This window comes from Somniosus microcephalus, chromosome 8 (assembly GCF_052327205.1).
Source record: "Somniosus microcephalus isolate GS21.2 chromosome 8, FLI_Smic_1.0, whole genome shotgun sequence".
Taxonomy (NCBI): domain Eukaryota; kingdom Metazoa; phylum Chordata; class Chondrichthyes; order Squaliformes; family Somniosidae; genus Somniosus; species Somniosus microcephalus.
Genome location: NC_140994.1, coordinates 30,765,337 through 30,909,515, shown reverse-complemented (window position 1 = coordinate 30,909,515; position 144,179 = coordinate 30,765,337). Strand labels below are relative to the sequence as shown.

At 44.9% G+C, this 144,179-nt stretch overlaps 1 protein-coding gene and 1 long non-coding RNA gene across 2 annotated transcripts; one reads left to right on the top strand and one right to left on the bottom strand.

Annotated features, from left to right (window-relative positions):
• The first annotated feature begins 25,637 nt into the window (after window positions 1-25,637).
• Window positions 25,638-94,997, top strand: trub1 (TruB pseudouridine (psi) synthase family member 1). The gene is given in 9 exon segments (XM_085994426.1): window positions 25,638-25,846; window positions 31,528-31,623; window positions 33,227-33,282; window positions 78,675-78,756; window positions 84,397-84,469; window positions 85,838-85,977; window positions 93,340-93,396; window positions 93,550-93,731; window positions 93,733-94,997. Coding segments are annotated over 9 exon segments (852 nt in total). The 5' UTR covers window positions 25,638-25,713; the 3' UTR covers window positions 93,766-94,997.
• Window positions 64,149-134,835, bottom strand: LOC147113410 (uncharacterized). The gene is made up of 4 exons (XR_015079206.1): window positions 134,750-134,835; window positions 75,998-76,102; window positions 69,521-69,650; window positions 64,149-64,316 (listed from the first exon to the last, which is right to left on the bottom strand). It is a non-coding gene; the product is annotated as an uncharacterized LOC147113410 (long non-coding RNA).
• Window positions 134,836-144,179: the final 9,344 nt, after the last annotated feature.

Here is a 144,179-nt window from a genome sequence, read left to right as displayed (position 1 = left end):
GTATCTCACTGCTGTTTGTGGGAGCCTGCCGTGCACAGATTGGAATCCCACATTTCTCGACATTACAGCAGTGACTGCACTTCAAAAGTAATTCATTGGCAGTAAAGCACTTTGGGATGTCACGGAAGGTGTTATATATAAAACGCAAGTCCTTTCCTTTTTTTTTCCTTATATATTCTTAGGAAAAGATCAACAAATATCTTGGAGATGAATGTTGCAGTTCCTTATTGGACTTGGATTGAGTTTGTCAGATTCTCAGCCCAATGAATTTGCAGAGCGACCCAAGGGCACTTGACAATTTTAAAAGTTATGAGATAATCATATCTCTCTGAAAGGTGCACAGGCATAGACTGCAGCGGGGTTTAGCAAAGAGCCATTGGGGAGCCTTACACACCACCAATTTTTTCTAAAAAGATATTAGTGTCGGGGCTCGGGCAGCTCAAATAGCCACATTGCTCTTTGAAAGATACATAGAGAGATGCGGATGGGCCAAAGTTCAACTTTGTTTTCGCTAACACTTTTGGAGAAATAGAGTCTGCTCCATAAACAGCAACAATCAGTCATATTGTGCCGTGAAATGCTGTTAGTTTAATTTTAAGCCAGTGACAGCACAGAACAACAGCCTTCACTACGCAGAATACAAACTGATGAAGAACTTATTGAACATGTTGTATCCACTTAGGTTGAGAATTGGGATCCAGCAGGGAGTCAGAAAAATTAATGCACTAATCTGGCAGACACTGAGGCAGCATCCTCCGATGTATATCGCCTTAAATATTTAAAGTAATTGAATCTGCAGTACAGTTTAGACTAAATTAAAGAATGCATTGTATTTAAATAGATCCATGAGCCTGATTTATCAGGACAATGCTCGAAGAGATAGAGGAAATTACTTTTATTTAGAGTGCACTGAAGTGAGCTATTTAAATATATAGAACTTGTTGGCAGCAGATTATGAGATATGGCATTACTTAGAAATAACTGCAGATGAAACGTGTGCATTAATGTCATTTATTGAACTTCTGCCAGTAGCGTTAATCACTGACAGTATAGAGAATGCTACATGTCTATGAGATGCTTCTATAATGTATCATCTCTTGATATGAAACTGTGTCTAAAAATACTGCCACGAATAGAAAAGTATGACGCGCAAACAACTTCTGAATAAAGTGTCAGGCTTCCCGTCAGCCCATTCACATCTTGCTGTCGTTGACGATGATTTTTAATCCCATGCTTGCAATATGTAGATTGAATCCTGGACGAGAATGACTCATTCGTAGCCCCGATTCTAACTTGGGGCAGGAATCGGGCGGGGTGAGCGGCAAGCCTCCATGATGTCGCCAGCCTGAGGCCCGGGCGATTTTTAAACTCCCAGACCTAATTTTAATATGATTGCCGGGCTGCCCACCAATTGCATCGGGAAACTGGCAGCCCGCCCACTTTCACTGCGCAATATCCGGCAGGCCGCCCGAGGCCCATTTAAAGCAGGAGTGCACTTCTTAAAGGGAAGTTGCTTCCTCCAAATGCAGGCCTCCCTGTATGGCAATGTTATACAGGATGCAGCACACCATTGTGACACAGACGATTCTTTGTGGGACATTTTGCAAAGAGGCCCCAGACCTGTTGAGACACCTGAACCTCTGTTTGGACAGCTCTTTGACAGTGGTTCTCAAACTGGGGTCCGTGGACACCTGGGGGTCCGTAGAGACCTTCCAGGGGGTCTGCGAAATAATGTGGAAGTTACTTTTTTTCATTAATAAAATCTTTCAGTGAGCATTTAGTGACAATATCTTCTTCCTTTCTGCTATAAATATACATTTATGTTATCCTTTACTCCGTCTACTTCTTTGCCTTTAGAAGCCTGCAGCTCATCTCCCTAACGACCGTGCGGTTGCTAAGTGATGTCATCCCCAGGCTCTGGCGCGAGATGCCTGGCGGAGGTTGGTTGGTTGGGGCAGTCGGGCAAAGGCGGCCGGTCAGACGGTGGAGTGAGGAATGCGGCAGGTCAGGTCGCAGCTCAGCTTCTTTCGGGACCCGATGGAGCGGCAGAAGGCAGCTCGCGTTTGCTGCGGCCAGGCCCCAGATGCTGCAACGCCGCCAAGCAGAGAGTGAGAGCGTGTTGGCCTCACTGAAGAAACAGAAGGCGAGTTGGATCCTGGTACAGTTGGTATTTTCCCCAGTAGTACAATCGCCTCCCGGGCTGGGCCCTTGCCCCCACAGATACTCTGAAGCGATACAAATGAGTTTCAATATATTTAAATCTTCCTTGTGAAAAACCAATGTACAATTAAAGCCAATGCACAGTGAGAAAATTTCAATTAAATCCAAATTACAAGTGGGAAAGTATCCGTGCTCAATGCATTTCTTACAATGAACCTTTTGTGACTGAAGGCATGACAAGTACCTCCATTATCATAGAATGACATGGCACAGAAGGAGGCCATTCGGCACATAGAACATAGAAAAATAGGAGCAGGAGTAGGCCATTCGGTCCTTCAAGCCTGCTCCGCCATTCAATATGATCATGGCTGATCCTCTATCTCAATACCATATTCCCGCTCTCTCCCCATACCCCTTGATGCCTTTTGTGTCTTTGGCCCATCGTGCCTGTGCCGGCTCTTTGGTAGAGCTATCCAATTAGTCCCGCTCTTTCCCCATAGCCCTGCAAATGTTTTCTCTTCAAGTATTTATGCAATTCCATATTAAAAGTTACTGTTGAATCTGCTTCCACCACTCTATTTAGGCCGTGCATTCCAGATCGCAACAACTCGCTGTGTGTAAAAAAAAAAAAAGTTTCCTCATGTCACCTCTGGTTCTTTTTGTCAATCAGTACCTAGAATTGGTTAAAAAATGCGATGGAAGTGTTGCTACCTTCCCCACCAACATACATTTGTGAAATATCATTTTCTGCAATGGCAGCAATGAAGACAAATTACAGGTCCCACCTGGAAGTGGAGAATGATTTATGCGTGTCATTGTCGAACATCACACCAAGGATAGACAGACTCTGCAGGGAGAAGCAGGCACACCCACCTCACTGATTTCTGTAAGTAAAAACGTTATTAAAACACTCTTTACATGCAGCACTTTCATATTATGAGTATGATATAGTTTTATAATTTAGATGTGGGGGGGTTGGTCAGTGATTACAAATCCATTTGAAAAGGGGTCCTTTCAGCAAAAAAGTTTGAGAACCACTGCACCGTGGTGTGCTCAATAATCATCTGGGTGGTCCCATAGCTTTGATGGTACCTGTTGTTCAGGCACGGTCGGGTTGCAGAGGGGTGTCACGAGCCACGTATGTAGTGTGTCCCTTGTCACGTTTGTGGAAGGGTCAAATATTATGGGGGTAGCTGGTTGCGTGTCGCAGGATAAAAGCGTGACCGCTGCCTTACCCGAGCTTGTGTTATCCTTCTTCAGTGATTGGAGCCGAGCTGGAGTGGTAGCCCTTCCTATTCATGAAGACTGCTGGCTGGTGTTCTGATGCCCCGATGGCAGCATGTGAGCAGTCAATGACACTGTGGATGCGAGGGAAGCCAGCCACTGCGGCAAATTCCTCAGCTCTCTCTTGTTGACTGTTAATGCCAATGGATGGTGTACTGGTTAGGCCTGCCGAACAGAGCATTGGTGACCTGCTTAATGCAGTTGCATAACTGCAGACTGGGATATATGGGAGATGTTCCCTGTTAGCAGACTGGAAGGAACCAATGACAAAGCAGTTAAGGAGCTGTGGTGTCGTTGACAGCACTGGGAAAGTATGACCCCACCCTGCTCTGGTCCAGAAGGCAGCAGGTCCTCTTACAGGAGGGTGCAAAGATGTGCGACAGCCTGCCTGGAAAAGTGCAGCCTCCTGATGCACTGCTCCACAGATAGATCCAAGAAACTGACTCTTGGCTTGTACAACCCTATGCACTGGGTATGGCCTTCCCTGCTGTCATCTCATAGGCCCAGCTGCTGCTCTATTCCCTACAACTGTTCCTCATGCAAATGAAACTGGCAATAATAGCATCCATGATGAGCAGCTAGAGCTTACGGGGGATAAGACAGGCAGAAGAATCTCAGAAAGAAGTCATCTGGAAGCTGGAAATTCTCCTGACAATACCACACAGATCCTGTGATCCAGTTACCTGCAGGTGAGTGTCCCTTTAAATACCGCTTCAGTGGCTCTGAGGGACCAATCCTACAAGGTTTCACTGGCAGGTTGGGTGCTAGATGGGTTTCCACGATTTGGTGTTAAAATGGTGTCAGGGACATATTGCCTCAATTTATAGGACCTCAATTTGCATACATTCAAGAGGCCCTCACCTGTCTCTAGTGGGCACTTCTATTGAGTAAAAAAAACTGTGCAGTTAAAATAGTGGCCGGCGGGAACTGAGCGGTAAGTCCTCCACAGTGATTTTAATCGTCCACCTCGTTCCCATGGGACAGGGTTAAAATCACGCCTTATTTTTCAGTTGAGAGGATTTCAAATTGATTTTATTTTCACATCTTTAATCACATTAATGCTTTAATCCCATTTACCTCTTTTCAGTGAAGCTTGCCTCTACTGCAGTGCCATTGCCCATGTGTGTATGTGTACAAGGTGGATATATCACACCTAGACAGCTGAAACCTGGCACTATTACAGAGACCAGCTCGCAATGAAATTTGAGATCATTTAGAACTTAAAAAATAAACAAGGTATTACTGATGTTCACTAAATCACAGACTGAGGGAAGACCTTAATCGTATACACTGCCATTTATAAGCACGCATTAATGGTCTGGCTGCTTTAATTCTGCTTCCAGCAGTTGAGGTTTTAACTGTATCCCGACACATCTATTATCTTCTGTTGATATCCGGATGCACTGTCTGCACCTAACATTAATCACCTGCCTCATTAAAAACGCAACCTACTGCATTAAATGTTTATTTCATAACCTTAGACAATCTACTATCACAGAACCATCTCCTGAATCTAACAGAATTAGACGGTGGCATAGTGGTTAGCACTGTTGCCTCACAGTGCCAGGGACCCGGGTTCAAATCCGGCCTCGGGTGACTGTCTGTGTGGAGTTTGCACATTCTCCCCGTGTTTGCGTGGGTTTCCTCCGGGTGCTCCGGTTTCCTCCCACAGTCCAAAGATGTGTGGGTTAGGTTGATTGGCCATGATAAAAATTGGCCCTTAGTGTTAGGGGGGATTAAATACGTGGGGTTACGGGGTTACGGCTTGGGTGGGATGGCTGTCAGTATAGGGACCGGGTGCTAGGGTTTGGATGATCAGCCATGATCTCGTTGAATGGCGGAGCAGGCTCAAAGGGCCGAATGGCCTACTCCTGCTCCTATCTTCTATGTTTCTGTTTCTATGTTTCTATGTAGACACACGAAATAGGAGCAGGATCAGGCTACACGGCCCCTGGGCCCGCTCCGCTACCCACAGGGCCATGTCCGATCCGAACCTAGACTCATGTCCAAACTCCTGCCCGCTCCCCGTAACCCTTAATTCCCTTTACTTCGAGGAAACTGTCTATTTCTGTTTTAAATTTATGTAATGATGTAGCTTCTACAGCTTTTTGGGGCAGCATATTCCATGGACCTACCACCCTCTGAGTGAAGTAGTTCCTCCTCATCTCAGTTTTGAAAGAGCAGCCCCTTATTCTAAGACTATGCCCCCTAGTTCCAGTTTCACCCATCATCGGGAACATCCGCCCCGCATCCACTCGATCCAACCCCTTCACAATCTTTTATGTTTCAATAAGATCGCCTCTCATTCTTCTGAACTCCAATGAGTAGAGCCCCAATCTACTCAACCTCTCCTCATATGTCCATCCCCTCATCCCCGGGATTAACCGAGTGAACCTTCTTTGTACTGACTCGAGAGCAAGTATGTCTTTTCTTAAATATATGGACACCAAAACTGTATGCAGTATTATATTTTCATGTTCAGTCATTGAATTTGCCTGCTGGTTTGGTTGAAAAAAAATGTTTAGTCCCTTATAGCTGCAACAAATAGGATATGAGTATCCGATTTCATGTCCGAAGTACTACAGTTTACATTTACGAAGATGAAACCAATCTTAAGCAACACAAGCTGGCGTGCAACCCTTACTACACTGCCAGGACTTAAGTTGTGCACCTATTCTAAACCACTAGGCTGTCCAGAAATATAACTAAGTAGGCCACATCAGAGCCTAGGGTACACTCCTTCCCACTCAATAGCAGAGGGATGCAACCTCCTTCCTCTTACCCTCCCCTTCTACCCACAGATGGCCTACAATGACAGATTTTGCAGATCTCAAACACAACCATCCACCTAACTAGTCTTCATGGAAAGAATCTGTCACTAGACCACCACTGATCAAATATTATTAATATATCACTAGATTTCATAAAAAACTTTTATCCTTTAAGGCCACTGCTCAAGTACATCTTTCAGATTTCTGAGGTGAACTCGAGGTCAAAAAGATTTTCCAAATTTCAGGTTCCAGGCTGCTCGCAGCCCACCTGCCAAATGTTAATGCGGCCTGGCCCTTAAAATGGACCAAGTCTCCCAGCTGGGACTGACGTGGCGCCCAGTGGGCGAGCTCTGCCAGCTAGCGGCCTGATGTCCGCACCGGGGGACTCCATTGTGTCTCCCCCTTCCCCCGCGTATTCACACTAACTTAGGTTTGTGGGCCTGAACAGAAAATCTAACTGAATGTAGGGCAGAGCATGGTATTCATTCTTGCACTGCCGGGATTCCACTCTTCTGCCTGCAACCTCCACCCCCCCGCGCCCCCCACCCCAGCCCCCCACCCCTCATGTCAAGGCAGCATGTCTGAGAGAGTAGCCAGGAAATTCCAGACATATGCCCAAGGTAACCGATGCCTGCTGAGAGCAGGTGTAGGTTCAATACTGGGCCTTTCAACGGCCCCAAAATGCTTCAGGCAAAAGATAATTGTTCCAGGATGGGATTGATTACTTTGCAGACATGCCCCACTCACTCCTTTGGGAACTGAAGAGTTGCGCAGCTCTTTTTCAGTTAGGCCCTCCCCGGGCCTCCTTTTGCTGTGTCAAAGTGATACGACGCTGCTCCAATGTTCTGGACTTCTGTCACAGCTGATGCCTGCTCACAGGCACAATGTAGTTACCCCAAAATGACTAATGACCCTGTCCCCACAATCTGGCTCAGCATCCCTTGAAGTCAGCGAACTTAGGCCCCGATCCAGTACTGCTGATGGGCCATCGGAGTTTCAACCCCTATCTTAGCGGTAGAGTCATTGAATATATTTAAGGTGGAGATCGACAGATTTTTGAATGATAAGAGAGTCAAGGGTTATGGGAAGCGGGCAGGGAAGTGGAGTTGAGGCCAAGATCAGATCAGCCATGATCTTATTGAATGGTGGCGCAGGCTCGAGGGGCCAAATGACCTACTCCTGCTCCTACGTCTTATGTTCTTATGTTCTATGCTAGTCAGCACCAAGTAACTCTCAGTTGAAGAAGAAATCGTCATAGCTGATGCCACCACATTCTTGGATATTTACTACAGAGTCAATCATATTCAATAAGAGATGTTAAAGAATTCATAATGGGTAAGATAAATTGCAGGATATAAACTATAACATAGTACAGCAAGATTATTGGAACAGAGAAGAATTCAGAACAATTTTTTTTTGACAAATCAAAAAAGTGCATTGTATTACACAGCAAGTTTGTAGGGTCAGTGTGGCTGCACCTCATTATCATGGGACAGATGGGTATAATTGGGCACATCTCCAGTGCACATCTGCCAATGGTGGTCTGAAACCCCGGCAAAAATTCACTTGGTAAAAACTGTTGAAATTACTTCTCTTTAGGGGTCCAGGCCCCTTCCCTGCCGGGGCCACATCTACCCTTATAGAGGCCCATACACCTCACCTCCCTGGGAGTACAGATGCATCAGATCCAGATTAAGCCTCAGGAGTCCACACCCTGGCTCTGCCACTTGCCATTATTTGATTTATAGGGGGGGAGTGGGGGAGACGGAGGTTCCACCCCTTAGAAGGCCATTATGAAATTCCCAGAAATGGCAGAAATTACCTGGTGCAACTGGGCTTCTGCCATTTTCTGGGAAGTTACAGCGGGAGACCGACACAACCCCAAAAGAATTGCAGGGCCCTAATATCTCAAACAGAGAGTACAATACGTCGCTGACTTGTTACCTTGTGTCGCATTCAGTTTCAGTGAATAAATGCAAGTTTTTTCTTGCTTTCTTTTTGAAATCTTAAAATGGTTGGAAGTCCTAGCAGGTTGAAAATTCAATCTCAACTGTGCTTTGAGTCTCAGCTCAGCTGACATAGATGCGGTTTCAGCTCCCGGCCTCATTTTCCGAGAACCTGTTGGAATGGTCCCTGGCACAAAGTAAGGCCATCGGAAGACTCCACCAGGGAAGCCTCATGCGGCGGGGCGGAGGGAGAAACCGGGGCAGAGGTGTCCCAGGGTTTACATGTGGGGCCCACAACACCCACTCCGGGCCCCTCCTGGCCCACAAGGAAACTAAAAGAAACTTACTTGCTGAACCTCTTCTGGCCCCCAGCTGATGATGCTGGCAGGTTTGGTCTTGCGAGGATGCCACCACTGCCCCACCGGTTGAAGTGATAGTTCGGGCCTTGGTTCCATCATCGGAGCCCGGCCTGAATATTTAAAGAAGACCCTGCCGACTTGGGGTGGTTGCCCTTGCTGCCCGCAATTTAAAATGGAAGCCAGCTAGAGCAGGGGGTGGAAAAAAAAGTGCTTAAGTCCCTCACTCCATTGTAACTAGCACCGCCACACCGCCCCCCCCCCACTCCCCTCAATACCTGGTATCCACCAGGTGGGGGGAGTAAAAATCGAGGCCAGCCACTCACCTCTTCTTGCTGAGTAAGAAAGACAGAGCATCGCGTCGTAACCGAGCCCTCCTTCAAGGCATGGAAAAATTGGCAGGCAAAGCCATGCCCAAAAGCGAAACATCTTACACTTAGTTTTGGCCGATCAGAAAGTGGCCAAGAAGATAGCAGACCAGATCATCCTAGTGTCCTGATTGGAAGTGGAAATGGTGAGCGACGTGGGCAGTAATGGAAGACCTAAACCAGGAGAAAATATAACGAAATAGGCTCCGGGGTTGGCTTGGTAATTTCATCTCTTTTGATTGACACAATTCTAATACCTCAATTTACTCCGAGTGTTAGGAAGAGTGCCCTCAGTTTTTAAATTATCTGGTTAGATCGAAGAACATGGTTAATAATGAGAATGCAGTGCATTTTACAACTAAAAGATGATGGCATGGTTTTTAAAATTATTTCCTGGAAATTACTTTTTATTAATGTAATGTTCTGAGCACTTTATGAGCCACATTAAAAGGAACTGGTTATTGACTGATCCTGTCCGAGTGCTGCCTCCAGCATCCAAAACAGTTATGGGATCATATTATTAGTAGTTTGTTGCTCATCTGTCATTTGAATCATATAATACAATATAATAGCAGCTAACTGCATACATGTACATGTGCCTTATGTACTAAGTTTTGCTTTTCACAATTCACAATAGAGATTGCCAATACCAAAAATTATATATTTTAGACAAATGGTTATAAGAACATAAGAAATAGGAGCAGGAGTAGGCATTCAGCCCCTTGAGCCTGCTCCACCATTCAATAAAATCATGGCTGAACTTCTGCATCAACTCCAGTTAACCCCCCCGCCCATCCCCATAATTTTGACTATAAAATATTCTAAAATCTTTCCTACCTCACATGTTAAACTAGCTGGCGTATAATTACCCTGATTACCTCTGTCCCCCTTTTTGAAAACGGGTACTACATTGGCCACTCTCCAGTCCTCCGGCTCAGCGGAACCCTGAAATATAATTTATGCTGCCTTTGCTATTTCTCCCCCCGCAATTTCCCTCAGGAATCTTGGACGTATCCAATCAAATCCTGGCACTTTGACCTCCTTTAGTTTAACTAACTTCTAATACTTTCCTTTGAGTTATTACAGGTATATCATTTCAGGCTCATTCATTTCAGGTGCCTGTACAAAAACGAATTGGATAAATTTTGTGTTTGTCCCATCTTTCTTTTTTATTCATTGATGGGATGTGGGCGTCGCTGGCTGGCTAGGCCTGCATTTAGTGCCCATCCCTAATTGCCCTTGAGAAGATGGTGGTGAGCCACCTTCTTGAACCGCTGCAGTCCATATGGTGTAGGTACACCCACAATGCTGTTAGGAAGGGAGTTCCAGGATTTTGGCCCAGCGACAGTGAAGGAACGGCGATACAGGTCCAAGTCAGGATGGTGTGTGGCTTGGAGGGGAACTTGTAGGTGGTGATGTTCCCATGCGTCTGCTGCCCTTGTCCTTCTAAGTGGTAGAGGTCACGGGTTTGGAAGGTGCTGTTGAAGGAGCTTTGGCGAGTTGCTGCAGTGCATCTTGTAGATGGTACACACTGCAGCCACAGTGCGCCGGTGGTGGAGGGAGTGCCAATCAAGCGGGCTGCTTTATCCTGAATGGTGTCGAGCTTCTTGAGTGTTGTTGGAGCTGCACTCATCCAGGCAAGTGGAGAGTATTCCATCACACTCCTGACTTGTGCCTTGTAGATGGTGGAAAGGCTTTGGGGAGTCAGGAGGTGAGACACTCGCCGCAGAATTCCCAGCCTCTGGCCTGCTCTTGTAGCCACAGTATTTATATGGCTGGTCCAGTTCAGTTTCTGATCAATGGTAACCCCCAGGATGTTGATAGTGGGGGATTCAGCGATGGTAATTATTATGTCCGTGTATAATTGAGACACGGACTGCAGGAGTTGATTATAACAAGTCTTTACTGAATGGAGACAACCTGGAAACTGAAACTACAGAAGCCTGCTAGGGCCTTTTATACAGGGGTGGTCACTGCCGGTACTGCAGTCTGAGACCAGTTATTCCCTTAAAGGTACATACACAACAATTCCTCCCCTTTTAGATAAACAGTACATAACATTCATTTAACAACTAAATAATAACTAATTACAATTACGGTTGCTAGATACATTGGTTGAAGTTAAGCAATTATAAGTTCAGTCTTTGAGGAGGCTTCCTGATTCTGTCTGGATAACGCCTCTTTGGGATATCAGGTTCTTCTGGCAAGGTTGCGTCGGGATCAATGTCGTTGTTTGGTTCGTCTGCTTCCAATATCACCGATTCTGCGGTAGATGCAATTGGTACTTCGGTTTCATCGCCAGGTGTATCAGATCGTGGTGTGGAGTTGACGTTTTCCAGTGACTCTAGAATCTGGTCAGCATGGCGTCTTACAATGCTCTCTCCAACATCCACGGTATACATTAGAGGTCCTTGCCGTATGCAGATCGTTCCTGGCTCCCATTTCTCTGTGCGGTAGTCCCGGGCCAAAACTGGTTGACCTATCTTAAAACTCCTGGTCGGCCTTTCATTCATATTCTGAAACTGCCTGTTCTCCACATCTCTTCTGACGTTTGGCTTAACCAAATCCAAGCGGCATCGTAGTCTTCGATTGAAGAACATCATGGCTGGAGTTTGGTTGGTAACCGCATGTGTCGCATTCCGGTAGGCAAACAAGAAGTTATCCACCTTGTGTTGTAGGGGTATATCTTCATTACACATTGCCTTGATAGCCTTCTTGAATGTTGGAACAAACCTCTCGGCCAATCCATTAGTGGCTGGATGATATGGGGCGGATGTGTAATGCTTAACACCATTGTTCTTTAAGAACCTCCGGAACTCTTCAGACACAAACTGTGGTCCATTGTCAGAGCAAATCTGTTCAGGCAGCCCATTTCTGGCGAATATGGTTTGTAAGACTGTGATAGTTTTTTCTGTGGTGGTTGAGGACATTTTTATTACCTCTGGCCACTTTGAATGTGCATCCACTGCAATTAAAAACATCGAGTCCATAAAGGGACCAACAAAGTCGATGTGTACCCTTTGCCATGGAGATGAGGGCCACTCCCATGGATGTAGAGGGGCTTGTGGTGGGGCGTTTTGGACCTTCTGGCATCCTGTACAGCTCTTGGTCATCTCTTCGATTTCTCTATCGATTTCCGGCCACCACACAAACGCTCTGGCTAAGTTTTTCATTTTTACCCCTCCCACATGGCCCTCATGAAGCTCATTGAGCACTCTATCCTTCAATTTGGGTGGAATTACTACTCTGGATCCACACATCAAGGTTCCTCTGCACACTGACAGCTGTTCTCTTCTCGGCAAGAATGCTGGCAGCAGTGGTTCGCCATGTGCTGGCCATCCCTTCACTGTTAAATCATAGACTCAGAAGAGTGTCGGGTCATTTCGTGTTTCCTTTTCTATGTTTGCATTCGTCACAGGGAGACATTTGACTATAGTCGAGTGGAATAACTCCACTGGATCCACTGCCAGTTCTTCTTCCACCGTCTGCAACGGTAGGCGCGACAATCCATCAGCATTCCCATGCTGTTTAGTTCCTTTGTACTCGGTCATATTGGTGTGCCCCTAGGAAAAGGGACCACCTCTGTAGCCGTTGTGCCGTCATTATCGGTACGCCCTTCTGAGGGTTGAAAATGGAGACGAGAGGTTGATGATCAGTTAGTAGAGTAAATTTCTGACCGTGCAGGTAGTGATTGAACTTCTTCACCCCCCACACCAGGCTGAGGGCCTCTCTGTCAATCTGGGCGCAGTTACGCTCGGCTGAAGTTAACGAGCGTGACGCAAAAGCTATCGGCCTCTCTGAACCATCAAGGAATTTATGTGACAGTACTGCCCCAACACCGTAGGGAGACGCATCACACGCCAATCTTATCGGTAGTGATGGGTTGTAGTGAGCCAATACTTCTCTTGAAGTGATTAGGTCCTTACTCTTCTGAAAGGCCCGCTTACATTCATCGCTCCATTTCCATGCTACTCCCGTTCGTAGTAGGGCGTTCAGTGGATGCAGAATTGTGGACAATTTCGGCAAAAGCTTATGGTAGTAATTCACCAATCCGAGGAATGACCTCAGTTGCGACACATTTTCAGGCGCTGGAGCCTTAACTACCGCTTCAATTTTGTCAGGGAACTTATGCAACCCCTCTTCATCAATCACGTGGCCACAATACGATATCTGTTTCTTAAAAAACTCGCACTTAGGGCGATTGGCTCGTAGCCCATGTTCACGTAGTCGAGTGAGCACCTGCTCTAGGTTGGCAAGGTGTTCACTGTCATCTTCACCTGTCACTAGGATGTCGTCCAAGTAACACTGAGTCCCCGGAATCCCTTGCAGGACTTGTTCCATCGCTCTTTGCCATGTCACCGGAGCTGATGCTACTCCGAATACCAGTCGATTATACTGGTAAAGTCCTTTGTGAGTGTTTATCGTGAGAAACTTCCTAGAGGATTCTTCAACCTCCATCTGCAAATATGCTTGTGCTAGGTCAATTTTTGTAAAACGCTTCCCTCCAGATAGTGAGGCGAAGATATCTTCTATCCTTGGAAGAGGATATTGTACTGTGTGAAGGACTGGGTTCACAGTCACCTTGAAGTCCCCACAGATGCGAACCTTCCTTGGCTCCTCAGACTTATTGTTTAACGTTTTCTTCATGACAGGAACGATGGGTGTCGCCCACTCGCTCCAGTCTACCTTAGATAACATGCCTGCATTCTCCAGATTCTCCAGCTCTGCCTCGACGGCTGGGCGAATTGCATATGGTACCGGTCTTGATTTGAAAAACTTGGGAATTGCATTCTCCTCTATTTTTATCGAGGCGGTTACGCCTTTAAGAGTGCCCAGTTCTTGTTGAAATACCTCTTTGGCGTCAGCTAAGATTGTTGACAATCGTCCAGGAGTGACGTCGTCATCCTTTTTACCAGCCACCGTCAGTGCCTGAATGGAGTGCCAGTCTAAACTTATCTTTCTGATCCAGTCACGTCCCAATAACGGTGGTCCACCATCTTGCAGAATGTAGAGATACAATTTCCGTATTTTCTTGCCGTTGTATTCGACAGGCACCCTTATTTTTCCTCTGGGGTATACTTTTTGCCCCGTATACCTCCTCAAGACAATGGATGTCTCGCTCAAGGGTATGTGTGAGAATAGCCGCTCGTAGTCTCGTCGATTCATGATGGTTAGAGCTGATCCTGTATCCAATCCCATTTTGACTTGGGACCCTGCTATCGTGAGGGTGACCCAAATGGTTCGGTGATCCTCTTTTGCGATTACGTTGTGTAGTTTGAGACAGCTTAGTCTCTTGTTCCCGGATTCACTATCGCTCATCTGGTCTTCGGAACTACTGTCCGTCATCTTTTGTACTTTCCTGTACGGTTCCTTAGTAGCCTTTTTGTTGTCGTTGGTCTTCTTCCCAGACCTGCAAACTCGTGCAATGTGTCCCATCTTTCCGCATTGCCTGCATATTTTGTCCCTGGACCAGCAGTCCTTCTGGTCATGGTTTGTTCTGCCGCAGTGATAACATTTTGCAAATCCCCGTGTCATTTCGTGGGTGCCATATTCCTGTGGCTTTTGTTGTATTTCCGCAGCTCCCCTTGCTGCTGCTTCGTACGATACTGCCACGCTGAAAGCCTTATCTAGCGTCAGCTCTTTCTCCGAGAGTAACCTCTTCTGGGTTCCTTCACTCAGGAGTCCACAGACAAATTTGTCCCATAAGGTATCTGCCAGTCCTGCTCCGAACTGGCAGTGCTTTGATAGCTTGCGTAGTTCCGTAAGGTAATCAGCATTGCTCTCATTTTTATGCTGATTTCTCCTGTGGAATTTAAATCTTTCTGCTATCAGCAGCGGTGTAGGATTTAGGTGTTCCTGTAGGATAGCAACAATTTCGTTAAAACTCTTCGCCTTCGGTTTGGCTGGAGTAATCAGGTCCCGCAAAAGGCCGTACGTTCTTGCACCCATTAAATTTAGCAATACCGATGCGTTTTTCTCATCGGCTATTTCGTTTGCCTCGCACTATACCTCGACTCTTTCCACATACGTGGTCCAGTCTTCTATTGCATTATCGAAGGCAGTGATATCGCCAGTCTTTGGCATCTTGAAAATGTAAGATGGCGCCTCCCGCGCTTTGCCTTCGTCCCCGATGGATCAAAATGGCGCCTCCCGCGCTTTTCCTCCTTCCCCGCCGAGTTAAGATGGCGCCTCCCGCGCTTTCCCGCTGTTGCTGGCGATTATATTTATTTTACTATCCTGTAATGGCGACGCCCTATGGTCTTCGCGCCTCCCCGATCGCTGCTGCCAACGCCGCTCTCCACGGTATTTTTATTTTTCTATCGCGCTTCAATATTTGCTCCGTTAATTGAAGAACCGTTCCCGTCGTGGAGCGGAGCCTCTGGGACACTTCCCTCCTTCTTCTTCGGTCCGAACGCTGCCCGGCTGCGAAGCACCGGCCGCGCCCTGTGTGCTCAACCCTCTCTCTCTCTTTGCTTCCCGACTCGCTGCCCGGCCCCGTTGCAGAGCCACCCGATCGAGCTCTAGCCCGCCGCAGCCCAGGAAGGATCAGTGCACTACCTGCCACCAGCCCGATTAGCTGGGAAACCACAGACTGGAGACCAAGCCTGGCTCTCGGCAGTCTCTCCTGCACTTTTCAATTCGATGATTTGGAGGGCGGTTGCCCACAGTCGACGCCCGTTTCTCGAGTTTCTTTGGATTATTTTTTTTTTTCGACCTTCAATAACGTCGTCTGAGGTGCTGCCAAGTTGCAGGTAAGTTTGTTTCTTACTCGTCGCCAGTATTATGTCCGTGTATAATTGAGACACGGACTGCAGGAGTTGATTATAACAAGTCTTTACTGAATGGAGACAACCTGGATACTGAAACTACAGAAGCCTGCTATGGCCTTTTATACAGGGGTGGTCACTGCCGGTACTGCAGTCTGAGACCAGTTATTCCATTAAAGGTACATACACAACAGTAATGCCATTGAATGTCATTGGGAGATGGTTAGAGTCTCGCTTGTTGGAGATGGTCATTGCCTGGCACATGTGTGGTGCGAATGTACTTTTGCTTCCTGGAAGAGACAATTTGTTGATTTTTACGTTAGATTCATCGCTATGGCAACTATTTGTCTCCTAGAAGACCCTTTGGTGACGAGTGCTCCACTGATGGAATGTAACCCACCCTTTAACTGGAAGGCAGTAGCCCTTCATTACACTTTAATATTTAAATTTGATTCGATTCAAGTAAATTAATGGAACAAGAACAACAGCTTCTATTTATATAGCGCCTTTAACATAGTAAAACGTCCCAAGGTGCTTCACAAGAGGGTTATAAAACAAAATCTGACACTGCGCCACATAAGGAGAAATTAGGGCAAATGACCGAAAGCTTGGTCAAAGAGGTAGGTTTTAAGGAGCGTCTTAAAGGAGTAAAGAGAGGTAGCGAGGCGGAGTGGTTTAGGCAGGGAATTCCAGAGCTTAGGGCCTAGGTTGCTGAAGGCACGGCCACCAATGGTTGAGCGATTTATAATCAGGGATGCTCAAGAGGCCAGAATTAGAGGAGCACAGATATCTCCGGGGGGGGTTGTGGGGCTGAAGCAGATTAGAGATAGAGAGGGGCGAGGCCATGGAGGGAATTGAAAACAAGGATGAGAATTTTAAAAACATATTTTAGTAACTGATTAATAATAACATGCATTTCTTAAAACTGTTAACATTACTGATTAGAAATATGCTTAAGGAACACAAATGTCATAATATGCCATGAAAATCTGAAAACAGAAAACTTTACTCGCTTGAGTAAGACCTTGGGCTCGATTTTGCCAGGCCCGAGGAGGCGGGATTGGAGGCATGTGAGGTGCTAAAATCGCAAAAAATGGCAAGCGAGCCCCATCCCGCCTCCGAGCAATTTTCCCAGAATCGGGGTTTCACACCCCGTTTCCATCCCGCCTCCAAGAGGCGGGATAGGCCCTTAACAACCACTTAATTGCCTCTATAATCCAATTTTGAGAGGCTTTTCTGATTTTTAGACATTTCCCTCATCCTACACGCCTCCTCTGGAACACGCCAGGTAATCCTGGCGGCCTCACAAGTGGATTGCTTAGTAACGGCTACAGCTCCACCATTAAAAAGGAGTTTTCAGCAATCATCATTTGCAGGTGGCAGAACTTTGTTGTCTCAGGTCTGGGGGAACTTTTAGCAGGCCTACTCATTGTTGTGGAAGTTTGGTGCCTGACACCCATCTCCAGCGTGACCTCCTGGGAAACCCCCCTCCCCACCTTGACTGAGCACTTCCTCAACTGAGGTATATAACCGAAGCATGGGAACCATTTATTTCCTTTCCTCCTGGACATCAGATTCGAATGAAGACCAGCTGCGGCAGCAGCAGAACCATGAACAACAGCAGCAGCAACAACAGGAGCGCCAAGCTGCTGCTCACCCACCTGAAACTGCTCAGGTCAGAAGGCGCCAGAGCACGACCACATTGCTGCCCGGGATGCAAGGGACGCACTCATGTTGGCCAGATTTGCTTAACCTGCACAATCAAACACCTTTGTCTCGCACCTTCTTACCAGAGCATCGACAATGGACAAGAAGCTATGGATTTCTATCACTCTGACCACCATACTGACAATCGCAAGTCGCCCTAAGCCCTCAATGTGAAAGTCCCATTTGCGAAATGACACAGGCCACAACTTCAACAGTTTGCCATCAAATCTGTTTTTGATACCATGACAAGGATGGTTGGCCCTAATACAATACATCACAGTACCCAAGTGACTAGCCTTGTGACTAGTTGTGCATTATCTTCCTCTTACGCATGCTCCTACGTGGTGCTTCCCCTGTGGCTTCAGCAGATGTGGAGGCTCCTTGCCCACTTTCTTGCTGCTCCTGTCTCGACGCCTTTGGCGAGCATCCTCAGGGGTTGCGAACCTGTGAGGGCTTGGCAACAGTCTGCTGCTCCTGTGGCTGTGCAGGGGCTGAGACGCCCATCTCAGTTGGGTGAGGACTCTGGTGGGGTTTTGACCGAGGGCTTTGCAGTGGCATGGTCGTGTGAGCGCTTGGAGAAGAGCCCCCACTTCCTTGTTGTCTGCCAGCAACATCCATCTCCTGGGTCAGCCCCACTTCAGAGCTAGCAAGTGGCTTGACAGCACCTTGCTGCACTTCAGGGGGGCCATGAGGACCCCTTTCTGCACTGGAAGCCCTACTCCAGAGGACTTCCATGAAGGTCTGGTTTCTATGCTCAATAGCTGACCATTGCTCCTCAACAGATGTCATTCTATTCTGAACAATGACCATATTTTCAAGACCCTGGCGACTAAGCTCCTCCATGGCCATAGCCATCCTCTCCTCTACCATAGCCGTCCTCTCCTCTACGATAGCCAGCCTTACCACGGAGTTAGCCATCATTTCCACGGAGGTTGCCATCCTTTCCACGGTGATGTGTTCATGCGCCAATGCCTCCACAAAGGCTCTGCTCATGTTCGCAATGGACTCCTCTATTCGCTCCACACTCGCAGTGACCCTGGAGACCAAACCTGCCAGAGACTCCTGCACCTGTTCCTGGAGTTCCAGCACCGCTCGCCTTCTGGATGAACCCGGAGGCACAGGGTTGACATGCAGCTAAACCGAGCTGGCAGAGTCCTGCACCCTCCGACGAGGACTCTCCACTGCTGTCCCTGTCTCCACCATCTGCTGATGCTCACTTTTGAGCTGTGATACACCAGGTGCCAACACTCCTCTATCTCGCAAAGGTCTCACCAAGGTGTGAGTGTCTGCACTGGTGCTGTGTGCACTGAATTCTGCTGATGCTGTGCCCTCAGAGGTTGCAGCTTCCTCTGAGGAGTCTGGAAGCTCAGGCTCTTCCTCCTGGACAGTGGGGACAGGGGCTTTCGATGGTCCTGTGGGGGAGTAAAGGAAAGAGTTAGAGATGTGAGATCAAGGTTACATGCACATTGAATAGTGCAGATGATCATAAGTCATTCTGTTAGAGCATCAGATTCATTATCGGTGACTCATGCATTGTCAATGAGAGAGATGCCAAACTATTCTGTCACCAGCTTGCTGTGATGCGCCTGTCTGTCTGTCCCCCACTTGGGAATTCTCCTCGATCCCAGCGATTTCCAGGACTGCCTCCTCCCAGGGCTGGGCTACTGAGGGTGGCCCTCCCCCAGTCATGGCTCTTTCCCTCTTTTCCTGCAATGAGGGACACAAGTGGAGTTTGAGTGAGAATGAAGAATGCATAGCATAGATGCTTAGAAGGAGACAAAGGGCCCTCCCTGTGTGTTGTAAGTTGTTGTTGCATCACAGTGATAGGAAGTGTGAGGGCTATATAGTCGAATAGTTAAGTGAATGTGACCATAGAGAGAGAGGCAATGGGTAAGGGTGCAGGGATGTAAGTGTCAAGTGGGATGTGGAGGAAGAGGTTAGCAAAGCAGAGTGCTGGTGAGGAGAGGTGATGGGTTGAGGGAGATGGGAAAGTCATACTCACTTTTCCTGTGCGGAGAAGGTCATGAAACCTCTTCCTGCATTGCAGCCAGGTTCTGCGGCTCATCGATATGGAGTTGACCTCCTGGGCCACTTGCAGCCACACAGCTTTCGTCTGCTGGGGTGGCTTTTTTCACCCTGAGGAAGGAAAGAGCACCTCCTTATTCGATCTTGCTCCCTCCACCAGAGCTTGGAGGGAGGGCTCATCGAAGCTTGGAGCACACTTTTGCCTGCTGGTGGACATAGTCAATCAATGAATTCCTTACCACAATCACCATAAAGTTTGCAGTCTCCAGAAGAAGCAAGGCTGCTTGCAGACCTTAAATCCAGCAGCATTGATGACATCATCGGAGGCGCCTTTCTGTATGAAAAGACTCATTGGGCCAGGGGTTCCCACACGCTGGAAATCAATTGCCTAATTAGGGGAAAATCGCACTTTTTCCCCACTTCACTTCAGAGTCGGGGTCCTGACACGAATGCCACCTGACATGCCCCAGCCTGCCCACACTGGCAAAATCGAGCCCCTTTTGTAAGTTTCCAGTGAAGAACAGATTACAAGTTATAATCCAAATGATAATTGGACAAAGAATATTGTGAAAATTGATAAGAAAATCACATGGCAAAGCAAACATTTATATTTAAAAACAGAAAATGCTGGAAACACTCAGCAGGTCAGGCAGCATCACTGGAGAGAGAAACAGAGTTAACGTTTCAGGTTGATGACCTTTCATTAGAACTGGGAAGTTGTTAGAGTTTTTAAGCAAGTTCAGAATCAGGTAAGGGGGAGGCGGTGGTGGGGGGAGAATTTTGATTTCCAGCAACCACAGTATTTTGCTTAAGCTTTTATACATATATATATTATAGATAGCTACAACTCCATATCACTTAAAAATATAAAATAAAGAGCAGTAAGCCTAGTTCACTTGAATTATACAAAATCAGTATATATACACTACAGACCCCGAGAACAACCAGATTCCACTTTTCCATTTTAAATACTGACTGAATGATTCTTAAAAAGTAAAGGACATTGACGTGAATCTTGTCATTCATGTGGAAATGACTTATGAAATGATACTGGGCGGCCTGCTGGTGGAACTGTCCAGGGAGGGTATAAATACTCGGGCATGGGCCCAGCTTGCTCAGGACATTCTTTAACAGGAACTAGTGAAGGACACAACTAGATCTCCATGTTGAAAAACAGTTGATTAAAGCCTTGTTTAATACTCAGACCAAGTGTCTAGTAGTTTTCTTACATCAGACATATTCTGCAGTTTAGAATGTTCCAGCTTCTACTTTAGGAGTTTTTGAAGAATGTAATTTTTTAAAATTGTTTTGTTCCAAATGAAGCAATACATACTGTTTTCTGGAGTAGTTTTAAGTTATCTGTAAGTCTGCGTCAACATTAAACTATTTCAGTTGAGCAATTTCTGGAGGTGATAACAATTCTAAACCACGGGTGCCACATAATTTGTTTCGACGTACTGTAACTCTGACTACAATGTACAGCCAATTTTATGCCAGTCCAGAATTGCAAGAAAAGCAGGTTGTTACAAACATCATTACTGTGTGAATTATGTGATAACAGGAATACTAGTCCAACACCTTTTTCTAGCTACAATTTATACACCAGAGATATTTGGGTCAATTCTTTAGAAGGCGATGTCTTACATCACATTACATTTGGAACGTCTTGGCAGCTTTTTCTATAGAATTGTACTTCCAGCAACTCTATGTCTGGTCGCTCAGATGCACGAGTGTGCACTTTATTATGGTCCAAATTCACTTCACTGACCCACAATGACATTTTTTAAAGGCATGTCATAAGCTGTAGCTTATTAAATGTGCATATATTCTTTGTTGTCTGGAACTCATGCAATATATTTGTTAAAAAGGGAAGATGCAAATTAGTTTAAACTTTTCTTCAGCTTTACTTAACTCTTTGGGGGAAAAATTCGGTGGCGCCCCTTCTGGGGCGCTACTTTTAGCACCCCGAAAAACTTAGCACCAGGTGCCATAAATTGAGTAGTAGCGCCCCAAGCAGGAGGCGGGGCGCTACTGGAAGCACTCCCTCCTTCCTGGGGTGCTAATAAATGGCCGCCCGGTAACTGCCCTTTAATTTGCGCCGCCACGTCCGCAAAAACACCACCCTGACCCTGTCGGACATATTGTCTGACAGCAGGTCAGGGGGGCGCAACTGAAGTTTGTGGCTGGGGCGCTGCGCACGGCGATGACATCATCGCCAGAGGTGTTGTGCTGTGGGGCGCTACCGCCACTGCTAACCTCCCGCTGAATTTCGCGTGAGGCGTTAGCGGCGCCGCACCCATGCGCTAGGGGCTTGGCGCTAATGGGAGGCACAAAGCAACCCAATTTTTCACCCTTTGTGTTCGCTGTAAAAGTCAATACATAAGAACAAAAGAAATAAGAGCAGGAGTAGGCCAAACAGCCCTCAAATACATTTAAAATGTTAAAGAACTGTTCCCTCAATATATATGGAGACTTACATAAGTATGTTATAGAAATGTATTTATTTATCTACCTGTATTAGGAAAAGAAAATACCATTTATTTATTTTCCAAAGCCAGTCAAAAATGACTTCTATAGAGAAGGGGGAATGTTAAAGAGATATTAACAAAATTGCTTGATTTTTTTTTAGGGGAGGTAAGGGAAGGAAATTAACGTCCTCTAAGGGAGGGCCTCATCCTCGACTCAGGATGAAGCAGACTCGGTAGGCTGAATGATCTTTTCTTGCTCTGGGCTTTCTTATGTTTTCTTATGTTTACTGTCCATGGGGAGATCTCTTACAAATGTCTTTCCAAATCCTTTCACTGGAGAAGTACGTCTCCATCCCCACCCAACCCACATACTACTCCCCCCCCCCCCCCCCCCCCCCCACAGAAAACTGCATAACCTCTGACTCACTGTGACCAACACAACAGGAGGCCTACTTATATCTTATAAAAAGGACCTGGATACAAAGATCAATTATATATTGGAAAACGATAAAGGACAATACTGAACTTTGATCAAGGTGCCTGCATGTTATATAGTGTCAGCTGTGGCTCAGAAGGTTGTGGGTTCAAGTCCCATTCCAGAGACTTAAGCACAAAAAATCTAAGCTGACGCTTCACTGCACTGTTGGAGGTGCCATCTTTCAGATGAGACGTTAAACCCCGGGGTGTAAAAGATCCCATGGCACTATTTCGAAGAAGAGCAGGGGAGTTATCCCTGGTGTCTTGGCCAATATTTATCCCTCAATCAACATCACTAAACAGATTATCTGGTCATTATCGCATTACTGTTTGAGGGAGCTTGCTGTGCACAAATTGGCTGCTGTGTATCATACATTACAACAGTGACTACACTTCAAAAAGTACTTAATTGGCTGTAAAGCGCTTTGAGATGTCCAGTGGTCGTGAAAGGCGCTATATAAATGCACGTCTTTCTCTTACAGGGAGATAAAGGGATGAAAACGAGGATTGAAATGCAAATTCAACTTCAAGACTCCACTTCAAGACATTCTGAAATGAAGTGCATTTTCAGCAGGACAAACTAATTGGCAATATCAATGTTCCATCCCCTGCGATAGAACAGATTTTGTAATAACAGGCAAAACTTGCTCGCAACAGTATCAGGTGATCTCAAGTGACGGGCAGCTCTGGGACTCAAACCCTCAACCATCTGGATGGCAAGCAGCAGCTTTAATGGCTTTCCTTTTGGGCATTATGTTATTTTCTAGGCTAAGTCCAAATTGATTAAAAGAAAAGAGCAAATGACAGTTGCCAATGGGTGCCTTCGCCTGATGAAAATTGATTAAGGTCTCACAGTTGTTCAGAATCTTTTTCAAGGTATGGAAGATAAGCCCCATTCCATCCTTCTGCAGCTGCACTTGGCCACAGACTTTCTATGGGATTTTGCACTGAAACTTATTGTAAATTAGAGAGCCAAAACAGCACGGGGAACAGTGCAACCAACCTTGTATCTCCTTAACCAACACTTTGAGTATTGTGTGCAGTTTTGGTCGCCTTATCTGAGGAAGGATGTTCTTGCCATGGAGGGAGTGCAGCGAAGATTCACCAGGCTGATACCTGGGATGGCAGGAATGACGTATGAGGAGAGATTGGGTCGATTGGGCTTATATTTGCTGGAGTTTAGAAGAATGAGAGGGGATCTCATTGAAACTTATAAAATTCTAACAGGACTAGATGCAGGAAGGATGTTCCCGATGGCCGGGGAGTCCAAAACCAGGGGTCACAGTCTAAGGATAAGGGGTAAGCCATTTAGGACAGAGATGAGGAGGAATTTCTTCACCCAGAGAGTGGTGAACCTGTGGAATTCTCTACCACAAAAGGCAGTTGAGGCCAGTTCATTAAATATATTCAAGAAGGAGTTAGATATATTTCTTAAGGCTAAAGGGATATGGGGAGAAAGCAGGGACAGGGTATTTGGATGATCAGCCATGATCTCATTGAATGGCGGAGCAGGCCCGAGGGGCCAAATGGCCTACTCCTGCTCCTATCTTCTATGTTTCTATGAAGAATCATTAATGAGCAGCAGAGTCTGAACCAGGAAGTGTCAGTTAGAATATTTAATTCAATGTCAAATTAGGTACAGAAAGCGAAATAGAGGGAAACAAAAATTGGATTAAGAGAAAAAGAGAGATAAAAGAGCCAGAAAGAGAAAGTAAAAAAAAATTAAAAGTTTTAATTTTTAAAAATCTCCAACAATAATTAAAATCTGAAGGAATGAGACTCCACACGTGTAAAAGTTAATTTTCAGTGCCAGGAGGTTGTTTGGCAGTAATTAAGACTTATCACACCGTTAAAATATTACTTACGCTGGAATGGACAAGCCCTAACTTTTTCTGGCAAGTTTAGTGGGTATCACGTAAATACAGCAACTTCACGCCGTTTCATGTATGCCAATGGTGAGTCTCTCAGTGAGATACTGTTATAGCGGAGCTTCTGGAGGAACAGGGCATCTCAGACAGCAACTTCCTGATTTCCGCGTTTAACTACACGTGGGGTCACCGGAAGTTGCTGTCCAATTTACACTTTTTAATAACGGTGAATGCTGTTAAACTCACCATTATTTCTACAGCAAAATCCAGCCCAATACACAGCTAAGATTGCATGAAATAGAATTAAGATTGTGTGGAACAACGTAATACAAATCTTTTCCAATTTATTTATATTATATACTTTGATAATGGATGCCTTATGGGCGTTGACCCCAGTATCCCAAGGGGAAAGCCATTGCAGGGTCAAGCAGGGTCTTATATGACTAGGCTGTCAAGTGCGATATCCTTGGACCTGGGTGAAAAATTTGACGGTCCGAAGCTGAGGAGGTAAGTGCTAACTAAGAAAGGCGTGTCAGTGGGTGTTGAAGAAATAGAGCGATCAGTTGGAACCATCAGGAGAGGTAAGTTGTTACATTTGAGCATTCTGGCGATGCCAGTAAGTGTTGGTATTTGACATTTGGCAATTTGAGGTGCTGAGGGGGAATGTGGATGGTCTTTACCCCAAGGGTCAAATTTTCAGCCTTGTTATAATTGTTAGATTTGCCACAGCACACGTCACAGGGAATACTTGAGCTGTGGCCTTAAAGAGACAGGTCAGATTAATAACCAATCATCACAGAGACCTGTAATCAACCCAGATGAAGTCTGTTAGTCTAAATTAAAAGAGAAAATGCAGAAATATACATCAGTGCTGCGGGCATTTGGAAAAGAAGTAAGATAGGTAAACATTTCAGGTGGGGACTGTTATGTCTTCTAGCGCTCGTAGTGCTTTGTAAAGACGACTCTGGACTCGGTAGTTTGTATTTATAACTACTGTTTTATTTGTGTTCTAATGGCTGCCTGCCGCATGGTGCGGGGTGATATTTCCAAGTCCTGTGCGGTGCCTGCGCACTACTTTCCCAGCATCGTAGTGCTGCTACACTTGATTTGAGTGTTAGTACACTTGTACAATGTAGTTCCAACATAACTATGTAACAGGGACCCTTTCCAACAGAAAAGTTGATCTTTATTTTTCTTATTTTTTCAGACGCTGACAGGTGTGTTTTTAATTGTAAGATGCATGCTTTTCTTATAATTGCCATTGATTTCCAAAGCCACTTCAATCACATCTGGCTGACTTTAGTGTTGTGAATGTTGCTGCGCGCGGTGTGCAGTCTGGGGCCGAACTCCAAATCGCGGTGAGACTACAAGTCCCAGAAGGGGCCGGGCCGCAGATGACGTAGAAAGAGCGCGCCGTATGACTACATGTCCCAGAAGGCGCCGCTCCCCCCCCCGGTGACGCAGAAGGAGCGCGCCGTCAGGGTGGAGGCGGCGTTTTTTTGGGCGCTGAGGCAACATGGCCGGTAGCTCGGGCTCCATTGCAGTGGCTGAAAAACTGCAGGGTCTCAATGGGCTCTTTGCTGTTCACAAAAAGAAAGGCCCCACTTCAGCAGACGTGCTAAATCTCCTGAAAGCTAAGCTTTTGAAAGGTATAAAACGGTTTTTAACCTTTTATTTGCACCGTGAAGTACCACTACGTCACGAATAGGCTTTCACCCTAAAATTAACCAGGTTATTGGAAACGTTTAAGTGTTTTGCATCGTTTTCGTCATCTAGCATGCATTTAATATTAGTATCTTGAAAAATAAACATTTCCCGAAGTCTAGCAAATCCATGTTACGAAGCGGGAGTGGAACAAATCTGCAATCAGTATTATTTAACACATTTTATATTTAGGAGTTGGCATAGCTGTGTACTTCACTGTTTGCCAGCTCCTGATGTATAAACAGTATAATATAAATATTGCCTGCCCACTGACTGGAGGAGCTGCATTTTTTTTTATAAAAGGGTGGTGTTGCGTTTTTCGGGAGTCTTTGAATGGGTTCAGTTCTTATATGATCCTGCTTGGAAAACTGTTGCAGAACTTGTCTAGGGGGTGCTGTAGCTTGCCTACATTGTTGAGTTATTGAAATGTTATCTTTTTATCATAATTATTCAACTTAGTTTGTAAGCTGCTGATGACTGGCAGTAAATTCACTGCATAATGTTGTGACATTGGTCAGCTGATTTCACTCGAGCAGTGGCCGGGGATGAACATTTGGCTTAAATTGGCCAAAGTTGCTGGTTTTGATCACTACAGTGACCCTTGACAGTTAAAACAGTGGTAGATGCAACTCATTTCAGACAAAGTGCAAGGTATTTCACATTGGGAGGAAATAAGTGTTTCACGTGTGCAAAATGGAGGAGGGTTGTAGGGCTGGAGGAGGTTACAGAGCTAGGGAGGGATGAGGCCATGGAGGGATTTGAACGCAAGGATGAGAATTTTAAAATCGGGGCTGTTCGTGCCAGCTTTGGTTCAGAGGTAGCACACTCCTTGAATCCGAAAGGAAAGGACTTGCATTTATTTAGCCCCTTTCATAACCTCGGGACGCCTCAATGTTTTACAGTCAGTGAAGTACTTCGGAAGTGTAGTCATTGTTGTAATGCAGGCAAACACGCCAGCCAGTTTGTGCAGTGCACGGTCCTGCAAACAGCAATGAGCTATCTGTTTTTAATGATGTAGATTGAACACTATTGGAAGAAGAGCAGGGGAGTTATGTTATCGTGGCTAACATTTATCCTTCAACCAGTGTGGCTAAAAAAGAGATTATCTACTCATTTATTTCAGCTATTTATGGGACCTCGCTATGTGCAAATTGACTGTTGCATTTCCCTATGTTACATCAGTTCAAAAGTACTTAATTGGCTGTGAAGTACTTTGGGACATTGTGAAAGGTGCTATATAAGTGTAAGTTTTTTCTTTAATGTATTGCTAAATAACTGAAATATAAGCTGGAAGGTATAAATGCAAAGAGTGTACAGTGCCCTGTTCAAATTGCACCTTGAGAATGGTGTTTTTGTTTTGGCTTTCCAAGACACGGTAAACATTTACGCCATTGGGGGATGGTTTCTGGTGTGAAACGATTTGTTATGGGAGAGAAATTGGGGCTCTTATGTCTTGAAAAGATGTGACTGAGAGGGGACCTTGAGTATAAAATGATATTTGGCATAGGGAAATTAAATCTGTAGTACAAGAAGTAAATCAAAGCATTGGAACAAGGGGAGGTAAACTGGTGAAAGGACAATGTAGGGCAGATGTCGAGAAGAACTTGAGTGATCGACGCATGAAATGTTAGGACAGTGAAGGTGAAACCCTTAGATTCATTCAATTTCCAGTTAGACGACGTGATAAGGGAGCTACTTGTTTCCTTTATTGATTGAACTAAAAAGGGTTGATAGGCCTCCCATATCTGTATTTTGTGAAAGTGCATTATCTGGACATCAGCAGGACAAGATCAAACTTGGCTGTGATGCACTCACAATTGGCGTCTTTATGGTATGCACTGCTGCCATTGTGTCAAAGCAATTGGAAACCATAGTGAATGAGAAGCTATTGCAGTATTATAATTGCAAGAACCTGCTCTCTGGTTGTCAATTGACTTCAGAGCAAAATGGTCACATCGTGAGGGCCTGGAAATGGAATGACTTTTCCCATTAAGCACAGAGTATCCGCAGTAGCCCATAACATTTCAATGTTAAGAGGTGGCGTTCCTCCTTATTGTGAATCTGACCTTTTCTGGCACATCCAGGAAGGTATTGAACTGGGTGGGTGATCAGAGGATACAAATAGTAGGTCATGATAAAAAAAAAACTGTTCATCGGTGTAGTACTTAAACAAAGGTCTCATATTTATGTGTGGTGCCACTGTTTGTTAGATGGTAGATGTCATCAAAGGTGACGCATTTACTAAGGACACCGTAAACTACAGAGCGGTAGCTACATCTGGAGAAACAAATGGTAGCTAAGCACTGAAGATAGACATTAGCAGAATTGATGATCAGACAAATTCTGTGCTATGTTAATGCTGAGTGCACCACATACAAAATAAGAGAGCCGTTAAAAGAAAGACTTGCATTTATATAGCGCCTTTCACGACCACCAGACGTCTCGAAGCGCTTTCCAGCCAATGAAGTACTTTTGAAGTGGAGTCACTGTTGTAACGTAGGAAACGCGGCAGCCAATTTGCGCACAGCAAGCTCCCACAAACAGCAATGTGATAATGACCAGAAAATCTGTTTTTGATATGTTGATTGAGGGATAAATATTGGCCAGGGCACCGGGGATAACTCCCCTGCTCTTATTCGAAATAGTGCCTTGGGATTTTTTATGTCCACCTGAGAGCAGACGGGACCTCGGTTTAACATCTCATCTGAAAGACTGCACTGGAGTGTCAGCCTAGCTTTATGTGCTCAAGTCCCTGGAGTGGGACTTGAACCCACAACCAGAGGTGAGTGTACTACTAACTGAGCCACAGCTGACAATGAATCATTGGCTATAATATTGGTCACGGTTCAGCTACAAATATTCAGTTCCTCGGCTTGGTAATTGCAACTGATTTATCTTGGGGGCAAACAAGTAATGAAGATGACTGGATAGGTTGGTAGCAGAATGAGATTTTTCAAAGCCCAATTTTAATCGTCAGTAATGTCTGTGTTCAATTAAGTTTATACTCATTCAGTAATGGAATGCTATATCCTGATTGGGAACAACGATTTGCATTTATATGGTGACTTTAAAGTAGAAAAACACTCCCAAGACACTTTACAGAGGCGTAATCAGACCAAAATATTTGTTAAAAAACATAAAAGGAGATATTTGGTGACTAAAATCTTGGTTAAAGAGGTGAGTTTTAAGAACAGTGTCGAGAGATCTGGTGCAGAGGGAGAGCTGGGTGTTGTCAGCAATGTTCCCACTAATTTTTTTGGGTGAGCGGCCCATTCACAGTTTAGCATATATGCGAAATTTAACATTAGAAAAGCCGGTCGTGGGTTGCGCGGGACTGGCAGATGCGCAGCTTAGAGGGAACATTGGTTGCCAGCATACATGTGGAACCTAACCCCATGTCTTCAGATGATGTCGCCAAGGGCAGTATGAAGAGGAGGGGCCACCAGATTTCCAGAGATAACGTGCAGGAGTGGAAAGAAGCCATGACTGCAGATGCTCTGGCTGTGATTGGGTAAGAATGGAAACCAAGCGAGGGTGGTTCCACTGAGCTGGACAGCGGAGGAAAGGCGTTGGAGGAAGATAGTGTTGTCGATTGTGTCAAAGGTTGCAGAGAGGAGGAGGCATGCTGTGCCACAGTCGCAATCACAGACTGTCATTTGTAACTTTGGTCAAGGGCACTTCAGTGCTGTGGCTGGGATGGAAACCTGATTGAAGGGATTCAATCATGGAGTTGCGGGAAAGATGGGCACAGATTTGTGAGGCGACAACATGTTCAATGACTTTGGAGAGGAAAGGGAGGTTGGAGATGGGGCGGTAGTTTGCAAGGACAGAGGGAGTTGAGGGTGTTTTTTTTGAAGAGGGATAGTGATGGTGGTTTTGAAAACAAAGGGGATGTTAGCTGAAAAGAGAGATCCATTTGCCAAGTCAGCTCGCATGGGGGCCAGGAAGGGGAGCCGAGTCATCAGCAGTGTAATGCGAATGGGATAAAGGGACAAGATATGTTCAGAGAGGCGATAGAGAAACTGGAGAAAAACACCGAATCAGTGCTAGGTTAGGAGCCTCGGGGGAGGTTTGGCTTGGTGGGGAAACAGCAGAAGCTGCTGAGCAAGTGGTCTCAATGTGAGTGATAAAGAAGTCCATGAGCTCTTTGCACTTAATATAGAGGGTGGATGGGGGCATGGGCGAGGGGTTTAAGGAGATGCTTGGTAGCGGAGAAAATAAGCTGGGTGTTCTCTTTTTCTCTCCCGGATGACCCTGGAGTAGTGTGTAGTTTTGGCAGAGAACGAGGCCCAATAGTGTTTGATGTGGTCCAGCCAGATCTGGTGCTGGATGGCTAAACTAATTGTTTGCCAAATAAGCAGGTTGGAGAGAATCCTTCTGCTTCCAGACCTAATGCAATTTAAAACATGAAGACTGGAAATTGATGAGGATCCCGTTGTTCGCTCCACTGAATCAAACCAATGTGAAACTTCAGTTATAACAGAAAATGCTGGAAAAACTCAGGCCAGGCAACATCCGTGGAGAGAAAATAGTCGACATTTCGGGTCTAACCCTTTTTCAAAACTGGAAAGGAAATGAAATAGATCGAAAGGCAGGGCTGCGATAGAACAAAAGAAGTGAAGAGACATTAAGAGGTATTCAAAACCAGACGAGATGGTGATGGGACTAGTGGAGACAAAAGACGGCTCAGATTAGGTGTGAAATGTTCTGGCAGAATGAGAGACAGCTGCCATGTGGGAGAGAGAAAAAAGGGGGGGGGGAGGGAAAACCCAAAACAAAGGGGTGGATAGAAAATATAAGTAAAAATGTAATAGGGGCCGAGGTTATGATCTGAAATTGTTGAACTCGATATTGAGTCCGGAAGGCTGTAAAGTGCCTAATCGGAAGATGAGGTGCTGTTCCTCGAGTTTACGTTGAGCCTCCGTGGAACAATGCAAGAGGCCAAGGACGGTGAGGTCCGAGTGGGAATGGGGCGGTGAATTAAAATGACAGGCGACCGGAAGCTTGGGGTCACCCTTACGGACTGAACAGAGGTGTTCCGTCTTTTGTCTCCACTAGTCCCATCACCGTCTCGTTTTGAATACCTCTTAATGTCTCTTCACTTTTGTTCTCTCCCAGCCCTGCCTTTCGATCTATTTCATTTCCTTTCCAGTTTTGAGAAAGGGTTAGACCCGAAATGTCGACTCTAATTTCTCTCCACAGATGTTGCCTGGCCTGCTGAGTTTTTCCAGCATTTTCTGTTGTTATTTTGGATTTCCAGCATCTGCAGTATTTTGCTATCGTGAAACTTCAGTTACTTCTTCAACCCTGAACGGAGTTGAAAACCCGTACCCTATATTTCACCAACACCACTTCTTTTAATGTTCATTCTCAGAATGTAGACATTGCTGGCAAGGGCGATGAGAAAATTACGGTGGACTACCTTCAACCACTGCAGTCCATGTGATAGTGGGCATTGGTGGCACCGTGTAAATTCCAACAAATGGACGGAACAAAACACTGGTTAAAACTGTTATACAATTATATTTTAAAGGTGCCATGATATTAAGATTCTAAATGAATTTTAAACGAAACAGTGCTATGTCATGGTGTGTAGTCTGACATTTTAATTGTGTTGTTCAAACAGAAGCTGGCATCCAGCAAAATCAAATGAAAAGAAAGAAACAATTTCTGAAGCTGGGACATGGAGGAACCCTCGACAGTGCAGCATCAGGAGTGCTTGGTAAGGTGGGGGGGAAACATATTTTGTAGGCATGGATAAGCATTAGCTATGTATTGGTTGACTTCTTGGGTGCTGTTGTCACACTCCACTCTTTTTGTTGCCATGTTCGAAAATAACTGTCCGTATCAGTAGACACGCATTACAAATTGGGGATTACAGTAACTTGCAGTCAACACGTGCTTGCTATGTTTATCAGCATTTTAATTCTGGCTCTAATTTTAAACAGTGTTGGTGAGTGCAGCAAAATGCATGCTCATTGTAAGACCAGCTGGTCACTGTACTAGCTGACAACACCCTTCAATATTGGGTGCGAGGAAGTGAAAAGCAGCTGAACTTTAAAACATTCTGCTGATTTAAAATTAAGGTGCAGCTAGGTGGAGAAATGACTGGGGAAGCCTTTAGAAACATTGGCCCGGAATTTGCAGTCTAAGCCGCTCGCAGCTGGCCCCGAAGTACGCTTTATTAAAATTGACAAATTCCACACTGCACAAAATTAAAATTAGTTTTCCAGGCCCTTAACATTTGTTTAGCAGAAATATTGCTGTTAAAACCCCAGTTACACCTAATCCCTTTGGGTCCAACTTTCAGTGGGGAATTTAACAGCATATTTACTGTGGAAGAGGCAATGTTTTTATCAGGTCCCTGATTTGGCTGATTGCCGGCTCTGCGGGGGGGGAGGGGGTGCGCACAGCACAGCCTGTTTCGGAGCGGTCAATAACAGACCGCAATTTCAGGATTTCTGCATGCGTCAATTCCCGAAGTTGTGGTCAGTTTCGGAGGCGGAATGATGACGAACGCTGCCAGGTCACAGTCATCTCGACCGCAAATTCTGGGCCATCAGGTGTAAGTGGGTAGGAGCATTGGGTTTAAGTGGGCAGGCAATCAATCATGTGCCAGTGGCACTACTGATTGAACAGATAATTGACTGGACCACTTCAGTAGGTGGGGTCCTACTGTGATTGAAATAGAATTATCTAGTCTCCACTCTCCAGTCTTGCTTGAGGCTTGTCCTATTTGTACTTCTATTTTCTATATCTTTGAAAAATCTGCTTCCATTTACATAAAGACCTGGGTAATACCCCCTCTTGATTTTATTTTTCTTCAATAAAAACAAGTTTAATTCAATGAGACCCTTTTCAGGACTTGGAACACTAAGTTTTGGAATCATCCTTGTCACACTTCTCCATTCCAACACAGCAATGTTTTCTTGAAGATTAGTGCCCAAGATTTCACACTTAACTTTTCCTCAGAATTTAAATTTCTGATTTCCGAATCATCTATGCTGCTTGTTACGAGCAATAATATTTTTCCTATGATTGTGACCAGACTTGCACACAGTAGTCCAGATGAGGTCTAACCAATGAGTTACACAGCAACAATACAAGTCTCTTTTGATTTGTACTCCAGCTTTCGGTTAACTGCAGCTGAGCCCTGTACTGATGGCTTCATAGATTTATTTATCCATTATAGCCCTGAGACCTGTTTCCTGATCAGCATGCTGCACCACACTTCCAGCCTTTCCTGTTTTCATTTCAGATTTGCTGCATTTCTTTTTATCTCCACATTAAAATAATTACTGCTTTCCTTTATTATTTGACTTCAGTGGTTGGCATTGGAAAAGGGACCAAAATGCTCACTGGAATGTTGTCGGGCTCCAAGGTAAGTGCAGTTGTTTATGAAGGGTATGATTTGTTTCTGATTTCACTGAATCGAGAGCTTCAACATTTAATTCTCTCTCAAATGTTTCTCTGAGCAGCTGGTGTACACTTCAAGTGCATTTGATTGTACTGTTTTAATGAAAGTATAAACTATAAATATGTCAATATAGCTAACATAGTTTTATTTAATAACAACAGAAAATGCTGGAAAAACTCAGCAGGCCAGGCAACATCCGTGGAGAGAAATTAGTCGACGTTTCGGGTGAACCCTTTTTCAAAACTGGAAAGGAAATGAAATAGATCGAAGGCAGGGCTGCGATAGAAAAAGAAGTAGAGACATTAAGAGGTATTCAAAACCAGACGAGATGGTAATAGGACAGTGGAGACAAAAGACTTAAATAATCTTCCTTAAAATAGTCTTGACACTAATATTTATCACTCATTGAAACTTTACTTGATAGTTCACATATTATAGAATTAGTCTTGTAACTTTAATAATAGACAATTGTGTCTACATTTCCTTCCCTGGGCAGCACCTGCTTCTCTTCATAAAATGTACAGGCCTCAATTTAGAAATATTGGAGGAAAGCTGTGCAAGCTCCCAGAGCTCTTATCTGTGTGACAGAGCAAAAGCTGAGAGAAAAGAGTTGCATTCTTAGCTTTGGCAAGGAGTGAACTCATGACAATACTTCAAAAGCTCATTTTGATCTGGATCTAAATTTAGTTCCAAAGGAAGTGATCCATAAGCAAGTGGCTCTTCTCTGCATCAATTCAAGCCCAAGTTTATCTTGGGGCGCAGACAGCAATTGTGGTTTTTCACATTTACTGTACTTTCTGATTACAGTAATGCATATTTGAGCAACCACTTCATCACCATCATTATATTTAATTTCACATTTAGTTTTAAATTCAACTCCAATAAGTCCTACAATAGAATGTTGTCCCAGGTGAATTTGCAGTACTAGATGAAAAATATCTAAAATCAAGAGTACTAGGATGTAGTACTGTGCCATTGTTTCTTCTTAATTTATATACAACACCCTCTGTTTAAAAAAAAACACTAAACTGTATCTAAATACAGGAAATTTTCGATTTACCGGCACCTAAATAACCAGAAATCTCGGTTAACCGGCAAAATTCAGGAGTAGGTTTTACTTCATATTGTATTTGCCCTCCTCCGTCTGTTGCTGTGCAAGGGTGTGGCTGCAGCTGTTGCTAAGCTACAGAGACGCTTGGAACTTGTGGCCATTGTTCTACACTTGTTGCTAAGCAACAGGGTTTGTTGCTTTATACGGAGCTGTCAGCTCTCCCTATCTTTTACTATAGCGTTCGGTTATCCGGAATTTTTGATGAACCGGCACCACGTCGGTCCCGTCGGTGCCAGATAAAAAAAAGTTTCCTGTAAAGCTTTCAGAATGCAACCTAACTTTTATCTTCAAATAATTTTGAAAAACAACCAAGTAGTTGAAAGCTGAATAAAAACATTCCAGTAATGAGATTAAATTGAGGCCTTGTCTTCCCCCTCAGGTGGGTGTAAAAGATTCCATGACACTATCCTATATTTATCCCTCAACTAACACCACTAAAAACAGATTATCTTGTTAATATCTCATTGCTGTTTGTGGGAGCTTGTGCACAAGTTGGCTGCCACATTTCCTACATTTGCAACATTGACTCCACTTCAAATGGTACTTCATTGGCTGCAAAGCGCTTTGGAACGTCCTGAGGTAGTGAAAGGCATCCTAGGGAATTGTGCACGCTGCAAATGCTCAGACTGCAGAATCTGCCTTCAGCTAACACAGCTATATCTCTAGATAAAAGTATCAAGTCCAAGCCCAGGCTATTAAGAGGCTGAGGCCTTAAAATAAAAACTTTAATGAAGGTATTAAAAGGCGCACAGTGGCTATCATGTTATTGTGAAAATTAATTTTTTGATATTTTGAATCAAACGCTACTTTAGACGATGGAAATTTCAGTTACTGAGGGCTGGGGCGGCGGGGGGGGAAGTGACCAGATTTTTTTCCAAAATGTATTTTGTATGATTTAATTGGTGCACTTTTTTTCAATAGCAGATTCCCCTGACTGGTCATTCAGGATTGATTTATTTTCATAAGTCCTTGGTAGATTCTCGGCAGTTTTCCAGCTGCTCTCATCGTTTTTCATTCGCACATTAACTACCTCCTGAGCTCTGATTTGCTGCTGTTCAATCCGCAAAATATGATGGCAAAAATGTAATGAACAGAAAGTGTGTGCTAGATGAAAGATGTTTAATGTATTACTAGTTGATCTTCTGTGGTATTGCTAACTGTCCATCTCTCTCATCCTTACATATTGCCTTCTTTTCTCTTCATTTCTCTTCTGTTGTGCTTTTCTCCTTCTCGGGTGGTATGGCGTTATAGAGGAGGAAGCCATCAGTGATGCAAACCGTATTTTCACAGTGGTGGCTGCGGGATGCTAGTCATGAGAAGGATTTAGTAGGGTGGTGGGTACTGGGTTGGGATGCAACTCTGGGTGTGGGATTGCTTTTGGTGTGGGGGGGGTTGAGCCAAATCATGCATGTGACCAGGGCTGCAGACAGGATTTCAGGTCATGTTTGTGTGGGTGGAGTGCAGGGACATGGAGAGTTGAAGACTGTTTCCTGCCATTGCAACCAATTGCCTCTTCCGAATATCTGCTTGTGCTCTGTATGCTGCCTGCCTGCCCCTTTGTACCTTGTTGATTTCCCGCCCATCATGTCCAGTTTATTGTTATGCCCTGTGGCCCTCAACCCATCCAATAATTCTGTTCCTTGTGCTTATCCATTTCCCCCCCCCCCCAAAGTCCGTTGCCATTGTCTGGCTTACTGTTTGCAATTGATAGCTCCCCCTTGCTCCTATTCTTTTCTCCACTCATTCTTTCCCCTATTCATTTCTCTCTCTTCCTCGTCGACTGTTGCCCTATAACCCAGGCCCCCACAACTCAACTCAAGCTCTATACTCCCCATCTCCCTCAACCCCATCAAGCCATGCCTCAGCCTATCGTGTTTTCACCTTACTCCCCTTTCAGTCTCGCTCCTTTGTCTCAGCCCTTTCCTACACTTTCCCCCCCCCCCAACTTTCTTTCTGACCCTCCCCATTCCCTCACTATACCAAACAGAGAGTAGGCCTGTGGGTGAGACAAAACCCAGTGGCAAAGAAGGTGAGAAGGCTGGGGCTGGCAACTAGGAGTTACATGGTATGTGGGCATGTTAGGGTCAGTAAACAGCAGGCCCTGGTAATGGTATGTCAAATGAACTTGGTGTCACACTAGGTATGTTTGCATTCTGCCCCATTACACTGCCAGAATCTGAGCAATGCTGCAGAGCCACAACATACTGAGCAGCATCGTATTTAAAAAAAAAAAAAAAAAAAAAAAAAAATTCCTAGGGCTGTTGGCCAGTTTTCTGAATGCCTCTTTGATACAATCATCATAACAAGCCAGATCTCTTATGATTATCTTGATGTTGACATGAAAGTAGTGTCTGCTCTTTGAGTTTTGTACAAAGCAGAAAATGGCTTGCCTGCTGGTTAATTGCCAAGGCCATTAGAGTGAATGCACTGTTAGCTCGACATTAATGCCAATACATCATTGGGGTGCTGCCAACAAAATAACTCATTTATGACAGTACCTGGGCCATCAGTGAATTGTCTCAAGCCAGCAAAGTGCTCGACATCTCATTTGGAAAAAAAAATAATTTCAATAACATGAATAAGTCAATCCTTTAATATTGCATGAGGTGTGATGCCTGATCAGGTTTGCAGGCTATTCAGCCAGTTAAGGCGCAGATTTTATTGATGTGGGTCTCTCCACTCTGGAATGAGGACACCTATGGAGGTGCTGGAACGATACGCAAGTTTAATATTTAAGTGAGGTAATGCAAATGTTAAAAATCGAAAAGGAGAGAGGTGAGACAGAGTAAAAAAGTTTTTTAAACTTCTGTTTAAAGTGTTCATTTTAGTACTGGATGTTTTAGTAGCCTTAATGTAAAATAAGGATATTTTTGAGTGTCGCATTGCGAAAGCTAACTTCTCCACAAGCATAGAATTTTGTGGCCCTATCAATAGCCTTGCCTTTCTAGCGTCTTGCAAGAGTAATTTGTAAGAACATAAGAATTAGGAGCAGGAGTAGGTCATACGGCCCCTTGAGCCTGCTCTGCCACTCAATAAGATCATGTTTTTGCAATAGTCGTTCCTGTGGCATCAGAATGAGGCTGCCACTTTCATGCTGAATTGTAAGCGTTTTTCTGCGTCGGCCTTTACTGGCTAGGAACTGGGCTGTGACTCCATTACAGCTATCTGAAAGTGCAGATTTTCATCTCTTCAATTTTGATTTAATTCAAATCCAGGCTCTCGAGGTGAAAATATAATCTAGCCCACTGCACCACCTAGCTATCTGTATTCCATGCTATCTTTTGTAAATCTACAGAATTGCCTTCAGCTTTAGTAATCCTAAAGTTGTCAGTCATAAAGCTCTACTTTGACCCGGAATTTGCATGGAAACTGATTGCAACTTCAAGATGTAGCGCATGCGCATCCTAACGCAGAAATCATGAAGTTGTAGTCAGCTATTGACTGCTCCGACGGCACTAGCAGTGCTGTGGACCCAAACACCACCACCCCCCCCTCCACCCACAGCTGACAATCAGTGTAATCTGTGAAATCAGGAAACTGATGAAAACTTTGGCTCTTCCACAGTAATATCGCTGTTAAATACCCCATTTAAAAATTAGATCCTTTTGGATTACGGGCCTACATTTTTGATGGTGAGGCTTTTCGTCCCAAAGCATCGGGAATAATTCCTTCTGGTGCTGATCTAATCTGGTCAGTATTCATGCAAGTGATACCACCACTCAAAGATCAACTTGCAGTAGTTTTGCTGTATATCAGCTACAGTATAACTACAGCCAGTGAGAATCTCACCATTTATATATATTTTAATTTTAAAAACTCTAGTACAAAAGTATGCTTTTCTCTAAATAGCTTTTGGAACACTTGACTCTTGACCAATACAAAAGTCACTGCCAGTACAAGAGGTTGATAAATTGTGATTGGCATGTGAGCATCGTGGGTGACGCCATGTCACTCATCACCTCATTCTCACCCCCGGGCGCCCACACCCTCCATACTAGCAGTAAAACTACACTTCCTGCATGTTCTCGTGGACATACATTTATTTTAATAATAGAAACATGGAATTATTACAGTATGAGATGAAATTTGTGTCCCTGTTAAAGTAGGGGGTGTTGTCTTCTATATAGTTGCAGGTAATAGGGTGCTTTCTACAGAGAGTATTCCTCTGGTAATCTTTCCTTTTCAGTTATGCTTCCTTTGAAACAGAAGGACCCATGTAAGAAGGAAGGTCAGAAAACGTCTTTTTGGCATTGTGCCAGGTGCTCGTGTTGTGATTGGGACTCGCTGTGTTTGGCTCCTACTCATTGTGCACCGAGCTAGTCGGCAAATGCAGCACTAAAAATATTTTCTAATCTTCCTTCTTGCATGTTTCCTTTTGTTGTAAAGCAAGCATAACTGATAAAGCGAAGGAAAGACTACCCGGGGCAGTCCTCTTACGCAGATTACTCACCCACTGGATTGATAGATCTATATCGTTTCACTGTCTGCAGCACTGACCTCCCATTCCACAACTGTCTCCTGCGCCACTCTCTGCAGCACATTAAATTAATTTCCCCATGCTGGAGGGAGTGTGGTGACTGATCGGGGGGGGCAGGGGGGGAGAGAGAAAAAATTGAATCTCCCGTTTGAAGGTATGGCTTCTTCTATGATTGAAAGCTTTGGGGATGGTGATAAAGAAATTGCCATCAGGGTTGCTAGAAAGTGGAGGGGGGGTGGGGTGTATCTTGTATGTAAATATACGCAGTGCACTGAAATTTTCAGCACTAAGTCATTCAGATTTCAGCACACATCAACATGACACATTGTTGGAAAATTTATACATCTCTAAGGAATTAATCTTGATAGACATGTAGTGTAGCTGCTGGGTTTTTTGATGCATTGCAGTAAATTCTATACTTGAAGGGTTAATGTATTTTGTAATTTTCAGATTAAAAAAAAAGCTGCAAAGGTTTGCAAGGTTAAAGATTGAGCTACAAAGGTGAACATTTATTCAGCTGCCAGCTACTGTATCTTGGTTTTGAGCTGATATAATCAATGTCTTTCCATACTTCATTTCAAATGGAACCCTTGTCTGTAGAGAGGGTTAGAGGACAAATATATCAAAGCATTATTAGTGTTTGCTATTGGCATTGCCTGTTTGTATATCAATCTGATAGTTGTCTCCGCATTAACCACTGAACCATGATAAAGGACTCCAATTGAGGGAGTAGTCTGTACAAGGAAAGTGATGGGGAAAGGACATAAATGGGCTTCTCCGATGCCTCAGTCGGTAAATGCAATTAGTACAAACCGGATTTGATGTCTGTGTGCTGAGCTAGAAGTAGTGAAGCAGTGTTGGATAGCACCACTACACTGGGTCACTGTGACCTCTGACTTGGGAGAGGCAGAAGTAATGAGGAAGGCTGGAATGTGTGCTTTTAGTGGATGTCTTTTTTGAAAGCAGAATCTGGCTCAGATCACATCACCTCTACCACTTTTTTTAACTTTGGGGCTGGATTTTACCAGCCCTGAGGAAGCGGGTTTGGAGGCAGCACTGCTGGGAAATCCCCAAAAATAGGAGCGGGTCCCAAACCCGCTCCCAACCTGCCTCCAACCAGTCTTCCCGGGAGTCGGGTCCCCGATTTGCACAGGGGCCCAACTCCTAGCGGTGGGAAGAGGATAATCGCCACTTAAATGCCTGTTAACAGGCAGTTAAGAGACTTTTCCCAATTTTTCGACTGCTGCTGCGGGCCTTCCGACATCGGGGAACCCCGCCAGGGTAAGTGAGGCGTGCTATGGGTTTCTTGTTACGTTGGTGTTTGGATGACTGCTGCAGAAGTGGTGTGAGAGATGCAATGGGACAGTGGTTAGTATCAGAGGTAAGGACATGTTGGGAAAGTAATTTTTAATGTGGTTAGTTGTCTCTGCAGGTGACAAGATGTGACTTGTTTGTGTTGCCTCATATCGGGAGAAGTGACAGATGGCTTCTGCAATCTCAGCTGCAGCTGCCATCTGTTTCATCCTAAGGAGAGTAATTGGAGAGCCTGGGTGCAAGGGCTCACCTTTGGACAGTGATTGTCAGTGTTTGACAGCACCTCAATGCTGTCAAACACTGTCAAATCGTCTGTCAAACAAGTGTGGTGCATATGCCTTTTTAAGAAAACCGGCAGATGAAGTGTCGTCATCTGACACCGGCTTTCCCTTAATTGGCTGGCAAGCCTGCAGGGCGGGCTTAACGAGGCCAATCAGGGCAAAAAAGCGTCTCTTCGTCAGACATCGCTGGGGGCGGGACTAGAACCCGGAAGGCAGCGGTCCCGCCCCCAACGCATCTCAGTAAGTAAAATCCAGCCCTTGGATTCTGTGGAAGACTTTGTTTTCCAAAATGGTATTCGGTGGTGGCGCAGGGTAGAGGCACTTGAACTTAGCTCTCTATGGTACAATTTGACAAAAAAAATAAAAACATTACCCTCAGGTGAGGAACAAAATTCATTACTGTGACCCATAAAATTTTATTTTCTTGCCACAAATCATGCTTTTTAGTGTTGGAATACGGTGCTGGTTTTGTTTTTCATTTTAGGTCTACATTTTGAATGAGATTTATGCAGCTAGACTTCTGTTTCTTCTGTTTTTTTGCCTTTTTCCTTCCCCCACCCCTCTAACCGATTCAGCTGTAAATTGCAAAGAAATGAAGGAAAAATCTAATGGTTACGTTAGCTTGGAGGCATTAAGCAATCATTTTTTTCTGTTAAAATGGTGTGATTACACTGCAACAAACCTTCAAATTTGTTTGATGCCAGCGTTTTTGTCAGTCCACTGAAAATCAAATAAAGGAGTTTATTTTTTTTTAAAATCCTTGACTGTCTGGAAACAATTCGTTCTTAGTGCCTAATGGCTGGAGTTCCAGATTCTATCAAATACAGTTCAAAATATGAATCACAAGGAGATGAAATGGAAAAAGTACATCAAAGCAGTATCCCTAGGTAGCTCCCATTTGTACTGCAGTTGAATCTGCTTGCGCTCACCACTTGTGTTCAAACGAATATAGTGCTTGATTTAGCCTCGGTTACTGTCTGCAGTAAAACCTATCAGAATTAGGTATTGAATATTATTCAGATCATTGAGCCTTGCACTTAAACCTTATGATGTTGTACCACTATCTTCCTAGTCAGTAAATCTCAATAGTCTTTATTTAGATGTGCCTTGCTTCATATGTGTATTTGGGAATTTTTGTGTCAGCAAGGAGTTGGTTATCAGTGGTCAATCTGGGCACTTGGTGTTTACAACAGGCATTTCCAGGTTTGATGTAGTTAAATGGGGAGTAAAGTTATTTCTCTGTTGGCCCAGCAATTCATCTTAACATCAATCTCAGAAGATCCCATACTTTATACCCACATCATTTTTAGTTATGTGTATCAACTTTTCTTCTTGTGAATTTCTTTTGAAAACGGGATCTCTCTGGAACAGTTGGTAGCAGATTGTTTCATAAGAACATAAGAAACAGGAACAGGAACAGGAGCAGGAGTAGGCCAATCGGCCCCTCGAGCCTGCTCCGCCATTCAATAAGATCATGGCTGATCTGATCCTAACCGCCAATCTACTATCACAGAACCATCTCCTGAATCTAACAGAATTAGACACATGAAATAGGAGCAGGATCAGGCTACACGGCCCCTGGGCCCGCTCCGCTACCCACAGGGCCATGTCCGATCCGAACCTAGACTCATGTCCAAATTCCTGCCCGCTCCCCGTAACCCTTAATTCCCTTTACTTCTAGGAAACTGTCTATTTCTGTTTTAAATTTATGCAATGATGTAGCTTCTACAGCTTTTTGGGGCAGCATATTCCATGGACCTACCACCCTCTGAGTGAAGTAGTTCCTCCGCATCTCAGTTGTCCCTGTTTTGTAGAAATGCAGTAGATTCAACTTGCTGGTTTGTGGTTATGTAAGTCTTAAAAAAATCATACCTGAGGATCTGCAATGGTGTAAAAACACATGTTGAACATAGACATTGTGATGCAGGCAAAGAAATCAAGTGTACGCTGCTTCTGTTATTAAAAGATATATGACTGAACAATGCTATTTTTTAAATCGATGGACACTAAAATAACCATTTTTAAAAATCCTGTCACGTTATTTTAACCCATTGCCTTAGGTCCCTGCATAGCATGTCTCATTGCTTGCACAAGGGTGGGGTTGTTCCTGTGCTCCCTGGTTATGCCATCTTTAAATTGAGCAAAGTATTTAAACAAGACTCATGATTTGCTGTTTCCTGAACCTTGTGCAAATGGACTGCCATGTTTCCTTGCATAATAACAATGCCTACAACTTCAAAAGCAATTCATTGGCTATGATGCATCTTTTGAATGCCCTGAGGACATGAAAGATATATAAATGCAAGTTTTTCTTGTTTACCCATTTTCCCTGCCAGCCTCTGGGGAAACATGTGATTGTGCCTCCAATGAACCAGATGCAGTTAATTCTGAGTAAGGGGCACTGAATAATACAAATTAACTATGTCTGTGGAATCTGATCTGTCCATGGAAACTGATGCTTACATTTCTTTAAAACAACTTTACTCTGGTTGCCCTATGGGTATCTTGGGAGTGCTCAATGCTGACATGGGATGCCTGATATGAAAATTTTCATTGGACAGTGGAATAAAATTTCATATTATTAAAAATTTACACAGGCACTGGAAAAAATGACTATTTGCTACTTATTTAAGGAATTGAAAATTAGCCCCTTTTGCTTCACGATGGCAAACTTTTTCTCTCCAAACATATGCTGTGATGTAATTTTTTTCGGCCTTTTGAATGATTTCTTGAACCTGCTTAAGCTATGCCTTTCAGTCTGGTGACCAATATAGAGTGCCCAAAATGGATATAATGGCATAATGTTGCTCTGGTGCAATATCATAATATATTTCAAACTGGGTTGTGTAGCAGTCTGAAGCAAGCCAATTTAAGCATTGTATATAAACCCTAGACATAGCTCTTCTCTTCTTAGGCAGTCCCTCGGAACCGAGGATGACTTGCTTCCACATTAAAAATGAGTTCGCAGGTGACTGATGAGTCCAGTGCGGGACCTACAGTCTCTGTCACAGGTGGGGCAGACGGTGGTTGAAGGGGCGGGTAGGTGGGGTGCTTGGGTTGACGTGCGCTCCTTGCACTGCCTGCACATGGCTTCCGCTTGCTCCTGGCGAAGAGACTCGAGGTGTTCGGTGCCTTCCCGGATGCTTCTCCTCCACTTTGAGCGGTCTTGGGCCAGGGATTCCCAGGTGTCGGTGGGGATGTTACACTTTTTCAAGGAGGCTTTGAGGGTGTTCTTGAAGCGTTTCCTCTGCCCACCTGGGGCTCTCTTGCTGTGCCGGAGCTCCGAGTAGAGCGCTTGTTTTGGGAGTCTCGTATCGGACATGCGGACAATGTGACCCGTCCATCGGAGCTGATTGAGCATGGTCAGAGCTTCGATGCTGGGGATGTTGGCCTGAGCAAGAACACTGACGTTGGTGCGCCTATCCTGCCAATGGATTTGCAGGATCTTGCGGAGGCAGCATTGGTGGCACCTCTCCAGTGCTTTGAGGTGCCTGCTGTACATGGTCCATGTCTCTGAGGCATACAGCAGGGCAGGTATCACTGCTGCCCTGCAGACCATGAGCTTAGTGCCGGGTTTGAGGTCCTGGTCTTCAAACACTCTCTTCCTCCGGCGACCGAAGGCTGCACTGGCACACTGAAGGCGGTGTTGGACTTCGTCGTCGACGTCTGACCTTGTTGACAGTAGGCTCCCGAGGTATGGAAAGTGGTCCACGTTGTCCAAGGCCTTGTGGATTTTGATAATCGGGGGGCAGCACTGTGTGGCGGGGGCAGGTTGGTAGAGGACCTTTGTCTTACGGATGTTTAGTGTAAGGCCCATGCTCTCGTATGCTTTGGTGAAGGTGTTTACAATGGTTTGGAGTTCGACCTCCGAGTGAGCGCAGACGCAAGCATCGTCTGCATACTGTAATTCGATGACAAGGCTTCATGGCAGCACCCTCGTTCCAAGCACTGGCATCTGCTGGACTACGTCATCGTCCGAGTGAGGGACCGCAAGGACACCCGCGCCATGACAGGAGCTGACGACTGCTGGACAGACCACCGCCTAACCCGCTCTATCATCTCCATCAATGTAGCCCCAAAACAGCAGCGGCAACAGAAACAATGCCGCAGGAAAATTAACGCTGGAGCGCTCAAAGACCCCACCAAGAAAGCCCTATTCAGCCTGCGCCTCACAAACAACCTGACGACTCCCAGTGATGCAGAGACACAGAGTGCCCACAGCGTCTGGTCTGCACTCAAGGCCTCCATAATCAGCACCTGTGAAGAGACGCTCGGTCACTCAACCAGGAAACACCAAGACTGGTTCGACGAGAATGACCAGGAGATCCAGGAGCTAATAAGCTGCAAGCGCAAGGCATTTCTAGACATATAGCAGTAGATCATCATCTAATTCTCAGATGTGGGTATATTGATGGCTATACACAGATTCTTTTCATTAGAATAAGCCCAATGCATTGGGGGGATAGTACAGGATTCAAAGTCTGCTTATACTACTTCCCTTTGATTTTCGGACGTGATACTCCTCTGCTTCTGTTAACGTTGCAGTCTGTTATGGTATGGTGCTTTAAACTTTCCCCCTTCTCTTCCTGCTCCTCTCAACCTTCAAGTATGCCATCCTACATGATCTTCCTCCCTGCATTTTCATTGTTAAAGTCAAGGTTCATCATACTGTAATTCATTCCTTTAAAACTGGAATTCCTTGCTCTTGGCATCACGTAGTCATTACTCGTTGATTTACCTAATTTTCAACTTTTTAACTTTGGTGTTCTGCATTATGGGTCTTGGTTCTTAACAATGATCTTTCCTTATCGAATAAAGAACATAAGAAGTAAGAGCAGGAGTAGGCCGTACAGCCCCTCGAGCCTGCTCCGCCATTCAATAAGATCATGGCTGATCAGCGACCTCAACTCCACTTTCCTGCCCGATCTCCATATCCCTTGATTCCCCTAGAGTCCAAAAATCTATCTATCGCAGCCTTGAATATACTCAAAGACTCAGCATTCATAACCCTCTGGGGCAGAGAATTCCAAAGATTCACAACCCTCCGAGTGAAGAAATTCTTCCTCATCTCAGTCTTAAATGGCCTACCCCTTATCCTGAGACAACGATCCCCAGTTCTAGACACTCTCTAGCCAGGGGAAACAACCTCTTGGCATCTACACTGTCAATCCCCTTCAGAACCTTGTATGTTTCAATGAGATCACCTCTCATTCTTCTAAACTCCAGAGAGTATAGGCCCATTCTACACAATCTCTCATCATAGGACAGCCCTCTCCTCCCAGGAATCAATCTAGTGAACCTCCGCTGCTTAAAAAAAAATCCACAACAATTTTCTGTTGACTTACTTTAGTTTGACATGGTTGGGAAAGCCCACTATCGTATCAGTGGGTTCATTTCGTGCAGAAAGAACATCAGAGATGTGCTTGCATAGTCAGTCTGTTAAGGTAATTGCACTGCACAGTGTATAAATATTTAATTATAAACAGATATACAGAAGAACACTTGCAGCTCCAGAAGTTCCTGAGAGAAAGACCAGTGTACTGGAAAGTCTAATATTGTAGTAGCAGTCTTAAACATTTAATTTCACACAACGTTCTAGTATATTGCTTATGGGAAAGAGATGTCAACAGGGGTTCCACCTTTGGTCATGCTTGAACATCCCTTACAGGCTAACGACAGACCATGCCCACAGCCATTCTCTTCATTGGCGGTCATGGTATACAGCTCAAGTGACTATTAAGGGGGTAACTGAGGATGCATTTGTTTTTAAAAAACAGGAAATAACTCCACACTATCTATTTGTTAGCCTGCAAAGGTTGGAGTTTTAACTGCATTCTGAAATTTGAAAAAGCCAAGGTACTGTACATTTGAGCAAATGTAATGCTCTTGTATAGTTTTGAGACTGGAGTTTGGGGAAACTTTCATTTGCAGTAGAAACATGAAGCACTCAACAAAGGCAGAGAAAGTATTCCCTGAATGGTTTTTATTACTAGAAAGACTGGCAGGTGACATAAAGGGAAATAGTAAAGGATTTTATAAACAATTAAAATAGTTAAACGGCTATGGCCAATTAGAGATGAAAAAGGAAATCCAATGGAGGATGAAGGAATGGCACAGATACTAAATGAGTACTTTGCCTTGAGTGGAAGTGGGACTGAAAGGGTGCAAGAGGAATGGATTTTTCAAAAGGCGTTTGATGATGTGCCACATGGGATGCCTCTAGACACAATCAAGGCACTAGGTATTAAAAGGAATGTGGCATCACGGATAAAAGGCAAGTTGAAGGAAGAAAGATGGAGAATAGTGGTTAATGTATGCTTTTCAACTGGAGTGATGTATGATCAGTGTTGGGATCACCTGGGGTAATGCTAAACCTCTGCAAATCCTTGGTTAGGCTGCAGTTAGAATATTGTGTCCAGTTTGAATGGCTTACTTTAGGAAAGGATGTCAAGGCCATGGAGAGGGTGCAGAAGAGATTCACCAATCTGATGCCAGGCCTTGGGGTGAGACTAGAGAAGCTGGGGCTTTTTTTCACTGGTACAGAGAAAGTCAAGAGAAGATCCAGTAGCAGTGTTCAGATTTGAGGGTTTTGTTGAGATAATGGGGAATAACTATTTTGTGGGGGGGGGAGGGGGGTTATAACTGGCGAGTTGGTAAGTGGGCATAAATTTAAGATTGGCAACAGAGTGGAGAGAGGTTTGAATGATTTTTTAGATGGGGGTGGGGTGGTTGTTGGAACATGGAATGCTCTACCGGAAACAGTAGTAGAAGTAGAATCCAAAATAGGTTTTAAAAGGGAAGTGGATAAATATTTTTTAGAAAACTAACGGGGTATATGGGGGAAAGGGCAGAGGGATGGCGATATGTGAATAACTGAATCGAGACAAGAACGATGAACCAAATGACCGCTTGTGCTGTAACATTCTATGATTCTAGTTAATTTCCTTTAAATGCTCATCTCTCATTTCCAATAGCCGTAGTGTTACTAAGTACCCACCCAGTCAGTCTCCTTGTGTAGTTGAGACTCGTATTTTGGGAAAAATACCACCGTCCGCCACTTACCATTCAGATACATATAATTGGGTATTAAAAGTTTTAAGTTTGAAATGAATATGATTACCGATGGCAATTGCATGTGCTTACCTTTTTGTGGGGGGGGTGGGGGGTTATAATTTTGTCGTACATTTTTGAGGAAATCATAGATTTATCATGTAAAAAATGCCAAAAGTAAGGGAAAAAGAGTAAAACTACAGTTAGAGATGTATTTTGTGGTAACTAAACTATCTTTACTTTGGTTTGTGTGGGTTTTTTTTAATAAAAAAATATAAAGCTATGTATTTGTATGGTGTGGCTCCCAGGATGGCCTGCACTTTGTGGGTAGGTTCTGAGGTTTACCGCTGCAGACATGGGGAGTGCTGGTGCTGTATTGTGCAGTGGTCATTGTGTTTCCGGCTTCATTAAAATGAATGGAGGAGATGCTGCCATTTGCTGAGAAGGTGGGAGAGGGGCGAGAGACTATGGGGGGTGCAGAGTTACTGTATTTGCTATGCCAAAAAGCTGCTGAGGCCGGATTCCTGCAGTGGATCTTGAATTGGAGGGGGAGAGGAGCACGTGTCGGCCATGTGCACGTCGTGCTGAGAAAGTTGGCAGTGCTGTCTCCTCTCTCCAGCAGGTCAGCTGTTTCTGCTGGTGAGTTTGTTAATAGTGCTCACCTTACTTATCCATGGCGTGTTCCGGCAGCATGAAGTAAAGTAGCAGGCCGGCAGATTGACTAAACGATCCCAAGAGTGAAAATCCTGGCATCTGTGGCCCCGTGATGCAGTGGCAAGTATAGCCTTAAAGTGGCCAGTATGCCCGCCCTCAGAACAGGGGTCAGGATTGACACATCCATTTTCTTACTGTGTAGCTAGGAAGTCATCTGACTTTGGTTTTTACTTTTTTTTACTTATAATAAATTCAGTTCTATTATTTTAGATTTCTGATCAGTACTTAGAGAGCGATGTTAGATGGAGAGCTGCTTGGTGGACGGATGAAGTAGTAATGAGAGAATCGGGGGGGCGTAAGAAGGAATTTTCCCCCTCCCCTTCCTTGGTACAATTGTTGAGGGTTATAAATAGTGTGGCTCCATCGATTCTGTTGGTATCAACTTTGAACACTGAGCCTGAATTACAATCACCTAGCTGCGTTTGCCATGCACAAACACGACTGCGGGAGGGTCACCGGGTTTGAAGTCAGAGTAGACGGGGACCTCATGGCCCAGCCTCAGAAGCAGTATAACTTCCCCAGAGAAGCAGAGCCCGACATGGAAGCAGTCATGTCTTCTTTAGTACAGCAGGGAGTGTTGAGGCCCATAGCCACCCATGTTAACTCTCCGCTATGGCCGGTCAGGAAACCGGACAATTCATGGAGAGCCACGGTGGACTATCGGTTGCTCAACAGCAATATCCCCGTATGTGCCCCCACAGTAGCAGCAGTGGCCGACCTTATCGGGAGCATTCTAGCATCCGCGACCACGTTCACGGTGCTGGATATTTCGAATGGGTTTTGGTCCATCCCCTTAAGGAGGGAGGACCAGTACAAGTTTGCCTTTACTTTTAAAGGGCAACAGTACACCTGGAACTGCTTGCCGCAGGGCTTTCACAACAGCCCCAGCATCTTCCACCAGTATGGCAAATAGCTTAAAGGAATTTAGTCAGCCCACCCAGTTGGTGCAGTATGTGGATGACCTGCTGTTTACCGACTCAGTCGGGGAGCATGGCCCGTTACTGGCCGAGCTGCTTCAGAATAAGGGTTTTAAGGTAAACCCGAAGAACGCGCAGATCGGCCAGCGGGAAGTTAAATTCCTGGGCCTGACCGTCCGCGCAGGAGAGAGAGCCATAGATAAGGCTAGGAGGGAAGCGGTCCAAGAGTTACCGGTCCCCAACACAGTGAGAGGTGTGAGGTCGTTCCTAGGGTTAACGGGGTACTGCAGAGACTTCATTGAAGACTATGCAGCCACAGCAGCCCCTCTGCTCTGACTCCTACACAAGGGAGTGGAGTGGTTTTGGGATGAGGGTTGCCAGGCAGCATTTGTCAAGCTCAAGGGAGACTTGCAGACCGCACCAGCCCTAGGAGCCATAGATTGGGGGGGGGGGAAAGTTCTTTCTGGAGGTAGCGGCTAGCGGGGATAGCCTGAGTGCTGTGCTGCTCCAAGAACGGCACGGCAGGCTAAGACCGGTGGTCTGCTCCTCCAGAGTGCTCACCGATGTAGAGAGAGGCTATTCCAATTGCGAACGGCACCTTCTGGCCACGCGTTGGGCTGTGAAAAGATCCTCGATCTTCACAGGCACTTCTCCCATCGCCCTTCACACCAACCCAGATGCTTCTGGACGGGAGGATTAAAGATGGGACAGTCAGCAGTGCCCGCATTGCGCGCTGGACCCTCCTCCTCTCGCAGATGGATCTGAAGGTGAAGGGTCTTTGCGAGCCAAAGCTCGCGGCCAATATGGTATATCCTGGAACAGCCCATCGGTGTTCCATAGAAGGGGTATGGGAGGTGAATGTAGGTTTACGGGCCGGGATACATCCCACAGGCCGCAAAATCTATGTAGACGGTTCCAGCATGGTATCTGCTGGCGAGCGACTCACGGGGTGTGGAGTTTATGACCCAACGGCAAACATTGCCCTGGCGATCAAGCTCCCCAGCACCATGAGCGCCCAACAGGCTGAACTGTCCGCGGTGGTGTACGTGGTTACCCACCCCAAAATCTTCCTCACCCCATACACGATTTGTTCGGACAGCGTGTTCGCATGCAATTAGTGTACGGAATACCTGGCCATATGGTCCCGCCGCGGGTATACCTCCGCCAACGGGAGACCCTTAACCGTAAAGCCCCTGCTGGAGAAAATCCTGGCAGCTGTGGGGAAGGAAGGTGAGGTCTTTATCCACAAGGTGAAGGCCCATTCCTCCACAGAACCCCGCGGCCAGGGCACCCAGCAAGCCGACACGCTTGCCAAGGAGGGTGCACATGCAGGCACTTTCTGGGACCCGTATGAGTCCGGGCCCGTGGCGGCAGTTAGAGGCAGGGATGGGACCTAAAGGAGCTTAGAAGTAGTATTAGCCCCGGATCTTGAAACGGTCCAAGCCCAGGACCCTGTCCTGAAAACTGTAATCAGTTCAGTAATAGAGGGTAGGAAGATAGAAGGCCCTTAGGCCCAGCAGCCCTCTCCATAAGGGAAGGCATGCTGTTTAAGGAGGGACAGTGGGTAGTACCCCAGCAGCACCGGAGGGAATTCCTTCAACTGGCCCATGAGGGTCCAGGAGCGGGACACCCCGGGCCTGAGACCACCTGGCAACGGGTGGAACAGGCGGGATGGTGGCCGGGACTCCGGGAAGACGTCCACGAGTTCTGTGCTGGCTGTCTTGTATGCTGACCCCCACAAAAGGAAGGTGCCCATGGGACACGTTAGGAGGGTGGCGGGACCATGGCAGTCAATCCAGGTCAACTACATCGGGCCCCTGCCCACCGCCCAGGGAGGCTACAGATACTGCCTCGTCCTGGTAGACGTGTTTACCAAATGGGTAGAAGCCTTCCCCTGTAAAACAGCTACGGCACTGGGTACTGCAAGTATCTTGGTACGGGAGGTGTTCTCGCGGTGGGGACTACCCCAGTTTGCGGAGTCCGACCAGGGAATTCACTTCACCGGCCAGGTGATGCAGAACACCCTTATGCTGCTAGGCATTCAGGGGAAGTGGCACGTGGCCCACAATCCACAGTCATCCGGGATTGTGGAAAGGATGAACCGCACGTTAAAAGAAAGACTGAGGAAGGAGGTAGCGGACTCGCCCCAAAAATGGGCGGAGGTCCTACCTTTAGTCCTTATGGAGATCCGGGCCAGCCAGTCCAAAAGTACAGGATATTCCCCGTACAAGCTAATGACTGGCAGGGTAATGCGGACCCCCACCCATGTCCTAGCCCCGGTTCTCACTGAAGGGCAGCTTTGGGAAGTAAATCGGGACATATTTGCCCGAACCCTCCTCGAGCGCCTGAAGCAGGTCTACGAGCAGGGAGCATGGGGAAGCAGCATCAGAATAACCGATTGCTGCTCGAACCTAACAAAAGTCACCAGTGGGAGATAGGGGACCAGGTAATGGTGAGGAACTATGCCCGAGTGGGGAGTTTAGAGCCACTGTACATGGGACCCTATAGCATAGTGGATAAAGCCAGCCCCATGGTGTATGCAGTAAAATTGCCCCGGCGCACAAAATGGTTTGATGTAAACCAATGCAAGCTGTTCAGGCCGGAGACAAAGAAACAGGCAGCCGGGATCCAACCCGAGGTTAGAAATCTCCAGCCCGCAGCAAGTTCAAGTGCACAGGCTGTGCGAGCAGGTGCAGTCGCGTGCATCAGGGGAGGAGTCACCCAGCCCCCTGTTCAGACCACTCCCCCCCATCTTCTGGGATTCAGGTGGGGAGGAGGAGGAGCCCGAGCCAGATGACCCCGCCTACAAAGGTTTTGAACCTGAAGGCGGAGACCCTCGGCAGCCGGCAGCGAGGGATTACCTGTCCCCAGCTTAGGTTTGGGAGGGGTGGGACTCGAGGGAGAGGACCCTCAGCCAGCGGTCGTGGGAAACCCACAGGGCGCGCCCACAAAGGCTGGGGTCCGAGCAAAAGGTCCACTCACCAAGGTGGCCCCACCAGTAGCCCTCCCTAGAAGGTCCCCTCAGACACCCCAGCCCAAAAAGGTATGGTCACCGGCTCCCCAGCTTAAAACGACAGCCTCCCGAGCCAGGGAGAAGCCGAAAGACAAAGGTCCCCAGCTAGCAGCTACAGACTGCAAGGGACCGGAAGTGCAGGTCAGTGCAGCCACGCCGCAGGGAGCAGCCTGCAACAGCCCAGACAGGAATTAGGCTGGCCGCTCGGAGACGGGCGGCAGATGTACATAGCTTTATTAGTCGTTTAAGTTTATAGTGTTAAGTTCGGCTATTTTAATTTAATTCTAAGTAAGGAACAGTTAGTTTCGATTTAAGTATGAAGCCGTCTCAGAGTATTATCCATGTGAGTCGAGGTCGCGGGACCTGACCATACGTCACCCGAGCCAGCGAGTCTCCAGGGAACCTGGCTAGATGCCTTATGTCTATTGCAGGAAATTTCGGAATGTACGGAGGCGTAATCCTGCTCGCCCTGCTCGGGCTGCGCATCGGTAGGAGAGGGGACATCGAGGACCACCACATCTTCGGGTGCTCGTGGAACAGGGCGCCAGTGGCAGTCGACGGTAGCGGCATACGGGAGGCGGAGGAGACCGCCGCTTACTTCCACGAGGGAACGTGGCTGGGATCCAATTTGTCTCAGTACTCCAGCCAGACCGGGTTCACCTACGGGGAGGCCTCCCTCCTGTGCCCCAGGATACGGATCGTTACTCCCAGGATTAGCGTCACCGTGGGCAAAAGGATATGTTTAACATGCAAGGGACACGTTCCCCTGGATAGGTGGTGGTGGCTCAGGAAATTAAGTAAAGGCATGGGGAACCCCAGAGTTGAGTGGGAACGGTTGGGGAACGACACTCACCGGACTATCACAGGGACCCATGGGGGGTTAAGTGTGTGCTGGGATAAATGGTGGGAACCGGATCAGGGGATCTATGTCTATGTGGGGATCAGAGAAAGCCTGCCCCACAGGCATTTCCATCATATTCCGCAGCCAGTGGCAAGATAACAGGAGGGGGATGGACTGGGAGTCTCGCCTGGACGCATGCGCGATCCCATACTCCCCAATCTCAGTCAATGCCACTGAACTAGTGACCCGCCCCTGCCCACGACCGCGACGTCACGGACGATAGTGGAGCGATGCCCCGCCACCACCAAGGGACTAGGGAACGGCTTGGTGCTAGTACCTACAGAGCAGGTGCTGTATCAAGGGGTGCACTATGCGGTAGCCTCTGTGATTTTAAACCTCACCGAGGTACACCTACCCGCGTGGTGCCCCACAGAGACCGTGTAGTTGTATCAAGCCCTCTTAAAAGATATGTTCCGTAAATTTCATGAGTTTGATTTTTAACAAGACTGTCCAGATAGGGGCCGACATTTTAGATATTACGACCCCACCCTGGTGGGACATTTTTGAAAATATAGAGGTCCCATCCTGGATCCGTATGACATCCCACATCCTGGTGGTGTGTCAGTTAGGGATAGTTCTCTACCTGGTGTGCATCCAGTGTAGGAGAAAGGGTCCCAGATTAGAGTTTAAAACTCAAAAGGTGTGGAAGGAACATTATGCCCGGGTGGAAGAAGAGACACCCGTTTTAGTTTTGCGTCGCATCACTTAAACGTGATAGTCGTTGTTTGTTATTTTTAATAAAGATTGTTTCTTCGTTTTATTGTGTTATTTTAATAAAGATTGTGACTGTTTGATACTACAGAATAAAAAAATTTGTAATGTACCAAGTGGTGCAGGGGTGTTGGACCCCCCTCCGCACTTGGATTTTGTAATGAACCGTATTTTCATCTATAGATGCCTATCGCACACTGCGCTTTCTCGAAGTACGGGAAATACATGTGTCGAGGGATTATGGATAGATAAATACAGGGGAAGGTTGTTTATGGAGGGTCAGAAAATTTTGCTCATTTTTGGAACATGGATACTGCAAGCAAGTTTTAGTATCCTAGGCGAGACTAAGTTTTGCAAAATTGAGGCAGTTCCCTCCCCCCCCCCCCCCGAAGATTATTTAATTAAGAGAGACCCCGGTTGGACTGATTTTAAAAATCCAGGGCCACACAAAATGGCTGCGGTCAACCTCGTGACCAAAAGACTGTAAATCCCAATTGTGGACTCTGTGACAAGCTAACAGCTTGGGTATTTTTGATGTCTGCGAGATCATGAAACCAGACAGAACTTTTACATTTATGTATTGGGAGCAAACTCAGTTACATTCAAGCCCCCGTTTACAGGCCATCAAGCTTGTTTACTCGAACGATCCAAACGATCAGCGGAGCCATCCAGGTTAGGCTGGCCCCATCAAGGAATCTGCTGAACAAAGGAGAGCAGTTATGGGACCGTTAGAAGCTATTACCGGCTATCTAAGTCGATGGGCCAAGATCGACACTTTTTGTTCAATTCCAACCCGCTCAAATCAAAGGATGAGCTGATTTAGCGCGTGAGGTAAGGGCTACCGAGAGGAGTATAACTATAGCCCCTCAGGAAGCCATGCTCTCTCTCTCTCTCTCTCTCTCTCTCTCTCTCTCTCTCTCTCTCTCTCTCTCCCCCTCTCTTCCCCCCTTGCTTCCCGCGCCCTGCCTGCCACCACCCCAGGAAGAGGACCTACGAAGAGGAGCCTGTCCCGAGAGGTGAAATACCCTGCCAGATTACTGGGGTATTTTCACCTGGACGGTACCTTGTGCAGCATTGAAACTGCGTGGCATCGAAAGGCAGCAGGGCAAAGAAGCAAGATTCTCGTCTGTTTAAACGACTCGGACTGGTGAGCGTGGAATTCTGATCCCTCATAAGTTAGCCTAGCGAGGTTTAGAGGGTGGGAGTTAAGGGGATTGCTAAAATGGTCATTTTAGTCATTTTCCCTCGATGTGCCGTTTATTTCCCATCCCTGATCAGTGTAAGTGTACTGCATCTATATTCTTTGTATAGAATCGTTCTCTGGTAATAAAATCTTGGTTTTTCTGTGCACCAAACCACTGGTCTGCTCGTTTTCTTTATCGCTACCTGCAAATAAGTCCGGTGGTCAGAACTCAAAAAGGGGCGAGCGATTCGAGTCGCTCAAAGGGGGTAGTCGGAGGCATAACTGACGAACCCAAGACGCCCACACAGTAAAACCCCTTACACTAATGATACTGCATCTCTGTGTCAAATTTTTTGGAAAATATTCTGTTTGGGTAGCATGATGAGTGAACTGGGAGGAAAAAAATTCTTTAAGCATATGGAGCATAACTGATACAAATATGGTACAGTGTGAGCCAATTCTAGATCTCTTTACTACAGTCTGCTACAATATAGAATTCTGTTCCTTGAAGAAATGTGGTTGATGCAGCTCCAATTTTCAGGTTTTATTTTTTTCCTGAATTTCAGTCAAAAACATTAGGTGAATTCAGTTGTAAACAAATAAGTGTTCTTTCAGGTCAAAAACAAACCAAGTTTGTAACCACAAAACTGTGTAATTCAGTCTGATCAGCAAAGAATTTCAGGAAGAACATTTGCGATATTTTAAGCAAATGATGAATGCTTACATCTGCCTTCACAAAGTATAACACTAACAATAGTTGAAGTGCATCTTTAGTTGTTTCCTCAGTGCATTCCACAGAACTTCATTTGCCATCTATACATGATGCATGCACCTGAAGCTGCTGTTTATTGTTATGGTTCATTATATTTTAAAGGTTTTTCTGATTTTTGAATTGATTAAAATATTGACAATTGCATATTTTGGAAAATTTGGCAACGACATCCTATTCCGGCCATAGTTTAGGGTCTTGGATGGCATGTCTTTTATTACTATGATGAAAACAACAATTTGCATTTACAAGGCGTCTTTAATGTAGGATTAGTGTTCATATGGCACACTGGTCAGGTACATCAAAAGTAGACCTGACCACACTTAGTGCTGAATTCAGAGTTTGTTGCAACCTGATTCTTGGTTTAGATTTGTCTTTTTCCTTTTCCCCTATACAGCTTCAACATGGTGTCTCTAGAAGTGGTTTCTACCTTCTGTCATTAAAAACAGAAAATGCTGGACATACTCAGCAGGTCAGGCAGCATCTATGGAAAGAGAAACAGAGTTAACGTTTCATCTGACTCCGGCAAGCTGCTCTCAATATTCCAAAATTGTCACAGTTTAAGTTCCTTTTCAATAAAGTGTTCTTTTTTGGGACCATTTGCTCTGACTCATCGGACATCCTCTGAACATGCCCAGATTATCTCAACTGAAATTTGATCAGATCCTGTATCAGTGAGAAGGAGCCAGTATTTCATTGTTTAGAAACTTGTTTTTCCATCTGATTTTCATGATGGCATTGAGGTTGCATGGGTGAAGGGTTTTCAAGTCTTTGTGACATCTGTAGACAGTCCAAGCCTCGCAGCTGTAGAGAAGCAGCAGGATCACGGCCTCGTGCTTTAACCTTGATCTTGATTTTTGTTCCTTGTTCAATCTCCTATGCACTTCCTCACGCCGCCAAAAGCTGAACAGCTTTCCACAATTAGGGAGGCACTTCTTTATCCAGGATGCATTTGATGGGGTGCTACCCAGGTGCACTGTTAAACTGAAATCCATTGTGTTCCTACAGTGATGGTGTGTACTGTGAATGAGGTGTTGACTGCAACATAATATTGATTGTCTTCAGGTTGATGGGAGTGGATGTAGGTGTAATGGTAGGTGATGTGTGGGCTTATCGAGCATTAGTGGCCTGTCATCTGGTGCGGAAGTAGTGGCGAGAGGCCCTATTTTCCTAGTTCTATGGAGGGTGGCGCTCTGGAAAACTGCACTACCTATTTTGGAAGTAGCTGGTCTCAGGTAAGTTAATAATTAGGTTAAGTGTGCCATGCATAATTTGAAATAGCGTCAAGTGTTAAAGGAAGTAAATGTTATACTTGCAGGAACCGCACAATATACAAGCCATTTTTTAAAATACTGAGTTGTGAGATCAATTGTGCCAGTACTTTTTCCATGTAGTTGAGCACTTGTACTCCTTTCTATTGACTGTATATAGTGATACCACCGTTATTTCCTGAGGTAACATGTTGATATGATGTATTGATTTGTTCATGTACTGCTTCATGGTAGGGTTCAGGTTTTGCCAAGTGATTTCTCTCTTCCAGCAAGTTTCAGAAATCTGGGAGATAGAGGGCTGTTGGGGGCAGGTGTGTTATTTAACTCTGCTCTCATGTATCACATAGCAGTTAGCACAATGGGGGCCTAGCAGGGCCCCCTGGGAAAAGGTGCCAGACTTGCTCACTTCATGACATGTGACATAAAAGGAACATGGAATACAGGAAACTTTCAATTTACCGGCACCTAAATAACCGGAAATGTCGGTTAATCGGCAAAATTCAGGAGTAGGTTTTACTTCATATTTATTTGCCGCCTTCCATCTGTGCTGTGCAAGGGTGTGGCTGCAGCTGTTGCTAAGCTACAGAGACGCTTGAAACTTGTGTTCATTGTTCTACAGTTGTTAAGCAACAGGGTTTGTTGCTTTATACGGAGCTGTCAGCTCTCCCTATCTTTTACTATAGCATTCGGTTATCCGGAATTTTTGATGAACCGGCACCACGTCGGTCCCGTCGGTGCCGGATAAAAGAGAGTTTCCTGTATTGAATTCAATGTCAAATCAGGTAAACAAAGCGAAATAGAGGGAAAGAAAGATTGGATTAAGTGAGAGGTGAGAGACAAAGAAAAAGTTCTAAAAAAAATTTAAACTTTTTCTCCAACAATAATTAAAAGCTGAAAGAGTGAGGCTCCATACTTGGACTTGGATGTACAGGGCACAATTTCAAAATTTGCAGATGAGACAAAACTTGGCATAGGCAGACACGTGGCAGATGAAATTTAACGCAGAAAAGTGTGAAGTGATACATTTTGGTAGGAAGAACGAGGAGAGGCAATATAAACTAAATGGTACAATTTTAAAAGGGGTGCATGAACAGAAAGACCTGGGGTATATGCACAAATCATTGAAGGTGGCAGGGCAGGTTGAGAAAGCAGTTAAAAAAATCATACAGGATCCTGGGCTTCATAAATAGAGGCATAGAGTACAAAAGCAAGGAAGTTACGATGAACCTGTATAAAATATTGGTTTGACCTCAACTGGAGAATTGTGTCCACTTTAGGAAGGATGTGAAGGTGTTCGGGTGCAGAAAAGATGTACAAGAATGGTTCCAGGGATGATGGACTTCCGTTACATGGATAGACTGGAGAAGCTGGGGTTGTTCTCCTTGGAGCAGAGAAGGTTGAGAGGAGATTTGATAGTTGTTCAAAATCATGAGAGGTCTAGACAAAGTAGAGAGAGAAACTGTTCCCATTGGCGGAAGGGTCGAGAACCAGAGGAGACAGATTTAAGGTGATTGGCAGAAGAACCAAAGGCGACATGAGGGAAAAGATTTTTACACGGCGAGTGGTTAGGATCTGGAATGCACTGCCTGAAAGGGTCCATGGCTTCCAAAAGGGAATTGGATAAGTACCTGAAGAAAAATTTTTGCAGGGCTACAGGGAAAGGGCGGGGAAGTGGGACTAGCTGAAGTGCTTTTGCAGAGAGCCAGGACGGGCCGAATGGCCGCCTTCTGTGCTGTAACCATTCTCTGATTCTATAAAAGTTACTTTTTGGTGCCAGACAGGTTGTTTGGCAGTAATTAAGACTTACTACGCTATTAAAAGGGTACTTGCACTAGAATGGCAAAGCCTTAACTTTTTTTGGTACATTTAGTCTGTATGAGGTAAGTACAGGAACTTCATACCATTCAATGTATTTGAATGACGAGTCAGATGGCATGATGCTGATTTTCGAGAAGCTTTTGGAGGAGCAGGCCATCTCGGACAGCAACTTCCGGATTTCCATGTTTAACTGCGCATATGCGGTCACCGGAAGTTGCTGTCCGATTTCCATGCCAGTAACGATGAGCGCTGATGGCATCAAAATCCGCCCCAATAAAAATGAGTGAATCTTCTGTGGCATTGCTCGTGGTGAGTCAGAGGTTACTGTTTCAAGCGGATGTGCTACGTTGGAAATGGGGGAAGAGTGTGAATGGCCACTGGAGGAATTTGGGAAAGGTGTTTGAGATGTGCTCAGAACACTGAAATGTGTTTTTGATTTGTTCCCAGAAAATAACCCCACAGTGTTTTCCTCACTGCTGCAGGTAGGTAAACAGATTTGCTCCCTTCACATATAGAGATATGCAAATTTATCATGCTGTAGTTACATGAACAACTCCTTTGATTTTCTGTTATTTTATCTCGGATTAAATTTATCTGTTTTTATATTTAAACATTTTTTCATCACAGTCCTAATAATTGCATCTTCTCTTATGCTGCCAATCCTTTTCTATTACTAGAGAGTTTTGGATTGGGTGGGGCTTACAAACACACAGTCCTGGTACATTTTGTGAATGGCCAGTCTTTCTGTCATAAAGATCCTGGTGTGTAATGCTCCCCAAACACCCCTTCCAGGTGAAACAGCGATTTACTTGTACTTCTTGCAATCTAGTATACTGTATTCGCTGCTCACGATGCGGTCTCCTCTACATTGGGGAGACCAAACGCAGATTGGGTGACCGCTTTGCGGAACACCTCCGTTCAGTCCGTAAGGGTGACCCCGAGCTTCCGGTCGCCTGTCATTTTAATTCACCGCCCCATTCCCACTCGGACCTCACCGTCCTCGGCCTCTTGCATTGTTCCACGGAAGCTCAACATAAACTCGAGGAACAGCACCTCATCTTCCGATTAGGCACTTTACAGCCTTCCGGACTCAATATCGAGTTCAACAATTTCAGATCATAACCTCGGCCCCTATTACATTTTTTTATTTATATATTTTATCCATACCTTTGTTTTGGTTCCCCCCCCCCTTTTTTTTCTCTCTCCCACATGGCAGCTGTCTCCCATTCAGCCAGCACATTTCACACCTAATCTAGAGCCGTCTTTTGTCTCCACTAGTCCCATCACCATCTCATCTCATTTTGAATACCTCTTAATGTCTCGTCTCTTTTTTGTTCTCTCCCAGCCCGGCCTATTAATCTATTTCATTCCCTGTGCCTCTTTAGTCTTGATAAAAGGTTTTGACCCAAAACGTTGACTCTAATTTTTCTCCACGGATGTTGCCTGGCCTGCTGAGTTTTTCCAGCATTTTCTGTTGTTATTTCGGATTGCCAGCATCTGCAGTATTTTGCTATCGCTCCCCACTCCCCCCAGCTCCAAAATGTGGTTGTTTTCATTAGACCCAGAAGGAGCTTTAAGCTGAATTCTAGAGCCAAAATTCAGTTGCTCAGTTTTCTGCTGCTTGCTTGTTCCTCATTGGTACTTGCCAACTGAGTTGAGCTGCTTTTGCTCCACTTATGTATGGCCAATGCAGTGTTTGGTAATTTAACAGATGAATCCTCATTTTAGTCAATCATTAACTTTTTTGCTTTATGGAGTTTTATTCCATTTCGCCAACCTGACTAGCTACTGTCTAAAATTTAAAATCCACTTATGTGAATAGTGTCCAAATCTTTACTGGTTTGTGATTTTTGTAACTGCTTGGCTGGCAGATCATTGTTGCTGTCGTTTTCGTGCCTAGACAGCTGTTGGCCGCTACCGACATATCGGCTCTTCTCAATAAACTGAAGTTTGTTTATTAATGGGCCGTATTTTCCGATCGGAGGCTTCCCGCCTGCGGAAGCCTCCGATCTGGAAAAAATCTACGCACTTGCCTGAGGGCCCCCGAGGTGCGTATAGTTCTGATCCTGGGCCTTTCCAACTCCCAAGTGTGCAGGGCCCACGTATCCCAGGGGCGCATGCGGTTCGCAAGCGTCCCTGGGATCACGTGGGCCATGGGGAGCCAATCGAAGAAGGGAATCTCCCTTCATACACTTGACAGATGGACCTGTCAAATATATGAATGGAGATCACCCCAAAAACATTTCAAAACATTAAATACATTTTTTTTATCACATTTTAAAAACTATTTGAAATTAAAATAAATTAAATATTTTAAACAAATTTAATTTAAAAACATTTTTTTTTACAGGGCTAAAAATAAACTTACCTCTTTTAAAGTATTTTTAAATGATAAATGACTGGAATATATTTTTTAAACTTTTTTCAACTCTCATCCTGGCCGTGACCAGGCGTAAGAATTCTAAAGCTTTTCTGTCGGCGGAGGGGCTCCAGAAAACAGAACTATCCGCCCGCAGAAGCCCTTCTCCAGGGCAGGCATCCGATCTGTCGAGCATTCTTGACAGATTGGAAATGCCGGTTTTCAGTGCATGTGCTGTGCATGCCTGAAACCGGCATTTCCGATGTCCCTACAGGTGGGTACACAGCGCGTACACACCCGTAGGGATCGGAATATCCGGGCCATTAACTATTAAATAGTTAGCTCCCATTCTCGCTCTGCATCCAACACAGTCGATCTGTTTGGGGGAAGAGTGAATATTTATTGTGTTAATCATGTGTTGCTATATTAGTCCCTCCAGGGAAATTGGAGATTGGTTTCTGTCCTGGGTTAGGGAAGAATCGGTGACCTGTGGAAATGAGATATGCTGGTGTGTCTGAGCAGTAAAAGACGCTTACAGCCTTGCCCAATCAATTGTTTTTTTTTATGTTCAGTAAAAATTATACCATAGTACACTCTTGTTCGTTACTTCTTCCTCCAAGCCACCTCTAAGCAATAAAAGTTAATTCTTGTTCAGGTTTTTCTAATGAAAATCTTGTAATATACAGGCGGCTGGCTTCAAGGCTCATGGCACTTAATTTTTGCTGAGCAGTGAAGAGGATAGGAGTTCAAACAGTCTTGCTCTGTTGCAAGACAAAAAGCTCAATTAGAAAATCTCCTACAAGGTAGACGGGCTGACTGATCTAGCACGCTGTCCTTTCATCTGTGGGACCTGGTTTAAATCTGGCACCACACTGGTTTTGCACCCTATACAGTGTCAAACCTAAGCCGTCTCACTGTTTTTCTCTGGAGTCAGGCCCAGTAAACTTTGTTTTTGTTACGTTACAAATTTTATTTCTAATAGTAAATCAAGATAACCAAAAGGATTGTTAATATTTTGAGGAATTTGATTGGTTTCCCGCTCCCCTCTATTGGTAGATTTTACTGTCTGCTTTTGCTTGTTCTCGTGTCTCAGTTCCTTTAGTGGAAGCTTATCTCCCTGTTTTCCTCATGTTCAGTTGGTATACTTACCTCTTCAGTTGTGATTGGCTCAAATTTTATATTATAGAACAGCAACAAATCAGCTGCAAGTGTGATGCAAAATTTGCAAATAGAAATGTGTTTTGAGATGTGGGCAAATAATGCTGTACGCTGGACTTTCTTTTAGATGGGATAGAAAATGGATATCCTTATTGGAAAGATTTCAGAACGTATTGCCATGTCTTGCTCTAAATTTCACATTTTGTGGCAATCCAGGTTGTCACAGGGATGAATATTCCCTGACATTTTGAGTGCAGCTTCTGCAAAGAATTGGGAAAGACGTATACCCTAATAATTCCATTTTAATGAGTTGCTCAATGCTGCAGTTTGAAATAGATTACTGTTTTGTGGGAGGTGTAAGCGAACAACCCTTGCTGCTTCTGTTTGCATTAGGATCTGCTGGTATCTACCTTTTGTGTTTTAAGTAACCCTTTCCTCCACTGTCTTGCAAATGGCTGAAAAATGCATTAGTCTGTCACTCTTTCTTTTCCTGCTTTTCATTTCTACTCCGGTATATTGTATGCATAGCACCATTTAAAATGCACACCGTGCTCCTTTTTTTGCCCACGGCGCATGGCTGCCTCAATTGTAGTCTTTAATTTCCCCGTGCATGTTCCATATATTTTTTCTATAATTGTTTTTATATGACAGATGGCCATCTTCTATGCTGTCCTATGTAAATACGCATCTTATGTTTCTTAATGAAGACAAGTAATGAACAAATGCTGCACACTGGCATGGCTGTCACTGTCTCGTCTGCAAATGGCTGGAAGGAGATCTATTTGTATATAGCCCCAGGTCATGTTGAAACTAAATTGTATGCAGTTTACTCTTAATTTAAAGTTGCTAAATTATCTGATTAATCTCTAAATTCCTACATTCCTATTTTCCTCTTATTTATGTTGCTTAATTCAAATTGGATAATTCAATTTTTTTATTGCAAAAATGACTGAATTATCAGTAGATTCCACTTTACAAATGATCCGCTCTCGAATTGTCACTGCACATTCAGCTGAGTTCAACATGCTTCTTTGTGCCAGGACAAGATGGTGACAGAAGGCAAGGTTTTTTTTGGGAGAGAAGAGTCACTGGCCTGTCTATGCTCCAGGCAAGTTTAGAAGGACAAAGTATGGCACTCTGTTAATCATTTATATTTTGGAGTTGTAAATACAATACTTTATGTTGCATGCCCCATTGTGGAGGCAACATAATTTCCAAACTTGTGAGCTGTGTACAGTTGGGGAATATATCAGTTTCCCAGCTTATAAGTAAATCGATCTGTTCCTTCCCCCTGCTGCCTGCGCACTACTCAACACCACCAATTGAGGAAATTCGGCATTAAAATAAACATTTAAAAATGGTTGCAGCATCTGTGTGCCTTTTAATTATATTTGCAAGTTCGCATTTCGCGCATTTTCTCCACCACCTTTTTCTCTCCCTTACGCATGCACGCACCCCCCCCCCCCCCCCCGCCCCGTGCATTTGCCCCACTGCCTCTTCTTGGCTTGGATTATGATCCATGACTGGTAATTTCTTAGTTGTGGCCTACTTTCGTTCTGGTGCAGCCACGAGGGATTAATGCAACAATGCAGCTAAAACTTCTAGTGGTATTTAATCTTGCCTTCCTTCTATTACATGGCCTAGCTGCTTGTCATCAATGCTGGGGTGGAATTTCGGAGGGGGGTGGGGGGGGGGGTGGGCATGGGTGCCTGCACCATTTACTGTGATATTGAGTGTAATGTTATCTTAGTAACGTAATTACGAGTCTAACAAGCAGTTGTTGAGGAGAACCATTTTATTCAGTCCTGCTTCTGTGTCTGCCAGTACAGTCTGAAAGCATGGCCAAGATGGCGTTGGATCCCGCCCCTGGATATGACATCAGCCGTCAACCAGCTATCAATCAAACCCCCGCTGTCCTTGCAACAGTTACGGTTATCCTTGCATCTTCCCCCTTCAATGAAGACATAACACAGTCATAACATAACACATAGAACTTGTTAACATCATATAGAACCAGTCAGTGTAACTAATTGCAGGTAGGTATAAACCTTACCCACACCCATGAGTCCATTAACTGTTTACAGTCTTATCAATCCCTGTCTACAGGTCAAGTTTAACTACAGGCTTTCTGGTGCGCTGTGACCTGCGTGGCTGGACGGGTGTTTGCTGAACCACCCCAGTTGTATCCACATTATCACTATTGTGTCCTTTGTCTCTTTGTGGCATTTCCCTCATCTCGTCTCTTTGTGGCATTTCCCTCATCTCGTCATCCTCTCCATCCTCCTGAGGCTGAACGGTCTCTGTGGTTTTCAGTAGGTGCCTCCTGTTTCTGCGAAGCACATTGCCGTTCTCTGTCATGACACTGTATGACCTGGGGGCGACCTGTTGTAGAACTGTGGCTCTTGTAGGCCATGACTCCGGCCCTTCAATGCGGACTATATCCTTCTCCTGTAGCGGCACTAGCGTAGTGGCTGTGCGGTCATGAAGTGTTTTTTGTTTCTGTTGTAGCTTACGAGCCTTGTCTGCCCACACCTCATCTCTGTGGTCAGGTGTGACATAACTGGGAAGTCTTGTACGGATTTTCCAACCCAGTAAGAGCTCAGCTGGAGACTTGTCACTTGCTAGCGGGCCCGCCCTGTACGACATCAGGGCCAGATATGGGTCAGTGTTGCTGTGTGCTGCTTTCTTTAATAGTCTTTTCACAATCTGTACCCCCTTCTCTGCCTTTCCATTGGGCTGGAGGTTACATGATTAAACTCATACTCTGAAGCAAATAACTGAAACTCATGACTGGCATAGGGAGCGCCATTATCAGAGACCAGGGTTAGAGGGATGCCCTGCCTGGCAAAGATTGACTTCAGATGAGTTATCACAGCTCTTGATGTAGTACTGGACAAGAGAGCAATCTCCGGATAATTGGAATAATAATCAATAACTAACAAAGTCTTTTCCTTCATAGTGAAATATATCAGTTCCGACCTTTTCCCAAGGTTGTGATGGGAGCTCTGTGGTAATGAGGGACTCTTTTGCTTGCTTGTAGTGATACTCCTGACATGTAGCACACTCGCTGATCAACTGGTCAATATCAGAGTTCATGTTTGGCCAGTAGAGTGCCTCACGTGCTCTCCTTTTTGACTTTTTTGCACCCAGATGCCCTTCGTGTATCCTGTTGAGCATTTCTCGTCGCATAGAGGTGGGCACTACTATCCTGTCACTTAAGCAGTAATCCATTGACCACAGAGAGCTCAAACTGAATGTGATAATATTGTTTACATGACCCTTCCAGCCCTCTTGAAGATTTCTCATTACTTTACTCAGGACTGGGTCCTTTGATGTCTCTGTGACTATCACTGATAGTTTCTCCTGTGTGGCGGGCAATGCTGCGTAGACCATATCCACATGAAGAGCCACATCCTCTTCTGTTTCACTGTTTTGTGTGGCATACGGCGCAGCCCTGGATAGTGTGTCTGCAATGAACATTTGTGTCCCTGGCACGTATGTTAGCTCAAAATCGTAACGTTGAAGTCTCATCATCAGGCGTTGTATCCGTGGTGACATGTCACACAGATTCTTCTTTGCGATCCCTAGCAGTGGCTTATGGTCCGTTTCTAGGATAACCTTGGGAAGACCATAGATGTAGGTATGAAATTTTTCACACCCAAATGCCAAGCCAAGGCACTCCTTCTCGATCTGCGCGTACCGGCACTCTGTAGCCGTCATGGAGCGTGACGCATACGCCACTGGTCGCCATTCTCCTTCATCTTCCTGTAGAAGGACAGCCCCTAATCCATTCTTAAAGGCATCTGTGGACACTTTTGTCCTCTTTTTAGGGCAGAAGAACTTCAGTAGGGGTTCACTTGCTAGAATGTGTAGCAGCCCCTTCCATTCTCTCTCATGTTCATGTCCCCATTGGAACTCAGTCTCTTGGTGCAGCAGTTTTCTCAGATGAACAGTTTTCTCTGCTAGATTTGGAATGAATTTTCCTAGGTAGTTAACCATGCCAAGGGCCCGCTGAACCCCTTTCTTGTCCTTTGGTTTCTCCATGTCATGTATAGCTTTTACTTTTGACTTGTCTGGCTGAATCCCCTCTGCAGAGATCTTGTCTCCGAGGAATGTGATTTCATTGACACCGAACTGACATTTGTCTTTATTTAGTTTGAGTCCATACTGCTGTATTCTCTGAAGCGTTTTCTCCAGTGTGGTGTCGTGCTCCCCTTGAGTGGAGCCCCATACTACCAGATCATCCACGTACACCCGCACTCCCTCCAGGCCCTTGATGATTTGCTCCATTGCTCTGTGAAAGATTTGTGGGGCGGAGCTAATACCAAAGGGCAGACGTTGGTAGGAGTATCGACCAAACGGGGTGTTAAAAGTGCGCAGCTTAGCACTTTCTTCATCAAGTTTCAACTGCCAGAAACCATGTGAGGCGTCCATTTTGGAGAAGACTTTCGCTTCTGTCATTTCGCTGACTATTTCCTCTCTCTTTGGAATTTGGTAGTGCTCTCTCTTGATATTGGCATTAAGGTCCTTGGGATCCATGCAGACACGCAATTTATCAGTTTTCTTTGAATTGACGCAGACCATGGAATTTACCCAGTCAGTCGGTTCCTCAATCTTCTTTATGACAGCTAGTCCCTCCATGCGGTCTAACTCTTTCCTCAGTTTTTCACGGAGAGCCACTGGAACTCTCCTGGGTGTGTGAATCACAGGTTGTGCATCCTCTCTCAGTTTGATGGAGTATGTAAAGGGCAGTGCTCCGAAACCCTGAAAGACATCTGCATATTTGTGTGCTATAGTCTCATGAGTCAGATTTGTAGTATCTTGGGGGGCACTCTGCACACAGTTCTGTTGATTGATAGTATAGATTTGTTTTACCAAGCCCAAATCCACACAGGCGTTGTCCCCCGACAGTGACTCATGTCCTTCAGGCACTATAACAAAGGTCAGAGGGTGAATGTGATTTTTTATCGTAACATTCAGCCTACACGTTCCTTTTGTTTCAATGCTTTGTCCATTGTATGGCTTCAAAGACACAGTCTTGTTCAGTATTTTAGGTCGCACTGAGATTCCGTGCATCACTCCAACTTATGAGGTTTGCCTTAGCACCTGTATCTAGCTTAAAGGGAACAATGGTGCCATTTACCAGCAAGGGAGCTATCCAAACTTCAGTCTGTGGTCCTACAGAGTGCACTTCATTAGCATTGTTGCCCTGTTTTGATTCATTTTGCACCATTCCAACAAACAAAGTCTCCGCTCCTGTCTCTTCAGTCTCAATAGCATGCACTGTCTTTTTACCTTCAGTTTTCTCTTCTAAAAAACACATCTTGGCAAAGTGATTCCTGCCTTTACATTTTGCACAGTGCTTCCCATAAGCAGGACACTGTCTGGCCACGTGTTTATAACCGCACCGTCTGCATTCGTAAGGCGTATTCGTCTTGAACTCCGTGGGCCGCCTTGTGTCCCTTTTGTGTATCACATCCACTGGCAGGTTTTTTAGCCCCAGGGTGCTCTCTTCTGCTATGCTGCTCCCTTCGAACGTTTTCGTGTGCATGGCTGAGAGTTCACTACCATGACACATTTTTACTGCTGCATCCAAATTTAGGTCATTATCTCTAAGCATTCTCTCCCTCACCTTGTCGAGTATTCCAAAAACGACTTGATCGCGTATCATCGATTCCTTCAGGTCCTTAAAGTTGCATGTTTGTGCTTTTATTTTCAAGTCCGTCAAAAAAACATAAAAGGATTCTCCTTGCTTTTGCACGCGGGAGCGAAACACGAATCTCTCATACGTTTCATTCTTTTTTGGAGTGCAGTATTCGTCGAACCGTTCTATCACCTTGTCCAGATCATTTTTATCATCTTCGGCTGCAAACGTAAATGTGTTAAACAGCTCGATTGCCTGCGAGCCAGCCATTGTTGGCAACAAAGCTACTTTACGTGTTCCAGAGCTAGTCGAAGCGTCAATCGCTGTGAGGTAGAGAAGAAAGCGTTGCTTTTAGACACGCCAATTTTCATCCACATTTCCTTCTAGTTGCAGATTAGCCGGAGGCTTAATTCCTTCCATTGTTGTAGTATGTCCTTATCGTGAGTTCTATAAATCCTGGTACCATGTAATGTTACCTTAGTAACGTAATTACGAGTCTCTCAAGCAGTTGTTGAGGAGAACCATTTTATTCAGTCCTGCTTCTGTGTCTGCCAGTACAGTCTGAAAGCATGGCCAAGATGGCGTTGGATCCCGCCCCCGGATATGACATCAGCCGTCAACCAGCTGTCAATCAAACCCCCGCTGTCCTTACAACAGCTACGGTTATCCTTACATTGAGGTGTCTGTCTTAGAATTCGTGGGCAAGGAGTTTTGTCGCAGCACCTTGTCTCACTACATCTTGGCTCATGTTCTGGCCAAAGGGGTTTAAAAAAAAAAAAATAATTGCAAATTTTAAAAATTGCAGCTATCCCCAGCGGCCATCAGTTGCTGTTATGAAACTGGCATTTGCTGCAAGATGGGCCCGGTTTCTGTCAATCTTTTTCTGGCACACACATCAAACATACTAAGCCTTGGGGCCCACCGGAGGTAGAATTGGTGGGATTTCTAATGAATGATATCATCTTGCCTCTTATGGCATTCTTAGAGAGGGATGGCCACAAGAAGCACCCACACCCATGTCTGGCGGTGTTTGCCGATTGGATTTTTAATAAAGAGGGACAAAGACCCAGTGTAACAGAGGCCTGCCCCAAATTATAGCTCGCTCAGCCTGTTTGAACTGATTCTCACTCTCTACTCCACACCCCCCAACCCCACCCCATCCCAAGCAGGCAGAGGAATGTCAGGCCCAAAGTATCCACATGTTTCTGATGTACAAGTGTTTTGCTAAGTTGTTTACATACATTTAATTAAAAGACCCATGAGGTTCTTGTCTACCAAATATCAGTTTTTGTAATTATCTTTCGTATTAGAGTTAAGGCAGAGTTCCTTAAGCATTTCCTTATTTTTTTCCACAAATCTTATCATTTTCTTGCCTTGCTTAATAGGTAGTTTTAACCACTGTAGTATTTGCCATTTTGTCCCAGTTTTTCCTGAACAAACCAGATTTGCAAAATAATGTAACTTTGTTTTGTAATCAGAGCTGCCACAACATTGTAAAAATACTAACTCACAATTTGGCCCTTTTGTAGCTCGGACGTGCCAGACGACAGCCTCGCACCGTTTTTCAGTCTTTGTGCTTCCAGCATCTACTTGGGTCATTCTCATTATCTTCTTTTCCAGTTGCATTTTGTTGTTTTGCACCTAATATTGACAAGTGCATCGTAATGGTAGTTTGATGGCAGAGCAACTTGGGGTTAATGCCAGATTTGTATTTGCAAAAGCCAAATAATTTATCCCAAATCATCGCATGTAAGTGAAATACATTAAGGCTGTTATCCATCTGTTACACCCACACGTGCAGGCCTCGGCGAAAGAGCCACCACCTTGTCGATCAGTAAGCAGCTAAATTGAGTAGGAAATGTAAAACTAGATTATTATATATTTATGGTGCCATTTGCAGATTGCCTGGGAGAAACTTAAAAGGTCTAAATCCAATACCTTGCATTTAATAATTGGTGTATATTCAATCCATTAAATGTATAGAAAAGAATTTCTGAGCTACTTGATTAGGTTTTAACTGATTTGATCAATAGGTTTTGTCTCGATGAAAGGTGCTACGCTTGACCAGTCCATTGCAGTATGTTACACGGAGCGGGGGGAGTTCGTAGACTTCACTCATTTTTAGCAGATTTGACGCAGTTTCTAAAACTTCTTTGTTCGGGAAGTACGTTCAGGATTATTTGTATTCGTCACCACTCTGGAAGATTCATTCAGGCTGCTTTCTGACCATGGCTTCTGGCAGATGTTTTTTTGTTCATATTTTATTCATTGTTAAGTTTAATAATTAATTAGCATGAATATTCAGTGTATATTTTAGTAATTAGAAATGTGAGTAATGTAGATGTAAGCAGATTATTTAACTTGGATTGTGATTCAGAGCTAGAGAGCATGAGTACAACTCGATTCAATGGAATTAGAGATGAGAAGTTTTTCTGCCACACCTCCCCTCCCCAATGGGGAATATGTTGGAATAAATTACCAGTTAAAGCAATTGATTCAGCACTGATTTTATCATTTTAAAAGAGCTGGATAAATTAAGAACAAGTTTAAAGACTAAGAATGAAGATTGATGTAGATGAGCAGATGATCTGCAGAACACACTGGCATAGATTTTCAATTTGCCACCTGGGCATAAAACTGGCATTGTGGATCAGTCGTCCATTATAGGAACTGGACAATTTTCTACCCCAATGATTCCTGTGTGGCTGACGGGATGTGTGAATCCTGTTTGGGACATAACTGGTCAGAGTTGAATGTGGTTTATAAAATTAGATTTTATAAAGGGGAGGAAGCTATGCTTCAGTTGTATCGAGGCTTAATCAGACCCCATCTGGAGTACTGCGTTCAGTTCTGGGCACCGCGCCTTGGGAAGGCTATCTTGGTCTTGGAGGGGGTGCAGTGCAGATTCAGCAGAGTGATACCGGGCTTAGAAGGTTAAATTATGAGGACAGGTTGCATAAATGAGGCTTGTATTCCCTTGACTATAGAAGATTGAGGGGTGATCTGATTGAGGTGTTCGAAATGTTAAAAGGATAGATACAGAGAAATGATTTCCGCTGGTGGGCGAATCGAGAACGAGGAGATAATCTTAAAATTAGAAATGCGCCGTTCAGGAGCAAAATCGGGAAGCACTTTTTCCACACAAGAATGCAAGTCTGGAATTCTCTCCCAAAAAGGCTGTGGATGCTGGGGCAATTGGAGTTTTTGAAGATGGAGATCGATAGATTTTTGCTAGGTAAGGGTTTCGAGGGATATGGAGCAAAGGTAGGCAAATGGATTTGAGGTACAGATCAGCCATGATCTAATTGAATGGTGGAGCAGGCTCGAGGGGCAGAATAGCCCACTCCTGTTCCTATGTTCCTTGATTAACTTTTGCTGCACCTCCAGTAGTCTGTCTGTCTCATCTGTCTGTCTCTGGACCGCCAATGAGATAGCATACCAATCAAATAGGGCTGCTGTACTGGCTCAATTAAATCATTGCAAAGATTGATTGGGCCTTGTCCTGTCCAGGACAAGTTTAAGATTGGCATGCCTCGATCATCTGAAAAAGACAACCTTCAGAGCTTTTTAGAATGCCAGAAGGTAGAGGAAAACAAACAAGTGATTCATTCTGTAAAGCACAAATTGCTAGAAGAGACCAAAAAAAGTAGTTATTGTAATAAAAATATAATGGGGATGCAGAAATAATTTTTAACATTGTTTATGAACTGTAGTTTTGTGATATGGGATAATAAGTTATAAAGCTTCTGATACTTGAGTAGTTTTATTACTGTATTACTTGTCTCTGCATTGTGGAGTGTGAAATAAAATTTTTCATTTTATATAAAAAAAATGTTTGACTGGGAGCTAGTAATCTCCCAGGACCTGCTGGCAGTCCACTCGTTAACACGAAGTTTTTGTTTCATTCAAGCTTCAATTTCAGACATGTCACCTGTCACCTTACTTCCCCAAGAGTTTTAATGGTTTAGGTCAAATCCATGATGGGACAGTAATCTGTGGAAGAAACTGGTTTACTGGACTGAATGGCCTACTTAGATTGCATATTTATGTTTTAAGAACATAGGATAGGGAATAAAAGAAGCTACAATTAACCCAAAGTAATATTTACTTTTATGTCATTACGTTTGAAGTGGTGAACTGAACTTCAAGCATTTGTCTAATCTGAAACTCTTGAAGCGTTATTGGACTATTTCCAAGTATCTCAAACTTTTGGTTATCAGCTGTCTAATATTACATTGTATTATGTCATTTTTCATATTTTTTCTCTTGGGATGTCGGTGGTAGTGACAAGGTCTCATTTATTGCTTATCCCTAGTCTCCCCAAGCAGGTGGTGGTTGGCCTTCTCCTTGAACTGCTGCAGTCCTTATGGTGATGGTGCTCTCACAATGGTGATGGGCACCAAATTTTCAGGATCTTGCGCCAGCGCCAATGAAGGAATGGTGGTGTATGCCAAATAAGGGTGATATGTGACTTGGAGGGGAACTTGGAGGTGATGGCGTTCCCACAACATTGCTGCTCTTGACCTCGGTGGTAGAAGTTGCAGGGGAGAGAGGTGCTGCCAAAGTAACTTCTATATCATACATACTGTAGTCATAGTGTGTAGATTATATCGGAGGTGGATATTGAGTTCATGGGCATTGATCAAGCTAACTGCTCTGTCCTGGATGATGTGGAGCTTCGCAAGTGTTGTTATGGCAGCACCCAGCCAGGGGATTGATGTGCTTTCCATCACACCTCTGACTTGAGCATTAGAGATGGTGGAGAGGCTTTTAGGAGTCAGGAGGCGGGAAACTCGTCGCAGAGTACCCAGCCTCTGCCCTGCTCTTGTAGTGTTGATCTGGCTGGTCAATGGTTCTCGCCTCCATGATAGTTGTGATACTGTTGGAGGTCAGGGGGCAATGGCTGGACTTTTTGTTTGAGGTGGCCATTGCCCACCATTTATGTGGGGAAAATGTTATCTGCTGCTCATCCGCCCAAGCCTGATGTTATCCAGGTCCTGCTGCAGCCTTACATGGACTGCTTAATTATTAGAGGAGTTGTGAACGGAGCAGAATGCAATGCAGTTATTGGCGAACAACCCCACTCCTGACCTTTACGGTTGAGAGAAGCTGAAGATCGTCGGGCCAAGGATATTTCACTATGGAACTCCTACAGCAATGTCCTAGAGCTGCAATGATTGACCTCTAACCGCAATCATCTTCCCTTGTGTCAGGTATGACTCCAGCCACTGGAGAGTTTTCCCTTTGACCCTGTTGACCTCAGTTTTGCTAGGACATGTTATATTTGGTCAAGTGCTACTCTCGCCTCTCTTTTGTGGTATTCAACTGTTGTGTCCATCTCTGGATCAAGGCTGTGATCGAGTCTGGAATTGAATGGATTTGGCAGAATCCAAATTGAGTGTGAGTGAGCAGGTAATTGGTAAGGAGGTATCGCTTGATGGTACTCGTGATGACTCCTAGCACTTTTTTGTGATGGCTGGGAGGAGGCTGAGGGCAGTAATTGCTGGGTTAGAGTTTTCTTTTTTTATGGGTACAACACAACTGGGCAATCTTCCACATTGTTTGGTAGATATCAGTGTCATAGCTGTACTGGCACAGTTAGGCTAGGGGAGCAGCTAATTCTGGTGCACAGGTTTTCAGCACAGTAGCTTGGATGTTGTTGGAGTCCATAGCCTTCACTGTGTCCCGTGCACTCCACTGCTTAATGTCATGAAAAGTGAACAAATTGGCTGGAAACTGGTATCCATGATAGTGGGGACCTCGGGAGGAGCCTGAGTAGGATCATCCACTTGGCACTTCTGACTGAAGAAACTTGCAAACACATCCACCTTGTCCCTTGTACTTGTATACTGGGCTCCACCATGGGTTGAGGTTGGAGATATTCATGGAGTCTCCTGTTAGTTGTCTGGTTGCTCACCACCATTCTCGATTGGATGTGAAAGGGCTACAAAGCTTTGCTCTGATTTATTTGGCAGCTAGGTAGGGGTTTCGCTCTGTCTATAGCCTGTTTTTTTTTGTATTTAGCGTGTTGGCAACCCTGTGTTGTAGCTCCTCTAATTTTAACGCATGCCTGGTGCTGCTCTTGGCACGTCCTTCTACACTCCATATTAAATCAGGGTTGGTGTCCCGCCTTGATGATTGAGGAGTGAGGGATCTTGATTGAGAAGCGAACGATCTGTTGGGCCATGCGATTCTTGATTATGGTATTCAATTCTACTGCTAATGCCCATAGCTTCTTGCGGATACCCACTTTTGGGCTGCTAGATCTGCCCTTACTCTGTCCCACACAGCATTGTGATCGTGCCACAGTATACAATGGACATTGTCCTCACTCTGGAGATGAGGCATTTCCTTCGTAGGGATTGTGTGGTGGTATCGTCTACCAGTGTTATTGTGGACAGACATGTTTATGATGAGTAGTTTGGTGAGGGCAAGGGTAGGTTACTTCCTTGCATTGGTTGCTTCGTCACCTGACACAGTCCAAGTTTGGCAGCTATGTCTTCCAGGATTTTGCCAATTTGGTCAGTAGTGATACTACCACTAACTAATGTACTGCATGTTGTATGAGCGACCTGACACATGGTTAAGATAATAAATTGGACCAGGAGTAGGCCATACAGCCCCTCGAGCCTGCTTAATGTTTTAATTTTTTTTTAAGTAACACTAAATGATTAAACAAAGATTACATTTAAGACTTGGTGACTGTGCCACATGGGAGACCTTGGGTGGCAATTGAAGTATTGCAACTGGTGTTATATACAACAGACATATTGTGCCAGCCCAGTACCGCAGAGAATTGGAAATATGTGAGCCATCTAGTGCCCAGTGAGAGTGAGGTTGGTGACCGGATAAGTCACCAGCTCACCCTTTGGTTCAGGTAACTTTTAAAATTTAACATGAAACTCTAGCGCGGAAAGCAGATGAAAAAGAAACAGGCCTCTGCTTAACAAGTGATAGAAGTTTTGAATTTACTTGCAACATCATGTATTTTATTTTTAATAAAATATTTGGGATTTGAAAGGTGTTGTGAATGTGAGCAGATAATTTTAGAGAAGCTGTGCTGTGTGCCTAACTTCCCAAAGCCTATAAGCACAATAAAGCTTCAAACTGAAAGCACAAGGAGATCAGGCCTGTTCTGCATGGCTGCCAGTCAAAATATTGCATTTCTTTCACTTAAAGGTCTATATTGCATACTTAGCTGTTGATAACACCCATGACAGCCTTTTAGTAATCAGTGTGTTCTTTACGGCTATCTGCCATTAGCGTGAAAGAGATAGATTGGGCTTTTGAAATGTACTCCTAGTTCTAGTTCCACATCTTCAAGCCACTGGTAATTGTAGAAATTAAGTTCTGCTCTGTGTGCTATTGTAATATTGTACTTTAAATTATGATGCAAGGCAAGATTAGTGGGATGAGAATTGGCTATAACTACATGGTAAATATTCTAATTCTCAATTCATTTTTGAAAGGTTGTGATGTGAAAACTTTAATTTGACACCTTATGATTTTACAGTATTTCACTTTGCAGACTGATCATACTTCAGTGTTTGAACTCCATAAGCTTTAGTTTGTGTATCAAGATACTCATAACAAAACTGTAGGAATACAAATCTCCACTGGCTTTGTGGGTGCGTGTGCTTCAATACATTGTGACCTAAGAAAGGAAGGTATGAGTAACTAGTACTTGGTAATTTTATAATTTATTGAGAGTACAATAGCTCCCTGCTTCTAACTTTCATTAGACCTTTGATGTACCCAATACTGCTCATTACTCTATTTAATAAATAAAGCAACTCAAGCCTCTGTGAGCAGTCACTGGCATAGTGTATTAGTATGCTGCATCACCGGTGGGGCAGCAGTTTGACCCCAGCCTTCACTAACATATGGCCTTGCAGATAGCTAGCAGCCAGTTGCTTTCCTGTCATGCACAGCATCTTTCAAAGAGGTAGGAACCCAGCTAATAGCAGGGAAAATTTACATGTATTCACCTTGAGCCACATTTCAAGTCTTGCTGGCTTTGCTGAAAACTAGGAAAATGTTCATGGATGCCCATTCACCCCCTCAGTCAAGTTCAGGATATCGTGTTTAGGAGGCTGTGAGGATGAAAATAACAAATTGCGTGTTTTTAAATTTTTGTTTTTTACCTTGAGTCGCAGCATTTTTAATGGGGTTACTGTTCACAGCATTAAGAAACTATCAAATCTTTTTTCATTTTATCATACTATAAATTGGTTAAGACCCACTGATTGGAATCAACCATTGTAAAAATTCACTATCAAATCAGAGTTAATTTCAATAATAAAAACAGAAAAGGCTGGAGATACTCAGCAGGTCAGGCAGCATCTGTGAAGAGAGAAACAGAGTTAACGTTTCAGGCCGATGACCTTTCGTCAGAACTGGAAAAAAGCAGGAAATGGAGCAGATTTTTAAGCAAGTGAAGAGGCTGGGAAAGGGGGGAGGGGATGAAAGAACAAAAGGGAAGGTCTGTGATAGGATGGAAGGCGGGAGAGATTAAGAGACATTAAGAGATATTCAAGGCAAAAGGAGATGGTAAATGGACAGGTTAAGAAACAAAGGATGGCTCTAGATGAAGTGTAAATTGCGCTGGCAGAATGAAAGACCGCTGCCATGTGGGGGAGAAGAAAAAAAGACACAGACAGAAAGTGTGGATATGAATGATGGGGGCCGAGGTTATGATCTGAAATTGTTGAACTCTATGTTGAATCCGGAAGGCTATAATGTGCCTAATCGAAAGATGAGGTGCTGTTCCTCGAGCTTACGCTGAGCTTTCGTGGAACAATGCAAGAGGCCGAGGACGGTGAGGTCTGAGTGGGAGTGGAGCAGTGAATTAAATGACAGGCGACCGGAAGCTCGGGGTCCCCCTAACGGACTGAACAGAGGTGTTCTGCAAAGCGGTCACCCAATCTGCGTTTGGTCTCCCGAATGTAGAGGAGACCACATAGTGAGCAGCGAATACAGTATACTAAATTGCAAGAAGTACAAGTAAATCGCTGTTTCACCTGGAAGGTGTGTTTGGGGCCCTGGACAGTGGGAAGGGGGGAGGTATAAGGGCATGTGTTGCATCTCTTGCGCTTGCATGGGAAGGTGCTGGGCGAAGGGGTGTTGGGGGTGATAGCGGTGTGGACAAGGGTGTTGCGGAGGGAGCGGTCCCTACGGAATGCTGAAAGGGGAGGTGAGGGGAAGATGCGTTGGGTGGTGAGATCACGCTAGAGGTGGCGGAAATGGTGGAGGATGATACGTTGAATGTGGAGGCTGGTGGGGTGAAAGGCAAGGACAAGGGGAACTCTGTCGTGGTTCCAGGAGGAAGGGGCAGGGGTGAGGACAGAAGTGTGGGAGATAGAACGGACACGGTCATGGGCGTGTCAACCACTGTAGAGGGGAATCCTCGGTTGAGGAAAAAGGAAGACATGTCAGAAGCACTGGTATGGAAGGTGGCATTGTCAGAGCAGATGCGGCAGAGACTGAGAAACTGGGAGAATGGAATAGAGTCCTTACAGGAGGTGGAGAGGGAGGAAGTATAGTCCAGGTAGCTGTGGCAGTCAGTGGGCTTGTAGTGAATGTTTGTCAATAACCTATCCCCAGAGATGGAGAAGTCAAGGAAGGGAAGGGAAGAGTTGGAGATGGACCATGTGAAGGTGAGGGAAGGGTGGAAATTGGAAGCAAAGTGAATGAAATTATCTAGTTCAAGTTGAGCGCAGGAAACGGCACCGATACAGTCATCAATGTACCGGAAAAAGAGGTGAGGGAGGGGACCTGAGTCGGACTGGAACAAAGAGTGTTCCACATATCCCACGAAAAGGCAGGCATAGCTAGGACCCATGCGGGTTCCCATAGCAACACCTTTGATTTGGAGGAAGTGAGTGGAGTCAAAGGAGAAGTTGTTCAATGTGAGAACAAGTTCAGCCAGGCGGAGGAGGGTGGTGGTGGATGGGGACTGGTTGGGCCTCAGTTCAAGGAAGAAGCGGAGCACCCTCAGGCCATCCTGGTGGGGGATGGAGGTGTAGAGGGATTGTACGTCCATAGTAAAAAGGAGGCGGTTGGGGCCAGGAAACTGGAAACTGTTAAAGTGGCGGAGGGCGTCGGAAGAGTTGCGGATGTAGGTGGGAAGAGACTGGGCAAAGGGAGAAAAAAGAGTCGAGATAGGAAAAGATAAGTTCCGTGGGGCAAGAACAGGCTGAAACGATGGGTCTACCAGGGCAGTCCTGTTTGTGGATCTTGGGAAGGAGGTAGAAGCGGTCTAATTTCTAGTTTGATTTTTGTCTAATTCTCCATAATCTTTTCTTTGACAAGTCAGCTGGTGGTTTAGGCTGGAGGAGGTGATAGATAATCATTGTCAGGTTCAAGTAAGCCAGACACAGACCTAATTTTGTTAATGTTCTCGCGCTCTCTCAGTATTTCTCAGTGTATCTCCTTGCAGTTGTCATAAACTGCATGTGAGCAATAAACAATCATTGGAAAAAAAATACACGCAGCAAAGGAAAATAGATGGTGACAATGTTTGGGTCTGGAACAATTTCTACCTACACCACTATTTCATTATAGCATCTGCTGTGGAAATGAAAAAGTGGTTTACCTTGAACTTGTGCTGTGGGCTATATCTGGCAGTGCAAGTTCGTAGAATTTAGCTGTCCAATTTATTTTCAGAAATATACAACAGTTGGAGAACTTGGAAAGGCCACAGACACATTTGATGCCATAGGGATGGTGACAGAAGAACAATCGTATGGTAAGAAAGCTTCTGTAATTTTTAATTTATTTTAGTAATTCTCTTATTCCAGATGAATTTTCTACAGAATATGCTTACCTTTGTTTTTTTAACTTTTTATAATGCGGTAGGTTTGGTAAGTAATGTACTTCAGGAGTGCACTGACGGCACTGTTTTAAAATATTAAATCTTGGCTCAGGGTTAGCACTCTCACCTCTGAGCAGAAGGTTGTGGATTCAAATTCCACTTCAGTTGAGCTGAGCAAATAACCTAGACTGACACTTCAGTGCAGTACTGAGTGAGTGCTGTAATGTCAGAGGTGTTGTCTTGTGGATGAGACATTAAACTGAAGGCCTATCTGCCTGTTCAAGTGAATGTAAAAGATCTCGTGCAGTTTTTTCAAAGAGCAGTGAATTTTCCTCAACAACACTGCCAAAACAGATTTATTGGCTTTCAAAAGGGAATTGGATAAGTACCTGAAGGAAAAAAAATTGCAGAGCTACGGGGAAAGGTCAGGGGGAGTGGGACTACTGAATTGCTCTTGGAGAGTCGGCACGGGCTCGACGGGCCGAATGGTTACAGCACAGAAGGAGGCCATCGTATGATTCATCTCGTTGCTGTTTGTGGGCTCAAATTGGCTGCTGCATTTGTCTACACAAAAAGTAGTGACTATGGAGTGGGATGTCCTCTCGTTCTCTCTTTAGCCACAGGTTACAAAATATTTGTTGAATCACTAACCTCAAAACTATTCATAGGTAATGCGCCCTCATATATTTCAGAGGAGAGGAGAACACGAGTTGATGACTGTAAATAGACAGCTTGGCTGATTCTGTTGGATTGGAGCTATTCAGCAATTCCCTACTATGACTTTGCCCATAGATTAAATCTAATGTACCCAGGGAGTTCTAGCTGTAGAAGTTGTTAAATGAATAAGTAGGAAACATTTTTAGTTTCAACTGACGTTTGTACTGAAGCTCTCCTCCCTCCCCCCCCCCCCCCCCCCCGCCTTGTCTTGGCTCAGCTTTGGAATGCATTTAACATTAGCTAAGAGATTGCAGCTATCCTTTCCTGAAGGAGGGTACAGTGGATGCATGGGATAGAGAAAATAGTGGGGTTTTTCATCTGAAATCATTCAGTTGCTAGATTAATTAGAAAGTTAGTTTGTGAGTGCCATTTTTTAAATTCATATCTGTCATCATCAAAGACTAGTCCTGTACCAGTGTTTATTTTCTTTCTCTCCTCCACACCCCTGAAAGTGGTAGCTTGTATGGGGTTATGGGTTCTGTGGGTGATGGGCGCCCTTCCGTTACCTCAACTGTTTTTCGTTTGAGCCAAGACATTGAGTATTGGCAGGTTATTCTAACTTGGGAAGCCTCACCGTGTCCTCACTTGACTTGAATGCATACTATGCACATGTATGTATATCAAGAGCATGGACCTTAGTTGATTGCCCCTGGGAAACTAGGGGGCATAGTCTCAGGATAAGGGGTAGGCCATTTAAGACCGAGATGAGGAATTTCTTCACTCGGAGGGTTGTGAATCTTTGGAATTCTCTGCCCCAGAGGGCTGTGGATGCTGAGTCTTTGAGTATATTCAAGGTTGAGATAGATAGATTTTTGGACTCTAGGGGAATCAAGGGATATGGAGATCGGGCCAGAAAGTGGAGTTAAGGTCGATGATCAGCCATGATCTTATTGAATGGTGGAGTAGGCTTGTGGGGGTCATATGGCTTACTCCTGCTCTTATTTCTTATGTTCTTCTGAAAGGTGGATTGTGTGTTGGGGGGGGTGGGGGGTTGGTGGTGGTGCATCAAGACCAATTGTAATGTTCTGGATTTTGTGGTTGCAATGACTGCAAAACTGTCTGTGTTCGCCATCCCTGTGACCGAAACTCAAAAAGTTAGTATGCAGGTGCAGCAAGTGATCAAGAAGGCCAATGGAATGTTGGCTTTTATTGCTAGGGGGTTGGAATATAAAAACAGGGAGGTATTGCTGCAGTTGTACAAGGTATTGGTGAGGCCGCACCTGGAATACTGCATACAGTTTTGGTGTCCATACTTAAGAAAAGACATACTTGCTCTCGAGTCAGTACAAAGAAGGTTCACTCGGTTAATCCCGGGGATGAGGGGGTGGTCATATGAGGAGAGGTTGAGTAGATTGGGACTCTACTCATTGGAGTTCAGAAGAATGAGAGGCGATCTTATTGAAACATATAAGATTGTGAAGGGGCTTGATCGGGTGGATGCGGTGAGGATGTTCCCAATGATGGGTGAAACTAGAACTAGGGGGCATAATCTTAAAATAAGGGGCTGCTCATTCAAAACTGAGATGAGGAGAAACTTCTTCACTCAGAGGGTGGTAGGTTTGTGGAATTTGCTGCCCCAGAAAGCTGTGGAAGCTACATCATTAAATAAATTTAAAACAGAAATAGATAGTTTCCTAGAAGTAAAGGGAATAAAGGGTTACGGGGAGCGGGCAGGAAATTGGACATGAGTCTGGGTTCGGAATGGTCATGGCCCTGTGGGTAGTGGAGCGGGCCCAGGGGCCGTGTAGCCTTGTTCTGCTCCTACTGTGTTCTAATTCTGTTAGATTTCAGGAGATGGTTTTATTCCTGTTCCTGGCTGGGGTGGAGATCGCCTTTACAGAAGGTAAGTACTGCAGAAAATATAGGGACAGAGTGATCTCCTGGAAGAATTTCGATCGCCTAGATGGGTCGGAGAGGAATTTCCCAGATTTTTTTCTCCCAAATTGGCCATTGGGTCTTTATCTGGTTTTTCGCCTCTCCCGGGAGATCACATGGGTTCGGGTGGATGCAGAGTGATAGAAGATTTGAGGTTAGGATCAGATCAGCCATGATCTTATTGAATGGTGGAGCAGGCTCGAGGGGCCGATTGGCCTACTCCTGCTCCTATTTCTTATGTTCTTATGACAGCAACTTCTGGCATCCACACATGCGAATCTGAATGCGGAAATCTAGAAGATGCTGTCAGTGATTCCCGGCTCTCCATAGGGCGCGCTGTTGAAGTCCCCACAGGCAGCAGTCTTTGAGAAATCACTGAACTGATGAGAACTTCCCCTTTTAATGCTGTAATATCGCTGTTAAAACCCCCCGAAAAAGTTAATAGGAGCAGGAGTAGGCAATTTTGCCCCTCGAGCTTGCTCCGCCATTCAATAAGATCTTGGCCTCAACTCCACTTTCCTGCCCGCTCCCCATAACCCTCGACTCCCCTATAGATCAAAAATCTGTCCAAGCCTTGTTCAATGAGGTGTAGCTGGGTTTTTAACGGCGTACTAAGTCATAATTACTGCTGAACAATCTCTCTGGCCCTTAAAAACTAATTTTATATTTGTGGAATGTCATTTTTCCATGATAATTCCATATTTTTTTAACATAAAAATTTAACGTTTGATGTTTCAGCTTCAACCTCAATACCATGTGTGTGTCCCCATCTTTATTTCGCTCTCTGTAAAATTTATAAAAAGTGAAGGATAATCGGTGCATTTTACTTCCTGGTTTGCTGTCTGTGGGAATTCTTCAATGTGATTGATGACCTCAATGTTGCTGGACACGGAGAACCCCAGAATCAAGTTAACATTGGGAAAGGTGAAATCCATGCCACAGAGATTGCTAGAGCTTTGTGAACAGCTTTCTTCGAGGTCCACGGCGAGCGCCGTCACTTCGCCGCTGACCGCAAAATCCGGGCCAATGTCTTTACTACCACCCTGTATGAAATCCGCTAACTTGGCACTGACTATTAATACAACCTGTGACCTTCCTGTTTTGTATGGCTCAGTTCCACATTATATTGGGCAGAAATTTTCATGGGGTTTACTCAATCTCCTGCCATAACTTCGGCAGTAACCTCGAGAAATGGTGTAAATAGCAGGAGACAGAGGAACTTCTGTGGAAATTTTACCCTGTTGAGTTATTGTGGAAATTGCCTGAAGTGCTTTTTTTAATTTAGCTATTTAAGGTGAGGTATTTCGTTGCTGTGGAATGGATCCATTTTTTTTCTATTTTGGGCACACGGGGTCAATATTGAGCAACCCTGGATCAGCTATTGTATGGGCCCAATGCAGAGTGAGCTTCCACTGCTCTGCTCCAATAATCATCGAATAGTACAGCGCAGAAGGAGGCCATTCGGGCCATCGAGTCTGCGCGTTTTTGGAAAAGCCGGAAGATAAGCGAGCAGTTATGGCTCAGTGGGTAGCTCTCATGTCTCTGAGGCAGAAGGTTGTGGGTTCAAGTTCCACTCCAGAGACTTGAGCACAAAATCTAGGCTGACGCCCAGTGCCAGTACTGAGGGGGTACTGCACTATCGGGTGCTGCCTTTTCTGGCACGGACTCGACAGGCCAAATGGCCTCATTCTGTGCTGTAACCATTCTATGATTCTTAGAGCAATCCAGTTAGTCCCACTTCCCTTCTCTTTCCCCATAACCCTACAATTTTTTCTCTCAAGTATTTATCCAGATCCCTTTTGATGGCTATTATTGAATCTGTATCCACCACCCCATCAGGCAGTGCATTCTAAATCTTAACCACTCCTTTCGTGAAAAAGTTTTTCCTCATGTCACCTCTAGTTCTTTTGCCAATCACCTTAAATCTGTGCCCTCTAGTTATTGACCCTTCAGCCATTGGAAACAGTTTCTCTTTATTTACTCTATCTAAAGCCTTCATGATTTTTAAACACCTTTATCAAATCCCCTTCTAGCCTTCTCTGCTCTAAGGAGAGCAACCCCAGCTTCTCCAGTTTATCCACATAACTGTAATTCCTCATCCCTGGAACCATTCCAGTAAATCTCTTGTGTACCCTCTCTAAAGTCTTCACGTCCTTCCTGAAGTGTGGTGCCCAGAATTGGACACAATACTCCAGCTGGGGCTGAACTAGTGTGTTATATTAGTTTAGCTTAACCTCCTGGCATTTACACTCTATGCCTATATTTATAAAGCCCAGGATCCCATATGCTTTATTAACCTGTCCTGCCACCTTGAAAGATTTGTGCACAAGCACCCCCAGGTGTCTGTCTGTCTCTCGTGCACCCCTTTTAAAATTGTACCATTTAGCATGTAATGTCTCTCCTCATTCTTCCTACCAATACCTATCACCTCACACTTTTCTGTGTTGAATTTCATCTGCTATGCGTCTGCCCATTCCACCAAGCTGTCCATGTCCTCGTGAAGTCTGTTACTATTTTCCTCAGTGTTTACTGTGCCTTAAGTGAAACCTCTCCGATGGAATTTTCTCCCAATCTCACACCAGTCCGCCTTGCTCTTTCCAAGTGAAATTTATAGAATTGTGCCAACTAGGAACAGAGCTGTAACTACGCAGATTCATTTCATGTGGGACCTTTAACAAATGAAAGGTTGCTGATCGCATCAGTCTGGGCTAGATTTAAACCCAGATATGAAAGCACAGTATGCTAATCGATTAAACTACCTATTAACTAATGTGTTTGGGGAGGGGGTAGGAGTAGGAGGAGAGAAAGGAAAGTTTTTTGTTATATATTGGAATACAGTATCCAAGGATGATATCCAAAACCTCTCGCAAAAGTGATACTATCTTGACCGTTTTGAATGAAAATAGTCATTAAAATATTTTTCTCTCTTCCTTGGCATGCAGGCAAGAGCTTGAGTGATTGTTTTATTTTGCCATTAACTAGATCACATAACAAAGGAAGATCTGGAAAGTACCCTGAAGAAATTTACAGGAAACATTATGCAGACTCCTCCACTGTAAGTTAATACTTTTGCATTTTTTGGCAGTGTGGGGCTGATGGAGGATAATTGCTATGGATATTTTACATTCTTTAACCTGCAGAACTACTTGTTGCTTTGATAAATTAAAGAAACTTTTAGCGAAGAAACAGTCTGTAATTGTTCAGCTTTTTATAAATTGCTATCACTGCATGAGTTAGCCACCTTTAGTAAGGAGAAGTAGGAATAAATGTGCTTCTGTCTATACTTCTTTCCCCACAAACATTATGCGCACTATTAGGATGATTTTGGAAGGTTCAACTGTTAATTATCGCTCCACATAGTTTAAGTAATTAGATCACATTTATTCATCTTTCAGCATGGACATCACACACCAACAGCATGGATCATCCTGGCTGATGTCTGAGATGAAATCCATGGCTGGCACAAAAAAATGGTCAAAACATAGCATCATTACCACAAACTCCACAGTATAGTTTTCTTTTTTAAAAGCTGATACATAAGTCATTAAAAAGCAGCTATCTTTTCTTGGAACTCTAAGGAACTGCTTGAACTTCTGTCTTGTGGTTTGACATCTTAACTGATTAAGATTGCTGCCTGTAATCAGTCCTGGATGACCATTATTCTCCCACATAATTCATGCAAATTACAGAGTTCTGTAACTTGTTTAAAAAAGCTGGGGTTTTTTTCCAAGAAAGGTCAAGTAACCCTACATCATTGTGCGTTCTTTGTATCTCTCTAAGTCATAAAGCTTAAAGCTGTAATTTAGTCTGAGTTTTGCAGTTGTTATTCGAAATTCTTTAATTAAATTACAACCTTTGTAACTCACTCCAGATTATTTGTTCCAAAACGGTCTCTTCCACAGATGCCTGATATTCAGCAGCAGCCACAATGCAATTGTGGCAGAGTCTTATGCTGGTTGTATTTAATTTGACTAAAATAATGCAATTTTTTTTTAAAGGACTTTCTACACTTTTTCAAAGTAGGATAATTAAATTAAATGTAGACTGGTAAATGTTTAATCACCTTTTAAAGTATAGAACTTCCTAGGTGCTTTGGGGAGCTTGCACTTAACTGATCATTGGAAATCAGAAGGTAGAGTTGTGCCTGGATGGTGTCTAATAAGCTGTGCTACAGAGACATTGGTAGTCTGGGAGCGGGCTGCATGCCAGTGCTCTTGGCAGTAGAAGCAAGGAAGCTTGGCGAATCTGAAGCTGTGGATGTAACTTGTAGTGAAAGTTAAAAACATTTTTTTTAAACGCATCTTTAGCAACTGGTTGTTGATGAATCTTTTCGCAACCTATTGAGAATCACATCGGTCCCTTTACATTTGGCAAATGTTTCTTTGAAAACTTGTTTAATTGTTTTTAAAATTCTTACTTTCAGATATTCTGCTTTGAAACGAAATGGGCAACGGCTTTCCTGTTTGGTGATGAAAGGGGAAGCTGTGGAAGCTAAACCTGCCAGACCCGTAATGGTTTATGGTCTTTCTGTACAGGATTACAATCCTCCTCTCTTTACTCTTGGTAAGCAAAGTCACTTGTTCTGTGATGCAATGCAAGCTCAGTTCATGCAGTTTATTATTAAAAAGAGAAAGTTTCACTTATCAACCTGGGTAAGGAGAAAGCGAAGAGGTTAATTCATTTAGCGTGTGGAAGTAGCATTGTCTGGAATGGAAGGCAGCAGTAGTTAACATCTTAATTTTATTGCAATTTTTTGTTTTTATTTTTTCAGAAGCATAACAAGTGGAATGACAGTGAGATGAGTTTGCAGGTTATTAGTAGGAACATAACATTTGTAAATGCAGTGGCACTAGATACCTGTTGCTTTTTTGTTTAAAAACAACTTGTATTTATATAGTGCCTTTAAGGCAGTAAAAACGTCCCAAGGCACTTCACAGGAGCGTTATCAAACAAAATTTGACACATGAAGAAATATGAAGGCAGGTGACCAAATGCTTGGTCAAAGAGAGAAGTTCTAAGGAGTGACTTAAAGGACAAAAGAGAGGTGGAAAGGTTTAAGGAGGGAATTCCAGTACTTAGGATCATGGCAGCTGAAGGCTGCCGATGGTGCAGCTAAGAAAATTGGGGATGTACAAGAGGCCAGTCTTAGAGGAGTGCAGAGCTCTCGGGTGGTGGGGGGCTGGGGTGGGGGCGGGTTTGTAGGGCTGGAGGAGGTTACAGAGGTAGGGAGGGGCGAGGCCATGGAGGGATTTGAACACAAGGATGAGAACTTTAATATTGAGGCATTAGAATCATAGAATTATGCAGCACAGAAGGCGGCCATTTGGCGCATCGTGTCTGCTGGCTTTTCGGTAGGGCTAGCCAACTAGTCCCACTACCCCTGCTCTTTCCCCATAGCCCTGCAAATTTTTTCCCTTCAAGTATTTATCCAATTCCCTTTTGAAAGTTGCTATTAATTCTGCTTCCACCACCTTCAGTCTGGAAACCATTCACCACCACTTTGTTTTCTGTCCATTAGCCAATTTTGTATCCACACTGCCACTGTCTCTTTAATCCCATGGGCTTTAATTTTGCTAACAAGTCTATTATGTGGCACTTTGTGAAACGCCTTTTGAAAGGCCATATACACAAAATCAATCACATTATCCTCATTAACCCTCTCCATTACTTCATCAAAAAACTCAATCAAGTTAGTCAAATACTATTTGCCTTTAACAAATCCGTGCTGACTTTCATTTATTAGCCGATACTTTTCCAAATGCCAATTAATTTTGTCCCGGATTATTGTCTCTAAAAGTTGCCCCATCACCGATGTTAAGCTGACTGGCCTGTGGTTGCTGGGTTTATTCCTCTCCCTGTTTTTAAACAGGTGTCCTTTGGCACTGCCCCCATATCTAAGGAGGATTGGAAGATTGTGGCCAGAGCCTCCACAATTTCAACCCTGGCTTCCCTCAGTAACCTAGGGTGACTCTTCTAATTTGAGGATTGCCAACCTTTTAAGTACATCCTCTATTTTTTATCCTATCTGCGCTACTACCGTTTTTACTGCTGCATTGGCAGCATCCTCTTTAGTGAAGACAGATGCAAATGACTCATATTTAGTGCCTCAGCCATGCCCCCTGCCTCCACAAGAATATTTCCTTTTTGGTCCCAAATCGGCCCACCCTTCTTTTGACTATCCTTTTACTATTTATATGTTTATAAAAGACTTTTGGATTCCCTTTTTATATTAGGCACTAAAGTATGCTCATACTCTCTCTGTCACTCATTCTCTTATTCAGAACTCCTCTGCACTTTCTGTATTCAGCTTGGTTCTCGACTGTATTATGAACCTTACATTTGTTATAAGCCTCCTTTTTCTGTCCTATTTTAATCTCTGTCTTTTGTCATAGAGGGAGCGCTAGCTTTGGATGCTGTCCCTTTCCCCGTCATAGGAATTTGTCTATTCTGTACCCAGACCTCACCTTGTTCAATTACTGGTTTGCTGACCAATTTTTGTTTCCAATCCACCTGGGCCAGATCACTTTTCAACTCACTGATATTAGCCCTCCTCTAGTTAAGTATTTTTACGCTTGATTGTTCCTTATACTTTTCCATAACTATTCCAAACCTGGTATGATCACTGTTCCCCAAATGCTCTCCCACTGGAACATGCTCCATTTGGCCCAGAAGTAGATCCAGCACTGCTTCCTTCCTTGTTGGGCTGAAAACACATTGATAAAGTTTTCTTGTACACATTTCAGAAATTCCTTCCCCGCTTTGTCCTTTACATTGTTGCTATCCCAGTCTATATTCGGATAATTGAAGTCCCCCCATTATCACTACTTCTGTAGTTCTAGCATCTTTCTGTAATTTGCCTGCAAATCTGCTCCTCTGTCTCTTCCCATTATTTGGTGGCCTGGGAGCCAATGTAGATCAGCGAGCACAGGGGTGATGGGTGAACGGGACTTGGTGCAAGTTATGTAATCATAGAATGGCCATTCAGCCTGTCGAGCACGTGCCAGCTCCTTGCAAGAGCACCTCAGCTCTTCCCACTCCTCCACCTTTTCCCTGTAGCCCTGCAAATTCTTTTCTTTCAGGTACTTATCCAACTCCCTTTTGAAAGCTGTGATTGAGTCTGCCTCCACCACCCTTTCAGGCAGTGCATTCCAGATCCTAACCACTCGCCGAATATTTAAAAAAAAAAATTAATTTTTTTTTTTTCTTCTGACGCCTTTGGTTCTTTTGCCAATCACCTTAAATCTGTGTCCTCTGGTTCTCAACACTTCTGCCAATGGGAACAATTTCTCTCTTATCTACTCTGTCTAGACCCCTCATGATCTTGAACACCTCTATCAAATCTCCTAATCTTCTCTGCTCTAAGGAGAACAACCTTAGCTTCTCCAGTCTATCCACGTAACTGAAGTCCCTCATCCCTGGAATCATTCTCGTAAATCTTTTCTGCACCCTCTCTAAGGCCTTCACATCCTTCCTGAAGTGCGGTGCCCAGAATTGGACACAATACTCCAGTTGAAGCCAAACCAGTGCTTTATACAGGTTCAGAATTTCCTTGCTTTTGTACTCTGTCTCTATTCATGAAGCCCAGGATCCCATAAGCTTTTTTAACTTCTTTCTCAACCTGCCCTGCCACCTTCAACGATTTGTGCACATATACCCCCAGGTCTCTCTGTTCATGCACCCCCTTTAGGATTGTACCCTTTATTAGTTTATATTTCCTCTCCTCATTCTTTCTACTAAAATGTATCACTTTGCACTTTTCTGCGTTAAATTTCATCTGCCACGTGTCCGCCATTCCACCAGCCTGTCTGTCCTCTTGAAGTTTGTCACTATTCTCCTCGCTGTTCACATACAAGCAGCAGAGTTTTGGATGGGTGCAAGGTCAGAAGCCAGCCAGGGAAGCTTTGGAAAAGTCAAGTCGGGATAACAAAGGCATGGATGAGGGTTTCAGCAGCAGATGAGCTGAGACATAGATGGACATCTCTAAAAACAAGCGTCTTTTCTCCGAAATCTGAGTGCAGTATTTTAATTTAAATCAACCAGCTGTCTAATCCAGTTTTGACTGACTATTGCAGATTAATTTTTACCATTCATTTGAAATGTACTTCTGAATTCTAATTTCTTTCCTATTTCCCCTCATGCTCTTTCTGAGCTCATCTTATCTTGTACAATAGTCCCACCTCCTGCTCTCTTGACTCCATTCCCACTAAACTGCTGACCACCCAGCTTCCCTTCATGGCTCCCGTGCTAGTTGGCATTGTAATCGGTTCCCTTTCCTCAGGTACTGTCACCCTCCCTTTCAAATCTGCCATCACCCACATCCTCAAAAAAAGAACACCCTTGACCCCCTCTCTCCTTACAAACTACCGCCCCATACCCAACCTCCCTTTCCTCTCCAAAATCTTTGAACGTCGTGTTGTCTTCCGATCTGCGCCCATCTTGTTCGCAACTCCATGCTTGAATCTCTTCAATCAGGTTTCTGCCCTGCCACAGGACTGAAAGGGTCCTAATCGAAGTAACAAATGATACCATTGGTGCACTATTCCTCCTCATCCTTCTTGACTCCTTTGCAACCTCTGACACAGTCGACCACACCATCTTCCTCCAACGTCTCTCGTCCATTGTCCAGCTGCGTGAGACTGCCCGCGCTTGGCTCCACTCTTGCATATCTAGTCATAGCTAAAAAATCTCCTGCAGTGGCTTCTCTTCCTGCCCGGCACTGTTACCTCTGGAGTCCCCCAAGGATCTATCTTTGGCCCCCTCCTATTTCTCATCGACATGTTGCCTCTCGGCGACATCATTTGAAGACATCAGCTCTACCGCTTCTGTGTTGTCAACCTGCTTATCCAACATCCAGTCCTGGATGAACCACAATATCCAACAATTTTTTTTAATAGCTGGCCTGAATGCAGTACCTGTTCACTTTCTATGACAGCATTTGGTTTCTGTTAGCTGAATGTGACGACATACAGACCGTAAACTTCTGTCTCCACTTCACAACTGAATGTGTATGCGAGGGGCCATGGTGATAAGCAAAACTTTGGGGTGCGAGTATGCAAATGGAATTGATCTCTTACTGCAAAGTACATAAATTGGATTAAAAAGGCATATGGAATGCTGATTTATCAATGTTTAGCTTGGTAGAAAACTGGATTTGTTAGAACTGCTCAGTCAAGTATGCAATCATTTCGATTTTTGAAATGCGTTTGCTTTTTGGGTTCTAAATTCATCAACTGAACAATATTTTGACACAAAGGGAAAGACACAAGCTTTTGCATAAATTTGAAGTTGGCACTTATTTAAAATGAGCAGGTTGGAAAACATTCGGCAGATCGTAAGCACTTCACTTTGGTGCGCTTGTGAACAAAGCTCAAGTACTAGAACTGTAACCTTTTAATTGCACTCCCATACAAATTTTAAAAATGAGTGCATGCAGACCAACTTTTAACCTATTTGCAAAGCAGACTCCTTCGTGATTAATCTATGGAGAATAATGTCATGAAATACTTTCTTAATTTAACTTAATGATTATAATTGACAGTACTGGTGAAAGTGATGAATCAAAAATAAGGTATCCAGGATAATGGAAATAAAGCCCATGTTTTAGCCAATCTCTTTCGGAGCTAGATTTTTTTTTAATTGGTTATGCAATGACCACGAAATCTGCTATGACCAGTTTATTTCTGAGGATATCAGCAGCAAATAAAATGGTCAGCACAAGACAAAAATGTTAAATTTGTCTTTTGTTTTTCAGCTTTTTATTCTTAAGATTATAAAATCATGTGGAGCATGGCAATTACTGACCCATTAGTCTTGCATCAGTACCATGTAACATAATGAAATCAATGATCAGGAGCAAATTGGAGGATTATCCATACAATAATTTAGTGAACAGCAGTTGAGCTGGATTAGGGGTCGAACCTGTCTGACCAATCTCTCTGTTTTTGAAGTGATATCCCATGTGGATTTTGGACAGCCCAATGATGTGATGTAGCTCAACTTCCAAAAGCATGTTTTTTTTAACATGAAAGCCTGCAATTTCAGCTAAAACTGGTGAGGTTTCAGGGTAGAATGGATAAGAAATGGGTTGAAAGGTGGGAGCCAGTGGGTACTTGTTAAAGGAATAATACTGGGGGGTGGGGTCAAGTACTGAATGGATTGTCCCAGGCTTTGGCAAACTGGTCAAATTCATGGATGATACCAAATTAGTTGAATCTGAGAAGGCAGCTGGGGAACTTGGATAAAATTAGTATGTGGGCAGATATATGTTATGTATAGTGCTCTGATCAAATTATACCAAGTACTGTGTCTAGTTCTGCTTGTCAAGACGTAAGGAAGACGATCAAGCCCTGGAGGTGGTTCAGAGAAGTGCCATAAGACTGGCCACTACCATCAGAAGACTCAAAACCTGGGCTTTTCAGCTTTGAAAGCAAGTGATTGAAAGATGATCTGATAGAGATCTTTAAGATACAGTAAATGGTAGAAAAGTGGATCTGGAACACTAATTCAATTTAAATGTTAATGGGACAAGTTTAAAACTATTAAAAGGCAAATTAGGACATAAGAATGCAAGAATTAGGAGCAGAAGTAGGCCATACGGCCCCTCTAGCCTGCTCCTCCATTCAAGAAGATCATGGCTGATCTTCAACCTCAACTCCACTTTCCTGCCCGATCCCCATATCCCTTGATTTCCCCTAGAGTCCAACAATCTATCTATCTCAGCCTTGAATATACTCAAGGACTGATGGGAAGCTTTTGCAAATGCAGATTGGGCGACCGCTTTGCGGAACACCTCCGTTCAGTCCGTAAGGGTGACCCTGAGCTTCCGGTCGCCTGTCACTTTAATTCACCGCTTCACTTCCGCTCTGATCTCTCTGTCCTCGGCCTGTTACATTGTTCCAATGAAGCTCAACGTAAGCTCGAGGAACAACACCTCATCTTTCGATTAGGTGCTTTACAGTCTGCCGGACTCAACATCAAGTTCAACAATTTCAGATAATTATCCCTGCCCCCATTTTTCATGCTGTGATTTTTACCACGCCCATTTGCAACATTTTATCTTTCCTGCCTCTTACAAAAGTACAGGATGTTCTTTCAATTCCTTCCTCCCCTCCTAAACCACCCCCCCTGCTGTCTCTGCACCTGCTTAATATCTGTTACATCTCCAGCTTTTTCCAGTTCTGATGAAGGGTCCCAGACCTGAAACAACCCTGTTTCTCTCTCCACGGATGCTGCCTGGCCTGCTGAGTATTTCCAGCGTTTTCTGTTGTTATTTCAGATTTCCAGCATCCGCAGTATTTTGCTATCGTACTGATAGGAAGCTGTTCTTTGCACTTGAGTAATCAACATGGAATGGGCTTTCGAGTAGAGTAGTGAAGGCAAAAACCCTGGAGATGTAAGACGTAGATGATGTGATGGGGGGGACTTAGAGTCTTCTGCATTCATGATGAGGAGGAGGCCATGGTGACGAGGAGGACGGAGCGGCTGAGGGACATCGTGCTCCCACTGCCACTGGATGCCAAAGAATTGACTTTCTGAACACGGCACTGTAAGAATAGCTGACGTGTCCCTACGGGGAGTAAGCATTCCATTGTACTAGTTACATATGGCAAATAAAAAATTGAATTGAATTGAGGTCAAATGACCTTGCTCAACTGTATCTCTTTTGTGATGAATTCTAGGAATATATTCTACAAAACTGCTGCAGTAGATCCAGAACAGTTAACTCGTTATAGACCCCCTGATCTTTTGTATCAAATGTATATTTCTCTATATGGATGTTATATATTTGCTTTTTGCACTGAATAAATAACATTCTGTTTAACCATCCAAAATGCAGAGACAGGCTTGTAAAATGTTGCTAGGAGAAGGACTGCTGACGCTGCATGCTCCAAATTATCTGGTTAAAGTGCTGTGTTTTTATTTCAGATGTTGAATGTGGTGGTGGCTTTTACATCCGTAGTTTGGTTAATGACCTTGGCAAAGGTAGGAATAAATAAGCAAACTTATCTCGTAGCAAAACAGAAAAAGCTGGAAATCTAAAAAGATTAGTAGCATAAACAGTTTTTTTTTCCTGTTATAGCAACCTCCATGAAATGCCATGTCATATGTTAATGCAATATATTTTATTTTTGTTAGAGCTTTCTTCATGTGCCCATGTAAAGGAGTTGATCAGAACCAAACAGGGTCCTTTCACATTGGATGAACATGCACTTCGAGAGGAGAAATGGACAATAGATGAAATAGCAAAAGCTATAGAGACCTGCACGCAGTTAGTTCCATCTGAAGCAGGGTGTAAGAAATTGAAGGCAAACACTTTGGGAAAACTCTGAACAAGCAAAAGAAGCTGATTGATGTCGAGATGCATTTCTTGATGGTACAAAACAGAAAGTAAGGAAAATACAACGTAATCTGAATTATTCTGCTGCACTCTTGTGTATCTCAACACATTTTGAGATTCAAACAGCTCTGAATAAGCCGCACGTTAAAGAATATATTCACTTTGAAAATGCCAACTTTTGACCCTCTCTGTTGCCCAATTAAACTGCAACCTGCTTTACGTTCTCCAAAAGCTGTTGCTCCTCAGATGGACGTTGTCAATAAGGGAAATCCAGTCAACATCCATGAGATTTTGCTCTGTTGAAATGCTTATCAAACATAATTCTCCCCTTTGCTTAATTTATTACTTCCTAATTATTCAATAGAAACTTCAGTGAATATACTGTTATTGAAGCTGTGTGTTTGATTAATAATGGATAAGTTTCTTCATTGCTGTGCATTGGTATTTATAACCCTGGAATGTGAATATTTTTATATCTGAGCATGCAGGATCTTTTCCTGCAACTTTGCCCCTCGGGTATGCGATGCGTGTTGTAATATCCTCCTATTTCATTAACAACGATGATCTCGTTCATTATAAATGACCCCTTCACCCCTTTAGCCAATTCATCACTAGACCATATATATTTATTTTTATGTACTAAATGTCTAATGTGGGTCTGTCACGTCCAAACAATCACATTTTGTTACAACTGCAAAACAACATTTTTAAAAAAGCAAACTGGTCACTGTCCAAGTCTGAAATTTACAAGCCATTACATCTGTCCTGAAACAACAGCTTGTGTAACTGCAATTATTTGGATTTGCTTTAAGAGCATTAGCCTTAAAAGGACAGGCTAGGTTAGCAGCTAAACATCAGAACCATGCTCTAGACCCCAGATTACCTTTTGAGTAATGCTTTGGAAGATCCTTTAGTTATTCAAAATATTGAATGGTCGTGCGATAAATTTTCAGATATTTTGGAGTATATTCGAAAAGGTTTTGAGCTATTGCATGTATAGCTTTGCAATTCAGTCTGACCGTCCATATTTTAAATGAATATAAATAAAGCCAGCTCTGATGCAGAACAGCAACCATCAGCTCGGCCAAACTGGGCTTCTTGCAAGCTATTTCGGAACAGTAACTGAAAAGCCTTAAGCAATCTTAGCAGGATGTCAGCTGCTGCTGAGTTAAACATTTATAATGAGTATTGCAGCATGTCTTGTATGGTAACCTAATTTCTGCAGTAAAACAGATTTGTTAAAATACATCGATCTTTATGCTTCTATGGATGTGAGAAAAAACAGTTTAATAGTGTTAATAACAAATTAGCTACTTGGATTGAAACCTAGTTTCTCTGTGGCATGAGTAGTTTCTAATGAAGTTACATTTTGTTTATTTTGGATATCCTGTTCAAATTATCCACATAAGTGGTTAGAAGCAGGGTAGTTATCCCTGTCCCGAGTGCCAACAGGCGACAAGCTGATCCTCCTTGGCGACTTTAACGCCAGAGTTGGAAAGGTGTGATCGGCAGTGAGGGGGGAGGGAAAGCCAACTCCAACGGTACCCTCCTCCTGACTAAATGCTTAGAACATGGCCTTGTCGTAACCAACACCTTGTTCTGTCAGAGACAAGTACAAGGCTTCATGGCAACACCCTTGCTCCAAGCACTGGTGTCTGCTGGACTACGTCATTGTCTGAGCGAGGGACCACAAGGATGTCCGCATCACCCGCGCCATGACAGGAGCTGACGACTGCTGGACAGACTACTGCCTAATCCGCTCTGTCATCTCCATCAATGTAGCCCCAAAACGGTGGCGACAACAGAAACAATGCCGCAGGAAAATCAACGCTGGAGCACTCCAAGACCCTGCTAAGAAAGCCCTGTTCAGCCTGTGCCTCACAAACAACCTGACGACTCCCAGTGATTCAGAGACAGAGTGCCCACAGCGCCGGGTCTGCACTCGAGGCCCCCATAATCAGCACCCGTGAAGAGACGTCCGGTCACTCAACCAGGAAACACCAAGACTGGTTCGACGAGAACGACCAGGAGATGCAGGCGCTAATAAGCCGCAAGCGCAAGGCATTCCTGATCTGGAAACAACAACACAACTCGAGAGCAAGAAAGCAGCTCTACAGACGCCTGAAGGCCGAGGTCCAACAAAAAACTTGTGACCTAAAGAACAGATGGTGGGTGAAGAAAGCGCAGGAGATCCAGCAACATACAGCATATTTCCTTGATGCATGTGAAACCAACTAGTTGAAGGTGGTAATGCTGGCAAGTTCGTTGGGGTGTTCATAGCAAATTAACTCGAACTTCACCATTTGAACAAGTTATTAGCCGTCAGAGAGGTGGTTTTATCCATCTAGTTACTTTGTTTAATCCCCAATTGTTGTGAAAGGATATTGTTCAAATGCATTGCTCCGCTCTTTCTCTATTCATGAACTTGGCTTTGTGGTCCCCTTCAGCCAGGAGTATTGATTTGGCATCCCTTGCTATGGTGAGGCTTTTTGTATGTTTGGTGTAATAACTATTTTTAAGTTCCTGGAAAAAAGCTATTCATTGTTTATGATTCATCATGATTCCAAAAATCCAGCAGTTCAGATTGTCTTGAGGATGTGCAGACAGACACATCTATGACTGTTTTAGTAATTCAATAAAATTACAATTTATGAACATAATTCAGTTGCTTTATTTTGAAACACTTGCCTATTATCTAATAATCAGTGTTGTGAAAATTACCTGTATAATAACCGGCTTTAAAACAGTAAGGATTTCCACTGTCTTCAGGATGCAAAGAAGTCAGTGCATTACTTTGAATGTTTTGTAAACTGTTTGAAACCAGACTGAACAATAAATTCTATCTTGTAATACATGATCTGGAATGGTTACCAACAAAGCTGCACCAAGACTAGAAAAGAGGACTGTAGTGTTACTGTTCTGTGGTAATAAGATGTGATGCCAGCCCTTTACAAGACCCATGATCGCTCTTCAGATAAAGCTGGCTGACTGCAAAGGTCCACTCACACTCTACTTGTCTGCTCACGTTAATTACTCTTTCAGCAACAACTGAAATACTCATATTCCTGGTAAATTCAGAAGTGTCATTCCCATGGGATATTACCTGGAATGCCAAGTAAAAAACCTAAGCTTGAGCAGGTGAGAGATTTTTGAAATTACTATTAAGTAGAATGCGTGGCATGCAGCCTGATTTATGCTGAGCAAGATTATTAAAATAAGATATTGTGTTAGTGTCCTTAACTTCTGCTATTTTGAACTGCTTAACAGTTGGTACAGATAAAAATAATTGCTCTGACTTTTTTGAATAAACTTCTCTTCCTAGTTTAGTACATGTCCTCTCTCACATTTTGTTTATGGCTCCCTTATAAGAGTAGCTGTATACAACTTTTTTGGATGGTAGTTATAGCTGGGGTATAATACCATTGCAGATTCCACTGGCCTATGACGTGGTGGGTGAAAAGGGCTATGCTGGAAAATAACCTCTCCCTATACTCTCCTGATTCAAATGTGTTTTTCTTTATATCTGAAAACTCTGAGCCTCTACCTTATTTGTGTGATGTACAGATTTGAAATATAGCTGTGATCCAGAATTTGTCAGCCACGCTTTTATATGTATTTCATTTTATAATCTTTTTTCTAGTAATAAAGCATTTCTGAACTGAGAATACAAGTCTACAAAGGACTGTTTTGTTAACCAGCTTGATTGCATTTAATTTGTTCACTGTGAGCAAATGTGTTTTGTAAATAGAAGGCAAATTTGTGCATTGTTCCAACTAAAATGTTGACCTTGGGCACCTGCAACTGCACTTTAAACAGGGAGCACAAAACCAAATTAATGCAGACTTCTTTTAACTTACAGTATACATTTTTTTCTCCAATTTTTGTGATACTTGAAGTGTCACGGCAAAACCTTTTTTTAGAAATTGCATTCATTTACTTTGTTTTTTTTTCATGCTTCCATCTGTGCCACTTACCTCCTAAGATTTCAACAGAGATCCTAAAATTTAACAGTTCAAGGTGACTCCTCATGCTTTTGAACCAACATTTACTTTCTGAATCTGTCATGTCGAACTGTTTTTCGATTCTCCGATTTGTACTAACCATCTCAATCCTCTGTTCTAAAACTCATCTGTTTGCACTCCTGGTAAACATAATGGCCCAGAAATTCAGGTCGGGGGCTTCCCGCAGGTGTAAGTCCCCGACCTGCACTTAGCTTGCGCGCCGGCCATTGAGCTGTGGGCCCCCGTGGAATTCCGATCCTGGGCCTGCTCCAGCTGCCAGCACGCAGTGCTTGCGTATCCCAGGGGCGCAGTTAGTTCGATGCATCCCCTGGGACCACGTGGGCCATGGGGAGCCAATTGGAGCAGGGAATGCTCCCTTCATAAGTTTGACAGGAAGAGCTGTCAAAACTTATAAATACTATGGGCCCCAAAACATCACTAAATCTTCAAATAATTTTTTTTTAATCACTTTTTAAATAAACTATAAATTACATGAAATAACTATTTTAAACAATAATTTAAATTTTTGAAAATTTTTTTCCTTACATTTGAACAATGTGTAAATCATTTTACAATATCTATATAAAACAAATTTGACTGCACCAGCAGTTATACTAATGTTTGGCATGTTGGTAATGTTTCAACGATTCTCACCACTTTCCCACTGAACATGATCAGCTATGAGCCTTTAATCTCATCTGTCACTGGAATATGTACCTATATACTTGAGTTGTATTGTAAAATCTAACTTTTACTAGCGACTTTGATTTGATTGCATTTTATATCATTCAGATGTGAGAGATTTCCTCTGTTTATTGGTGATGACAATATTGGTTAAAATCTGCTGTCAGATAAAACTGAATTCTCCCTGTAAGTATGGCAGAAGAATCACCAATTGAGGATAATGCCATCCAAAGCATAACTAAGCTTCAATCAAAGACTTGTACTTCAAACAAAAGCAAAATACTGTGGATATCTGAAATCTGTGGAGCGAAAAAGTGTTAACATTTCAGGTCGATAGCCTTTCATCAGAAGTGGAAGAAGATTTAACAGTTTTTAAGCAAGTGCAGAGCCAGGGAAAATTGGGTGAGGGGGATGAAAGAACAAAGGACAATATGGATGTGATAGGGTGCTTCGGCACATTACAGCCTTTGGGCCTCAACATTGAATTCAATAACTTTTGATCAAAATCACTGCTTCTATTTTCTTGGGATAACCGGTGCTAGTAATGGTTCTCTTGTAACCATTTATACCTCCTCTGGGCACATCTTTTTGTTTCTTGTCCCATTGCCACTCCCTTTGGCCTTGTACCACCATTTTGTCATTTAATCACTCCTGCCTTCTTCCCTATCACAGACCTTTCCTTTTGTCTCATCTTTGTTTTCAAATCCCTCCATGGGCTTGTCCCTCCCTATCTCTCTAACCTCCTACAACCCCCCGTGACACCTGCACACTCCAATTCTGAACTCTTGCACATCCCTGATTTTAATCACTCCACCATTGGTGGCCGTGCCTTCAGGTGCAGAAGCTCTAAGCTCTGGAATTCCCTAAGCCTCCTTTAAGACGCTCCTTGAAACCTACCTGATCTGCCTTAATATCCCCTTATGTGGCTCACTGTCAAATTTTGTTAATGCTCCTGTGAGGCACCGTGGGACATTTTACTACATTAAAGGTGCTGGAAAAAGGCAAGTTGTTGCCCTCCTCTCCGCCCCCCCCCCCCCCACCACCCCCAAATAAAGTAGGGGAAATAGAACCAATTATGTAATAGGATTTAACACGCTAACAAACTTGGCTGTAAACTGGACAGGAGTGGAAAATAAACATACCCCGCTGCTCCTCTTCGAATTGTGCTATGGGATCTTTTAAATGAAAAGGCATTGATTTTAACATCTCATCCAAGGACAGCACAGCACAGTACTCATTCAGTCTACAAATTGCTCAAATAAGAGTGGGGCTTGACTCCACATCTCTCTAACGAAGACAAGAGTACGACCACTGAGCCTATACTGACACCCAAGTGAATACAGCAGCACCACCCATCTGTAAAGCTTAATAAAAGTTGCATTGACTGATAAAGAAAAAATGCATTTATATAAAATAAATACAGAAAATGCTGGAAACACTCAGCAGCTCGGGCAGCATCGACGGAGGAAGAAACAATTAACGTTTCAGGTCCCTGACCTTTTTGTGTCTTTTAACACTGACATGTTTCTGGATTTATCTGACGTTAATCTGAGAATTTCAGGTAATTTATAGTTAACTATTACAATTAAGTTCAAATCAAATCAACAGAGTTTAAAACTGCACACAGTGTCTGCGGATAAGGATCAAGGAAGTAGTGCCAGTCGAAGTGTCTATCTGCAGGATGGTATTTCTCACCTACCGCATTGGTTCTGAGACGATGAGATTTGTTAACACAAAGGAGAAGAGGTTGGGTGATATGGTGGACTGGCTTCATTTATGTCAGCCCACCAGGCAGGGGTTGCTGCCAGGGATGTTTACACCGAGTGAAGGCAGTGGCCAGTTTGATTGGCAGTACAAGTAGCCAATCTCCAGGCATGAAGAGCCGGGGGTGGGCCATAGGTTAAGTTTTTTGCCTCCTATCCAGCTATGAAAGAATATACAGAAACACAGGGAGGGAGATAACGTGCAAGAACTCAGAGTGGAAACGCTCTCGGGGGTGAAATCCTTTTTAAGGTTAGAACCAGTTAGCTCAGTGATTACTGACTTGTGAAAGTGAAGCTAGGCCTGTATTAGGATCTGTTTGTGTAATAGGGTCTTTTCAATGTTATGAGAAGTAATCGAGATTAGATTGAATTTCACAAATCTCTGATTAGTCCTGTATTTTGTGTGAAATAAACCAGCTTCTTGGTTTCGTGTTGGCCCATTCTCATTAGAGTACGTATCAGGAGATAGGAGTAACAGATGTGTGAGATTATAGTATTCAGTGTATGTATCATGGGCCTCATTGTTATGATCCCAAAGATGTGCTATAACTGGCTATTAGGCAGTAAAGGTGACCGTCTGATTATAAGGGATGCAGGGTCCCTTATTGGAGAAACCAATGACATTTGTCCCAAGAGTATATCTAGTGCAGATCCCAAATCTATAAGCAGCTTTCATGTCCTCGGGATGTTTCAAAGTGCTTAACAGCCAATGAGTTATTCTTGTTGAAATATAATCACAGGCTTTGTAGGAAAACACAGCAGTGAATTTGCATACAGCAAGATTCCACAGATAGCAATGAAATGAATAATCGGTTACTTTGTTTTAATAGCAGGGGTTGAGGGTGGAATGTTGGTCAGGACATTGGGCGAATAATTAGATTCTGCTGCTGACTGCAGCAGTCTGAACACTTTGGTCAGCAAGATATTCTCTCTAGTGATCGGCCTCATCACCACCTTGTCTTCCTCCAGGCTGCTCACTCATTCGACCCATTTTTTGTGCAAAAACTGCAGTGGACACAGCAGGCAACAATGATCTTAGATGTTTGTTGGGCTATGCTGTAGAGATTGGTCCAAGCAATGGAATCGCTATTTCAAAGAACTGAAGGTCTGTTCTAGTTTAACCTCAGAGCCTATGTGGATTATATTGCACCTCTCCTGAGCTCTTGTTCTCTGGTACCACGCTGGTGTCATGAGTTACAATTGAGTATTGTGTGCAGTTTTGGTTGCCTTATCTGAGGAAGGATGTTCTTGCTATGGAGGGAGTGCAGCGAAGATTCACCAGGCTGATACCTGGGATGGCAGGAATGACGTATGAGAGATTGGGTCGATTGGGCTTATATTCGCTAGAGTTTAGAAGAATGAGAGGGGATCTCATTGAAAGCTATAAAATTCTAACAGGACTAGACTGTCGGACAGGAGGAATGGTGGAAATGGACTGGCGGCGCGCACAGACGCAGCGGCTTTGCTTCTCCCAGGACGGTGCTATTTACATTTAATGTTAATGTTATTTGTACTGGACTCATGGGAGCTTGCAAGATCACATTTCGTTGTTCATGTACTTGTGCATTGTACAATGACAATAAAGTTGAATTATTATTATTATTAGATGCAGGAAGGATGTTCCTGATGGTGGGGGGAGTCCAGAACCAGGGGTCACAGTCTAAGGATAAGGGGTAAGCCATTTAGGACAGAGATGAGGAATTTCTTCACCCAGAGAGTGGTCAACCTGTGGTATTCTTTACCACAGAAGGCAGTTGAGGCTAATTCATTAAATATATTCAAGAAGGAGTTAGATATATTTCTTAAGGCTAAAGGGATCAAGGGATATGGGGAGAAAGCAGGGACAGGGCACTGAATTTGAATGATCAGCCATGATCTCGTTAAATGGCAGAGCAGGCTCAAGGGGTCGAATGGCCTACTCCTGCTCCTATCTTCTATGTTTCTATGTAATGATGCCCAGCATTGTGGGAATCCTGCCACATAGTGGAAGTGAAGGGCTCTTGCTGCTGGCTGCTTTCACAGGAAAGGTGAACTCCCTGGCAAACATGGCATCATGATATAACTGTGGACAGAAGGTTGGGAGATTTCTAAATATGTGGATGACACCAAATTGGGGGGGGGATAGTCAATACTGAGGAGGACTGCAACAAGTTACAGGAGGACATTAATAAACTTGCAGAATGGGCATATAATTGGCAAATGAAGTTCAACACATAAATGTGAGGTATTACATTTTGGTAGGAAGAATAGGGAGGTCACATCACTTGGAGGGTGCGAGTCTAGGTGGGGTGGAAGAACAAAGGGATCTAGGAGTACAAATACACAAATCGCTAAGTTGCACCACAGTTGCAAGGCCATAAAAAAAAAGCAAACCAAGCACTCTGGTTTATTTCTAGAGGGATAGAATTGAAAAGTAGGGAAGTTATGCTGAACCTGTATCGAACCTTGGTTCGACTACACTTGGAATACTGTGTATAGTTCTGGTCGCCATATTATAAAAAGGATATAGAGGCACTGGAGAGGGTGCAGAGAAGATTTACAAGGATGATACCAGAAATGCGAGGGTATACATATCTGGAAAGGATGAACAGGCTGGATCTCTTTTCTCTTGAAAATAGATGGCTGAGGGGTGACCTAATCGAGGTCTTTAAAATTGAAAGGTTTTGATAGAGTGGATACAGAGATAATGTTTCCACTTGTGGGGATGAGCATAACTAGAGGCCATCAATATAAGACAGTCACCAAGAAATCCAATAGGGAATTCAGAAGAAACTTCTTTACCCAAAGAGTGGTGAGAATGTGGAACTCGCTACCACAGGGAGTGGTTGAAGCGAATAATATAGATGCACTTAAGGGGAGGCTGGACAAACATGAGGGAGAAGGGAATAGAGGGTTATGCTGATAGATTTAGATGAGGAAAGACGGGAGGAGGCTCGAGTGGAGCATAAACGCCGGCATTGACTGGTTGGGCCGAATGGTCTGTTTCTGTGCCGTAAATCCTATGTAGATGTGACTGAGATCTCCCACATTTACCTGGAAGCATCTTACCACATAAAAGTTTAAAGCAGCTACAGCTTTGATAACCACTGACACCTCTATCTCTCTGCTGGAACTGGCTGCAGGAGTGTACTGAGACAAGTGATGACTTCCTTTGGGAATCAAAGTCGACACTAGCAGGTTTCTTCAGACAGGTCCAGATAAGAGACTTTGGCCCTGTAGACTTGTCTGTCTTCGCTGGCGTGTCACTTCCTCCTCCTTCTCAACCTGGGAGATAATGAGCTCTTAACAACTAAAGCTGTAGTCGGTGGCAAAAAAGGCTGTCCGGTTTTAAGTAGCTGTCCGAAGACTCAAACTACATTTAATAACTTCCTTTATGCAACAAGACTGGAACAGTACAGATACAGTAGATACAGCAATAACACCAATGTAGTGAAGGGAACAGGCCTCCCCAGCCTGTTTTATAGAAGTGCTTAGCCTACTGGTCGTAGCTCCCACCTCCTCATCACTTTATGGGAAGGACCCATTTAAATAAATTTGCAGACAACAATTGGCCTTGCACATGGTCTGTGCATAGATTCAAAGTTGTATTATGCCACTGTTGTATTATTGTGCACAAAACGTATTGCACATGGAGTAGGCCTTTGCACCCAATAATATGGGGAGCCAATGCACTTCAGTACAGCAACAACAACTTGCATTTATATCGTGCTTTTGAGGTAGTAAAATGTCCCAAGGCGCTTCACAGGAGCATTATCAAACACAAATTTGACACCGAACCACATGAGATATTAGGACAGGTGAGGAGGTAGGTTTTAAGGAGCGTCATAAAGGAGGAGAGAGAAGTAAAGAGGTGGAGAGATTTAGGGAGGGAATGCCAGAGATTCGGGCCTAGGTAGCTGAAGGCATGTGGTGGAGCGACTAAAATCGTGGAGACAGAAGAGGGCTGAATTGGAGGAGTGCCGAGATCTCGGAGGGTTGTAGGGCTGGAGGCAGTTACAGACATAGGAAAAGACGAGGCCATGGAGGAATTTTAAAACAAGGATGAAAATTTTTAAATCGAGGCATTGCCCGACTGGGAGCCAATGTGTCTCATCCAGCACAGGGAGGATGGATGAACGGGAAATGGTGCAAGTTAGGATATGGGTAGCAGAGTTTGGATGAGCTCAATTTTATGGAAGGTGGAAGATAGGAGGCTGGCCAGGAAAGCATTGGAATCGTCAAGTCCAGAGGCATGGATGAGGGTTTCGGCAGCAGATGAGTTGAGGCGGGGTGGAGACTGGCGATATTACGAAGGTGGAAGTAGGCAGTCTTAGTGGTGGAACAGATACGTGATCAGAAGCTCATATACAACACCAAGGTTGAGACCAGTGTGGTTAAGCCTCAGACAGTTGCAGGGGAGAGGGATGGAGTTGGTAGCTTGGAAACCGAGTTAGTTGCGGGAAATGAAGACAATGACTTTGGTCTTCCCAATATTTATTTGGAGGAAATTTCTACTCATTCAGGATTTTGGACAAGCAGTGTGACAAATTGGCGACACTGCAGGGGTCAAGAGAGGTGGCGGTGAGGTAGTACTGGGTGTCATCAACATACATGTGGAACCTGAGGTGGTGTTTTTGGATGATGTCGTCGAAGATGTAGATCCTTGGGGGACTCCAGAGGTTATGGTGTGGGAGCGGGAAGAGAAGCCATTGCAGATAATTCTCTGGCTATAACTGGCTAGATAAGAATGGAACCGGTGGAGGGCAATCCCACTCAGCTAGATGATGGAGGAGAGGCATTGGAGGAGGATGGTGTGGTCAACTGCATCAAAGAATGCAGACAGGTCGAGATGGCTGAGGACAGTTAGTTTACCATGGTCACAGTCACATAGGATGTTATTTGTGACTTTGATAAGGGCCGTTTTAGTACTGTGGTAGGGCGGAAACTTGATTGGAGGGATTCAAACATGGAGTTCCGGGAAAGATAGGCACAGATTTGGGAGGTAACAGCATGCTCAAGGACTTTGGAGCGGTAAGGGAGGTTGGAGATGACGGGCGCTGCCTATTGTAATATTGCCCCAAAAAATGGAAGACAGACAGAAAAATGAAAGGGAGAGGAACAAAGAGATGATTACACACATTTTCTATCTTATTGTTGTTTGTGATTAACTAATTATTAAGTTATTTACATTTGATAGTCTTTTAAGTGTGATATTCTTGCTACCATTTCAGTTTACTTTTGTGATTTTTTATCGAAGTAAATGTTCTGAAGCAGTCTGTTGTTACGGCAACCAGACTCAACTATTTTTGAAACACACCTGCTCTTTAAAATCCTGACTTCACCCTTCGGTGTAGATTTCAAAGACGACATGCGACATTCATCGCACTGTGCAATTTGCAAAGGGCATCTTTGTCACTCTTTGAAAACGCCAATCCCCTCTGCCGGAAGTGCTGCTCATTGATTTGCTGTTGTAGCTAATGTCCAGACTAAAATAAATTCACACATTGAAGGACTGCAGAAGTCAAATGAACCAATAAATCAATCTTAGCCACCAATATAGGATCAGGTTTAAAAAGGTGTAATTGCTGCACCACATTGTTGGAAATACTATTTAATGGCCATTTGTCATTTGAAGGAAATGGAAGTATCTGCTGTTTATGCAACATAAGATTATGATTGCAGAACACTTTGACTTGAACTTGTACACAGTGCATGTTTATGCAGCATAAGATTGTGATTGTAGAACACTTTGACTTGAGCTTGTACACAGTGCATTGGATCTTTCTGTAAGCAGTTGGATGGAAACACACAATGCATGCACACCATAAGCCATCTCACAAGAATATAGGTGTCAGACATCTGTATTCACATTGTTCTACCATGTTCACTTTCAATCTTTTCCTTTACATCTTACTAACCTTGGGGTTCTTTGCCTCTCTCCCTCACCTCTCCGTCATTCTCTGCCCTCACAATCTCCTCTCTCTTCCTCCCCTCTGTCCTCTTTCTCCCCTTCCCTCTTCCCTACTCCTTCCCTTAATCCCCTATCGCCTCCCATCTCTTTACCCCTCTTCCCTTCTCCCTCCTCTCTCCCATTCCCTCCTCTGCTCTAACCCCATCCCACCTCTTCCTCGCCCTGTTCTCTTTCCCTCCATTCCTTTTCCACTCCACTCTTCATTTCCCTTTCCCTTCCTCTCCCTTCTCCTCTCCTCCCATTATCCTCCTCTCCCTCCCGTCCTCCCCCCACTCTTCATCTATATCTCTCCTTCCCTATGCTCCCTCTCCTTCCTTTCTTTCCCATTATCCTCATCTCCTCTCCTATTCTCCTGTCTCTTCCTTCTCCTCTACTCTCCCCCACCTTCCTTCCCTCCTCTCTTTCCTCTTCTCCCTCTCTATCCTCTCCCTTCCCCACCTTGGTTTAATTATCTCACCAGCCTCTAACCTTATTTGACCTGCAAAGTGCCCTTGGTCTTTACTCCCCGTGTGCAAAATCATAGGACACTGACTAATTATTTGTTAATTTTGCTACATGGGCCATGTGTTTGAAGTTGGCTCCCATGGGAAAATCTATTACGGTACTTGCCATGTCTGTGGGAGGTGCTGTTTTCAGCCTTCAGGCCTTGAGGGAGATATATTTAAAATGTTTCTTTACTTTAATTAATTTAATTCTGACCATCCCACTGTGTCTCCCTGGTGTTTATCTACTTGCAGAACTCTATCCAGTCCTTCAGCTGCCATCAGGGTTAGGGTTCATGCTCTAGTTTACCCCTCCCACCCCACAATCTACCTTACCCCTCCCTGTCTGGGTGTGGTTTATATCAATTTTCAGAAAGTGCTATCACATAAGAAAAGGAAAGAAAGACTTGCATTTCTATAGCGCCTTTCACGACCACCAGACATCCCAAAGTGCTTTACAGCCAATGAAGTACTTTTGGAGTGTGGTCACTGTTGTAATGTGGGAAACGTGGCAGCCAATTTGCACACAGCAAGCTCCCACAAACAGCAATGTGATAATGACCAGATAATTTGGTTTTTAGTGATGTTGATTGAGGGATAAATATTGACCAGGACACCAGGGAGAACTCCCCTGCTCTTCTTCAACATAGTGCCATGGGATTTTTTACATCCACCTGAGAGAGAGCAGGCAGGGCCTTCAGTTTAATGTCTCATCCCAAGACAGCACCTCCAACATCGTACCACTCTCTTGGTACAGCACTGGAGTGTCAACTTAGATTTTTGTGCTCAAGTCGCTGGAGTGGGATTTGAACCCAAAATCTTCTGACTCTGAGGTAAGGGTGCTACTGGACACAGTTAGAGAGATGGTTGGAGGGCAAAAAGCAAAGAGCTGCTGTAAAAGAGCGTTTCTTGGACTAAAAAGATGTGGTGAGTGATGTTCCACAGGGGTCTGTGTTGGAGCCACTCTATCTATATATATATATATATATATATATATAAATGTGTATTATATATATATATAAATGTGCATTATATATACGAATGATCTCGAGTTAGGCATATGCAATTTTTTTTTAAATCTAGTGGCATAGAATGTCAAAGCAAGGAGACCACATTAAACTTATTCAAGACATTAATTGTGGCACAGTTGTAATATTTAGGCACCATTTATAAGAAGGATGTAAAAGCAATGGAATAGGCACAGCATAGATTCACTAGGATGTAACCAGGGTTGAGGGGTTACTGTTATAAAGAGAGACTGGAGAACTTACGGGGAAAAATTGAGTTGCGCCCCCTTAAGGCGCTAACTTTGCTGGAGGCGCTACTTTTAGTGCCCCAGAAAATTTTGCACCCCTGCAGCCGAAATTGAGTGGTAGCACCCCAAGAGGGAAGTGGGGCACTACTGAAAGCGCCCCGCCTCCCTCTTGGGGCGCTGCGAGGGAATATCGCGGTGCTGCGTGGCGCTGCGGCACGTCACGCTGTGATATTGCAGGTCTTCCTCCCCTTCTTGAAAGGGAGGGGCCTTGCGCAGCACGACCCGGGGCCGAGCTGGGCCACCGTGGATCGGATTGCCGGCAAAAGAGCCCGACACTCGAGAAGTGCCGGGCTCACGGAGCGCAGCCGGCACTCCGTGGGGTGGGGGAGGGTCAGGAGGCTGGCAATGGCAGCGGAGGCAGGTGCTGGCAGGCGGCCAGCAACAAAAATGGCCACCCGGCACCTCGCCTTTAAATAGCGCCTCCCCAGCCGCAGGTAGGCCCCCCTGACCCCGTTGGACATGGCGTGCGGCGGTAAGTCAGGGGGCGCTACCGAAGATCGCGGCCAGGGAGTGAGCGGGGCCCTGCACATGGCGACGATGTCATCACCCGCAGTGCCGCAGGGCGCCAACGGTTACCGCCACCGCTAACCTCCCTCTGAATTTCGCGGGAGGTGTTGGCGGCACCGCACCCGGGGGGTAGTTGCTTTGCGTCCTCTTAGGGCGCTAACGGGAGGCGCAAAGCAACCAAATTTTTCCCCCTCGGAGTTTCTCACTATAGCTGAGAAGGTTAAAGATTGACCTTATAGAAATCATCAAAATTATGAATGAGTATGATAAGGTAAATAGTGAAAGATTGGTTTTTTTTGTATTCATTCATGGGATGTGGGTGTCGCTGCCAAGGCCAGCATTTATTGCCCATCCCTAATTGCTCTTGAGAAGGTGGTGGTGAGCCGCCTTCTTGAACCGCTACAGTCCGTGAGGTGAAGGTGCTCCCACAGTGCTGTTGGGGATGAGTTCCAGGGTTTTGACCCTGCGACAATGAAGGAACGGCGATATATTTCCAAGTTAGGGCGGTGTTTGACTTGGAGGGGAACTTGGAGGTGGTGGTGTTCCCATGCGCCTGCTGCCCTTGTCCTTCTAGGCAGTAGAGGGCACGGGTTTGGGAGGTGCTGTCGAAGGAGCCTTGGCGAGTTGCCACAGTGCATCTTGTAGATGGTACACACTGCAGCCATGGTACGTTGGTGGTGGAGAGAGTGAATGTTTACAGTGGTGGATGGGATGCCAATCAAGCAGGCTGCTTTGTCCTGGATGATGTCGGGCTTCTTGAGTGTTGTTAGAGCTGCACTTAACCAGGCAAGTGGAAAGTATTCCATCACACTCCTGACTTGTGCCTTGTTGATGGTTGAAAGGCTTTGGTGGGGTCAGGAGGTGTCAAGGGAGGTGGTTAGACTCTCTCTTGTTGGCGATGCTCATTGCCTGGCACTTGTGTGGCGTGAATGTTACTTGCCACTTATCAGCCCAAGCCTGAATGTTGTCCAGGTCTTGCTGCATGCAGACTGCTTCATTATCTGAGGTGTTGCGAATGGAACTGAACACTGTGCAATCATCAGCGAACATCCCCACTTCTGACCTTATGATGAAGGGAAGGTCATTGGTGAAGCAGCTGAAGATAGTTGGGCTGAGGACACTGCCCCGGGGAACTACTGCAGCGATGTCTACAGATCAGTGAGATGGTAACAGGAAGGCACAACTTAAAGACAATCATAAAAACAAATCTTTACACCAAGGATGGTTAGAATACAGAAAAGAATATTAAAGGATTTTGAGAGTGAGCAGGATAGTGGAATTAGACCAGGTGGCACGTGAAGAAAAACACTTGCAGAAATGGGCTGCCTTTGTGCGTAATATTCCATGATTCTGTGACGGGGGATTTATTTGTTTAATTTATTTATTAATGCAGCTTTGCATTTATTTATTGACCCAGAAGCAGAGCAAAAGAGGGAGAGATAAAAACACAAGAAGTAGATCCATTATATTTGCCCCCATTTATCTTCTCTCCCCAGTGCTGACAGACCCCATGTACTCCCCAAAAGATTAGCAGTGATGTAAACCCCACATTCCATACCCTAATTCTGCCAAACCACAGATTCCCCCTCCAAGATGCTATGAAACCCCAGAATCTTTCCCCCCGCCGCCCAGCTATGCTACCAAGCTCCAGAGCCCTCATCCTCTTTCTACTAAACCCTGAGGACTACCCCCATTTCTGGTGTTAGCAAAGACCAGGACACTCCTCCCAGCAATGCTAATCCCCACCACCCCCTCCTCCCTAATGCTGCTAAATCCAGGTGACAAATAATAATTACAGTTTTCATTGAATTCTGTTATTTTGTTAATTCTTCAATCCTCAAAACACTGGTAAAGATCTCAGAACATTGTGTTAAAAAAATGCAATTTGACATATTCAGTTACCATAAATCAATGGCCCTAAAAATACTATATGGCACAAGACCCATTTATAGAACAGCACATCTTTCTACTCACCACGAGCCACAGGAAGTTCACTAATAGGTCCTGAGCCCAACAGGTATCCATCATGCTCCAGAGGTCACACATCAGATTTATATACAGGAAACTTTTTTTTTTAATCCGGCACCGACGGGACCGACGTGGTGCCGGTTCATCAAAAATTCCGGATAACCGAAAGCTATAGTAAAAGATACGGAGCTGAGAGCTCCGTATAAAGCAACAAACCCAGGTTCAGAACAATGGCCAAAAGTTCCAAGCGTCTCTGTAGCTTAGCAACAGCTGCAGCCACACCCTTGCACAGCAACAGATGGAGGAAGGCAAGTAATAAAACTTACCTGAACCTACTCCTGAATTTTGCCGGTTAACCGAGATTTCCGGTTATTTAGGTGCCGGTAAATCGAAAGTTTCCTGTAAGAACATAAAAATTAGGAGCAGGAGTAGGCTATTTTGGCCCCTTGAGCCTGCTCCACCATTCAATAAGATCATGGCTGATCTTTTACCTCAACTCCACCTTCTCGCACTATCCCGTATCCCTCGGCTCCCTTCGTATCCACAAATCTATCGATCTCTGTCTTGAATATGCTGAACGGTGGAGCCTCCACAGCCCTCTGGGGCAGAGAATTCCAAAGATTCACCACCCTCTGAGTGAAGAAATTTCTCCTCATCTCAGTCCTAAATTGCCGACCCCTTATTCTGAGATTGTGACCCCTAGTTCTAGGCTCCTCAGCCAGGGGAAACATCCAGTATCTATCCTGTAAAGCCCTGTAAGAATCTTATATGTTTCAATGAGATTACCTCTCATTCTTCTGAACTCCAGAGCGTATAGGCCTATTATACTCAATCTCTCCTCATAGGACAACCCTCTCATCCCAGGAATCTAGTGAACCTTTTTTGCACTCCCTCTAATGCAAGTATATCCTTCCTTAGGTAAGGAGACCAAAACTGTACACAGTGCTCCAGGTGTGGCCTCACCAAGGTCCAATATAATTGCAGTAAGACTTCTTCACTCTTATACTCCAAACCCCTTGCAATAAAGGCCAACATACTATTTGCCTTCCTAATTGCTTGCTGTACCTGCATGTTAACTTCCTGTGTTTCATGTACAAGGACCCCCAAATCCTTCTGAACACCAACATTTAATAGTTTCTCACCATTTAAAAAATATTCTGTTTTTCTATTCTTCCTACCAAAGTGAATAATCTCACATTTCCCCACATTAGATTCCATCTGCCACCTTCTTACCCACTCACCTAACCCGTCTATATTGCACAGAACAAATCAGCACTGTCTAAATTCATTGTTCCAGGGTATAGGTTTTTTTTAATGTATCAATGATTTCAATTTAATGTTCACAAAAGTGAGGTGTACCTCTGTAATATGACTTCTTAACAGCCATGATCTTTTTGATCTAATTAACTTGAGGTCTCATTACCATAAGATGTGTCATCAGTGATTTAAAGAAAGTTGGCACTAGGTTTTCCTTTTCAAAGTGACTTTGTAAGCACAAATCTGTCTTTCTTTCCAAAAGCACCCAGTCGCGCTGACATGAGTAAATATTAAGGTACTCACTGGGGTATGCCTGTTGGAGGACTATTGCCAGTTTTACAGTATTAAGCAAATGATTATCCTGTCAGGTCTGAAATTTTCAACTGATCCTTCTCTTTGTCGCCGCTTATGTTTTAGCTGGGAGGGCGAAACATTAAAATGGTCAGAGAATCCTTATATCCTCCTGTGCTAAGGCTGCTTCCTGGTGGGTGGGGAGGGAGAGAGGCAGATGCATGGTATAATTCAGTGCATTGAGGTACAGCATGTGGCACTGCAGAATAATAGCATGTCAAGACTGCATGCATGCTGTGAGGTTCAAGTCCCAGCCAGTTAAGGGAAAGCGCTGAGCACTATCATGACACTTCCCTATAAGAGGAGAAAATCAGAAGGCGAGTTAACCTGACCCATTCCTCCTGGCAGGTCGTTCCAGCGTATATTTGGAAGTGACATGTGGACCTGCCTGTTTTCTCAGACAGGGAATGCTGCACAATGCAGGAGAAGAGGATAATCTGTCTTAATATTCCATATTCTAACAAATAAATAGGTAAAAATTCACAGAAACTTGATTTGCATTGAACGCAAATTGTGCTTAAAATTCCACAATCTTTTGCGCTAGTTACACCGATTTTCAGTTGAATTGTGCTGAAAAACCAGCGCAACCGAGTAGAAACTCCAGGCCATCAGCTACAAAACCTGTTGAAGTCAATAGACACAAGCCAAGTGATAGTAAAAACTCCACAATGACATTAGCAAAATTAATTACCAGCAATCGAGGGCTCTGTGGAACACACTCCTTCTTCTTCTTAGGCAGTCCCTCGGAACCGAGGATGACTTGCTTCCACACTAAAAATGAGTTCTCAGGTGACTGATGAGTCCAATGCAGGACCTACAGTCTCTGTCACAGGTGGGGCAGATGGTGGTTGAAGGGGCGGGTGGGTGGGGTGCTTGGGTTGACGTGCGCTCCTTGCACTGCCTGCGCTTGGCTTCCGCTTGCTCCCAGCGAAGAGACTCGAGGTGTTCGGCGCCTTCCTGGATGCTTCTCCTCCATGTGGAACACACATGCTTCAGGACATTACGTTACGTGTCAGGACAGCACAATATATTTCTGTTGTCACAGTAGTTTGCAAAGGAAATGCCAACATGAGTTCACCAGTATAGGGAACCCAACTATTTTGTTGGTGTTTCTTTCAAGAGAAATTGGAGCTGTGCCATTGTAGTTCCAAAATGGAAAGAAACAGCTTTTGAATATCTGTCTGAAAGTTGCCTAGAAACAATGTATAATACAATTATATTGGCAAATGAAAATGGGATTCATCCTGAAATTAGCCAAAATTCAACCTGTTTGCCATTAAAAAATCAGTTACATTGGGGGAAACACTGTGTGTATGTAGATAAACCTGTATAATCCCCTTTTAACTGCTGTATTCCCCTCCCCCCGCAAGACAGTTGCAAGCTGAGAGGAATAAGGCATGTTCAGACTTGCCTGCTGCTGAGAGAAGGAAAACCAATCAGGTTCCAGCAGGTGACCAATCCGTGAGTCATCACAGGCTCGCGGGCTTTACGAATTCAGTACTGTATTGTGAGAGTTGGAGTAAAGACCTATTTCTTGTAGCTCGCTGTGTTGCCTATTTCTTTACGTGGGAAACTGTAGTCTCCCACAACATCATGTGTTGTGAATCTGTGCAGGCATGAATCAGACCCAACTGAATGGTAGGTCTCATATTAACATTGTTGTAAATGGGTGCACACATAAACTGGCAGTGTTATTGCAACAGAATTCTCTTCCAGTTCACAATATGAGTCGCTCGCTAAGCTCTCCTCTGCCTTAATTCAAACATTTCCTCCGCCCCCTATTCCACGTGGATAACCCTGTCACAGAATGACACTCTGTATCTGACATCCACAAGCAAAATACCTTTTTAAAATAAGTGCAGTTATACTGTAGGCAGGTACATGGTATAGCTGCATATTATCCGCATTAAACTGCAGAGGTCAAACCACATTCAGCAATGGGGTTATCATGAGCAACATTTTATGAGCAAAGAAAGGAGGCATGTTGCAACTATAGAGCAAGTGTTATTTTCAACAGATTGAAATAAGATCATTGTCAACCTAAATGAGTGAGTCCCACTCAAATTGATACTCGACATAATAGAAGTGTTCAAAATTATGAGGAGTTTTGATAGAGTAGATCAGGAGAAACTGTTTCCACTGGCAGGAGGGTCGGTAACCAGAGGAGACAGGTTTCAGATAATTGGCAAAAGAACGAGCAGGGAGATGAGAATTCTTTATACTCAGCGAGTTGTTATGATCTGGAATGTATTGCCTGAAAGGATGATGGAAGCAGATTCAGTATTCATTTTAATAAGGGAATTGTATATATACTTAAAAATAAAAATTTGCAGGGCTGTGGGGAAAGAGCAGGGGAGTGGGACTAATTGGATAGCTCTTTTCGAGAGCCGGCACAGGCACGATGGGTCGAATGGCCTCCTTCTGTGCTGTATTATTCTAGGATGTTATGTGCTAATAGAGTCATAGAGTTTTACAGCACAGAAAGAGGCCCTTCGGCCCATCGTGTCTGCGCCGCCCATCCATCCCTGTCCAGTCTAATCCCATTTTCCAGCATTTGGTCCATAGCCTTGTATGCAATGGCATTTCAAGTGTTCATCCAAATGCTTCTTGAATGTTGTGAGGGTTCCTGCCTCTACTACCCTTTTAGGCATTGAGTTCCACATTCCAACCACCCTCTGGGTGAAAAAGTTCCTCCTCAAATCCCCTCTAAATCTCCTGCCCCTTACCCTGAATCTATGCCCCCTTGTTATTGACCCCCCTACTAAGGGGAAAAGTTCCTCTTTGTCTACCCTACCTATGCCCCTCATCATTTTGTACATCTCAATCAGGTCCCCCCTCAGCCTTCTTTGCTCCAAGGAAAACAACCCCAGCCTGTTTAGTCTTTCTTCATAGCTGAGGCGCTCCATCCCAGGTAACATCCTGGTGAATCTTCTCTGCACCCTCTCCAAAGCAATCACATCCTTCCTATAGTGAGGTGACCAGAACTGCACACAGTACTCCAGCTGTGGCCTCACCAGCGTTTTGTACAGCTCCATCATAACCTCCCTGCTCTTGCCTTCATTAGCCGAGGCATAGAATATAAGTATCCCATATGCCTTTTTAACCACCTTATCTACCTGTTCCGCTGCCTTCAGGGATCTATGTACATGTACACCAAGGTCCCTCTGACCCTCTGTACTTCCTAGGGTCCTACCACTCATTGTGTATTCCCTTGCCTTATTTGTCCGTCCAAAATGCATCACCTCGCACTTTTCAGGGTTAAATTCCATTTGCCACTTTTCCGCCCATCTGACCAACCCGTTTATATCGTCCTGTAGCCTGAGGCTTTCCTCCTCGCAATTTACCACCCCACCAATTTTCGTGTCATCTGCGAACTTACTGATCATACCTTTTACATTCTCATCCAAATCATTTATGTAGATCACAAACAACAAGGGACCCAGCACCGACCCCTGAGGATTGGTCGTGTGAACCCGAGTGCTGAAATCATTATGTATAATTTCCCCAGAAGCTAATTCACAGAACTAAAATAATGCTTCAAATATTCTCTAATGCCGATTTTATTTCTAATTTCATAGTTCAAGAGTTGATGCTGTGAAAAAAATTGTGTATTTCACACTGGAGCAGCCAATTCCTTTGAAGCACTAACATGATTTCTGTTTATTTCATGCAGTATATATGCTTGTTTGTTGCATCTAGGGGAGTGTTATCCCAGCATCTATGCAAATGAATTAACTTCACTGTGTAGTTTACACAGCAGGTGTCCTTCAGAGAATGTAGGCAGAAATGCTTCTTGGCCTTCATTAACATTCAGATGGAAATGAGCACATGCTATTTGTGACTGATGGTAATTAATAAATTGAACATTCTAGGTTGGAGACAGCTGGCTATTTAAAGCAGTAAAGTTTCTTGTCAAGCCAAGTTGAGATAACAATGCCGTTTAGCATTTCAGCCTAAATGGAGGTTGAAGTAATTTAAATGTGTACCTATTACATGCTGTTTATGTGATCTGTCCATTTATATTTTATTATAGCTAGGTAAGTTCTCTTTTTAATTTTTTACAAATATGTTCAACTTAAAGGGCCATTGAAACTGACTACAACTTCAGGATGTAGCGCATGTGCATCTAAACGCGGAAATCCTGAAGTTGCGGTCAGTCATTCACTGTTCCGACACTGGCTGCGCTGTGGCCCCACCCCCCATAGCCGGCAATCAGTGTAATCTGTGAAACTGACGAAAACTTGGGCTTTTCCGTGGTAATAGCCCTGTTAACTATCCCGTTAAGCTGTGTTGGAAATAGGTGTAACTGGGTTTTAACAGTGTATTGACTGCTAAACAAACGTTATGGCCCTGAAAAAATAATTTTAATTGTGTGGGGTGTCAAATTTCTCCATTATGGTAAAAATTACAATTTTTAAGAAAAATTATTGTTTTTAAAGTTTGTTCATATTTCAGGTTCTACCTTATCCCCATGTGATAGCCCCAATCTTTCTTTTGCTCTCTGTAACCTTTTTTAAAAGTCCGGATAAAAGCAGCTTCTCCTTTCCTGGTTCCCTGTCTGTGAGAATTCTGCAATGTGATTGGCTGCTTAGACAGCTTGTTGACGTCACAGCAGATCGCACTATGGGATTCCCACTATAGAGAACTGCAATCAATTATATGTCGAAAAAGGCAAACTTCTCATCACAGAGATGTTAAACTTTACACCTGTACATTTTAGACTTTGTATATTTTTGATTAAATGAGCTTGCAGCCTGATTTGTCACAGTTGGTAACTGTAGAGTTCTACAAAGTTCTACATTTGGCCAGTGATGGAATATTTTAGCTCTGGTTGGCAGGCTGCAAATAAAACATGGGAACCAATTCCTCTTTTCTACAAACAACAACAATACAGTAAAACGTCCAAAGGCGCTTCACAGGAGTGTTATCAGACCAAATTTGACACCGAGCCACATAAGACGATATTAGGACAGGTGACTAGAAGCTTGGTCAAAGAGGTAGGTTTTTAAGGAGCGTCTTAAAGGAAGAGAGGGAGCTGGAGAGGAGATGATGTTTAGGGAGGGATTTACATAGGATTACATTTCCAGAGCTTATGGCCCAGACAGCTGAAGGTACAGCTGCCAATGGTGAGGAAAAGGAAATCAGGGATGGACAAGAGGCCGTATTGGAGGAACGCAGAGTTCTTTGAGGCTTGTAGGCCTGGAGGAGGTGACAGAGATAGGGAGGGACGAGGCCATGGAGGGATTCAAACACAAGGGAAAAATTCGGTATCGCCCATTTTGGGGCGCTAATATCGGCTGGGTGCAAAGTTTAGCGCCCGGCGCTAATTATCGCCGCCAACCGCAAAATTCACCTCCATCGCCCCTGGAGGTGATTTGAGCGTTAAATCAGGTGCTACACACCTCTCTTAAGGCGCTAACGTCGGGGAGCGAGGTGCTACCTCAAAATGCTACCGAAGCTCAGGTGATGTCAGTTACCATGGAACCGAGACAGACTGGCGCCGTCCAGTTCTGAAAGGCGAGGGGCCATCTTTCTGCCCAGCCACACCTTGCTCATTGCAGCGTTGAATCTCGGGCTTGAAAGACCTAAAGCACCATTGTGTTGAAAGTTCTAATGGATGGGCCCAGGGAGAGAGTTCGGCGCTTTAGCGACCAGGCATTGGTGGCTCTGGTTGGCGCTGTTGAACGTCGACGGGCAGTGCTGTTCTGAAGAATGTGGTGGGAGGTGGCTCAGCACGTGTCCTCAAGGAGCCTGGTGCTGAGGACTCGCACTCGGTGTCGGAAGAAGTTCAACGACCTCACTTGGGTAGTCAGGGTGAATATCTGCTTTTCAATACCTCTACATCCCACCATCTCAACCTCACTCTGTGCCCAGATGGTGTAAAATACCCAAATGCCCAACACTCATCCAACAACTATGGCCATCTCTTAAAACTCACATGCACATCCCACACTTTGCAGACATTAACAGCTATTCAACTATGGTCAGCACATCTGCCAAACACATGGCTGCACACTCACTCGCATGCTGTCCTTTCTCTTGCAGGCCAAGCTTTCACATAACCGGCAAGAGACCCAGCAGACGGGAGGACAGGCGGACCTACACCCCCTCACTGAGTTGGAGGACAGAGTCCACAGACTCACTGTGAGCCAGGTCGTGGGTGTCATGGCCAGTGGAGAGGTCGACCCCCTTGGGGACAGCAATGGTATGTTCATCAGCTTTCTCTCCTCTCATACCACTTCCCCCTCACAACACCAGCCTTTCACACTTTCAATCTAACTAACTGTCTCCAGTCCTTGCTCCCTTCCTGCCCCCCTGCCCTCACGCTAAAGCCACTCTTGTACCTCCCTGCTTTCAGATAGTGAACCACCAGCTGACCAACCTGTCCCTCAGCCGGCCAGTGGCAGCGACGCACCTGAAGAGGAAGAGGAAGAGGAAGCCGGAGCCTCACCGCCTGCGTCTCCCGAGGGTGACACTTCCGACACTGGGGCCACGCCTTCCCTGGAGGGGTGCAGCAGGTTAGGATGTGATGTGGGTGAAGCTCCTGGACCCAGTGGGCTGCAGCAATGCCATGGGGGTAGGGAAGCTCAGGGGCCATCTCCCCAGAGGGTGAGTAGGCGTGCGAGTTCTGCTGCACTGGACTTGGATGAGGACCTCGACATCGCGGCTGAGAATACGTAGGCCTTGAGCATGCACACTGAGCTCATGGATGCAATGGCAAGGGTGCCCGACAGCATGGATGCACTGGCTAGGAGCGTGGAGGACTCTGCCGCCAGCACAGCTGTCATCTGTGTTATGTTCATTAATAAATAGACATTCTTATTATGAACACAGCTAGCTTTTGCTAGTTATTTTATTGAGCACATGTGGACTTGTACAGCATCTTGTAGAGGCTTCCATCTTGACTGCTGCCTTGTGGGTAGCCTAGTGCCTCATGGGTAATGTAGTTTTAATATCTATACAGCTGGGTAGTGTAGTCTTGTATACATACAGCTATATACAGCTCTACGGCTCCACCTAGTGTCCACTATAGAATGACATGCTATTGATCACTACAATCTGTACGCAAACCCTTGAACCCATCCTTGCCTCGTTGCAGAGGATGGTTGAATTGCAGGGAGACCGTGGTGAACCAGAGCCCATGCCATGTGTAATGGGTGAGGTGGCAGGATCCATTGCAGCACAGGCCGACGCAATGCAATGGCTTAGTGCTGCAATCGAGTCATTGGCTGGTACCACCCAGTCTTGGACTGCCCTCATGCAGTCTCAGATTGATGCCATGCAAGCGCTGACTGCTGCCATCCTCACTGGGCCGCCCACAGTCCACCAGCGATCTCACAGTGCTGCAGCAGGCCAGCAATCTGTGCTTCAGCAGATTGCCCCGGATGCTGAGGTACTGCCCCGTGGGAGTGGCAGTGTGTCGGTCGAGCAGGAAGGTGCTGTCCTCTCTCAGGATGACAGCATTCCTGCTCCCACCACTGCCACTTCCCCATTGCACTTGGCACAGCCTATAACACAGCCAGCCCAGTCTGCTGCCGACCATGCAGAGTTGGTGCAGTCTGCAGCCGGGCCCTCCAGGCACGGAGCTGGTCGAGGGCATCCTTCAAGGCCATCTGCAGTCTCTGGATCCAGCAGCCTTGCTGCAGCCACTGGGGCCACATTATGGGGGAGCAATAGGGTGGGAAGGGGGGAAAGTGTGCAGGGGATGGAGATCACCCTCGAAGGCCAAAAAATAGAATGTATTAATAAATAGGGAGAATGTGGCAAAGTTTGATGTTCATCTTAATATATTTGTTTACTGTTTTGCCGCTTATCTCCATGTTGTGAGAAGGAGTTTTGTTAGTTTATGAATTGTTGAGTTTGTTTCTAATTGTTTGTCCTGAATAAATAAGACAGAGTTTGTAATATAAATTTAAAAATTTATTGTTATTTTATATCTTTGCTGATTTGACTCAATGGAGCTTTGCCCGGCAATAGGGGCTGCGGGATACTTGCGATGATGTGCTTCTTCATCCTAGAAGCCATCTTCTCTGTAATTGGTTAGAAGCAGCGTCTGATCAGGCGTACACAGGCGGCCCTTGCAGTGGCAACATTGTGCACCTCTCTCCCACGTTGGTGCTGCTGATCCTCCTCCTCCTCCACTCCCTCTTTCCCCTCCTGAGGTGGTGCACCAGTCTCTGGTGGCGATGGCTGGGGCCTCATAATTGCAAGATTGTGAAGCATGCAGCACACAACGATGAAACACGAGATTCGCTCGGGAGAGTACTGGAGGGCTCCTTCAGAGTGGTCAAGACACCGGAACCATTGTTTCAAGATGCCGATCGTCTGCTCAATGATGTTCCTGGTGGCGCTATGGCTCTTACTGTATTGCAGCTCAGCAGGAGTGTTGGGGTTATGGAGCGGTGTCATCAGCCACGTGCAGAGTGGATAACCCTTGTCCCCGAAGAGCCATCCACTAGGTTGACGCGATGGTTGGAAGGGGTCTGCAGGATAAAAGCACTGTGGCTGCTGCCAGGATAGCGGGCATTGATGGCGAGTATGAGCTGTCAGCACCAACTGGACATTCAGAGAGTGGAAGCCCTTGAGGTTTCGGAACACCTCTGCATTCTCATGAGGTGCCCGCAATGCCACATGCGTGCAGTCAATGGCACCCTGAACCATGGGGAAGCCCACTATCCTAGCAAAGCCACATGCGCATTCGCGCTGTTAGTCCCGGGTCATGGGGAAAGAGATGTACTGCCTTCTCCTTTAGTACAAAGCAATTGTCACCTCCCGGATGCAACAATGGACAACGAACGGGGAGATATTTGCTATGTCCCCAGTTGAAGCCTGGAAGGAGCCGCTGGTATAGAAGTTCAGAGTCACCTTCACCTTCACTGCCACCGACAGAGACGTCCTGGTCCTGAGCTGAGGCTGCAGATCTGGTTGCAGGAGGTGGCAGAGCTCCGTGACCACCTCCTTGCTGAAGCGCAGCCTTCTGAAACATTGCTCCTCAGACAAATGAATATAGGAGAATTGCTCCCGGAATACCCTGGGAGGGTAAGGTCTCCTGTGCAGAGGTCTCCTCCTCCCTCTGGCCACGTGTGCCACTCTCTCTCTGCGCCTTTGCTGCCTCCAAAGGTGAAGCTGGAGGACAACGCCCCGAGTTAGTACAGCCCCCATAAAGTCTTCTAAATGTGCTAAATAGGATAAATAGGAACCTCAAAGGTAATGCTCAGGACCAAAACTCCTTAGGACAGTGTTAAATCTCGCCAGACATCTCCCTCTCAACCTGCGTGTACCAAAAAGTTTGCCAACTAGAAAAAGCAGGACGCGCACGCCTTTCAACAGTGCTCCCCCAGCCCCTCTACCTGTCGTTCCTAGCGGCAGGCACTAAAGCAGGGGGTGTGAATCAATTTCCGGTTTGGAGCGTTGCACGCTCGACTGATGTCACGATCTGCGGGCGCAGGAAATCGTGGCCCCCGGAGGCGCTAATGGGAGGCGCTAACCAACTGAATTTCCCCCCCAAGGATGAGAATTTTAAATGTGGTGGACCGAGAGCCAATGCAGGTCAGCGAGCACAGGGGCAATGGGTAAGCAGGACTTGGTGCGGTTTAGGATAAAAGTGGCAGAATTTTGGATAAGATTAAGTTTATAGCGGGGAGGCCGGCTACGAGAGCATTTGAATAGTCGAGTAACCAAAGCATGGATGAGGGTTTCAGTAGCAGAAGAGCTGAGGCAGCTGCGGAGACGGTGGTGTTACAGAGGTGCAAGTAGGCACTCCTTGTGATGGAGAGGATATGGGGTTGGAAGATCAGCTCAAAGTCAAATAGGACGGCGAGGTTGCGAACAGATGAAGTGCAGCACTGTTCGAGGTAAGTGTTGATAACCCAGCTAGCTCCTGGCATTGATACCGTTCACCTTGATCAGAATTGTATGTCGTGCAAACGTTTCCATGCCTGTATCGATAGTACGCTTTGATCATTTTTTCCAAGAACAATGTTTTAGCAATTTGGGAAGGAACCCTTAGTCTCCCTCTCTGAGACACCTGTCTGGAATTGCCAAACCTCACCCACCGTCCAGGGGAAGCTTATGTGTAAATGTCAATTGGAAGTGGAATTCCTGTGTTTCCTAATCAAGTGTATGGCACTCCAATATTACAGCAACTCAGTTATCTTATCTATTTATTAAAGGAAATAGAAAATGGATGGCTTGGGGTATGACTAGAATCCTAATTGTCTCCCAAATTCAGATTGCAGCTCAATTTATTTAAATTAAAATACAAAAGGGACTAGACAGATACGATGGTTAATGGAATTCAGGCAGCTGGTTCGTTAATTCAAACACCATTAACCTAAGATTTGGAAAATGCAAATAAACAACCCAGACTGCTGAAAATCCAATTTTCCTTCTGGCAATAAAACATGCAGGTTTCAAATACAGCCTTATTGCTTTAACCCAAGGCTGCCTTGCCCACTTAAATTCTTCTAAGATGACATATCATTGGAACTACACGCTCCCTGATTATTAATCATTACCTTTTTCCTGCTGTTATATACATTAGTTTAAATAACGATTTGTTTTTGCTTTTCAGATAGGTGTTCATCTTTGAGTGACCCTTTCTGCAACATCCAAAATACAAAGACCTCGAAGCTGAATAGACTCTAAGTTTACAATTATGTAGGAAACATGAGAGCCCTATTTTGTTAGTTTTTTGATGATAAGCTGATAATATTAATAGTGTGAATTGTACCAATTAAATTGTTTTGCCTTTGACCGTGGAGGTTTCAAGCAGGGCATGGTGTTTGTCTAAGTCCCTTAACAGTATTTCAGTAACAGATTAATCAATGGAAAGATTTGCCAAAATATTTTACTGCAACTATAGATTCTGAGTTCATGAGATGAAACACTTTGACACATCTGCTGACTAACAAGATAATTACAACCATTTCAGAGCTCTGAAAGAACCTATTTTGGAGTATCAGATATTAAAGCACCTTCCGAACTATGAGTGGCAGAGTTCAGTAATGGGAAGTCCTCTGTCTCGGGCAATACTATAATCTTCAGAGTCACAGCTGTGTGATTTTACGAGACATTGACAGCGACATGGAGTCCCAGTTGTGGAGGGTGATGGCCAAAAAATTGGGTGTGCAACCTCATGCTCCAGTCTGTGGGTGCAGCAGTTTGCAATGCATGATTTTTGCAGCCAGTGGAAGATTGCATTGTAGGCAAGCCCAAGCCTCATTTCTATGGACTATTTATTCAGATCAGGCCCTTTGTAGACTTTCATGTTTTTTAGTGAGGCTCCAACCCCAGCATGCACCTCACCTAATCATAACATTAGATGTAGGAGCAGGAGTGATGCACTATCAATTGCTACAAAAGACTGGAGATTGAGAAAGTAATAAACAGGCTTTTATTACCAAAGAACAGAGCATGCCTCTTGTGGTTGCCTGGTATCCAAAAGGGCCGGAGGCTTCTGAGCAGCGACCTTTATACCCAGCCATGAGGGTGGAGCCAGGGGCGGAGTCAGCTGAGGCATGCACAGACAAGTACAACAATATGCAAGAGTGAACAACAGTACTAACAGTGAACAACAATACTAACAACAGTGGTTTACCACAAGGAGTAGGTCATTTGGCCCCTCGAGCCTGCTCCGCCATTCAATAAGATCATGGCTGATCTGATCTTGGCCTCAACTCCACTTTCCTGCCCGCTTCCCATAACCCTTGACGCCCTTATCGTTCAAAAATCTGTCTCTCTCCACCTTAAATATATACAATAGCTCTCTGGGGAAGAGGATTCCAAAGATTCACAACCCTCTGAGAGAAGAAATTCCTCCTCATTTCCGATTTAAAAGGGTGTCCCCTTATTCTGAAATTATGCCCCCTAGTTCTAGATTCCCCCACGAGGGGAAACATCCTCTCTGCATCTACCCTGTCAAGCCCCTTCAGAATCTTATATGTTTCAATAAGATCCCCTCTCATTCTTCTAAGCTCCAATGAGTATAGGCCCAACCTGTTCAACCTTTCTTCATAAGACAACCCCTTCATCTCCAGAATCAACCTCGTGAACCTTCTCTGAACTGAATCAAAATGGGCGCTTGGATAATTCTGGCGCCAGGCCTGCTAGGTGGGATTGTGAGTTGTGAGGAGGATTCAAAGAGGTTTCAAGGCGATTTAGACAAGTTGAGTGAGTGGGAAAATACATGGCAGATGCAGTATAACGTGGATAAATGTGAAGTTATCCACTTCGGTTGGAAAAACAGAAAGGTAGAGTATTATTTAAATGGTAATAGATTGGGAAATATTGATGTACAAAGGGACCTGGGTGTCCTTGTACACCAGTCACTGAAAGCAAACATGCAGGTGCAGCAAGCAGTTAGGAAGGCAAATGATATGTTGGCCTTCATTGCAAGTACAGGAGCAAAGATATCTTACTACAGTTGTACAAGGGGCTTGGTGAGACCACACCTGGAGTACTGTGTGCAGTTTTGGTCTCCTTACCTAAGAAAGGATATACTTGCCATAGAGTGAGTGCAGCGAAGGTTCACCAGACTGATTCCTGGGATGGCAGGACTGTCATATAAGGAGAGATTGGGTCAACTAGGCCTGTATTCACTAGAGTTTAGAAGAATGAGAGGGGATCTCATTGAAACGTATAAAATTCTGACAGGGCTAGACAGACTGGATGCAGGGAGGATGTTTCCCCTGGCTGGGGGGGTCTAGAACGAGGGGTCACAGTCTCAGGATACGGGGTAAGACATTTAGGACTGAGATGAGGAGAAATTTCTTCACTCAGAGGGTGGTGAACCTGTGGAATTCTCTACCACAGAAGGCTGTGGAGGCCAAGTCACTGAATATATTTAAGAAGGAGATAGATAGATTTCTAGACATAAAAGGCATCAAGGGGTATGGGGAGAGAGCAGGAATATGGTTTTGAGATAGAGGATCAGCCATGATCATATTGAATAGCGAAGCAGGCTCGAAGGGCCGAATGGCCTACTCCTGCTCCTATTTTTCTATGTTTTACTACGTTAAAGGCGCTATATAAATACAAGTTGTTGTTGTTGCTGTAGGATATAATATGTAATAATAGGTAGGATTGTGGTGTCCGTGTATAATAAGACACAGACTGCAGGAGAACGGTATAACAGGTGTTTACTCAACGTGGCTCACAGTGGAACTGATCTGTACAGATTACTACTCCGTGCTATATACAGGTGTGGTCACTGCCGGTACTGCAGTATACATGAGCTGTAAAAGATCGTTCCCCTCTTAAAGGTATATACATTACAATTCCTCCCCTTTTAGATTAACAGTACCATAACACTCATTTAACAATTAAATATCAAACTAATTACAATTAACACTTTTAACATGCAACATTAGCTGAAAATAGTCTATTTATATATTCAGTCTTTGGGGAGGCTTCCTGATCCTTTCTGGATAGCGCCTTTCCCGAGTGTCTTGCTCTTGGTGCAGAGGCGATTCTGGCCCCCTGTCTTCGGTTGGTTCATCAGCTTCCGATGCTACTGTTTCTGGGGTAGATGCGACCTGTACGTCGGGTTCATCACCAGGTACGTATGGGCGAGGCATGGGGTTGACTTGTTCCTGTGACTCTAGGATCTGGTCAGCATGGCATCTCACGATGCTCTCCCCAACGTCCACTGTGTACATTAGTGGGCCCTGCCGTGTGCATATCGTTCCTGGCTGCCATTTTTCTGTTCGGTAGTCGCGAACCAAGACTGGTTGCCCTACATTGAAGCTCCTTGTTGGCTTCTCATGGATGTGCTGGAATTGCTTACTCTCAACATCTCTTCGTACGTTTGGTCTGAGCAAATCCAGGCGAGATCTTAACCTTTGGTTAAAGAACATCATGGCTGGGGACTGGTTGGTGACTGCATGTGTCGCATTCCGGTAGGCGAACAGGAAATTGTCCACCTTGTGCTGCAGCGGAATGTTGTCATTGTACATAGCCTTTATTGCCTTCTTAAAGGTTTGTACGAACCTCTCAGCCAATCCATTTGTGGCTGGATGATGCGGGGCGGATGTGTAATGCCTTACCCCATTCTTTTTCAAGAACCTCCGGAACTCTTCAGACACAAACTGTGGTCCGTTGTCAGAGCAAATCTGTTCTGCCAAGCCATTCCTGGCAAAAATGGTCCTTAGGACTGCAATAATTTTCTCCGTGGTGGTGGAGGACATTTTGATGACCTCAGGCCATTTCGAGTGCGCATCCACGGCTATTAAAAACATTGAGTCCATGAATGGACCAGCAAAATCAATATGCACTTGTTGCCATGGAGATGAGGGCCACTCCCATGGTCGTAGAGGGGCCTGTGGTGGTGCATTTTGGACTTTCTGGCATCCTGAGCAGCTCTTGGTCAGGTCCTCGATTTGTTTATCGATTCCCGGCCACCACACATAAGCCCTGGCTAGGCTTTTCATTTTTACCCCTCCCAGATGACCCTCATGAAGCTCATTGAGCACTCTATCCCTTAACTTGGGTGGAATTACCACTCGGGATCCACACATCAAGGTCCCCCGGCACACTGACAGCTGTTCTCTCCTTGTCGAGAATGCTGGCAACAGTGAGTCGCCATGTGCTGGCCATCCCTTCACCGTCAAATCATATACCCGAGACAGTGTCGGGTCATTTCGGGTTTCCTTTTCGATACAAGCGTTAGTTACCGGTAGGTATTCAACTATAGTCGAATGGAATATTTCGACAGGATCCACTGCTGGTGCTTCCTCCGCAGTAGGCAGTGGCAGGCATGATAGCCCATCAGCATTTCCATGCTGTTTCGTGCCCTTATATTCAATCTCATAGTGGTGTGCCCCTAGAAAAAGTGACCATCTTTGTAGTCGTTGCACAGTCATCACCGGAACGCCCTTCTTCGGATTAAAAATGGAGACGAGGCTGGCGATCAGTCAGCAAGGTGAATTTCTGCCCGTGCAGATAGTGATTGAACTTTTTCACTCCCCACACTAGGCTGAGGACCTCCCTGTCAATCTGGGCGTAGTTACGCTCGGCTGAGGTTAGTGATCGTGACGCAAAGGCTATTGGCCTCTCTGAGCCGTCCGAGAATTTGTGTGACAGCACCGCTCCAATGCCGTAGGGTGACGCATCACATGCCAACCGAATTGGTAATGCTGGGTTGTAATGGGCCAATACCTCTTTCGATGTGATTAGTGTTTTGCTCTTCTGGAAAGCTCGTCTACATTCCTCACTCTACTTCCATGGCACCCCAGTTTGCAGTAGGGTGTTCAGTGGGTGTAGTATTGTAGACAAATTTGGCAAGAACTTATGGTAGTAGTTTACCAGCCCGAGGAACGACCTCAGTTGTGACACATTTTCCGGTGCTGGAGCCTTGACGACTGCCTCAATCTTCTCTGGGGACTTATGTAACCCCTCTTTATCGATAACGTGGCCACAATACGAGATCTGTTTTCTAAAAAACTCGCATTTGGGGTGGTTAGCTCGGAGCCCATATTCCTGCAATCTAGTGAGCACCTGCTCCAGGTTGGCAAGGTGATCACTGTCATTTTCGCCCGTGACCAGGATGTCGTCCAAATAACACTGGGTCCCTGGGATCCCTTGCAGGACTTGTTCCATTGCCCTCTGCCAAATAGCCGGAGCTGATGCTACCCCGAATACCAGCCGATTGTATTGGTAGAGACCTTTATGGGTGTTGATTGTGAGGTATTTTTTTGATGCTTCTTCTACCTCCATTTGCAGATACGCCTGGGCCAGATCAATCTTAGTGAAGCGTTTCCCTCCAGATAGCGAGGCGAAAATATCTTCAATCCGCGGAAGTGGATATTGTACCGTGTGAAGGACTGGGTTCACTGTTACCTTAAAGTCCCCACAGATGCGAACCTTCCTTGGTTCCCCAGGTGTGCTGCTCAATGACTTTTTCATCACAGGGACGATGGGTGCAGCCCACTCGCTCCAGTCTACCTTGGACAGTACACCTGAACGTTCCAGACTCTCCAGCTCTGCTTCGACGGCTGGGCGGATCGCATAAGGTACTGGTCTGGCCTTAAAAAATTTTGGGCTTGCGTTTTCTTCAATTTTAATCGTCGCTGTCATGCCTTTTAGTGTTTCAAGTCCTTGCTGGAACACTTCTTTCGCGTCAGTTAGGATCTTTGACAGTCGCCCAGGTGTGACGTCGTCATCCTTTTTGTCAGCCACAGTCAGTGCCTGTATGGAATTCCAATCCAGTTGTATTTTCCGGATCCATTCACGTCCCAGTAATGGTGGTCCTCCATCTTGCAATACATACAGGTCTAGTTTTGGTGTTTCCTTACCATTATATATAACGGTCACCCTTATTTTTCCTTTGGGGTAGACTTTTTGCCCCGTGTACGTCTTCAAAATAATTTTTGTGTCTCTCAAGGGTATGTGTGAGAATAGCCGCTCGTAGTCCCGTCGGTTTATGACTGTTAGGGCTGATCCTGTGTCCAATTCCATCTTTACCTGGACTCCTGCTATCTTGAGAGTGACCCAAATGGTTCGGTGATCCTCCGTTGTGATCACATTATGTAGTTTCAGACAACTCAGTTCCCTGCTTTCGGAGTCGTTATCACTCTTTTGTTCGTCTGAACTATTCTCCATCATCTTATGTACCTTCTTGTACTTTCCTTTGGTAGGTTTCTTATTGCTGGTTTTCTTTCCTGACCTGTAGACTCGTGCTATGTGTCCTACTTTTCCACACTGTCTGCACACTTTGTCTTTGAACCAGCAATCATTGTGGTCGTGTGTTGTTCTGCCGCAGCGATAGCACTACTCTGTTCCATATGACATTTTGTTTGTGCCATATTCTTGCGGTCTCTGTTGTATCTCTGCAGCGGCCCGTGCTGCTGCTTCATATGATACCGCAATGCTGAAAGCCTTTTCCAGCGTAAGGTCCTTTTCAGATAAAAGCCGTTTCTGGGTTCCTTCACTTTGAAGCCCACACACAAACTTGTCCCTTAAGGTATCTGCCAGTCCCGCTCCAAACTGGCAGTGTTTCGATAGTTTGCGCAGTTCTGTTAAATAATCAGCATTGCTTTCATCCTTATGCTGGTTCCGTTTGTGAAACTTGAATCTTTCTGCTATCAGCAGCGGTGTGGGGTTTAAATGTTCCTGTAGTATCGTTACTATGTCTTTAAAACTCTTTTCCATTGGCTTCGTTGGGGTTACTAGATTTCGTAATAAACCATACGTCTTTGCACCCATTAAATTTAACAATACCGACGCTTTCTTGTCATCTGACACCTCATTTGCCTTGCAGTACACCTCTATTCGTTCGACATATGTAGTCCAATCTTCGACTTCATTGTCAAATGCGGTGATACTGCCACTCTTCAGCATTTTGGGTGTGGTTTAAAATGGCGTCTCCCAATGGCTTAAAATGGCATCTCCCGCGCTTTCCTTCCTCCCCCGCTGCTGCCAATGCCGCTCCCGGCGGTTCTCGTGGCAATGGCAGCGCCCTGTAGGTTTCGCGCGCTTCTCCTGCGCTGCTGCCAACGCTGCTCTCGGTGGTCCTCGTGGCAATGGCAGCGCCTCGCGGGTTTCTGCGCGTGTCTCTCTCCCTCTCTTCGACGCTGCTCGGCCCCTGAACACCGGCTGCGCCCTGTGCGCTCTGCCCTCTCTCTCCCCCGTCAACGCTGCTTGGCCCTTTGCTGTGCCGCTCGGTCGGGCTCTAGCCCGCCGCTGTCCGGGAAGTGTCTGCGCACTACCTGTTGCCAGCCCGTTTCGCTGGACCACCTCGACTGGAAAGCTAAGCCTGGCTCTCGACAGCCTCCCCTGCAATTCTCGAGTCTCTGCTGGATGACTGGGCGGTTGCCCGTGGTCGGCGCCCGAGTCTCTGGCCTTGACCTCCAATCCACTGATCTCCAGGAACGAATCCCCGGGAGGTGATGCAGAGTTGCAGGTCGGTTCGAACTTGCCTCGTCGCCATTGTGGTGTCCGTGTATAATAAGACACAGACTGCAGGAGAACGGTACAACAGGTGTTTACTCAACGTGGCTCACAGTGGAACTGATCTGTACAGATTACTACTCAGTGCTATATACAGGTGTGGTCACTGCCGGTACTGCAGTATACATGAGCTGTAAAAGATAGTTCCCCTCTTAATAAAGGTATATACATTACAAGGATAAAATAACATTACTTTCTCTTAGAGGCTAACTGAACTTGTCATATGCCATTTCTAAATTTCATGAATGTCCCCAATAAGCTGAATAGATGATTATTTTAAACTTCATATTTACATACTTTTAGCCTGTCTTTAGTAGCAAGGCAGAAGTCGTACTTAGAGGTGAGAGTGCCTAACTACTTAGCAGCAGGGATAATGAATCGAAAATTCCACAATGCAAACCCATCTAAAGTGGAAAACCAGCGCTGAATGAATATGTCATTTCACTGTGTGCCCCTATAAACAGCACAATATTGTACTTTATTTAAACGCACCATATTGATTGATACCTGAAAGTTGGAGCCATCACTATAAATAAACATCAGCATTATTAAAGGCAAAAACCGAAGTGACCGAAATCAGCTGAAGCAAATTCCAGAGCGAATTACTCAATGTAGCACCAGTGGAGCAGTATTACTCATATTTAAAGCTTGTGCCTCTCTTCGAAAATGTGTAGGGAAAAAAAAGTTGATAAATAAAAAGCCAATTTCATCTGCAGGGCTTATTTTCTTTCAACTTTTCTGCCCGGCATTTTTTGGAGAGATTCAAATGCTGCTGTACAAGAAAGTGCGAGCTAATTTGCCACATTACCTTACCAGGGCAGCAGGAGGTCTTATGGCAATTAGGCAGGTGGCAGCAATGTTTGCCTGCTGCTTTCACCATAAACACGCTTCACGATAAACAAGTTGGTTTAATTAGCAAATGGGAGAAAACTACAAAGATGTAGGTATCATTTAAAAAGCATCTCCAAGGAATTTGAATTAATCCTATAGAACTGAATACTTGAACACCAAATATGAATCATTTGCAGATTTCCTCCTGCTATCTTCATTTAAAAAAAAAAGTAAAGCACCTTTTAAACCAAAGGCCACAGAACAATACGTGAGATGAGATTCTTTTTCTGAAGTGATACTTTTATATTCGCTACAATGCTATGTATATGTGAGGTGAATGTAGACCCACTGTGTACTTTAAAAATAGTCATTCACCTTTCACAGTGGGCTGGATTTTGCGGGGGGTTCAGCAGACGCGATCGGTGGCGGGTTGGGTGGGAAAGTGTTTTCTTTCCCCAGCAGGTCGGGACCCCGCTGTGAACCCACCGCCACACGCCTTTACCAAATGTCGGGTCGGTTAGACCCAACACACAGCGGTGGGGGAGACAATTAAATTCATTAGCGGTTTGTTTACAGCCACTTATCAATGTTTTTTTCCCAGATTTTTGGATTTGACAGGTCGCCCACCGATTTCCCGCTGTGCCTGGACCTCATCCGTGAAGCTGAGGCGGGAGGTCAGTGGCCATTGAATCAGCTGATGAGTTGACAGCTTCAAATGTCAAGTCAAAGCTCCCAGCTGATTGAGATATGTTCCCTTAACCACTAGCTTCTCTAAACTGCATTTCCACTACAGATTCAGAATGCTGCAAGTCTTTACACAAGTCTCCATCCACTCTGACTTCATTACCTCTCCCACCATTGACAGATCTCAACTTCACCTGCCATCTATTCCATCAGCATGGGTGCCCTTGAAGCTCTCTCACCTCTCCTCAGAATCCCACCATGATCAGCCCCAACACCAGCATCACCAGGGAAACCAGCAGCACCAACAACAATACCAACCTTCTCTGCAATCACCTGATGCTGCACAGCACAGAGGGCATCAGCACCCGAGCACGTTGCTGCCCGGGAGGGCAGGGATGGCCTCACCATGGCCAGATTTACTTCACTTGACGCTGTACACCCTGGCTGCCACATGATGCGCCAGGTCGGCACCACCTCACACCAACAACATAAAGCATCCCTACAATGCCCAAGCCATTCCTTTCACACTCACCACCATTGCGGGGGGTACCATTATGTCTCACCATTCACTGCAACTCACTAAGCCACGTCCAAAGGTGCACACAATTCTGTCCAAGAATGCAAAGTGTTGAAAATAAAGGTTTCAATGTTTGACACCACATTAACAGAAACTTTACATGAACATTGCATAAAACACCCAAGTGCCTACCCTTGTGTGTTAGTTGGTATGATTGCACTAGGATGAGGGTGAGTGTGAGGGGTGGCTAGTGAGATGGGGAAGTGATAATGTAAGTAGCGAGAGAGGGATGGGTGGAGGTGCAAGGTAAGTTGGTGTGAGTAAGGATGCGCAGGAGTAGGTTAGGGAAGGCAGAGTGATGGGGATGTGATGAGAGGCACAGCAGGATGAGGTTGAGTGTGGCTTTTTACTAACATTTCATGATCTACTGAGATCATTGAAAGGTTTGCGGCACTGCACCCAGGTCCTCCTGACCACATCCCTGCTTGTGCCCTCCTGTGCAATCTGCAACCAGGCTGTGTTGACCTCCTGAGAGGGTCTCTTCCGCCCATGGGAAGGGAAGAGGACCTCCCTGCGTGCTGTGACTCCCTCCATAAGCATATGGAGGGAGTCATAGGAGAGCCTGGGTGCAACCGTGCACCTTTGTGCAATGATTGTCAGCGTTTGCAGTACCTCAATGCTGTAGAACACTGACAGCACGAATGTCAAAATAAGGCTGGCCAAGGTCCCTTTAAGGAAACCGGCTGATGACGCATCATCAACTGACGTCACCAGACCCGCTTCCTCTAATTGGCCAGCAAACACACTGAGCGGGCTTAACAAGCCCAATCAGGGGAAATTCATTTCAGAGGTCGGGATGGAGCCAGCAGCGGGATCGGGACCTGCCATCGACATCGCCCACCACGGACCTGCCAAGGTTCGTAAAATCGCGGCCAGTGTCATTCACAGTGTCAGCTAGCAATTAAGTGGGCAGCACTCTCGCCTCTGAATCCAGAGACTAGAGCACAAAAATCTAGGCTGACACTCCAGTTCAGTGCTGAGGGAGCGCTGCACTGTTGGTGGTGCCGTTAAACCAAGGCCCCGTTTGCTCTCTCAGGTGGATGTAAAAGATCCCAAGGCACTATTTCGAAGAAGAACAGGGGAGTTATCCCCAGTGTCCTGATCAATATTTATCCCTTAACCAGCATCACTAAAACAGATTATCCGGTCATTATCACATTGCTGTTTGTGGGAGCTTTCTGTGCACAAATTGGCTGTCGCGTTTCCTACATTACAACAGTGACTGCACTTCAAAAGTTCATCATTGGCTGTAAAGCGCTTTGGGACGTCCAGTGGTCGTAAAAGGCGCTATATAAATGCAAGTCTTTGGGGGAAAAATTGGGTATCGCCCATTTTGGGGCGCTAATATCAGCCGGGCGCAAAGTTTAGCGTCCAGTGCTAATTATCGCCTCCTACTGCAAAATTCATCTCTATCACCCCTGGAGGTGATTTGAGCGCAATATCAAGCGCTACACACCTCTCAAGGCGCTAACGTCAGGGAGCGAGGCGCTACCTCAGAACGCTACCGAAGCTCAGGCAATGTCAGTTACCATGGAAGCCAGACAAACTGGCACCATCCAGTTCTTAAAGGGGAGGGGCCATCTTGCTGGCCAGCCACACCCTGCTCATTGCAGCCTTGAATCTTGGCCTGGAGAGACCTCTAAAGCAATTGTGTTGGAACCAGTAATGGATAGGCCCAGGGAAAGAGCTTGAAAAGTGGTGCTGAGGACCAAAACTCCTGAGGACAGCGTTAAATCTCTCCAGACGTGTCTCTCCCTCTCAACCTGCGTGTACCAAAAATTTTGCCGACAAGAAAAAACAGGAAGCGCACGCCTTTAAATAGCGCTCCCCCAGCCCCTTCACGATTTGAAAACTTTCCCCTCTACTTGTCGTTTTTAGCGGCAGGCAGGGGACGCGACTCAATTTCTGATCCGGGGCGCTACCGGGGCATTGCACGCTCGACTGACATCATGATCTGCGGACGCAGGAGATCGAGGTGGTAGTGTTTAGCGCCACTGCAAAACGGCTGGTCAATTTCGGCAGCAGCGCTAAAAGCGCTGTGCTCGGGCGCTAAGTTGCTAGCGCCCCCTGGAGGCGCGAATGGGAGGCGCTAACTAACCGAATTTTTCCCCCTTTTTCCCTCCAGCAAGGAAAACCATGGTGACTCTGGGCCGCATACTCGCGCTAACTGAAGAAATAGTTGTTGAAACACATCAGACATTTTTCAGTGAAGACATTGTCATACTTTGATAAATTTAATACAATTGTAATTCTATGATTTTTTTCTGTCTCGGTTACAGCGTACCGAAGGATTATGTAAGGAAAGTAACTGTTAAACCAGATTGTAAGCCAAATTGATTATCAGGTTTTCAATCTATAAGATAAAATATCACACGTACTAAATTAAATTGTTACCTGTGCACAATATAAATGTTAGTTCCTATATTTTCCAGCACTTTAACAAAGCCACCATTGCCTGAACTGGTATCAAAAATAGTATAATTGAGTTACTTGCTTTAGAAAGTCAGGCAACTAGATTCACCCTGAACTGGGATCACTATAGTTTTTTTGTTTAATTATTGACAATTCTTCACCAAACAGTTTCGACTGGAGTATAAAAAACACATCCCTTTCTACATAAAGTGACAATTTTATGTTCCCCCAGTTACATAAACGTTAACTTAGAAAGTCTCCAATACTCACTCTTATGAAAATAGATTCAGCAGACAGATCCTGACTTTCTTCAGAGAGAATATGTCATACGAGCAACTTCCATGCAAATACTTCCCATTTACCACAGGGCTGGTCGAGTGAAGTTTGAACCCTGAGGTCAGTCAGATTTCCTCGCTGCACACACGGCTGAAAATATTTGTATCAAATGCATATTATTTAACCTAGAAGGACAAGGGCAGCAGGCGCATGGGAACACCACCACCTCCAAGTTCCCCTCCAAGTCACACACCATCCTGACTTAGAAGTATATCGCTGATCCTTCATTGTCGCTGGGTCAAAATCCTGGAACTGCCTACCTAACGGCACTGTGGCAGTACCTTCACCACACAGACTGCAGCGGTTCAAGAAGGCGGCTCACCACCACTTCTCAAGGGCAACTAGGGATGGGCAATAAATGCTGGCCTTGCCAGCGACACCCACATCCCATAAACGAATTAAAAAAGAAATATTATTTAACAAAAAAAGGATAATTTACCGGCCCAATAAACTTCCGAGATTGGATTGACAAGCATTTCAGAATTGTATTTAGACTACACTGTGTAATATTAGGCTCTCTCCTGTTCACTTTCCTGAAAACCCAAGATTGCCATTGCAATCCAGTAAAGTTTAAACAAACCTACTTTTAAGAATAGCACCAAATATGAAGCAAGTCATAAAGAGGAATTAGACTTGTATATTCATTTCTAAGTGCCTACTTTTCTGTTAGTTACTTATCAAATATTTGATAACCAATCACACTGACATCTACATCCCCAGTGATCTCCCCAACGTCTCCCAAAGACACGATCCAATTAGTTTTGTGCAGCACAAAACGTTTATTTCTGTGTGTCCGCAAAATATGTGGTCAGCAAAGCGATCATGGAAAGTAGATCCTGAAAGAACTCGATCCAACAAGTGAAAAGACATCTCCAAAGCAGTGCACATCTCAAACTGTAATATATTAGAATTAGGGGGGTGATTTTAATCCTACCCATTCAGTGGAAATTGGGCAAGTGGGCTTTTTCATCGCCCGGTTACTTACCCGCCCTTGAATCACTCAGATCCAGCCAAACGACATTTTTACATAGGCTTCTGGATGGGCGGCTAAACTGCGCGCCCAAAAGCCGGGTGTGGGCTTTCAATATATGGATGACAACATCAGGCCCCAGCTGCAATTTTAATTCACGCCTGAGCAGGGAAGTGGCTGTGGCTTTCCCGCAAGGTTGAAGAAAGTCAGGATCTGCTATGACGATGACGAGGCCCAAACAGGCATGTTTTTTACTTCCCTTTGTGGGACTAGGAGGTGCAGAAGTGCTCATTCGGGCCCCACGAGGTAAAGTCACAGCCTCCTCTATCCTGGGTCCCCACCCCCCTTCCCCTGCGAGAACCTACCAGAACCCCTGTCCCCACACTTACGTGAGTGATTTTCCAGATCAAACAGCAGCTTCCCGCCCCCTGGTTCCCCATGACTTACTTCAGTGTTGGGACCATTCCTTTGTTCCTCACTGCCCAACATTCTGCTCCAGCCCACTAGCCAGTTGACACATCCCAGCTGTTTTGGGCGGGTAATTGAACAAGGGCAGACATGGCCTGGGAGTTAAAATCACCCAGGCCTCATGCTGCCAAAGTGAAAGAAAGAAAGATTTGCATTTATATAGTACCTTTCACGATCACCAGACGTCTCAAAGCTTCACAGTCAATGAAGTATTTTTGAAGTGGAGTCACTGTTGTAATGTGGGAAATGCGGCAGCCAATTTGCGCACAGCAAGGTCCCACAAACAGCAACGTTATAATGACCAGATAATCTGTTTTTGTTATGTTGGTTGAGGGATAAGTATTGGCCAGGACACCGGGGATAACACCCCTACTCTTCTTCGATATAGTGCCATGGGATCTTTTACGTCCACCAGAGAGAGCAGACGGGGCCTCGGTTTAACGTCTCATCCGAAAGACGGCACCTCCGATCGTGCAGCACTGGGGGGTTTTGGTACTCGCCTTGGCTCCTGCCCGCCCGATTCCCACTCTTGAGTTAAACTAGGGCCATCAGAGTCAAGGCTCACAGACGAAAGACGCCAACTTGGGCTAAGTATCTAAGTTCTAAGTGGGCTAAGTTCTACCTGGACCCCTCCCCCTGGCCTCTTACCCTCTTTAGATCTTTTCATCGCTAACTGCCGCCACGACATCGGCCGTCTCCATTTCTCTGCTCCCCTCACTCACTCCAGCCTACCTCCCTCTGAACTTGCAGCACTCCATTCTCTTAGATCCAGCCCTGACATTGTCATTAAACCTGCTGACAAGGGTGGTGCTGTTGTTGTTTGGCGAACTGACCTCTACCTAGCGGAAGCTGAACGCCAACTCTCCAACACCCCCTCCTACCTCCACCTGGACCATGACCCCACTACCGAACATCAATCCAACGTTTCCAAGACTGTCACTGACCTCATCTCCTCTGGAGATCTTCCCCCCGCGGCCACCAACCTCATAGTTCCCCAACCCCGCACAGCCCGCTTCTACCTCCTTCCCAAGATCCACAAACAGGACTGCCCTGGTAGACCCATCATTTCAGCCTGTTCTTGCCCCATGGAACTTATCTCTTCCTATCTCGACTCTATCTTTTCTCCCCTTGTCCAGTCTCTTCCCAGTCTACATCCGCGACTCTTCGGACGCCCTCCGCCACTTTTAACAGTTTCCAGTTTCCTGGCCCCAACCGCTTCCTTTTCACCATGGATGTACAATCCCTCTACACCTCCATCCCCCACCAGGATGGCCTGAGGGCGCTCCGCTTCTTCCTTGAACAGAGGCCCGACCAGTCCCCATCCACCACTACCCTCCTCCGCCTGGCTGAACTTGTTCTCACGTTGAACAACTTCTCCTTTAACTCCACTCATTTCCTCCAAATCAAAGGTGTTGCTATGGGTACCCGCATGGGTCCTAGCTATGCCTGCCTTTTCGTGGGATATGTGGAACACTCTTTGTTCCAGTCCTACTCGGGTCCCCTCCCTCACCTCTTTTTCCGATACATTCATGACTGTATTGGTGCCGTTTCCTGCTCTCGCCCTGAACTAGACAATTTCATTCACTTTGCCTCCAATTTCCACCCTTCCCTCGCCTTCACATGGTCCATCTCTGACTCTTCCCTTCCCTTCCTCGACTTCTCCGTCTCCATCTCTGGGAATAGGTTATTGACCAATATTTACTACAAGCCCACTGACTCCCACAGCTACCTGGACTACACTTCCTCCCACCCCGCCTCTTGTAAGGACTCTATTCCTTTCTCCCAGTTTCTCCGTCTCCGCCGCATCTGCTCCAACGATGCCACCTTCCACACCAGTGCTTCTGACATGTCTTCCTTTTTCCTCAACCGAGGATTCCCCTCTACCGTGGTTGACACGGCCCTCGACCGTGTCCGTTCTATCTCCCGCACTTCTGCCCTCACCCCTGCCCCTCCCTCCCGGAACCACGATAGGGTTCCCCTTGTCCTCACCTTTCACCCCACCAGCCTCCACATTCAACGGATCATCCTCCGCCATTTCCGCCACCTCCAAAGTGATCCCACCACCAAACGCATCTTCCCCTCCCCTCCTCTTTCAGCATTCCGTAGGGACCGCTCCCTCCGAGACACCCTAGTCCACTCCTCTATCACCCCCAGCACCGCTTCCCCTTCGCCTGGCACCTTCCCATGCAAGCGCAGGAGATGTAACACCTGCCCTTATACCTCCCCCCTTCCCACTGTCCAGGGCCCCAAACACCCCTTCCAGGTGAAACAGCGATTTACTCGTACTTCTTGCAATCTAGTATATTGTATTCGCGGGTCACAATGCGGTCTCCTCTACATTGGGGAGACCAAACGCAGATTGGGTGACCGCTTTGCGGAACACCTCCGTTCAGTCCGTAAGGGTGACCCCGAGCTTCCGGTCGCCTGTCATTTCAATTCACCGCCCCATTTCCACTCGGACCTCACCGTCCTTGGCCTCTTGCATTGTTCCACGGAAGCTCAACGTAAACTCGAGGAACAGCACCTCATCTTCCAATTAGGCACTTTACAGCATTCCGGACTCAATACCAAGTTCAACAATTTCAGATCAGAACCTCGGCCCCCATTACATTTTCACTTATATTTTTTATCCACACCTTTGTTTTGGTTTTTCCGCCCCCCCTTTCCTTTTTTTCTCTCTCCCACGTGGCAACTGTCTCCCACTCTACCAGCGCATTTCACACCTAATCTAGAGCCATCTTTTGTCTCCACTAGTCCTATCACCATCTCGTCTCGTTTTGAATACCTCTTAATGTCTCTTCTCTTTTGTTCTCTCCCAGCCCGGCCTCTTAATCTATTTCATTCCCTGTGCCTCTTTAGTCTTGATAAAGGGTTTTGACCCGAAACGTTGACTCTAATTTCTCTCCACGGATGTTGCCTGGCCTGCTGAGTTTTTCCAGTTGTTATTTTGGATTGCCAGCATCTGCAGTATTTTGCTATTGGGCTAAGTATTGGCTAGTGCATAGAGACACCACTTAGTAGAACAAACTGCCAAGATAATGCACCAAGAAATGTGAGGTATAAAACCACACTGACAGCTCCCTGACAGTTACAACAAATGGCATGGTACTGAGCAAAATGGATTCGAAAGGTGGTCACTTGAGTAAGATCCCGGACGCCTATCACACCATTCTCCAGCATGAATCATCACCTTCATGCGAGGAGGGGAGAATAAAAAAGCAGCTGCCTTTAAGGGCAAAACAATATTGTTTATGGGTTAGACTACATAAACCAAAAAAGTAACCCGAAAGTAGTTTGACTCACCTGGTAGTGCTCTACAAGGTGTGAGGTGCTATCCGTCAGAGAAAACATTAAACTGAGGTCATGTCTGCCTGTTCTGGTTGACATTAAAGATCTCAGAGCACCAGTTCAAGAAGAAAAGGAAATTCTCCCAGCGTCTTTGCCAACTTTTGTCTATCAACCAATAACACCAAAAGACAGACTAACTTATTATTCATCTCATTACTATTATGGGACATTTCTGGTGTAGAATAGCAGCTGTATTAGCTTACATAGCAAAAGTCACTGATCTTCGAAAGTAATTGAAGAGTGTGCAGCATTTGCAGACATTTTAACACAAGAAGGCACTATATAAATTCAAGCATTATTACCATTTATTAAGAAAGAACTCGCATTTATATAGCACCTTTCATGACCTCAGGACCTACCTGAGCCCTTCACAGCCAATGAACTACTTTTGAAGTGTATTCACCATTGTAATGTATGAAGCATAACAGCCAGTCAGTTCACCCACAACCTTCTGACTCAAAGGCTATCACTGAGCCATAGTTGACACCTTGATACAGTGATCGCTCTCATGTATCGTTAAGAAATTGACAGTTGTTGCCTGGAGATATATTTTGCAGTTGTTAATTACAGACTTGAACTGAGACCTGGGAGAAGGTTGCCGAATCAGCCCATGGGTCGAGAATGGTGTCAGCTGAGGAAATGCAAGGGGGAAAATACAAAAGAATTTTCAAAAAAAATACAGATCAAAAGGAAAAGAAACTGCAAATGCTGAAAATCGGAAATAAAAATGGAATTGTTGGAAATTCACATCTGAAAAGATAAAAAAATCAGGTTAACATTTTGTGTGTAAACTCTTCTTCAGATTGGAAACCAGAACCTAACCAAGCATAAGAAACTGGCACCTTGTAGCACCATGTGTCACTCCACCCTTTGAAATACCAACAACAGGTTCATCTACCCCAGGGGATTTAGATAAAGAGCTGAGGAAGGAGCACTGAGCACAAATAAGGAGGAAGAAGTGAAGTTGCCCGTAGAAGAGCAGGAATCTGCTAGATAGAGAATTAAATCATATCCCTTTTCAGGTTCAGGGCATTGTGGTTTGGATGTAATGGGGCCCGCTTAAAAAACAAGGTTGCTATCTGAGCAAGATTATCTTCTGGAGGTTTTTGAGATTGTCTACGACGCAGGTCAATGGAGGTGATTATAAGTGGGTTCTTACCCATGTTCATGCAGTAATGCAAATGGCTCATTGGAAATTTGCAGTCTACCATGGAGCACTTTTACAGCAGAGCTCCAAATGACAGAGGCTCTTCACACAAGTATCACTCTTGAATGCTCAAACTATTGCTACAGAGGCTTTGGGTTCTAAACTAAGGTAAGCCGTCTCGTTAGCTTCAATGTGCTGGGGAAGTAGATTCAGAAAGCAATTACACAGAGCTTCACAAACTTCATTGTTGCCCAGAGACATGCTCCATGCTCCCATGCAGATCATGGACATTCTGAAGAGGTGCCCAGAAACAAAGGTACTACATAGTCTTTACAGCACAGAAACAGGCCATTCGCCCCAACAGGTCCATGCCGGTGTTTATGCTCCACACGAGCCTCCTCCCACCCTTCTTCATCTAACCCCATCAACACATCCTTCTATTCCTTTCTCCCTCATGTGCTTATCTAGCTGCCCCTTAAATCCATCTATGCTAGTTGCCTCAACTATTCCTTGTGGTTGCGAGTTCCACATTCTCTGATTGAAGAAGTTTCTCCTGAATTCCCTATGGGATTTATTAGTGACTATCTTAGATTTTGCTGGACAATGACTTTGGATAAATGCAGGAAACCAGGATGGTGGTTAGAATAGGGATGGCTGTCTCTCAGTTTGATCCTGGGATACAGTTCTCCGCCACCACCCCTGAAGATGTGCCAGAAAGAGAGACGGTCCAGCCAACCATTGTGGCATTGGATGTGATAGAACCAGTTGCAGGGCCATCGCATGACCTCACACAAGAAAATGTAGGGCAATCTCAATCTCAAGAAGCTCCCTCTAGGACCCCCAGTCAGCCACTAAGCAAACCTCTTTCGAATCCATGAATTCTCTTCTTCCACATCCAAAAAACTCAGGGATAAAGGAGCATTTTCACAAATTAGGTTGCAACAACCTAAATTCTGGGACATCGCTCCATTGACCCCCCCAACATGAGCATCATGTGGGAAAGAATGATCCTGCTGGTCAGAAAATTAACCTGAATATTTTTTAATTACATAAAAATAGTGATTTCATGTGTGTCTCACGGAAGAATTTTATGCTTTTCATTCTCATAAATGGGTTTGTACAAGAGCTGCAGTCTGAAACAGAAATTAATTGGGCAAAATAATAATGAGATTTTTTTTTTACAGTAAATAGCAAAGATATTCGTTGTAAAATTTATAAAATGAAACCGTGTTTTCAACAGAATTTTTATCTATGCCTCTCTTATGAAATTTGCCGCTAATGTTTTATTTAATGTTGGCAGCAATGTCATTTAATCCTTTTATGATACCAAACACTGAAACTAATTGAATCTGAACTGTCTTAATCCAAGTTGCTGTGGAAACAGTAATTCACGCCAGTAACACACGAGGCAAGCTTTTGTGGCTGCTGATATACGTCTGTAGGAGAATACATTTCAAAAAATATGGTTCGCAATGACCTCCTAGTCATACCATAAAGGTGAATGAAATTACAGGCAAGATATTATCAGCTTCTTTGGTGTAAGTTGCTCTAGAAATGCAAAGTAATTCACGTTATTATAACTAACAATTACGCTGTCACAAGCTGCTACTCCTTCAGTTCAATGTTAACATGTTTACATAAGAAACAGGAGCAGGGGTAGGCCTGCTCCGCCATTCAATAAGATCATGGCTGATCCAATCTTGGCCTCAACACCACTTTCCCGCGCTCTCCCAATACCCCTTGACTCCCTTGTACAGGAAACACTTTTTTATCTGGCACCGACGGGACCGGCATGGTGCCGGTTGATCAAAAAGACCGGATTACAGAGAGGTATACTTACTAAGGCATGAGAGCCGCGTACACGGCCACAGATCCAGGCGTCCCTGTTGCATGGCAACAAGTGCAGGAACCCTGGTTACACGGCCACAGATCCAGGAACCCCGGTTACACTGCCACTAATACGAAGTAAAACTTACCTGAACCTACTCCTGAATTTTGCCGGTTAAGAGAGATTTCCGGTTATTTAGGTGCCGGTAAAAAGAGAGTTTCCTGTAATTCAAACGTCTGTCAATCTCCGCCTTGAATATATTCAATGACTCCGCCTCCACAGCTCTCTGGGGTAGAGAATTTCAAAGTTTATTCCTACCTAATGCACAGTAACATTTTTTTTTAAATGTCAAGGGCCTAGAAATTCAGTGGGCTGCGCCACCAGTTAGCGCCTAAAGAGGGCACTCAGTGGCTTTAGCGACAATGGCCACGCCTCCCGCGAAATTTAGCAGGGCACTAATGGCGGCGTTAGCCTGTAGCGCTGCGCCGCCACTGATGACGTCATCGCTGTGTGCAGCGCCCCGCTACCGCCCCGAACGCGATATTGGGTCGCGCGCCCCCCTGTAGCGCCGGTCGCAAATCGCGACCGGTTCAGGGGGGCCTACCTGTGGCGGTAGTGGCGCAAATTAAAGGGGAGGTGTGGGGCGGCCATTTTTTTCGGTGGCCGCCTGCCAGCACCTCCTCGCGCCGGCCTCCTGATCCCTCCCCCCGGGCAGTGCCGGCTGTGTCCTGAGTGCCCGGCACTTCTCCTCGGTGCCGGGCTCTTTTGCCGGCACTCGCGATCGGAGATCGCGCTGGTGCAGGCCCCTCCCCTTTAAGAAGGGGAGGAAGGCCTGCAGTACCGCAGCGTGCCGTGCCGCAGCATGTGGCGCTGCGACACGTTGCGCTGCGATATTCAGTTTCAGCGCCCCAAGACGGACGCGGGGCGCCTCGAGCAGCGCCCCGCTTCCATTTGGGGCACTGAAACTGAATATCCCGCTGGCGCTCCTGGCTCCTTCCGGGGCGGGACTTCCGGTGCTTAGGTGAGCTTGGCGCCACCGAATTTTTAGGCCAAGATGTTTTATTTAAGTTTACTTTTAACAGTACCTTTTGGTGTGCTATAATAAACAACAGACCATTTGTTTTTCTTTATAAAGGGGGAGAATTTCCTTGCTATCTTCAGTGCATTAACAATGCATAAATCTCGCAGGAAATTTTCAGGGGCCAGGAAAATCGGGTGGAAGTCGTTTTTCACCCACTGCGCACCTTAAAAATGCTTCCCTCAAGTTTCCTTGTGCTTTTTGTTTTTTTACAGGCTGCACATGAGTTTCCATGCTGTTTATCTACTGACACCATTTTATATGGGTTTTATGCCAATGACGACACCATGAGCAGGCCGAGGAAATCTGCCTGTAACTCCTCCTACAGATCAACAGCGAGCGCAGTCTTTTTTTTTAAAGGTGCAACAGCAGCGTAACTCACTTCAAGGAAATTCATCCCCATAGTTCATAAATGCCAACCTGGAGGCGGGCAATGTTATGGAGGTGAGAGTAAGCATCTTAGTGACGGAGAGTACATAGAGTCAGAAGCTCAGCTCAAGGCTGTACAGGACACCGAGGTTGCAA